The sequence below is a fragment of the Carica papaya genome, chromosome 5 (genome assembly GCF_054855325.1).
Source record: "Carica papaya isolate Zhongbai chromosome 5, ASM5485532v1, whole genome shotgun sequence".
NCBI lineage: Eukaryota > Viridiplantae > Streptophyta > Magnoliopsida > Brassicales > Caricaceae > Carica > Carica papaya.
This window is the reverse complement of record NC_142313.1, coordinates 8551423-8680377: the sequence shown is the minus strand read 5'-3', so window position 1 is coordinate 8680377 and position 128955 is coordinate 8551423. Positions and strand designations below refer to the sequence as shown.

Sequence of the window (128955 nt, the reverse complement as noted above, 5' to 3'; positions counted from 1 at the left end):
TATTAATTAAATCAGGTTTTAATTAGTTAAAATGTATTACATAATTTGAAGTAAATATACTTTTGTATATTATATGTAATGATTATAAACTAAATAGTAAATATAACTTCCGGTCCTAAAAATAATCTATGTTACTGTAGGTAGATTTTAGGATACTATTAATTATATTAATTACTTTTTGGTTTTGATTTCTTGATATTGATAGTGTGAGATAAAAAGACACTCTTTTTTCTATTAATTTTATTAATAATTTAATAACTATTAGCTCGTTTTCAAGCGACAAGTCTTACAAGTAGAGAAAATAAAGGTTTTAGGTAAGGAGAAAAAAAGATTTTTATATGCCAAATTGAAGGATCCAAAAGTTTTATTTTCAAATACTTTTAAAGAATTATTTCCTTTTTTTACCATCTTCTTTCCACTAGTTGCCGCTAATTACCAACATTTCAATCCCTACCTCCATAGTAGGGATGAATTTTGAACAAGTTTTTATCATGTATAAACTCAAGTAGGGATAGCAACAAGGGGATTGAAGCACATTTTACCAAAACTCAATTATTTTATTGTACTAATATTAATATAATTATATTTATTAAGCATATTATAATATATTTATTAATATAAATATAACTATATCTATTAATATAGTATACATATTAATATAATACAAATATATTATAATAATAAAAAATTAAATATATATAATATACATATAATGGATCAAATTAGGATAGATTTTGGAATGTCAGACCTGAACTAATTTTGACTTGTCCTTTTTTCCAGTCAACTCAAATATGATTTAATTCGAATCTGTAATTTAATTAAAAAAAATTATAAATGATCGAGTTCGTATCAGATTAAACAAGTTTCAGATGTAAAATGTCATCCCAAAACCTGGTTCACTTTTATGAAATGTGAACCCAAATATACCTTGAATCCAAAATGAGTTTAATTTCTTTTTTATTTTTTTATATGTCTCGTGTTTGTATGTTATTTAACCCTCATCTGACTCGATTTTTTTTACAGTATTATATAAACATAATTATATTTTATATTAATAAAAAATTAAAAATATATATTATTAACACATATTAGTAAATTCATTAATATAAATATACTTGTATTGATATTAATTGAAATAAGTGTATATATATAGTTCAGTTCATACAAATTTTATTTAGTTAAACCTGAATCAATCGAATGTTGCAGCTGCTTTCTCTATGACCCAAACTCGATTTGCTCTAAATTTATTATTTAGTGAAAAAATCACTAACAGTTGTGTTTAGATTTTTCGTCTGTCACACTTCTTAGCTCCTTTAGTTTTATTCCCCTTCATGATTTACACATGTCTCCTTACACCTAATGTTGTAATAGCATTTCTAGATGTCGTTCCTTCTTTTTTTTTTTCATTCATCAATTTATAAAATATTGTCGACCTTCACTCCTTTATTTCTTACTGTAGTGAGAATTGTTTACTACTTTTAAAGGATTTTCAACAACAAAGCTTCTTCTTTAATAGCATCAACTTTAACTAACAAAAAACAAGATGAGGATTTTTATCATGTAACAAGATGTGATGGTAATTTTAAAAAGAAATAAGCATTCCAATAAAGATGGCAAAATGGTTCCAAAAATTTGCAAAAAAAAAATGGCAATTATGGATAAAAGGAATGTTATAACTAATGATAAAGCAATAAGCATATTATATTGTACTTTGAATTCAAATACATACACAGTTGTATCTTAATATGTGTAAGTACTAAGAAAAATGTGACAAATTTAAAGTGATAGAGAATAAATTAAATAGATAAATAATGTAAACTTGAGTTATTTATACGTACTATAAATTATTTGAGATGCAATATAAAAAAAGTATACGCTCGCTAAGTTAATAAAATATAGTGAATTTTGTCAACAATTTGGGATTGGCATCTCTCTCAATAGCACTCATCAAAAAAATATTATATTTATTACTCCAAATGGCACTTGTAACGACCCCGGAAATATTAAAATGAAATGAGTATTTAAATATATCAAATGCGGAAGCGAGATCAAAATTTCAATTAACATCCCTTACACGAAAAACCAAACAAACGTACTTAAAATATAAAAGGTTAAACTAACTAAGAGAGGAACTCGAAAATAAGACTATGCGTATGTCTACAGAGTCTCTAGGCATCCCCTTCGTCGTCCTCCTGCGGAACGGGCTCGGGAACCATGTCTTCCTGATCTGAAATGGTTAATTAAGGAGTGAGCTACACTAGCCCAGTAAGAACATCACGATATCTCACCGTCACGGAAATAAAGGTGGGTAGAAAACCACAAAAAGACCAATGGAGCACAATTTACAATAAACTCGTTTATTAACATGAAAACCTTTACCATCCACTTACCTTGGTGGAATTTATGAAAACAATATGAGAAAAACAATAACATCATCATAATCATTTAATAATCTAAGCTGTAAAACATAACACTTATCACGCCTCTTGTAATTCAATCATTGTACAACATATCCCTTTTTCTCATTTACCAGCCTACTAGTATCCGTGGGGGTCCATAGGGGTTCCGCTACCCGTTAACCTTTAACATTCATAATCAGTTTCCAGGGCCGTCCCCATACCCCGTCCGGTATGGGCGCCAAAACCATGAACCTCAATACCCCGTCCGGTATGAGGGTGAAACGGGCCGTCCTCATACCCCGTCCGGTATGGGCGCCAAAACCATAAACCTCAATACCCCGTCCGGTATGAGGGTGAAACGGGCCGTCCCCATACCCCGTCCGGTATGGGCGCCAAAACCATAAGATCTCCATACCCCGTCCGGCATGTGAGACCACAATCCCGGTAGGGTTCCCTACGGACCCGGTCCGTCCACCATCTCCCAGGATATCTAGTCAGGCTGACCCCCATAATACAATTATCAGTCTATACAATCTTTCATTTTCCTTTTCCTCAATCAACATCATCAATTCACATTTAAACAAGCAAATCGTAATTCATACCAACAGACAACATACAATATCAGTTTTTCAGTCATTCAACCCATAATTAATAAAAACGTAGTATATGCACACAAATCTGTAAAATGAACACATCAAACCCCATAATGCATTTAAAGCTGTAAAACAGTGTAAAACAGGCCAAATAACAGTAAATCATCAATCACACTAGACTCGGGCTCCATTAGCAACCTTAAGCAATTTCACACATGCGTTAATTCAAGAAATACCATTTTATCATTTTGAACTTTAATACCGTGATAGGAAATAGGGTGAGGGGTCCTTACTTGTTTTCGGGATCTGAATACGATTCACAGTGCGCCTGCAGGCCGTCCCTAATTTTCCCTGAATTTTTCCCGGGAAACTGAAACACACTAACCGTACCTGCACGTGTTCCAAAAAAAATCCAAATTAGGCCCAGGGCCTCTTTCGGCCCAAATCGCAACTCCGGCACGGCGGCTCCGCCGTGCTCCGGCGACGGCGCCGCCGCTGGCGGCGGCGAGTCACCTCGGGTTGACTGTTTTCGGCCGTTTTCGGCCGAATTCGGCCACACTCGCATTGGTCCTTGTCAGAAAACAACCCTAGGGCCCTCGGGGGGCCAAAAAATCACGGAAAAACGGAGCTTACCGGTGGCGGCGCTCTCGGGTGCAGCGGCTCTCCGGCGAGGTTCGTGTTTTGGTGATTCGGCTCCGGTCAACCTGTAGAGAAAAGAATGGTGATCACGGTGATATAAAAATTGCATCGAACGGAGGCCGGGAAGGGCCTCGTCGGAGGCAAAAACCGAGAGGGGGCGCGGCGGCGCCGCTGGGCTTCGGCCGCGTATTCCGGCCGTTTGGCCGGGATTTCGGTTTCGATTTGGCCATAGGAGGAATCAGTGGGGAAAAACGAGTCGGGGGTATGAAATTTACCTCGATCGGCGGTCGGAAATTTCCCCGGTGCGGCGGCGAGCGGCGGCGGGTGGCGGCGGTCGGCCTCTGGTTCGTCTTCTCCGGCGAGCGGCTGGCGGCTAGGGTTTGTGGTCTGGTGTGGGGGTTCTATTTATAACCCCTTGCCTTTTGATCACAGCCGTTCATTTTGTTTTAATCTGGGCCGTTCGTTTTTGATTGAATCTGGGCCGTCCGTGCGATTGAATCTGGGCCGTCCGATCGCGTGATTGATCTGGGCCGTCGGATCGCACCCACGCGGATCGCCAACGTGGCTCCTTTCGGAGTGACGCGATCTTGCCACGTGTCAGGCCCTGGTTGGCCGGGACTGCTGACGTGGCTGCTGACGCGGCTGCTGACGTGGCCCCCCCCCCCTTTTTTTTTTTTTTTTTTTTTTTTTTTTTTTTTTTTTTTTTTTTTTTCCTCCTCCTTTCCGGGTGCTACAACTCTCCCCCCCATAAAGAAATTTGGTCCCCAAATTTGCCTCATTACTCTTGATCAAACAGATGAGGATATTGGGCCCTAAATTCTGATTCCAGCTCCCAAGTCGCCTCCCTAGGTGTGTGGTTCTGCCACAAGACTTTTACAAATGATATTTCCCGGTTACGGAGTATTCTGCTTTCTCGGTCTGTGATACTGACCGGTACTTCTTCATAAGACAAGTCCTCTCGGAGTGAAAGCGGTTCATGAGCCACGACATGAGAAGGGTCCGGATTGTACTTGCGCAGCATGGATACATGAAACACATTGTGAACCCGGGAGAGCTCAGGGGGCAGTGCAAGTCTGTAGGCAGTGGTACCAATCTTGTCTAAGATTTCAAAGGGTCCAATGTATCTGGGGTTTAATTTTCCCCTTCTGCCGAACCTACTAATTCCCTTGAAGGGGGTGACTTTAAGAAACACACGGTCACCTTTCTCAAAGGCCAGGTCTCTCCTCCGGGTATCAGCATAGCTCTTTTGCCTACTCTGAGCTGTCTGGATGTTCTTCTTGATCTTAACTATCTTGGACGTGGTTTCTTCCACCAAATCCGGGCCAAACAATCTTCTATCGCCCACTTCCTCCCAACAAATCGGTGACCTGCACGGACGCCCGTATAGCGCCTCGTATGGGGCCATGCCGATGCTTGCTTGGTAACTGTTGTTGTAGGCAAACTCTATCAGGGGTAAGTGGTCGTCCCAATGGCCTCCGGAGTCAAGGACACAAGCTCGGAGCATATCCTCCAGTGGTACGGATTGTCCTCTCTGATTGTCCATCGGTTTGGGGGTGGAAGGCAGTACTAAGGGACAGCTTTGTTCCCATAGCTTGCTGGAAACTATTCCAGAACCGAGAAGTGAATCTGGGATCCCTGTCGGACACCACTGTTACTGGGACCCCATGCAGTCTGACTATTTCCCGGACATACATTCTTGCCAACTTGTCCAACGAATCAGTCATTCTGATGGCCAGGAAGTGGGAAGACTTAGTGAGTCGATCAACAATTACCCATATGGCATCGTGTCCCGATCGTGCCTTGGGTAGTCCCGATACGAAGTCCATAGTGATGTGTTCCCACTTCCATTCTGGAATCGGCAAAGGCTGAAGCAACCCCCCTGGGCGTTGATGTTCTGCCTTGACCTGCTGACATACCAAGCACTTAGATACAAAGTCGGCTATATCTCTCTTCATCCCATTCCACCAGAATCGGGGTCGCATAGTTTGGTACATTTTTGTACTTCCTGGATGCATGGCGAACCTTGAACTATGGGACTCTGTCATGATGTCTCTTTTTAATTCATTGTCGTCTGGGACACACATTCTGTCCTTGAAACGAATCAATCCGTCGGCAGAGATCTGAAATTCTGAGTTTACTCCTTGTTCTGCATCCTTCTTGCGGTTTACTAGGGCGGGGTCGACTGACTGGGCTTCCTTTATTCTTTGGATTAACTCGGGTTGGACTGCTAGGTGGCTCAAACATGTGGCCCTCTTCAGATCTTGCAGTCGAACCTGCTGCGTAGCCCCAATGGACCTGCATTCCGAAACCATCAGATGGGCTAGGGTGCCTGCACTCTTCCTACTGAGGGCATCGGCTACTACGTTGCCCTTACCTGGATGGTATAGGATGTCACAATCATAGTCCTTGAGGAGTTCCATCCACCTTCTCTGACGCATGTTGAGATCCTTCTGAGTGAAGATGTGCTTCAAACTCTTATGATCGGTGTAGATCTGAAAGGTCTCTCCATACAAATAATGGCGCCAGATTTTCAAGGCGTGTATGATTGCGGCAAGCTCCAAGTCATGGGTAGGATAGTTCTTCTCATGATTCTTTAGCTGTCTAGACCCATATGCTATAACCTTTCCATGCTGCATCAGGACACAACCCAGGCCCAGATAGGAGGCATCACTATAAACTGTATACCCTCCTGATCCACTCGGTAGAGCCAGCACGGGTGCAGTAGTCAGTCGCTTCTTCAATTCTGAAAAACTCCTTTCGCAGTTCTCATTCCAATCAAACTTTGCATTCTTCTTTGTGAGTCGGGTTAGAGGGGCCGCTAGACTGGAGAACCCTTCGACAAACCGGCGGTAATAACCCACCATCCCTAGGAAACTGCGATTTTCCTTAACTGTTGTCAGCCTTTCCCAACCAAGTACCGCTTCAACCTTTTCGGGGTTCACCGACACCCCTTCCTTCGATATAACATGTCCTAGGAAGGCGGTTTGCTCGAGCCAAAATCCACACTTGCTCAACTTTGCATACAACTTCTTTTCCCTGAGTACCTGGAGGACTTGGGCAAGATGATGAGCATGTTCTTCTCTACTTTTTGAGTAGACTAAGATATCATCGATGAACACGATGACAAATTTATCCAAAAACTCTCTGAAGATTCTGTTCATTAGATCCAAAAAGATGGCCGGGGCGTTGGTTAGCCCAAACGGCATAACCAGGAACTCATAGTGTCCGTACCTGGTTCGGAATGCCGTCTTGGGGATGTCTTCTGCTCTCACTTTTACCTGATGGTAACCTGATCGTAGATCTATTTTAGAAAAGACCTGTGCACCCTGCAACTGATCGAAAAGGTCATCAATCCGGGGAAGAGGGTACTTGTTTTTTTTAATTGTTACCTTGTTTATCCTTCTATAATCAATACACAGTCTCAACGTTCCATCCCCCTTTTTTTTTTTGCAAAAGTAACCCCGGCACCCCATGGGGAAATGCTGTGTCTAATGAAGCCACTGTTTTGTAGCTCAGTGATTTGTTTCCTTAGCTCTTCCATCTCGATGCGGCTCATTTGGTAAGGAGCTACCGAGATGGGCTGGGTTCCTGGCTGTAAGTCTATGGTGAACTCGACCTCTCTGTCCCCTGGTAGACCGGGCAGTTCATCCGGAAATACGTCTAGAAAGTCTCGGACTACTGGAATCTCTTGGATACAAACTTCTTTCTTGGGTTTACCTAGTTAGGGAAAATACAATATTAAGGCACTGGGAATTAAGAAGAAAAGAATTTGTCATTAGGGAAAATCAGTACCGAATAATTTTATTAACTTGTAAATGGCTCCTCGTTGGGAGGATTAAATACAATCTTTTTGTTAAAGCAATCTATAGTGGTGTGATACACCGCTAGCCAATCCATTCCTAGGATTACATCAAAATCCCATGTGTCTAACCCTATCAGGTCTACCCTCAATTTCCTATCTGCTATCTCCACGACACATGCCCTGTAGACAACCTCTCCTAGCAATGTCTCCCCTACTAGCATGTAGGAGGCAATGGCAGCCCTCTGCTCAGGAACTACTCCCAAGGTCTCGAAAGCTCTTTCAGTCTCTGCCAGCTAGTATTGGGCCTCTTCAAAAGAGGATCCCCCTGCAAAAGTAGAAGGGTTCAGTCTTCTGTACCTCTCTATGAAGCCGGGGTCGATCAAGGAAGTAGCGGGGTCCCGAGGTAGAGGAACTTGGGCCGGCTGAGGGTTAACTGGGGGACCCTGTGGTGGCACCTGCTGATGTGGTGGGGGTACTGGAATGTGCTGTGGCGACGCCTGCTGGTACCGTGGCTGTGGTACAGGGTCGTACCGCGGCTGTGGCGCCGGGTGGTACTGTGGAGGAACAGGCTCCTGCCGGGGTGGCTCGAGATCAGCCTACTGTAGCGGGGGCTCAACCTGCGCTAGCGGAGGAGGTCCGGGTAACTCCCTTCTCTCCTCTTGCCTTTGCTGGGCAGTTACGAGAGCCTCCACCATCTCAAATAGTCTGTCTAAATCCTCCCGAAGCGAATTATCTTGGGCCGCTTGGTTTAGTGGGGGCCTTCCTCTCCTCATTCCCGTGTACTCGTCTTCACAAGTAATGATTGAGTAACGATATATCAATGAGTATTACTCTAAGGCACTATTGTGTAAGGGATGGGTCCGAGGAAATGCGGCTCTGATACCAACTGTAACGACCCCGGAAATATTAAAATGAAATGAGTATTTAAATATATCAAATGCGGAAGCGAGATCAAAATTTCAATTAACATCCCTTACACGAAAAACCAAACAAACGTACTTAAAATATAAAAGGTTAAACTAACTAAGAGAGGAACTCGAAAATAAGACTATGCGTATGTCTACAGAGTCTCTAGGCATCCCCTTCGTCGTCCTCCTGCGGAACGGGCTCGGGAACCATGTCTTCCTGATCTGAAATGGTTAATTAAGGAGTGAGCTACACTAGCCCAGTAAGAACATCACGATATCTCACCGTCACGGAAATAAAGGTGGGTAGAAAACCACAAAAAGACCAATGGAGCACAATTTACAATAAACTCGTTTATTAACATGAAAACCTTTACCATCCACTTACCTTGGTGGAATTTATGAAAACAATATGAGAAAAACAATAACATCATCATAATCATTTAATAATCTAAGCTGTAAAACATAACACTTATCACGCCTCTTGTAATTCAATCATTGTACAACATATCCCTTTTTCTCATTTACCAGCCTACTAGTATCCGTGGGGGTCCATAGGGGTTCCGCTACCCGTTAACCTTTAACATTCATAATCAGTTTCCAGGGCCGTCCCCATACCCCGTCCGGTATGGGCGCCAAAACCATGAACCTCAATACCCCGTCCGGTATGAGGGTGAAACGGGCCGTCCTCATACCCCGTCCGGTATGGGCGCCAAAACCATAAACCTCAATACCCCGTCCGGTATGAGGGTGAAACGGGCCGTCCCCATACCCCGTCCGGTATGGGCGCCAAAACCATAAGATCTCCATACCCCGTCCGGCATGTGAGACCACAATCCCGGTAGGGTTCCCTACGGACCCGGTCCGTCCACCATCTCCCAGGATATCTAGTCAGGCTGACCCCCATAATACAATTATCAGTCTATACAATCTTTCATTTTCCTTTTCCTCAATCAACATCATCAATTCACATTTAAACAAGCAAATCGTAATTCATACCAACAGACAACATACAATATCAGTTTTTCAGTCATTCAACCCATAATTAATAAAAACGTAGTATATGCACACAAATCTGTAAAATGAACACATCAAACCCCATAATGCATTTAAAGCTGTAAAACAGTGTAAAACAGGCCAAATAACAGTAAATCATCAATCACACTAGACTCGGGCTCCATTAGCAACCTTAAGCAATTTCACACATGCGTTAATTCAAGAAATACCATTTTATCATTTTGAACTTTAATACCGTGATAGGAAATAGGGTGAGGGGTCCTTACTTGTTTTCGGGATCTGAATACGATTCACAGTGCGCCTGCAGGCCGTCCCTAATTTTCCCTGAATTTTTCCCGGGAAACTGAAACACACTAACCGTACCTGCACGTGTTCCAAAAAAAATCCAAATTAGGCCCAGGGCCTCTTTCGGCCCAAATCGCAACTCCGGCACGGCGGCTCCGCCGTGCTCCGGCGACGGCGCCGCCGCTGGCGGCGGCGAGTCACCTCGGGTTGACTGTTTTCGGCCGTTTTCGGCCGAATTCGGCCACACTCGCATTGGTCCTTGTCAGAAAACAACCCTAGGGCCCTCGGGGGGCCAAAAAATCACGGAAAAACGGAGCTTACCGGTGGCGGCGCTCTCGGGTGCAGCGGCTCTCCGGCGAGGTTCGTGTTTTGGTGATTCGGCTCCGGTCAACCTGTAGAGAAAAGAATGGTGATCACGGTGATATAAAAATTGCATCGAACGGAGGCCGGGAAGGGCCTCGTCGGAGGCAAAAACCGAGAGGGGGCGCGGCGGCGCCGCTGGGCTTCGGCCGCGTATTCCGGCCGTTTGGCCGGGATTTCGGTTTCGATTTGGCCATAGGAGGAATCAGTGGGGAAAAACGAGTCGGGGGTATGAAATTTACCTCGATCGGCGGTCGGAAATTTCCCCGGTGCGGCGGCGAGCGGCGGCGGGTGGCGGCGGTCGGCCTCTGGTTCGTCTTCTCCGGCGAGCGGCTGGCGGCTAGGGTTTGTGGTCTGGTGTGGGGGTTCTATTTATAACCCCTTGCCTTTTGATCACAGCCGTTCATTTTGTTTTAATCTGGGCCGTTCGTTTTTGATTGAATCTGGGCCGTCCGTGCGATTGAATCTGGGCCGTCCGATCGCGTGATTGATCTGGGCCGTCGGATCGCACCCACGCGGATCGCCAACGTGGCTCCTTTCGGAGTGACGCGATCTTGCCACGTGTCAGGCCCTGGTTGGCCGGGACTGCTGACGTGGCTGCTGACGCGGCTGCTGACGTGGCCCCCCCCCCCCCTTTTTTTTTTTTTTTTTTTTTTTTTTTTTTTTTTTTTTTTTTTTTTTTCCTCCTCCTTTCCGGGTGCTACAGCACTAGTTGTACTTCATGAATTATTTTTAACTTACGAGATAATCATATGTAAGATGAATAAATTTGTAAGTAGAAAAACAATATTATTCTTCAGACTCAATAAATAAAAAGTGACACTAAAAGAGAACATAGGTGAAAAAGTGAAAAACTTGTTTATTTTAGTAAGAAAAATTGAGAGAACTTTAAAGAGAAAAAAAAAATATATATATATATATATAAGTAGTCTCACAAAAAATTATAATTTAAAACATTCAAATAAAGAATCAGTATACTATCAAATCTGTGTTATAAAAAAAATTAAGATAGTTAGTTGATTAGACAGTAATATTTCTATATATAATAATAATAACTTTGATATAAAGCAAAAAGTATTTAATTGATGATATATCTTTTAATATTAACTAATTAATTACTTATAATGAATTATTTGGATTATATGATTTAGTTCAAAAGATAGAGTTATAAAAGTAGTGTTCTTAAGAAAGAACTTATGTAAGGACTAGAAAGTAGAAAGAATAGAAAGAAAAAAATAATAATAATAATAATAAAAACGACGTCGTTTTAGAGAGGGGAAAAACGACGTCGTTTTGAAAGAAAGAAAAACGACGTCGTTTTGGGATGTAGGAAAACGATGTCGTTTTGGGGTAGGCTGGCAGAGTATAAAAGGAGGTCGGAAAAGGGAGAAGGAGAAAGAGAGGAGAAAAGAAAAAAAAAAGAAAGAAAAGGAAAAAGAGAAAAAGAGAAAAGGAGGGAAGGAGGACAGCGGAGACGAAGAAGAAGAGGAAAGTTCCAGAAGGAGAGAGGAGAGAGTCGGGGCGGAGGGGAGCGAGAAGGGAGAGGGAAGGAGGCCGTGGACGGACGACGCGACCGGCAGGAAGAAGGAGGATGGAAACGGGAGGTACGGTGAAAATTTGAGTTGTTTGGTGTGGTGTGTGTGTGTAGAGAAATTTGGTTGCAGGTTGCGGCGTCGGCAATGGCGCGACGGAGTGGAGCAGTGAAGGTAGGCCGTAAGCGTGGGGTTGTCCCGCGCGCTCACGGAGGTGATCGGGGAAGGAAGGGAAAGTATGGCGGTGTTGGGGGCGTGTGGGGGGGAGCCGTGGGGAAGGATGGGGGTGGTACGGGTAGAACAGAGTGAGGAGGATGTGAGAGAACAATCTAGGGGGCGCGGGTGGGATAAAAACTCGAGAGGACAGAAGAGGTGTGTGTGTGGTGTGTGCGTGGGTGGGGATATGGAGGGAGCCGTTAATAGGCGGTGATGTGTTTCCCCGAAATGCACGGTGGTGAGGGCGTGTATGTGGCGTGAAACGGTGCAAGCTGAGAGGTTAATCGCCCTAGGTAGGCAAAAGTGTATAGGAACCGGGAGGAGGCAGGAGGATGGGGGAGGTAGTGGGTAGGGGGCAGTGGGAGAGGGAAGGGAGCTGGAAGGTACGGCAGAGGGGACTAGGAAGCAGGATTTGAGGGGGATTGGATGGGAGAAGAGGAGTAATGTGGTCAGTAGGAGTTAGTAAGTTAGAATGCTTGGGACTAGCATGGTATAAGGGGAGATGGGAGCATGCGGTTTGGGAGGGGAGATTTGGAGGCCGTTGGTAGGGGCGGGTTGAGTTGCCGATGTTGGTGGAGCAGGGAGGGGATATGTATGTGAGTGTGGCCTAGCAAGGCCGAGAGGGGTAGAAGGGTGCATGAGTCACGGATGGTGGTGACGGGAGGTGGAAATGTGTGTGTGTGTGCGTGGCCCAACGAGGTCGAGAGATGGAGGAGTGAGTATGAGTCGCCGATGTTGGTGACGCGAGAGGATGGTATTTGTGTGTGTGTGTGGCCTCTTTAGGTCGAGAGGTGGAGGAGTGAGTATGAGTCGCCGATGTTGGTGACGCAAGACGATGGTATTTGTGTGTGTGTGTGGCCTCTTTAGGTCGAGAGGTGGAGGAGTGAGTATGAGTCGCCGATGTTGGTGACGCGAGATGATGGCATTTGTGTGTGTGTGTGGCCTCTTTAGGTCGAGAGGTGGAGGAGTGAGTGTGAGTCGCCGATGTTGGTGACGCGGAATAATGGTGTGTGGGTGTGTGCGTGGCCTATTAGGTCGAGAGGTGGAGATATAGGTGTGAGTCGCCGATATTGGTGACGTGGAATGAAGGTGGTTGGGTGTGTGTGTGTGTGGCCTCGTGAGGTCGGGAGATGGGGGAAGAGTGTATGAGTCGCCGATGTTGGTGACGAGAGTTAGTGGATGATTGTTGGGTGGGGGGGGGGGGGTTGTTTGGCCGTGCTATTGCCTTGGAATGGGACCTTGATAATTAGTGTAGGGAGAGGGTTATGAGTTGTTTGGGGTTGGGTAGGATAAATGCATATAGACATTTCTGGAAATTCTTGTCACTGCATATTACACTTACAACTTGATTTTTATCGTATTGAGTTATGTGAACTCACTTCTCATCATTCACAGGTGGAGTAAGGACGGAATTGGGATCCGAGCGGCTGGTAACGGAGCCCCGTCGATAGTGCCATAGGGCACAAGTTTTGTTTGTGATTTAAAGTAGTTTGAGAGGATGGTTTAGTCTGGATATTGAATATCTAGGAATGTTTGATATTGTATTACTATGTGTTGTAGAGGTGGAGATGTATGTACAATTGATTTGGAACATGGAAGGTGGATATCTCTTGTGCATGGTTGGAATAATATGAATTTCGGTATTGTGTTGTATGGGTGCTTTATCGTACACCGTTAAGAAAAAAAAAACGGGGTGTTACAACTTAACTAGCTCATATATACATATATATATATATATTTCCTTTTTAAAAGGAATGAGTTAGAAAACTAAAATTTGAAAAAATATATATATATATGTTTGGTGGCTTTGTCATACATAATACAAATTGAACATTTTTAAAAGACTGCAAGACGTAAGCAGCACATTGTGCCCAAGCATGGCAGAAATAGAATTTTGCAAGAAATAGAAGTCTTCTTTACTAACTTTTTCAATTGATGTGCTAAATTGTCCTTCTTTTTGTTTCCAAATTCGTATTCCAATTTTCTTCAGCCATTTTATTATTATTATAAAAATGAAAATATTACAAACATCAATAACTTAGTTAACATGGGGTTGTAATCATAACAATATTAAACACTCAGAGTTAATATTATTAAATTAATTTTTAAAATTGTACACTAATTATAATCTAATTCTTAATATATTTATTTCAAACACTAATTTTCTTTTTGTTTTTTAAATAAAAAAACTAAAATGATTAAGTTGTTTTAAATGATTTAAAAATAATTTTACTGATTAATTAAACTAATGGTCCTAAAAATATTATTTCAAGAGGTTGCACGTGAGAAACTTGAAGCGTTGGATTGAGGAAATTAGATATCGTTGACCAAACGAAATCAAAGACACGGGATTTTGACCTGACCGTGACAATTTACTGTATAAATACATTATTATTAATTAAAATATATAATTAGGCCAACTTAATAGTTACTTTACAATTAAATTCATTAAAAATGAATCTCATAATTATCGTATAAGTTAATGCACCTTACTGGGCAAAAAGCTTTTTGTGATGATGATAATAGATTTCTTTATTTTTTTCAAAATATATCAATCTATTTATATATAGATATATATATATTCCTACTATATTACTAATCATTATAAAGAAATTAAACCAAATCTAAATATTTGAAACTTTAAGCAACTCCTAATTTAATCTTAATTATTACAACATTAGGAATAAAAAAATAAAAAAAAAACTATGTAACTAATATGATAGAATACAAGTCATTGCCATCGAGATTAATTAAGAGAATTTCTCATAATTTAACTCCAAAATCTCGACACTGACCTGCAAATTAATTTGTACGTTTTCTACTGTTCGTTTTTTTTGTCCTCTCTACTTTGATTACGTGTACATCTAGTGGCATACCATGTGGATAAACCACCATACGTCGACGTATTCGCGTGAAAATGATATTCAATTGATAAAAGAGTCACACACGCCTTATATTTAATTTCCTGCAATTTTTCTTTTCTTTTTCTTTCTCTTTCTCTTTCTCTTTCTCTCAATTTATTTTTTTAGATCCTTAATTATTTAATTTATTAAAAAGTTAATAAAATTTAGTTGCGTGAAAGCATTTTCTATATATATATATATATATATATATTTTTTCTTTCAAATTTACTTGGTTCCTAATTTTTCCAGCCTATATATTTTTTATAGGCACATTTGCATATATTATAAATTATTATTAATATGAATTTCGTAAACTACCAGCTAAATCTAAATTCTTCTCATTAAAAAGAAAAAAAACAAAACTTTTTGTTTCTATTATAATGTGTATGGCCGAGACATGATTTATATGTAAATGACGGTGATATGATCATTCAAACTTCTGATACCCAATTTTTTTATTTCTACACTCTCTTTCCCTAAAAATATATAGAAAGTATTTTTGTTAATATTTATTTATTTTAGATTCTTAATTTTAGCCTAACACATTTAAAGTTTTTTTTTAATATCAATTACTAGTGATGAGGAATAAACACAAAGCACAAGATAAAAGAACGTTCTATCTAACTAAGCTAGTTTTGCAATATTTTTATTACCAAAACTATTACTGAGTTAATTTTTATATATTTTATAGTAATTACTTATTTTTTATTACTAAAACTTTTTTGTTATAAGATTTTCGTTGAACAATTGAAACATTTTTTTCTTTACAAAAAAAAAAAATATATAGATTTACATCAGATTATATATTTCAAGGTATTATTTATAAAAAAAATTAAAATCTAATTAATTAATTAATTATATGTAACATCTCAAATATGAGGTTTATATTCGCAATGATATAATTTAGTCTTTAAAATAATAATAAAAATTATAGGGTTTAATTTTAATTATTATTATTATTTTTAAATATATGAATTTTGGAAAAATTTAAAAATAATTTTAAAAAGTAGGGTAAAATTGTAAATAAAAAGAGTATGATTGAAAGAAAATTTTGAAATAAGAGGTCAAATCATAAAAAAGAAAAGTATGGGACACGTAGGACGCCTACGTCAGCAACACGGCGAGTCAGGACGCGCTATTTGGTGGACACATAGGCACGGGCTCCGCGCGGGTGATCTGCGTGCTAGGGCGATCGAACGGCCCGTGTCCACTCTCGCGCGCACAGACGGTCCAGATTGATTTCATGGATAGACCCGATCGGACAACTCACGCGTCTTCGATCAAACAGTCCAGATATGTTTCTCTAATAAGTGAAATCGGATGGATGAAGGCGATCCACGTAGGCCCGTATGGATAACCCAGATCGAGGGGAGGGGGTATTTAAACCTCTCTTCCATCAAAGCCCTAACCCTAACTGAACTCACCTTGTCGGAGAAAAGAAGAAAAACAGTCGGAGGAAAAGCCAATCACCGAAGGATGTCGGCACCGCCACGCAGGAGACCCAAAACACACCAGTGAGCACGATTTTTCTTTGTGTTCTCCCTATCTTCTCACCTAGGTCGTTTAAACTAACCCTAATGCAGAAAAAATCAATGAGGACCACAACCCGCGAGAAGGAGGTGGCAGAGCACGATTTCACTACCGCACCAGAAAACTGGAAAATGCTCCAGTAAACCGTATTTTCTTATCGTTCTCTCGTTTTCTTCGCCCTTTAGCAATCTATTTTCGATATATGGTGACCAAAAAAAGCCATTAACTGCGAAGGACGGTGGAGCTCGACTGAGTTGTTGCACCGGAAGGCAGAAACCACCGGTAAGCTTCTATTTTTCTCCTCATTTCACCGGGAAACACATCTTAACCATGATTTAAACAAATTTTCACCGAAAGCTGGCTGAAAACGGCCTAACTGAGAGGATAAGCTACAGGAGAAAGAGGACCAGGGGGCGGAGCACAGCGACATCGCTGCGCCTGAACCCCAACCCGACCCCCCAATTAGATTTTTGTCTTTTTTGCCATTTTTCGTGTATTTTTGTGTTATTTTGACGTATGTTTTGATTTTAGCAGAAAAATTCAAGAAATTCAAGAACCATAAACTGTCAGGAACCATAGTGAAAAAGGCGATGTTCTGGATACCAACTAAAAGTAAGAATCCCTCACCCATTTTTTCTATTACAGTTAGATTGAAGCCAAATGAATAATAAATGAAAATTTTAGATAATTGGCAGCCTTTTAATTAATTAAGTACAGGTTGCCAATCGAGCCAGTACCCAGTCAGTGTATGTCGGTTATGAGTTTTAATTGTATTAGTTATTTCTTCAGTTGTTTATTATACTTATCTATTCACTGATCTATTTACTTTAATTTATTCGTTTTAAATCTATGACAAACATGATAAGGTTTCTTAATCTATGTTGTCTTGTCATTTTATTATGTGCATAATACGTTTTTGTCAGCATAATGCATATTTATTTATTCATGTGCTCGAAAATATGAATTCTATACTCATGTATTATTTGGAATGCAGATATACGTATCTTTTAAGGTTAAATAATACATAAAAGAAAAGATATGCCTGAAATAATGGTGTTGAAAAAAAGGTTTACCGGGTGTCGTGGAAAAGAGCATACAGACTTGGTGCATAGGGTAAACCTTACCGTAAACATTACCCTCAGTTGTATAGGGCTGAGAAGTCTCGTATCGAACGGGATTAGAAATTATTTTAATTACACTCATACCAAATAGGGTATTGAGGTGGTTGAATGTTGTGGTGCCTATTACCGGATGTGGTATGAGAACGATCGTTTGATTAGAGAGAAAATATTTGTGTCCACATGTAGTGGGGATCCCTATGAACCCCCAACGATATCAGTAGTAAAAGGTAAAATGATATAGATGAATATGGCAAGGAGACCAATTTTAAAAAATAGCGAAGGGTTAATTGTTATATCTCTTTTGGAATATATACTATTAGATTGCTATTCTTATTCTTATTTTACTTAATGACATTCGAAAATGTACAGGTTTTATAACAACCCGGAACTTAAAAGGAAATAAATTATAAATTGAACGCGCAAGTGAAGTAATAGAGTTCGGGTTCACATTTCTTACACAATAATTTAGAATACCTAATAGGGCTATTGAAATGACTATTCTAAAAGAATAAACTAAAAATTAAAGAAATAAATGAAAAGTAAATAACTGGGCATTCTATTCGCAATTTTCTTGTGGATCGGAATCTTGATCTTCGTTCTCTTGATGTAAAATGATTAATGAAAGAGTGAGCTACACTAGCTCAATAAGAATGTCACACTATTCACCGATACAGAAATGAAGATTGGTAAAAATCATAAAAATAACTAATGGAGCTCTTAATTTAAGTAAATTCATTTATCACAAATAAAATTATTTATTGCATACTTACCGTAACGAGATTTTCAAAACTGCTCTGTAGAGACAATAACACGAACAATATCGTGATCTCATTTTTAATTGACCATAACAACAACTTTCCTTTTTTATCTGTCAACTAGTATCCATAGGCGTCCATATGGATGTTCCCACTACGCGTGAACCCTTATTTAACATTGTCAACTAACCAGTCGTTCTCATACCCCGTCTGGTATGAGTATCAAAAATATCATCCTTCAATACTCCGTTCGTTATAAAAGTAAAACGAGTCATCCCTATACCCAGTTTGATATGAGCGTCAAAATATCAATCCTTGATACTCCGTCTGGTATGAGGCAACGTTCACGGTAGGGTTTCCTATATACCCGGTCTGTCTACCATCTCCGCGGATATTCAGTAAAACTAGCACTCATTCATTCACTTAATCAAATAATTTCCTGTTTATATTTAATTTTTAGTTTCACAATTTAACTGTAAATCACACAAAACAAGTAATACATGCATCAAGGAAACATAACTAAATCATCTTACTAACTCCAATGTATTATTATGCATTTAAAACTGTAAAATTAATCAATCAGTTAAAACATGACAAATAGTAATAAATAACAAATTCTGCCTCCAACAGTAATCTGTAATTAATTATCGAAGTTTTCTAATTTATGCAAAATACTATATTAGTTATAATTAAACTTCAATTTCATAACAGGGAATAAGGTGAGAAATTCTTACCCGAATCGATGTCCGAAACACTAAACTTTTAGCTACACCTAGTGACAGTGTAATGACCCTGGAAATTCAAAAAGAAATATATAATAATTTAAGTGTGGAAGCAAAACAAAAGGTTAAGGTTTACTTTCCTTACACAATAACTTAAAAGTACTAAACAGTATTACGGAATTAATTCTCTGAAAGAAACACGAGAAATAAGAAAAACAATAGAAAATAGAAAATATCTAGCATTTACTTGCAATCTTCTTGCAAATCGGGCTCCGGAACCAGGTCCTCTTAATCTGAAATGGTTAAATAAAGGATGAGCTACACTAATCCAGTAAGGATATTACACTATATTATCAGTACCTAAATAAAGGTTTGTATAAAATCAAAACAGCTAATAGAGCACTAAATTTAACGAATTCATTTATTAATTATAAAATTATTTACCGTTCATTTACCGTAGTAGAATTTATAAAAATAACCTATAGAGACAATAATACCATACAGATCATAACTTCATGAACAATCAGTAACATATAACACATCATAAATTCATATCCATTAATAATATACCAAATCATAATCGTTTCTCTTTTTACCAACTTACTAGTATCTATGGGGGTTCATAGGGATGTCTCTGCTATACGTGAACCATTTTCCTTAACAATCTCAATTACAAGACCGTCTCCATACCCTATCCGATAATAGCGCCAAGACATCAAACCTCAATACCCCGTCCGGTATAAGGGTGAAGCGGGTCGTCCCCATACTTCGTCCGGTATGAGCGCTAAATTACCAAGTCTCCATACCTTATCCGGTATGAGACAACGTTCACGGTAGGATTCTCAATGTATCTGGTCCGTCCACAATCTCTCAGAATATCTAGTAAGGCTGCCATTCCATATGCTTATTTGATCACACCCCTTTCTTGTTTTTCTTTAGTCTCCATTACCAAATAAAATATAATCACATAAATAAATAAACATGCATCTGATAATGCAATCATGTCTCAAATCTCAAGTCAAACAATAGTCAGGTAGGGCAGCAATACATGCATTTAAACTATAAAATAGATAAATCAGATACTATCATGCTTTTAGACTGTAAAATAAATCAACAGAGAACAATGTCCGATTCGTACTCCATTAGCAATCCATAATTAATTATGAACATCTATTTAATTTGTACAAAATATCGTATTATTATTTATTTAAACTTCAATTATATGATAGGGAATATGATGAATGATCCTTACTCGATTTAACGCCGAAGAGCTAAACGGTTTACTGCACCTATGGGCAGTCCCTGGTGTAACGGCCCCAGAATTTTTTTTTAAATGAAATGTTTATTAAAAATGTCAATGCGGAAGCGAAGTCAAAATTCGATTAACATCCCTTACACTGAAACCAGAAAAACGTGCTCAAAATATAAAAGATCAAGCTAACTAAAAGAGAAATTCGAAAGTAAGCTATGAATATGACTTTGGAATCTTTAGGCGTCCCCTTCGTCGTCTTCTTGCGGAACGGGCTCGGGAACAATGTCTTCCTGATCTGAAATGAATAAATAAGGAATGAGCTACACTAGCCCAGTAAGGACATCACGATATCTCACCGTCACAGGGATAAAGGTGGGTAGAAAACACAAAAAGACCAATGGAGCATAATTTACAATAAACTCATTTATCAGTAATAAAACCTTTTACCATTCACTTACCTCGGTGAAACTCATAAAACAATATACAAAAGCAATAACATTATCATCATCATGAAATCATATAAACTGTGTAACATAATACTTATCACGCCCTTGCAATTCAATCATTTCACAATTACTTTTCCTCATTCACCAGCCTACTAGTATCCATGGGGATCCATAGGGGTCCCGCTACCCGTTAACCTTAATACTTGTAATCAGATTCCAGGGCCGTCCCCATACCCCGTCCGGTATGGGCGCCAAAACTGTAAACCTCAATACCCCGTCCGATATGAGGGTGAAACGGGCCGTCCCCATACCCCGTCCGGTATGGGCGCCAAAACACATAAGATCTCCATACCCCGTCCGGTATGAGAGACCACAATCCCGGTAGGGTCCCCTACGGACCCGGTCCGTCTACCATCTCCCAGGATATCTAGTCAGGCTGACCCCATTACACAATTATCAATTTATACAATCTTCCATTCTTCTTTCCCTCAATCAGCATCATCAATTCGCATTTAGATAAGAAAAACAGTAATTCATGCCAAACAGACAACATACAGTATCGGTTCAGTCATTCAACCAATAATCAATAAAACAGTAAAATATGCACACGAAACTATAAAATGAAAACATCAAACCTCATACTGCATTTAATACTAAAAATTAGATCAAACAATAACAGACCAACATTGTATCAGACTCGGGCTCCATTGGCAACCTCAATCAATTATACATCTATAAAGTCTCAAATTACTGTTTAATTATTTATTAAGCTTTAATACCGTGATAGGAAATAGGGTGATTGATCCTTACACGTTTCGGGGTCCGAACACTGCTTCACAGTGCGCCTACAGGCTGTGCCTAATTTTCTCTGAATTTTTCTCGGAGAACTGAAACGCACTACTGGTACCTGCATGTGTTCCAAAAAATCCCAAATTAGGCCCAGGGCCCCTTTCGGCCCAAATCGCAACTCCGGCACGGCGGCTCCGCCGTGCTCCGGTGACGCCGCCGCCGCTTGCGGCGGCGGTTTGCCTCGGGTTGGTCGTTTTCGGCCGAATTCGGCCACACTCGCATTAGTTCCTGTGATAAAACAACCCTACGGCCCTCGGGAGGCCGAAAATTTACGAAAAATCGAAGCTTACCGGCGGCGATGCTCTCGGGTGCGGCGGCTCTCCGGTGAAGTTCGTGTTTTGGTGATTCGGCTCCGATCAACCTGTAGAGAAAAGAGTGGTGATCACGGTGATATAAAAATTGCATTAAACAGAGGCCGGGAAGGGCCTCATCGGAGGCAAAAAATGAAAAGGGGTGCGGCAGCGCCGCTGGCTTTCGGTCATGTTTTCCGGTCGTTTGGCCGGGATTTTGGCTCTGATTTGGCCACTAGAGAAATCAGCGTGAAAAAACGAGTCGGGGGTATGAAATTTACCTCGATCGGCGGTCGAAAATCCCTCCGGTGCGGCGGCGGGTGGCGGCGGCCGGCTTCTGGTTCGTCTTCTCCGGCGAGCGGCAGGCGGCAAAGGTTTGTGGTCTGGTGTGGGGGTTCTATTTATAACCCTTTGCCCTTTTGATCTCAGCCGTCCGTTTTTGATTAAATCTGAGTCGTCCGTGCGATTAAATCTGGGCCGTCCGATCGCACGCTTGATCTGGGCCGTCCGATCGCGCCTACGTGGATCACCAACGTGGCCCGTTTCGGAATGACGTGGTCTTGAAACGTGGCAGGTCCCGGTTGGCCAGGACTGCTGACCGGGCCTGCTGACGTGGCTGCTGACGTGGTTTTTTTTTTCGGCCCTTTTTCCGAGTGCTACAACTCTCCCCCCCTTAAAGAAATTTGGTCCCCAAATTTGGCTCATTACTCTTGATCAAACAGATGGGGATATTGGGCCCTAAATTCTGATTCCAGTTCCCAAGTCGCCTCCCTGGGCGTGTGGTTCTGCCACATGACTTTTACAAATGATATTTCACGGTTGCGGACTATTCTGCTTTCTCGGTCCGTGATACTAACCGGTACTTCTTCATAAGTCAAGTCCTCTCGGAGTGGAAGCGGTTCATGAGCCAAGACATGAGAAGGGTCCGGATTGTACTTACGTAGCATAGATACATGAAACACATTATGAACCCGGGAGAGCTCAGGAGGCAGTGCAAGTCTGTAGGCAGTGGTACCAATCTTGTCTAAGATTTCAAAGGGTCCAATATATCTGGGGTTTAATTTCCCCTCCTGCCGAACCTACTAATTCCCTTGAAGGGGGTGACTTTAAAAAACACCCGGTCGCCTTTCTCAAAGGCCAGGTCTCTCCTCCGGGTATCAGCATAACTCTTCTGCCTACTCTGAGCTGTCTGGATGTTCTTCTTGATCTTAACTATCTTGGACGTGGTTTCTTCTACCAAATCCGGGCCGAACAATCTTCTATCGCCCACTTCTTCCCAACAGATCGGTGACCTGCATGGACGCCCGTATAGCGCCTCATATGGGGCCATGCCAATGCTTGCTTAGTAACTGTTGTTGTAAGCAAACTCTATCAGGGGTAGGTGGTCGTCCCAATGGCCCCTGGAGTCAAGGACACAAGCTCGGAGCATATCCTCCAGCGTACGAATTGTCCTTTCTGATTGTCCATCGGTTTGGGGGTGGAAAGCAGTACTAAGTGACAGTTTTGTTCCCATAGCTTGCTGGAAACTATTCCAAAATCGAGAAGTGAATCTGGGATCCCTGTCGGATACCACTGTTACTGGAACTCCATGTAGTCTGACTACCTCCCGGATATACATTCTTGCCAACTTGTCCAAAGGATCAGTCATTCTGATGGCCAGGAAGTGGGAAGACTTAGTGAGTCGGTCAACAATTACCCATATAGCATCATGTCCCGATCGTGCCTTGGGTAGTCCCGATACGAAGTCCATGGTGATATGTTCCCACTTCCACTCTGGAATCGGTAAAGGCTGAAGTAACCCGCCCGGGCGTTGATGTTCTGCTTTGACCTGCTGACATACCAAGCACTTAGATACAAAGTCGGCTATATCTCTCTTCATCCCATTCCACCAGAACCGAGGTCGCATAGTTTGGTACATTTTCGTACTTCCTGGATGCATGGCGAACCTTGAACTATGGGACTCTGTCATGATGTCTCTTTTTAACTCACTGTCGTCTGGGACACACACTCTGTCCTTGAAACGAATCAATCCATCGGCAGAGATCTGAAATTCTGAGCTCACTCCCTGTTCTGCATTCTTCTTGCGGGTTACTAGGGCGGGGTCGACTAACTGGGCTTCTTTTATTCTTTGGATTAACTCGGGTTGGACTGCTAGGTGGCCCAAACATGTGATTCTCTTCAGGTCTCACAGGCGAACCTGCTGTGTAGCCCCAATGGACCTACATTCTGAAACCATCAGATGGGCTAGGGTGCCTGCACTTTTCCTGCTGAGGGCATCGGCCACCACGTTGCCCTTACCTGGATGGTATAGGATGTCACAATCATAGTTCTTGAGGAGTTCCATCCACCTTCTCTGACGCATGTTGAGATCCTTCTGAGTGAAGATATGCTTCAAACTTTTATTATCGGTGTAGATCTGAAAGGTCTCTCCATACAAATAATGACGCCAGGTTTTCAAGGCGTGTATGATTGCGGCAAGCTCCAAGTCATGGGTAGGATAGTTCTTCTCATGATTCTTTAGCTGCCTAGACCCATATGCTATAACCTTTCCATGCTGCATTAGGACACAACCCAGGCCCAGATAGGAGGCATCACTATAAACTGTGTACCCTCCTAATCCACTCGGTAGAGCCAGCACTGGTGCAGTAGTCAGTCGCTTCTTCAACTCTAAAAAACTCCTCTCGCAGTTCTCATTCCATTCAAACCTTGCATTCTTCTTTGTGAGTCGGGTCAGAGGAGCTGCTAGACTAGAGAACCCTTCGACAAACCGGCGGTAATAACCTGCCATCCCTAGGAAACTGTGAATTTCCTTAACTGTTGTCAGTCTTTCCCAACCAAGTACCGCTTCAACCTTTTCGGGGTTCACCGACACCCCTTCCTTTGATATAACATGTCCTAGGAAGGCGGTTTGTTCGAGCCAAAATCCACACTTGCTCAACTTCGCATACAACTTCTTTTCCCTGAGTACCTGTAGGACTTGGGCAAGATGATGAGCATGTTCTTCCCTACTTTTTGAGTAGACTAAGATATCATCGATGAACACGATGACAAATTGATCCAAGAATTCTCTGAAGATTCTGTTCATTAGATCCATAAAGATGGCCGGGGCGTTGGTTAGCCCAAACAGCATAACCAGGAACTCATAGTGTCCGCACCTGGTTCGGAATGCCGTCTTGGGGATGTCTTCGGCTCTCACTTTTATCTGATGGTAACCTGATCGTAGATCTATTTTAGAAAAGACCTGTGCACCCTGCAACTGATCGAAAAGGTCATCAATCCGGGGAAGAGGGTACTTGTTCTTAATTGTTACCTTGTTTATCCTTCTATAATCAATGCACAGTCTCAATGTTCCATCCTCTTTCTTTGCAAAAGTAACCCCGGCACCCCATGGGGAAATGCTGTGTCTAATGAAGCCACTGTTTTGTAGCTCAGTGATTTGTTTCCTTAGCTCTTCCATCTCGATGCGGCTCATTCGGTAAGGAGCTACCGAGATGGGCTGGGTTCCTGGCTGTAAGTCTATGGTGAACTCGACCTCTCTGTCCCCTGGTAGACCGGACAGTTCATCCGGAAATACGTCTGGAAAGTCTCAGACTACTGGAATCTCTTGGATACAAACTTCTTTCTTGGGTTTACCTAGTTAGAGAAAATACAATATTAAGGCACTAGGAAATTAGAAGAAAAGAATTTGCCATTAGGGGAAATCAGTACCGAATAATTTTATTAACTTGTAAATGGCTCCTCATTGGGAGGATTAAATACAATCTTTTTGTTAAAGCAGTCTATGGTGGCGTGATACACCGCTAGCCAATCCATTCCTAGGATTACATCAAAATCCCCTGTGTCTAACCCTATCAGGTCTACCCTCAATTTCCTATCTGCTATCTCCACGGCACATGCCCTGTAAACAACCTCTCCTAGCAATGTTTCCCCCCCAGCGGTAGATACAAGCAAAAATGAATCAAGTCTATCAGGTGATACACAAATTTTGGAAGCAAGAACATGTGAAATAAAAGAATCTGATGCACCAGTATCAAACAAAACATGAGCAATGTGGCCAGAGATAGTATACATACCATGTACCACGTCCGGGTCTGCGTCGGCATCTTTCTGGGTAAGGTTGTAAACTCTGCCCTGGATTGGAGGCCTCCCTTGATTCTGATTCCTAGGGCACTCCCTCGCATAGTGCTGGGCACTGCCGCATATGCGACACGTGTTGTTGAGGCGGTAGCAGGGTCGGTCCCCATGATCCCTGCTGCAGTACTGGCAGATCTTCCCATGTGCTGCCCCCATAGCCTGAGGAGGGGCCTGGACGGCAGGTCTGGGCCTCTTACTGGGTTGGACAGGCATGGTAGGCGCTGGCCTGCGGAGCGGGGCTGAGGGTCGGGAACTTTCCGCTAGCTGAGGGCGGGTGTCGAAGCTCCTTTCTATGATCTGCGCCTTTGCCAGGACTGCCAAATATGTCTCGAGCTCCATCACCAATAAGTGCTGTCTGATCGCCGGGTGGAGACCCCACTGGAATTTCTTGGCCTTTCGGCCCTCATCCGACAATGTCTCCGGGGCATGTCGGCCCAGCTCCAGGAACTTGCGGGCATACTCCGACACTGTCATATTTCCCTGGACCAATTGAGCAAATTCCATTTCCTTTAAATGTTGGATGTGTTTAGGGAGATACTCCGCATGGAAGGCCGCTAGGAACTGCTCCCAAGTAACTGGTACAGGCAGGGTGGCCCGCTTGAGCTCCCACCAGCGTACTGTCTCCCCTACCAGCATGTAGGAGGCAATGGCAGCCATCTGCTCAGGAACTACTCCCAAGGTCTCGAAAGCTCTCTCAGTCTCTACCAGCCAGTATTGGGCCTCTTCGAAAGAGGATCCCCCTGAAAAAGTAGAAGGGTTCAGTCTTCTGTACCTCTCTATGAAGCGGGGGTCGATCAAGGAGGGAGCGGGGTCCCGAGGTAGAGGGACTGGGACCGGCTGAGGGTGAACTGGGGACCCTGTGGTGGCGCCTGCTAATGTGGTGGGGGCACTGGAATGTGCTGTGGCGGCACCTGTTGGTACTGTGGCTGTGGTACCGGGTCGTACCGCGGCTGTGGTGCCGGGTGGTACTGTAGAGGAACAGGCTCCTGCTGGGGTGGCTCGGGATCAGCCTGCTGTAGCGGAGGAGGTCCGGGTAACTCCCTTCTCTCCTCTTGCCTTCGCTGGGCAGCTACGAGAGCTTCCACCATCTCATATAATCTGTCTAAATCCTCCCGAAGCGAATTATCTTGGGCCGCTCGGTTTAGTGGGGGCCTTCCTCTCCTCATTTTTGTGTACCTGCATTCACAAGGAATGGTTGAGTAACGACCAATCGGTGAGTATTTCTTTAAATGACTATAGTGTAAGGGATGGGTCCGAGGAAATGCGGCTCTGATACCAACTGTAACGGCCCCAGAAATTTTTTTTAAATGAAATGTATATTAAAAATGTCAATGCGGAAGCGAAGTCAAAATTCGATTAACATCCCTTACACTGAAACCAGAAAAACGTGCTCAAAATATAAAAGATCAAGCTAACTAAAAGAGAAATTCGAAAGTAAGCTATGAATATGACTTTGGAATCTTTAGGTGTCCCCTTCGTCGTCTTCTTGCGGAACGGGCTCGGGAACAATGTCTTCCTGATCTGAAATGATTAAATAAGGAATGAGCTACACTAGCCCAGTAAGGACATCACGATATCTCACCGTCACGGGGATAAAGGTGGGTAGAAAACACAAAAAGAACAATGGAGCATAATTTACAATAAGCTCATTTATCAGTAATAAAAACTTTTACCATTCACTTACCTCGGTGAAACTCATAAAACAATATACGAAAGCAATAACATTATCATCATCATGAAATCATATAAACTGTGTAACATAATACTTATCACACCCTTGCAATTCAATCATTTCACAATTACTTTTCCTCATTCACCAGCCTACTAGTATCCATGGGGATCCATAGGGGTCCCATACCCCGTCCGGTATGGGCGCCAAAACTATAAACCTCAATACCCCGTCCGGTATGAGGGTGAAACGGGCCGTCCCCATACCCCGTCCGGTATGGGCGCCAAAACACATAAGATCTCCATACCCCGTCCGGTATGAGAGACCACAATCCCGGTAGGGTCCCCTACGGACCCGGTCCGTCCACCATCTCCCAGGATATCTAGTCATACTGAACCCATTACACAATTATCAATTTATACAATCTTCCATTCTTCTTTCCCTCAATCAGCATCATCAATTCGCATTTAGATAAGCAAAACAGTAATTCATGCCAAACAGACAACATACAGTATCGGTATTTCAGTCATTCAACCAATAATCAATAAAACAGTAAAATATGCACACGAAACTATAAAATGAAAACATCAAACATCATACTGCATTTAATACTGAAAATTAGATCAAACAATAACAGACCAACATTGTATCAGACTCGGGCTCCATTGGCAACCTCAATCAATTATACATCTATAAAGTCTCAAATTACTGTTTAATTATTTATTAAGCTTTAATACCGTGATAGGAAATAGGGTGAGGGATCCTTACATGTTTCGGGGTCCGAACACGGCTTCACAGTGCGCCTACAGGCTGTGCCTAATTTTCCCTGAATTTTTTTCGGGGAACTGAAACGCACTACTGTTACCTGCACGTGTTCCAAAAAATCCCAAATTAGGCCCAGGGCCCCTTTCGGCCCAAATCGCAACTCCGGCACGGCGGCTCCGCCGTGCTCCGGCGACGGCGCCGCCACTTGCGGCGGCGGTTTGCCTCGGGTTGGCCGTTTTTGGCCGTTTTCGGCTGAATTCGGCCACACTCGCATTGGTTCCTGTGATAAAACAACCCTACGGCCCTCGGGGGGCCGAAAATTTACGAAAAACCAAAGCTTACTAGCAGCGGTGCTCTCGGGTGCGGCGGCTCTCCGGTGAAGTTCGTGTTTTGGTGATTCGGCTTCGATCAACCTGTAGAGAAAAGAGTGGTGATCACGGTGATATAAAAATTGCATTAAACGGAGGCCGGGAAGGGCCTCATCGGAGGCAAAAACCGAGAAGGGGCGCGGCGGCGCCGCTGGCTTTCGGCCGTGTTTTCCGGCCGTTTGGCCAGAATTTTGGCTCCGATTTGGCCACTGGGGAAATCAGCTTGGCAAAACGAGTCAGGGGTATGAAATTTACCTCGATCGGCGGTCAGAAATCCCTCCGGTGCGGCGGCGGGTGGCGGCGGCCGGCTTCTGGTTCGTCTTCTCCGGCGAGCGGCAGGCGGCTAGGGTTTGTGGTCTGGTGTGGGGGTTCTATTTATAACCCTTTGCCCTTTTGATCTCAGTCGTCCATTTTATTTTAATCTGGGCCGTCCGTTTTTGATTAAATCTGGGCCGTCCGATCGCACGCTTGATCTGGGCCGTCCGATCGTGCCTACGTGGATCGCCAACGTGGCCTGTTTCGGAACGACGTGGTCTTGCCACGCTGACCGGGCCTGCTGATGTGGCTGCCGACGTGGTTTTTTTTTTTTTTCGGCCCCTTTTCCGGGCGCTACACCTGGGTTCCCTGAATTTTTTTCTGAAAACTGAAACGGGCTTATAATACCGGCGACGGGGCTCTCTGGTGCGGCGGCTATTCTGGCTCACGTTGCGGTTGGGTATTTTGCTTCTATCGACATTTTTTGGCGATCAGAAAGGGTTCCGGTGTGGCGGCGGGTGGCGACAGTAGGGTCCCCGGCAGCTGGGTCTTCTTCTCCGGCATGGAGTTCTGGCGGCTAGGATTAGGGTTTGGTACGGATGAGGGTTATTTATACCAATCTATTTTTTATCTAGGTCGTCCATCGTATTTGATCTAGATCGTCTGATCGTGATTAAATAGGGAGTGAATATAGACCGTTCATCGCGATCCAATATGAACCGTCCATCACGATTCACTCTGGACCGCTCGATCGCTTTTGAATCTGGTTGTTCAATTTCGTTCAGGAGGGAGCGAATCCAGACCGTCCGTGCTCGCAGGAACGAACCTCAGCCGTTCGATCGCGCACATGCAGATCACCCACGTGCCCCCGCCCCAGGCGTGGCCTCCCGCGTCAGTGCCTCTACCACTTGGCGTGTCCTTATTGGTCAGAGTTGCTGACTCAGTGTCTGACGTGGCGAAACTTTTTAAAATTATATTTTAACCCCTGTTTTTTTATTTTTCTTTTAAAAATACCTTCAAAACCCAAATTTTTACTCATTTTCTCCAAAATTATTTTCAATTAAATCCTCCTTACATTTTATTCTATTTTTTTACTCTAAATTAAATAAAACAAAATATAATAATACAAAATAAAATAATAAAAATTTATATTTATAATTTTTTTAATTCCAAAAAAAGAAATTGTGGGTGTTACAGGAAGTCAAAATCAAAGTTAAAAACATTTTTCGACCAATATTAAAATTCCGGCACACCAGCGCTATCGTGGTCCGGCGATGACATCACTATTTGCATCGGTAGTTTGCCTCAACTAGCCATTTTCGACCAGTTTTGATTGATTTCAGCCGATTTTATACTCATCATTGCGAGAAAACACGTTAATTGGCATCGGTTGGCTAAAAAAAATCGAAAAATAAAAACTCAACGGTGACGAAATTTTGCAGTGCGGCGGCTCCGTCAGTCACCTTCGCGGTTGGGCGTTTTTCTTCGGTCAACTTTTTTTATCAGTCGGAGGTGGTTCGGGCGCGGCAGCTGGTGGCGGTCGACTCCCTTCTTCGGTGACTAGTTCTTCTTCTCCGGCAGGGGGTTGGCGGCTAGGGTTAGGTTTCAGTGTGAAGTGAGGTATTTATATTCGTATTCCTTTAATCTGGACCGTCCATCGGGTTTGATCTCGACCGTTCGATCGTTTTTAAATAAAAAATAAATCTACACCATTTATCGCGATTTGATCTGAATCGTACGATCATGTTTAAAGAGAAAACGAATCTAGACTGTTCATCGTGTTTAATCGCGACCATCCGATCGTGCTTGAGGAGGGAACGGTTCCAGATCATCCACGCGCACGAGAATAAATTCGGACCGTCCGATCGCGGGTATGCAGATTGCCAACGTGGCCTCCTGCATTGCACCACGTCTGCGTGTCTTATCACGCGACACACTCCTGTTTGTCGAGGTTGCTTATTGGGCGGTCCTATGTGGTACATTTTTCCTAAATTACGTTTTGACCCATCAGTTTCTGATTATTCTTTTAAAAACACCCACAAAACCCGAATTTTCACCCATTTTTTCCAAAATCATTTTTAATTTCATCATCCACCTATTTTTTCTTAATTTTTACATTAAATAAAAATTCATAAATTGAAAAATTATATTTTATACATAAATTTTAAATTTTTTTAAAAATTAATTCCGGGTATTACAAGTTTATTGAAAAAATACTAACATTTTCAGTGAAATAAATAATGAATGCACTAACATTCGAGTTTTATTAAGAATGAGCTTCATTGGTTATTTTATATTTTCTACAATTCTTTAATTTTTTCTATAAGTGTTAATGCATTGATATTTTTACTAAACTAGTGTAGTTTGCCCCTTTATTGCTAATAATTTTAGACCAGTACGATCAAGACTCGGATCCTGAGTAGCAAGAAACTAGTTAAAAGATTGTTTCTTCCATTTTGTCAGTTTCGAGTGGAGGTTAATCATATTTATTTTCTCTTATATTTTTCTAGTTTAAGTTTTAAAGGTATTTCTGTAATTCTCATTGGTCATTTTAAGTAAAGATGCAATGAATGTAATCTCAAACTTTAATTGTTTCCACTAAATTTTAAAGTTCAATATTATTTATTTTACTATTATTGTGTAATACGCTCGAAATTTTTAATAAGGGTTTAGACTTTTACAAAATATATTTATACTAAAAAAATATATGTATTTCTTAAAAAGATTTCATTGACATGATCCCTAGTATTAATTTAATAGATTAAAAATTTTCTTTTCAAGTCCTAGAAAGAGTTAAATCCAAATAATTGAAGAGAAAGCTTTTTTTTTTTTTTTTTTTGTTGTTGTTGCTAATTTTAACAATTCTGATTAGTACTTATTATCATTCTTATCCTCTAGGAATAGATCGCAGACATAACATATTAAGTGTTACACTTGTGAGCGACCACATATAACATATATATTTATATACGTACACACACACACACACAAACACGTATATATAGAGGAGAGAGAGTTTTTCAAAGTTTTGATTTGTGTTGGTTTATGTAAAAATTCAATTGTGTTAACTTTCGTTTTCACAGTTTATATGTATATATATATATATATATATGAATATATGTATGTAATGATACATACATGTGAAATTTAAGATCAGAAAATTAAGTTCAGTACCATCATCTTTTGACAAAAGTCAACATTCGTATTTTTTTTTTGAGGGAAGGAACGTATTTTTTTATACTAAAAATATATAAGGTATAAATTAAGATCATCCGGGCAATAATATATTTTAAGTGCCATCGAGATTAAAGGGTCACGTTTATGACCATTTGTAATGATTTGAACATATTATAAACATATAATATATATATATGTGGTACCTTTTAATTTGTTCTTAGATATATAATAATTCAAAAAGAAAATAAAATGATTAAAAAAAAAATACTCTTCTTTCTTGATATTATTATATTTGCCATCATATTTTTTAGTTTGTGAATTGTAAAATATAAATATTTTTAATTATATAAGAAAATTTTAAAATTTCAAGATATTGTTATTTTTGTACAAATAAATACTCGAGTAGTGGGCACTAATAACGTTAATATAAAGTTTATAGGAGTATCTTAAGCACTTGGCATTACCAAAGTGGGGCGGTATTAATTGGATTCTGTCGTTTAAGTACTTGTTAATGCAAATTAATTATATTATTACGAACCACATAGCAGCTATATTTGTTAGTGTGCTCCACATGCCAATTTGTTATTAACTGTATATATATATATACATACGTGTATGTATTGCAAAAGGGCAAAAGAAGGGCGGGCCGACCATATTTTAGGAAATCAAGATATGTGATTGGTCAAAACGTGCAAATCAAATCACTGTATTTTGCTGGACCAGCCAATAAAATTGAAGATTTCCAAATTAAGGGCGCTAATATTTTTCTTTAAAAGAAAATAAAAAAAAAAAAAAAAAAACCTCCCATTTTTTTTTTTTTTACTACAAATGGGAAATAAACATACATAAAGCAACAAGAATATTATAGCCTTATAAGCCACTCCAAATAGTATCATACTGATTGAAAAAAAATAAATAAATAAATAAAATAGGAGCTCCATTGAGGTGTGGTTTAAAATTTTGTAGCCATAGGCTTATCATGAGTCAGTGTATTCAAACGATCAATACAAATATTATTTTTTGTGAGAAATTTGAACCTTTCAATTAAATTTAATTATTTGGCTAAACTTATTTTTAATATCTATATGATAGTTAAATCGATTTTTTAAATGGTGAGGCAACTGCTCGATATAAAATGATTTGATCTCAATAATAAACTTATAATTTCTATGGCTCCATACAAGTGTAAAACCTTGAAGAACATTATGGATCTTAGTTGTCAATGGACATTGCTCGTAAAATCTACCACCCATTGACCTCGATTATTTTTAATGAATTTATCAGTGGTTGCAGTATTCAGTTTATCACAGTTTTGAAATGAAAATTTCTAACTAATTCATGAAAACCTAGGAAAATCATCATACTTGTGTTGGAGCAAGACTCCATACATGCCGACTGGAAGTCCAAAGCTAATTGAATAATATCCAGGTCATAAGGAGTAGACATTGACGCGGACATCTTGTTGTAAAAAATATGTTCATTCATCTTCTTTCAAAAGATCCAGATAGTAATAGAAAAGATTGCTTTCCAGCTACCAATGCCATGAAGGTTAAGATTTGTCTTTAAATTTCAAACTAGCACTTGTCAAAAGAAAGATAAAATAAACTCTTAGCATATTGACAATCAATTAAATCACTCTATACCTATTTAGTTAGGAGACAATTCCAAGTGGATGAAGAAAGTTTTAGATGTTGGCTTGGTATCTAAAATATGAACCATCATAAATAAAATGTTTGCACATTATTTAAATATTAGTGAGTAGACAACCCGAGGTAAGAATTCACATAAATTGACAAATACATTCAGGATCAAGAAATGTTCAAAAAGTTTTCTATTAAAGGTTTCATTCTGGAGTCATATCTCCCACACATTCAAGCTATTTGTAACGCTCCGTTTTTTTCTTCTTAACAGCACAGTCTAAACAATTCCATGACCAAATACGAAAGTCTCATTCCAAATCAATCACACACATATAAACCTTCCCGCAATCCATTATTCAAAATCAAGACAAACTTGCAACACTACATATACATCACAAAGAAATACAATCTCATACTCTTACAACAGACATTATCTATACTACTACTAATTTTTACACACTCTATTTTGCCCACAAAAAGAATCCTTGCTCTGTTGCGCTATATGCTAGGCTAAAAAACCAGCAACATCGATCCTAGCTCCATCCCTACTTCATATGTGAATGATAAAGAGTAAGTACATATAACTCAATACAGTAAAAATTAAATTATAAGTATCATATAAAATAATAGGAAACCCAGTATTTCTATATGTACTATATCTACACAACCTAAGTCATACCTTAATACCACCCTGGGACTACACAAGACTAACTTACTCCGATAATTTAGTTATGGTTACAAGTATCATATGTAGCAACAGGAAACTCAGTATTTCTATATGTACCATTTCTACACAACTTAAGTCATACTTTAATACCACCCTAGGACTACACAGAACTAACTTACCCCAGTAATTTAGTTATATTGCATACTAAGTGTGACCGTCTTCCGACGTCACTCTCAATCATACAAATGTTCTCACCTGTCACCAATATCGGCGACCAATAATCAACCTTCTATCTCTCGATCCCTAGCAGGCCACACACACACACACACACATATACAATTTTCTCCCGTCACCAATACCGACAACCCAACCCCTTGCCTGTCAGAGTCTCCCGACTATCACCACTATCAGCGATCAACTTACTCTTTTTAGGTAACGACAACCAATATCGGCGTCCCCCCAATGCTACCAACTCAAGAACAATACCATCCTGTTCTCACTTTACTATGTTATCCTGAAGCTCTCCTATATCTTTAATCTGTATACCAAACCTACACGCATCTCCCTGTAGGACACACACTAATATTTAACACATACACACCGGTAATATTCCCTCGCCAATTCCTAAATTTACAGCAGCTATACCAACCTATATACAACTCACACCCTCACGCCACACAACTACATCAACGCACCTCTATCCTGATACCTTACACCCACGCCCTACAGGCCTCCCTTTCCTTCTCCCTAATTTCCAGCATACACACACTCCACCCATTCCATGCCTACCTCTTCCCACAGCCACACCGCACTTCTCCTCTTACACGAATTTCCTCACGCACCGAACTCCTTCTCCCTCCTCCCGCGGCCTACTCTAAGGATTCCATTCACAATCATGAACTCTCCTCGCTCTCACGGACCTCACATACCGCTTTTCTTTTTCTCCATCCTCCCGCGGCCTACTCCAAGTATCACGAGTCATAATCACACAATCACGAACTCTCATATCTCTCACGGAACTCACACACAGCTTTCCTTCTTTTCCTTCCTCCCGCGGCCTACTCAAAGTATCACGACTCACAATCACACAATCACGAACTCTTATCTCTCTCACGGAACACTCACACACCGCATTCTTCCTTCTCTCTCCTTTTGCGGCCTCCTCCATACACCCCTCTCGTACACATATAAGATCTCCTCGCTTTCACGAATCTCACTCACTCACCGAACTCCTCGTTCACTCTCTCCTCCTGCGGCCTCCTCCATGTACTTCCACTCCTCTTACACAGAATCTCCTCACTCTCTCGCGGACCTCTCTCACTCACTGACTTTTTCACTCTCTCTCTTCCTGCGGTCTCCTCCGTGAACATCCTTTACTCTTCCGCGATTCACCTACCATCCACACCCGCTTGTTTCCTATATCGTAGTTTTCTGCTCTATATACCAAACAAAACCTAGATTTCTCAACCTAAAATCACAAAGTCAAAGCCACACCACACCTATACAAGAACTAAAAATTTACCGTACCTCCCATCTCCATCTTCCTTCCTCCCGTGGCTCGCACTATCACGATCTTCTTTTCTTTTCTCTCTCTTCTCATTTCTCTCCAATCCGGCTCTTTTCTCTCTCTCTCTCTCGAACCTTCTCTTTCCCCCCCGATCTCTCTCTTCTCTATTTTCTTTCTTTTTTTTCCTCTTCTTTTTTTTTCTTTCCCTTCTCCTATTTATACCCCACCAGCCTCTCATCCTGCTCGTCCATCTCACCTCATCCCAACCGTCCACTCCCTTTTCTCCAAACGGCGTCGTTTCCTCATCCACTTCTTCAAACGATGTCGTTTCCTCCTCCTCTTCTCCAAATGACGTCGTTTCCTCCCCCTCTTCTCTAAACGGCACCGTTTCACCTCTGAAATCCTCACTATATATACATATATACTAATTTTCTCTTTTTTTTTTTTTTTACATCCAGTTACTACACTATTAAACTCTTTTTATTAGCAAACCTTGTTCTAATTAATTAAATGGATATGCTTATAGCCTATGGTAGAAAACTCTCATCTTTAACGAGATTTTATCATCTTAAATATAAAAATAATTTAAGATGCGCTTTTCATTTAAGAATAACAATTTATACTTGAACCTACATAATTTAATTTGTCCGAACCTAATCTTATATGATTTTTCTCATTAAATTACTGGGTGGGTCAGATTTGAATTAGTAAGAAAATAGTCTCAAAATTAGGTTTGATCTTTGAAAACCCTTCCAAACCCAACTCGCTATGTATGTATATATTTAATTTTTTTATTATTATAATATATGTACACCTATATAAATAAACAATATGTATTATATTAATAAATATAATTAGCATATGTTATAATATATTGATAAATATATTTAATTTTTTTTATATAAATATAATTATGTTTATGTTAATATAATAAAATGATCAAGCTGGGTTCGGGTTGAATAAACAATAAACCCGACACGATTTAAAAAAAAAACACTTAAAATCCATATTTATATTAAAAATATAATTAGCATATATATAATATATTGATAAATATATTTTTAATTTTTAATGATATAAATAGAAATACATTTATGTTAATATAATAAAGTGACAGGTTGAATTCAAATTAAATAAATTATAAACCTAACACAGCTTGAAAAAATTTATATAAAAAAAAACCTTAAAACTCACTCCTGGTCTAGAGCCAATTTGTGTTTGCTTTTTATAGGAGTAGATCAAGTTCGAATTTAATAAAATCTGTCACAAATCCGTCTAGTTGTCATTCTTATTTTTATTCAAAAAATAAATTACATTAAGTACCATTTAATTTATCATATTTTATATTTAATTCTGTCTATTTTAATTTATAATATTACCTGTAAATATATTCAAAAATACATAAATTTCTTTCTTATTCCCAAATAAAAGATCTGCTTCTTATGCTAATAGTATTCACTTTCGTGTTGATTCACGATATTTAAAGTTTCATTCTTAAATTGATAAATACAATTTAGGGTAAGTAATTTGTCCACTTTTCTTAGAGATATTCAAATTACTCTACCACTTTTTTTTTTTTTTGCAACCCATATTTTCTTGTCATTGACCTGTGCGGCCTAAAATTGAATACTATTAAATCACCATTATGTTATACCAAGTTCTTTTGCATACTTGACAAACTTCATCCAATTCAAGCTAGTTGCCAACTCCTCCCGCATTGAAATCCCACAGCAATCCCCGTGCATGTGTAGGTTTAAAGAACTAATAAATGTTATTTCTTTAACTCAATTCGATACAATATATTTTGTTAAAATATATTTTAAAATTTTTATTATAAATATATATTATTATTATGTGAGTTTTAGACGAGAGAGAGAATACGAAAAAAATAAAATTAAAAAAAACAATTAATTGAGAGGAAAGTAGATGAAAGAAATATATATATATATATATATAAAATTAGCAAATCTCCATTGTAGCCCATTTATGTGTCTTATCTTTTTTTAAAAAAAAAAAAAATCTATTCCTAATTTAATTAAAACCAAATAAAACCCCTACTCTATCTTGGCCCAGCCCAAAACAAAAACTATCACCACCTCACACGCAGACCGTGTCATTTGGTGCGAGAGAATTGCTTCTGCTGTGGATGAGAGAGGGTACGCAGTGAAGAAAGCAAAAATAACTAAGAATCAGACGAAGAAGAAGAAGAAGAAGAAAGAACAGAAAGAAACTAACAGGTTTTTAAGAAATAAATTTTTACTTTACTGTTTTTAAGAAATACCGCATGTATGTGCTCTACATCAAATTATAGTTTATTGAAAAAACAAATTAGATTTTTTATATTTAGCAATTTTAAATCAATAATTATTACCAAAATTATTTTATATTTAAAAATTACAATGTGTGAAATTTATAATCAATTAAAACTTAAATTCTCTTTCGATATTTTAAAAATTCAAATAATTAATTATTATGAATGTGATTATATTAATATTCTTTTTATATTTTAAAATTTGGCCATATAATATTTAAAACTTTGCCTCTATATAATATATAATTATAATTATCACACTAATTTTATTTTTTATTTTTAAATTTTGAGTTGATAATATCTAAAATTTTATCTTTATGTAATATATAATTATAATTATAATTAACATGTTATTCTATTTATATCTAAAAAAAAAAGAAAATGATATGAGGCTTTTTTCAATATTATTTATATCCATATTGATACTAAATAGTTTTGTTAAGAAAGAAACCTAAATCCATTTATGAATCTATATATACACACACACACACACGAAAGATCTAATGTGAGTTAGAATTGAAAAATCGGTCTCCTTTTTCACTAATAAATATAGAAAAAAATATGATAAAATATGAAAATAAATATAATAAAAAAAAATTTCTATAATTTAAAAATGTAAGAGCCAGACAATAACGATGAATTTCCAAAAATAGTTAAAATATCTTATAAACTCATGCACTATTTAATTTTTTTTAATATAAATTATATGTTATTTTTTTAATTTATTTTACCATGTACTTTAAATTTTTTACCATATCAACTCTCATGTTAGTTGTCGTTAGAGGACCGTTAACAATTTAAACATGTTGCCAATAATGTGTCAAAAATATGATATATAAGTGATGATGTGTGATATGACGTAGTAACCACTGTCACATTAAAAAAATATATCAAAATTCCAACTAGGTCCCATGATTCCTTCATTTATTTTTGTCATCATTTTTTATTGAGCTTCTGCATTGTTCAATTTTTTTTAATCTAAATCCTTATACTATTTGATTTTTTAATTTAAGCCACTATTTTATTAAGTGAAATTCAATATAAAATAATTATTATTTATAAGGTCAGACACTGACAATGAATAAAATAAAGATAATAAATTAATATTTCTTCTTTATTCTCTCATTTACAAACGCCATCAAATACACTCTTTTGGGTGATGCAATTCGGATCCATTAGATCCCATTCTCACTCTGATCCCTTCATACTCATATAATATGATATTTTCTAATATAATTTTTGGAACCCAATAAGGTGATCTAATAATAAATCATTACTCTAATTATAACTATAATTAGGGACAAGTCTCGAATCTGTCCCAACAACAGACTCTAGCTTTTTAGGGTTTGGTTGATTAACGGATCAACTTAGGAGACTATTAATATAGGCAATCTCAACCATTAACCAGGTTAGCTTATGGTACCCATAAGGTAAATGATTTGAATAACCCTAACTCACCTGTGTAACGTCCACATCACAATAACAATTACACCTCCAAATATTTTGTTCTCAACTATTTGTTGAGTCGTGAGCAAAAAAAAAGTGTTCCATGGACTGAAGAGGAGCACATGATGTTTCTATTTAGACTACATATGTTAGGTAAAAGTGATTGACGTGAAATCTCATACAACTATGTTATATCAATGACACCCATTAAAGTAACCAGTTATATACATAAATATTTTATTTGGCAAACCAAGATGTTTAGGAGAAAAAAATATTTAAGATTGTTTGGTATCATAGTTGACAAATCAATTGATACTGCACTGGTATCACATGATTTAACTCTTAGCAATGCCCCAAAAAAGACACAAAACAATAATTTATTACCTCATCCTCCTGCTTTGGATGAAGAGTATGATTAAATAAGATTTTAAAACTTCAATGATAGAGAATTTATTTTTTCAATATAAGATAATTTATATTTTTACTACCAAATAATATACTCTATTTATTTATTATTTTTTTAATTTTATTTTTTCATTTTGACTAAGGTATAGTATGAAGTTAACAAAGAAAAAAAAAACACAAGTTTTATGGCTAACTATAGTGCATTTAAAGAGCAAAATCAATATTGAGGAACTGGTTGGCACGTTAAAGCTCAAGTCATGAGAATCAACTTGTCATGCTAGGCCATCTTATTTTTCATTAAACTTCAAAAAGGCCTTTTGTCATGATAATATGCATTTTGTGCTAATTTGGACTCAGGTGTTTTAACAAATTTCAAGAATATATTTACTTAAAATATTTTAAAATATATACTCCTACACTAAAAGTTCTTAAAAACTTTAACTAAATAACTCAAAAGAGACGCCAAATGATAGTGTATATTTTTTTTAAAAAAACAACTATTTCAATTTGAAATTCATTTAACGGAAGAGGGATATAGATAGAAAAAAATCAATTAGTATAAGAACTACGAGTAAGTAGATGGCAAAAAGAAAAAAAAGAATTGGGAGATCCTAATAAAATTTAAAAATTTTAAATTTAATATGAATATCACACTATGCATCATATTATTGTTGACGTGTCATATATTTAATACATTATTAATCACGTACTTAACTATTAAATATTTTTTTAACGACAGTTAAAGTTAAAGACGGATTAAGTAAAAATTTTAAAATATATAATTAAAATAAAAAAATAATATATAAGTTAAAATAAAAAAAAATCACATAATAATAACTCATAACATATTTTGACCATATGCAAACTTTTGACAATATATAAGCGTAAGTTTTTTTTTTTTAAGGAATATATAAGCCTAATTATCATAATTAGCACGATTTTTTACTATTAAATGTTATTTTGTATAAAAATTTAATAAAAAAAATAAAATATAATAAGTTAATTTCCTTATAATTTTCATGCCATGCCCCCCGAGTCCCCAACAACCTTGGAAATTTCTTATTTTCCTTTTCCGCCGCATCATGCAACTCTGGATCACCCTACAGAAGAGGAAGTCTAAGGTACATTCCGCTGACAGCCAAACAAACAGAACGTAGATGCACCTGTACTATCCATGGAGCCTACGTCTTCTGCCACGTGGAACCAAAATTTCCCCAAATTTTCAATTCGCGCTCCCTAGGAAATAATTTTGCGGCGTCTCCCTCCATCTCCAAATTCCGTTCCCAATCTTTGGAGCCAAAACACGTTGCAATTTCTGCCATGTCAGCATGGGCCCCACATTTCTAATTTTTTTTTTTTTTAAATATAAGTTTTCTCTTCTAGAATTATATTATTAGGGAATAATATTTTTGGTCCACAAATTAATACCTTATAATTACTATTTCTCCCTTTGGAACTCGTCGTTAATTGAGCCATCCTATGCCTGCTGTGTTTTGTTCTAAAGGTTCACAGAGCTCTGGTTTCTTTTTCCTTTGAGAGAGAGCGATTTATTTCTTGAGAAAAACTTGCCTGGGTTTCGGGAGGAATCAATTCTCTTTCGGTATCGGTTTCAGAAATTGAATTCAGCAGTTTTCTTTTCCAAATTCATATCGATTTTACCGGAGAGGTTAAGGATACTAGCGAATTTTCCAATCTCATCCCTCATCTGGGATCTCGCACCTGAAATTAGGGTTTACATTGTGGTTCAAGTGCGTCTTTTACTGGGTTTTTTTTTGATAAATCGAATTTAATTTGGTGGCAAGTTTCTTGAAATACTCAAGGTTTCTTTCCAATTTTGGGTAATTATGTTCTTTGATGTGAAATTAGGGTTTGATCGCGAAGATTGAAGTTAATATTGGTTGACATTTGAATATATTATAAGATGATTATCAAGCGAACTTCGAAACTTGAGAAGCCGATTATGAAGCGCTGCAAGAACGAACCAGATGTTGCTTGCGAAGAAGAAGACTACCCTTATCCGATGAACCCGAAGAAGCAGAAGACAAACGGGTACCATTCGCACTGTGAGGTTGAAGATTTTAGCAGCGGCTCAGGTTCTTTGAGCAGCGAAGTGTCATATTGGAGCAGTGAATCCGAGCTGAATTCGAAGAATTTGAGCAACCAGAGGGAATCTATCCGGAGGTCTGACAGCACTCGGCCTCCATTGTTGAAATCATCACGAGGAAGGCTTCAAATGCTCCCTTCGAGATTCAAGGACTCGGTTCTTGATGCATGGAAGAATAGAGATTTAAGGATTGAGGATATAGGTTCGAGTTTTGATGATGATGAATTTAAGGAGAGAGATGAGTTTTGTATTGAAACTTTTGATTCTCATAGAGGAGGATATTTAGAGCAGAAGCCTAGATATAGCAGCTCAAAGTCGCTTACGTATTGCAAGAAGGAGGAAGATAGGGAAATAGATTTAGATGGGTTTAACGATTTTGATAATTCAATGTATGCGAGTTCACATAATTCTGTAAGATCTTCTGTATTGATGGGAAAGCGAGAATGCATGCCTGATATCAATCTCACCGGTTTAAAAAAATTGACGAAGGAGAGGGCTGGGAAGAGGAAGGATGTTTATAAGCCAGAGGACTTTGCTTTGGGTGATATGGTCTGGGCCAAGTGTGGGAAAAGATACCCAGCTTGGCCAGCTGTAGTAATTGATCCTATATTGCAAGCTCCTGATTCGGTTCTGAGGTCTTGTATTCCTGGTGCAATTTGCGTGATGTTCTTCGGGTATTCAAAAAACGGAACACAAAGGGTAAAATAGATACTTCTTTCTCTCTTTGATAAATTTATAATTTTCTGGACAATTTGAATTTCTGTCTTTTGTTTATGGTAATAATCTTCTGTTTATTTTGTGCTGAACGCAATGCTATTATCAGGACTATGCCTGGGTGAAACAAGGAATGATCTTCCCCTTTGCAGAATTCATGGATAAGTGAGTATATTGCTGGGCTTTCCCTGATGTTAGCTCGTTTGCCTGGGAGCAGTTTTTATTTGACAAAAAGTTTGCTTGGAGTTTTGTGCTTAAATTTATGTATCTGCAGATTCCAGGGGCGGACTCACCTGCACAAGAGTAAGTCAAGTGATTTTCAGATGGCTCTAGAAGAGGCAATTTTAGCGGAGAATGGTTTCGTGGACACAAACCTGGAGACTGGACATTTAGCTCGTCCAGAAGATCAACCAAGTTGTTCGAGTCAGGATGATGAATGTTATTCTCAGAGCCAGGCAAGCTTTTCATTTTTCCTAAATATTTGAGGGCATGTTATAATCCTCTGATCACAACCATGGGAGCCAAATATCTGACTAGAAACCAATACCTAGTTATTTCAAATGTGGCTTGACCTGTAGCTTTTTCCTCCATTTTTGTCTCAAACTAGTGGGGGTTCTTTTTGAACCGAACCTAAGATTTTGCCATTTTCATGCCTAGGGTGAGGGAAAAAATAGAAGATATTTGGAGGGAGGTTTTGGTTTCAATTATAACATAATATGCAGTGTTTGAACAAATTTAAGTTAATATCTGGATTGCTAAAAATATTTTTTAATAAGCATCCACCAAAGCAATAGCAGCAGATAGTAGCATGATTTGAGGAAATACAAGCTAAATTATGAGATTATGAAATATCATCTAAAACCTAGAATGTGTGAGCAGCCATATAGTATAATCAAAATTTATTGTCAACATCCTTTTTCAGTTTCTGACTTCTAGAAGCTAGTTTTTTATGCCTCACGAGAATTCATCTAGTTTACTAATTGTTCAGGGCGCATATTATAAGGATGCTAGACCTTGTGTCAGCTGTGGTTCACTTGTGCCATGTAAATCTATGAGGAAAGTGAAGGGCCCAATTGGCGAAGAGCTTTTATGCAAACATTGTTCTAAGGTTAAACAAATGCCTTATCTTTTGGTGTGCATAGATGTATAAAGGATGTAAATGTAAACTTAGATTCTTTTGCTGCAGTTACGAAAGTCTAAGCAGTATTGTGGCATTTGCAAAAAGATTTGGCACCATTCGGATGGTGGAAATTGGGTGAGTATATCATCAACTTAAATTTTAATTTTTGTAATCTTTAATTTAATAAAACAATTGAAATAACTGGAAGATAATGTTGTGCCTAACTCTCTGGATTAGGTATGTTGTGATGGGTGTAATGTTTGGGTGCATGCTGAATGTGACCAAATCTCAGGCAAAAGCTTCAAGGTGGGTTTGTTCACCTATTGGGCAGTAATATATATTATATGTATGTGTATATTTTACCGATCTCTCTCATGTTATTTTGCCGAGTTTCATTGAGTTGGTGAGTCACTGAGTTAATTATTATTTGAAGGATCTGGAGCACCTAGATTATTATTGCCCTGACTGCAAAGCAAAGTTTAAATTTGAATCACCAGAGCTAAAGAAGGTGCAGCCAAAAATGAAGTATGTTAGTGATTCTGCTTTATTGTATTCATTTATAGGCATGTTTATCTTGCAAAAAAAAGGATACCCATTTCTTAGTTTTAAGCTAAATGTTATAAGATTCTTTTGAGACAGGTCTGTTGAAAAGAGTGAACAAAATATTCCACCCGACAAGCTCACTGTAGTCTGCAATGGCGTGGAAGGATTATATATTCCAAAGCTTCATTTGTAAGCCCACTCTCTATAGAAATTTAAGTTTTTTGAAGATAAAATAATGATGTTAATTATACTTTGCTTAAGGGAATAATTGCTTTCAGCAAACTCTCGAGATGGATTAGAACAAATGCTGGTGGTATAGTATTTTCATGGTTAAAAAAAAACTTGCTTTTGGATTCTCTGTCCCTCTGTCCTGTCTTTGTCCTTTCTGTTTTGTGCTCCTTTTTCTTTTGATATTGCAAACAGCTTCTGACTCTATATACTTGTCTATCGATCTCTGTTCTTGTGGTTCTGTGAAAAATTATTTGATAAACACAAGTTTGGTCTGTAAATTCAAGCATGTATTTGGCTTTTGTTTGTGTTGTGTAACTTGATGAATTATTCTTGAATTGTTGCAAAGAGATTTTTAATTGCTTTGAATTTTTTCTTTTATTTCTTATTTATTTATGTTCTTCCAGAGTTGAGTGCACATGTGGTAGTGCTTCATGTGGATCAAAGAAGCAGACACTTAGTGAATGGGAACGTCACACAGGTTGTCGGGCCAAAAAATGGAAGTACAGCGTGAAGGTCAAGGATACAAAGCTGACATTGGAAAAATGGGTTTGTACTTACTTTTAAAGTTTGATAAGTTTCTCTACCTTTATCTTTATGTTTATCTTCTATAGAATTGTTTGCATGCTGAGTGAATTGTTTGCCTTTTTATTGACAATAGAAGTTGGTTTGACAGATTTGATAATCATTTTTTGGAGATTTTATTGTTTGTGGTTGCTGCTGATAGTAATGACAAATAATTCATAGTCTGCATATATTCGGTGGCTTTGTACCATACTGATGCAGAAAAGAGCAGAAAGGGAAAGCATAAGATCATGCATCTGTTGAATAAACTTACCAAACACTTGTAGTTTTTTTTTACAATATATCACTAGTAGTTTATCTAAGCTTCAGTTAAGTAAATCTTTGTTAGTGGTGTAGACTTTAACTTTAGGAGTATTGAGGATTCATTAGGAGTTCTTGAGATATCTTTCCTACTCCTCAACACAGTTTCCTTTTAAGGAAGATTTAACTACTACATGAACCACTGCCTTCAATTGGTCCCAATAGAATCTTGTTTTTTATCTGCTGATACTATTTGGAATTTGTCTATTTTGACCTTGACGAGTGAACTAATAAACAAATCTTTCATTCTGATGGAATAGTCTGTAGCATTTTGGAGAAATTGTTTAATCCATAAGGTTTTTTCCTGAAAAAGAGAAATTTGCTGTTTTTCTGATATGGCAACATCTGTCAACCAGATTTGAGTGGACCTTTTGCTTTTACCAAATTAATTTTTTATACTGTTAAGCTGTATATCTAAGCTTCCACAAAAAGTTCCATGTATGGGCTGTCCAAACAAAAAGTTGATGCCTTATTTATTGGTTCTGATTTGGTTTATAAAAAATCTCTGTGAAGTCCTGCTTTATGTACCTGTAATTGATGTGGAGATGCATTATGTAGTTTGAACTTTGAACCTCTTTATGAAATTTCTCTGGTATTAGTTTAATTACAGTGCTGGAAGTTTTTACCAGAATTTCCATTAAAACGAAATACTGCATATTTTGTTATTTTATTAAGTTATGCATATTGTTTTCTTGCAATATTTATACATTGAATCTGCTGCAGCTTGCAGAATATAATTCATGCAGTGTGGATCCTCAGAGATTAGATAAGCAGAAGCTAATTTCTTTTTTGAAAGGTATAATTTATTTGGAATGTTTTGAAGAGTTTTTCTCTTTTCATTGGATTGAGTGTTGGGTAAGTTATAATTGAGAAATGATCCATTTAATTATTATTTTCATTTTCACAGATAAATATGATCCTATCTCTGCAAAATGGACAACAGAGAGATGTGCCGTATGCAGATGGGTTGAAGACTGGGAAGAGAACAAAATTATTATTTGCAACAGGTAGTTTCAGCACTGATTGATTCTGTTAGTACCGGTTTGGTTTAGTAGGTGGTCAGATCAAATTTTATGCTGGTGCAAGATTGGACTTGAGAGATAGCTATGTACATATTTACCAAAAAGAGAATATTTATTCAGGTGTCAAGTTGCTGTTCACCAAGAATGCTATGGAGTGACCAATGTTCAGGATTTTACTTCATGGGTTTGCAGAGCATGTGAAATGCCTGATATTGAGAGAGACTGTTGTCTTTGTCCTGTAAAAGGTATGTAGTCTAGAATTAATTTCCAATGGAGTATACTTGGGTTGGTTGAAAAGTTTTGCTGTAATACAGCAGCCCACCAAGTAGAGAGGCTGTTGTAAGTAGTGACCTTAAGTTCGGACTAAATATCGGAATTCAATAGTAACTTACTCATATCTTGAGGTTCCTACATATCCAAAAAATGAAAGTCATCTGTTGCAAACTTCTGCTTTATGTTAAAGATATTCATGCAGTCAATCCTTAGTTTCTTTTGCTTTTCTGCTGCTTGTGTTAATATGATGTTTTATTTTTGTAAAACTTTGCAATTCATCCTGGGCATTTGAGTGGAATGACGCTTTTCTTTTTTGAATGACATATATTTACATATACATGGATACATATTTATCCTTTTCATATTCTCTGCAAAAATTGCTTCTGTAGGGGGTGCTCTGAAGCCAAGTGACATTGAGGGTTTGTGGGTTCATGTCACATGTGCTTGGTTTAGGCCTGAGGTTGCCTTCTTGAATCATGAGAGGATGGAACCTGCTGTTGGAATTCTTCGAATCCCAGCAAATTCGTTTTTGAAGGTATTTGGTTCCTTCCCATGCATAAATAACTGAAATGTCATAATCTTTCAGTACATTTTTATTGCATCTATATATTACGAAATTCTGATTTTGTAAATGTGTAATTGCACGGATCGCAGAATTGTGTTATCTGCAAGCAGACTCATGGTTCTTGTGCTCAATGTTGCAAGTGTGCCACTTACTTTCATGCGATGTGTGCATCAAGAGCTGGATACAGCATGGAAGTAAGTCATTTACATTTTTCTTTGCTTAGTCTTTTGTGTTTATGCACCTCATATTTTTGGTTTTTCATTTATTCACCTTTTGTTACTTCTTCGTTAATTAGTATCTATAGAACACTTTTCTTTTATTCTGTACCTTGTAATTATAAAGAATTAGCATAAATAATGATGATTTATTTATTTATTTATTTTATCTTGGAACTGCCAGTTACACTGCATGGAGAAAAATGGAATACAGAGAACAAAAAAATTAATATACTGTGCTGTTCACAGGTAAATAACTACTTATTCATCATTTGTGTTAGCATTACCTTTAATGACTATTTACTGAGGATGACAATACAGGAAAGAGACTTTGGTACCACACATATATGAACCATATATATCTATTAATATTGATTTCATGTTTGTATCATCTGTTTAACGCAGGAAGCCCAATCCTGATAGTGTTTTAGCTGTACATACTCCTCAAGGAGTTTTTGCTGCGAGAAGCTTGGCTCAGAATGAGAAGGCTTCTTTCAGGGGTTCAAAATTGGTTTCCTCTGAGAAAATAGAATTTCCTGAATCTGTAGTTCAGGTGACAGATGGATCTGAGCCTCCGTCTGCTGCAAGGTGCTGCGTGTATACACCAAAAAGCTGTAAGGTATGTATCTGGAACAGTTGCTATCTTTTCATTCTCTGGAAGAAGCTTGTAATCTCTATGCTTGTTTCTTTATCTTTTCCCGTTCTTTCTAAAGGAGTTTGAGGATTCTTTTATTTCACTTTGTTTCTTTTCGTGACACAAACAATTGGATCTCATCAATTGTTTCCTTATTATCTTTCATGTTTGTCAGGAGGCTGATGGGGAGGCAATATTCCACAAGCTAATGAGGCCGAGTCATCATCATGTAGATGCCATAAGTAGTCTTTGCTCCTACAAAGTAATTTTTTTTACCATGTTTTGCAATGTTTTTTCTGCAATTTGGATGTAAGTACATTATGGAGAGTCAATGTGATATGGGCTTACATATGCTGTTTCTGATGTCCTATACCAGGAAGTCGATGATCCTACAGTTTTTTCTTCATTTAAGGAACGACTTCACCACTTACAGGTGAGTGTTTTTATTTTGGTGATCACTTGCAGGAAACTTGCATTGTCTAAGCATAACTGCCTAATATAATTAATCTGTGTATGCCTCCAGATAACTGAGAATCTTCGTGTTTGTTTTGGTAAATCTGGTATACATGGATGGGGCCTTTTTGCACGTAGAAACATTCAAGAAGGAGAAATGGTAAATGCTGCTGCAGTTTTACTACTCTCTTTGTGCTTGTGTCCAATTTTAGAACTTTTAGTAGTATTTTTTCTTTTATTTAAAAAAATCCTAGTAGCACATCTGAAAGAACATCACTATTTAACTCCTCAAGAGTATGTAGCTTGATATTGAAAATGTCTCTCTTCAGGTCATTGAATATCGGGGGGAGCAGGTTAGGCGAAGTGTTGCAGATCTGAGAGAGGCAAAGTACCGATTGGAAGGCAAAGATTGTTATGTGAGTTTCTTCATTACTGTTTCTCTCTGGGTATCCTCCAGGAGACAGCCTTTGTTTTTCTGATAAGGATTCAAGAACAGAATTGGCGGTCAATATCAATCATTCTAGCCCTTTTGTTAGGTCCTTGATAGAATTGGATATACCTTAAGATCCTGGGCAATAAATTTTTAGTTTCTACTTAATTAGATAGGATGTAAAAATTTCATCTCCGGATAGTTTATTTTATTAGTGAAATTGTTACGAGGATAAACATTATGATCCATTCCTGTGTATACAAAATAAGTAATTAGTTACAGCGACTTTGTAAGAAATGGCGATTAGTTGTAGGAATGGCATGTGAATTGAGTCCAGGGAGGCCGTTACTGTAGAATGAAGTGGGGCCTTTGGAACTTCTTTAAACACTGGCCAGGACACTTCATTCTCATTTTTCTTCACCATTTCTTGAGACTAGGTGCAGATGTATTGTAGGACTGAGATTTCCGTCAACTGGGATGCACTAATCTTGTCTCATGTGCCAAAGTGGATTTATGTTAAACAACCTAAGTCTTCTTGTTTCTCTTTCTATCTGCTGCTATTTTGACAATGGTGTTTATTTAGTTTGATGATTACTTAAACCTACTCTGTCTTAATGATTACTATTAAAAGTTCATTTAAATATGTTATGCAGCTATTCAAGATCAGCGAGGAGGTAGTTATTGATGCTACAAACAAGGGGAATATTGCACGTTTAATTAATCATTCTGTAAGTTTTCTGTCTTTTCTCAATAAGATTGTGAAAAATATTAATATGTTGTTTTCTGCATGTCTGCAATACGTGCTGCATTATCCTTTTTGGTGATTGAGTTGGAGTCTTAGTTACTGGTTGCAATGAACTTATGCAACTTGTGATATTTCTACCTGCAACATTTGTTTCTTTCTGTAGCATGATTTGTAATAGAAGTAATAAGGTTTTATTTGAATTTAGAATAGTAGTGCATATTTGAGATGATTATGTAAAAGTTCAGTAACCAAGTCCATGCAAATTGAACTTAGTTGACCTCAGTTGCATGGATAGAGCAGAGATTGGGTTCACATATTTTCATTTGATCAAATTGTTTGGTGATGCTGGGGCTATGACAGAATATTTGTTGTAAGGCAGTGAAGGTATTTGCATTTTGCATTGAGTGGATAAACATGCTCACAAGCATGCGTCACAACCTTCTGCTTTATGACTGCCGTCTGTTGTCATTTGTCATGACTAGACGTACTACCTTGATCTCTTACAAGACAACAAAGACAAAACGTTATTGGTTTGTTTGGTTCGGAGGATGGGTGGATCTATATAATGAACTTCAATTAAAAGATTATAGAAGTCTTTCTTTAAATGATAAAAACTGACGCGAAAGTGGAATTTAGAATACATTATTTTAGCTACACATAAAATATGCAATTCTATGCATAATTGAAAAATGAGTTCCAGATTTGACTAGAATGTAAAATTCATTCTTCTAATGTCATGCGGAATCATATATGGGGTCAATTTTTTCTTCTAAATCTTTCTTATGATTCTCCTAGTGGAACTAAGTAATAATTTTTAATGGATACAACAAAAATTCTGAATTTATTCCAACCATAGTTTTAAGCTTGCAAAATTTGGCATAGACTTGCAGATGCTCATTTGTCATGTTTTAATCGTTACTCTGTTCCCACTATTTCATGATTTATATGTGTTGACATTATGTCTTGTGGTCAATATATTAGTACCTCATGGTAATCACTCAAATTTATGTTTGTCTGACTTAAGTATTTAATCAATGCATAAATGCTCTTGCAGTGTACTCCCAACTGCTATGCAAGGATCATGAGCGTGGGTGACGGGCAAAGCAGGATAGTTCTTATTGCAAAGACTAATGTATCTGCTGGTCATGAATTGACGTATGATTTGCATACATGTTTTCCTTATTTATGCAACCGATTTTGCCTGATTCCTTCTCAAATATATCTTTCATTCTGATAATGTAATGCATGTATTTGATTTTCTACAGGTATGATTATTTGTTCGACCCTGATGAACGTGATGATCTGAAAGTGCCTTGTCGATGTAAAGCAGCTAATTGCCGGAAATTTATGAACTGAGCACCATTTAGTTGCAGTTTTTCATGTGCAAGAAGCATTATCCCGATCTCCTAATCAATGAGGACTTTTACAATTTTTTAAATTTACTCATCTCCTAATCATTGAGGATATTGACAATTCTTTTAGAAGCTAGAGTTTTCATTTTCTTGACCCTTTTTTTGTTTCTTAAGCCTAATTCGTTTTGTAATTTTCTAGCGGTAATAAAAAAGTAAATTCACCAGCCTTTTTGTTGGTGTTATTTTTGCAAGTTGATGCTGAAATCAGTTCGACTTTGCTGTTCTTGCTGGTCATATCTTTAAATTGTACTAAAAATATTCTAAAAGAAAATGAAATAAGATTCCAGCATAGCAAAAACAGAAAAAATATATATATATATATAAACTTATCAAAATAATTAAAATCAGGGTTGAGATTACGATCTCCATAAGTGCCATTTCAACAAATTTTATTTCTCAAATTAAAATTATAAACGTTTCAACTTAAACCTCGAAGCATGAACTTCCAAGTTTGAAGTTCTGAGATGTTCTGTTGATTAGGTCTCAGATAACTCCTAACATGCTGATAACAATAGGCACCGCATTTGCAGACATCTGTTTTTTTTTTTTTTTTTTTTTTTTTTTTCTTTTAATCGTTCGGCCGAAAGTTATGTAATAAAAATTTACTTTGGGCCTTCGAAAGTAAGGCTATTAAGACAAATATGAATCCAATGGGCCCATCCGAGTACCGGACTACGAAAATCTGAACGAATCGGTTATACCATTATTTGCGACTTCATTTATTTAAAAATAAATTGCTAGAGTTTGTTTTTTAGAGTGTCGGGCTCTTTTCGCGCCTCCATAAGTAGCCGTCGAGCTATCGGCTGGCTCTTTTGAGTTTCAATCGAGATTGATTTTAAAAAGGAAGAAAGAAAGGACCAGAGATACATATACATATATCTATGGAGAAAGAGAGAATCGGGACGCGACTGAGAAGAAGCAGAGGCATTTGTGGCTGCAGCTCTCCTCGTTGCTCTTATCACACTCCTCGCTCCATTTTCTTATGGTAAAATCAACTTCATTTCCCTCTACATTTCTTCTTACCGACATGCGTGAATTTTTCGTGTTTCTTCTCTATCTATCTTTCTTTCTATATACTTATGTCATTGTCTGTTCTATATTTGAATTGATTGACCGTTTTGATTATAAAATGTTTTTCAAGGTACTGACTTAAATGGATTGCTAGACATCTTAATTTACTTCATTTGATATTTATTTCAGTTTCTAATGATTTGAATTTTCAATCATTAACTCAAAATCAGGACCTCCTGTTTGTTGAGAAGCCGTTCCAGTTATACGAAGCTGTTTCTGGAAACAATTTTATTCTGACCTGTTCGTTGAAAACGTTTACTGGTCCGAAACTAATTTAATCGTTATCTGAAGAATGCTTAAGAAGCAGGGAATCCATTGTCTGTTGATCCGTGATTTTAAATATTAGTTTCTACTTTCCACAAACAGATAGGTTATCAAATTCGTGGATTCCACAAAATTCTGTCACCAATGTTTATTTTTGCGTAGACGAGATTTCTTGTCTTGTTTGAATGTGTTGAATCATGTTCATATTTGAGATTATCGATTTGTATTATAGCCTTAAAGTAGTATAGTGAAATTTCCCTGTTTGGAAAGGAAATCACTATTTGAAGTTTCAACAGAACTAAAATAATAAAAGTATTTTTCAGGATATACTTACTCGTTTTGGAGATCTAGATTTTTGACGAAGAGGAGAAGCCGGTGCTTAGTTGAGAACCAAATTTGCTACTGTTTTATTTTTGGCTTTCTCATATCTCCCGAGTGATGGATAATTTCGAGATTGCAAGTTAAAGTTCTAAAATGGAACGATTATGTCAACCGAGTAAAACCAGTTTATTGCTTTCGAAGTTCAAACTCTAACTAATTTGAATTCCCCATGGGAAAATAATCCTTTTCTTTCTCTTCAAAAAGGTACGAGGAGGATCTGTGGACATATATTGCGAGGTTTTTGGATGGAAAATCATTGGTGATGCTGGGAACCACGAATAAGTGGTTCAACAGTATCATTATGCACGAGAGTGTATGGAAGTTTGCGTGCTTGCGTGATCTTCAGGTTCCCAGTCCACCCCACGTGTCCCACAGTTGGATTAAGCTCTATGCTTCAGCTTTCGGTAATATGATCACAGCTGCCAGTGTCTTACACACAATTGCTTATGATGTGTTATTCATTAGTAAGATAGATTACGTGATCGCCATTTGGTTGATGAATTGTTTTCCAGATGGAAGTCACTCTTACTTATTCCGCCAACAGGAGAAACATATTGGTAAGCTTTCTTTGGCAACCCTTAGCCGTTAAACATGATTGTACTAAGGCAAGAGTAACGAGATAGTATGTGTTATAGAATTCATTTGAAAAGGAAATACCAGGACAACTTGCGAGGCATACTTTGCTCTTCCACACTAATATTCTCTTGTTTTACTCTTATCCCCTTTTTCATGGGAAAAATCAGATTGGATACGGATTGGTGCATTTTCTTTTGATTCACCATTTGCTCTCCTCACTGAGAGATTGAGCACTCCTGTAAGAATTCCAAGAGAAGGAAATCTTGATAATATGCTGGAATCCTGTGGTTCATGTGTGCTGAAGAATATCAAAAGCGGGATCTGGATAGCTGGTACCAAGTTTTTCACTCATATAATATGCAACTCACAATTTAAAGCCTTTTGAAATTGACAGAAACAAGGATTTAATAGGATAATTGCAGCTAAATCTGTATTTCAACATGGTTGACATTTTCAGATCTACAGCTGGTTCGATGCCCTGTCTGTGACCTCAACACCTGTGATGGTGAGTGAGTAATCAACATTACCTTGCTGCTAATAAGAAATATAGAGCAGGCAAACTTTTCAGTTGGTAGATCATTTGGTGTAGATTATTATTAGGAGATCAGGCATAAACACTACCCTGGTTAATAAACATCTGCCTAGAATCTTCAGATGCAGTAGTTGTTTAGGCCTACAAATCTATTATGTTCAAGATTTTATAGATTTTATTCATTAACAGCTATATGCAAACAGTTTTACCGATCTTGGATTGAAACTGTACACACGCGTGGATTTTCTATACTTACTGGCCGTTGATTACATCCTACTGTCAATAAGAAGTATAAGTAGAATAAGAGTACGTATTTTATAAATGCAGGAACAATGCAGACTTTAGATGCAAGGCATATAGAGCTTTTCTTGTGTGATGGCTTTAGGAATGGAAGTTGGCAGTACGAGCTTATTGGATCCCATAAAATCCAAAACAATGTAAAAGGAGCTTGTGGGGCTATTTTTGATCTCCAACACATAAGTGAATATTCAACAGCGGGTAAAATAACACACTCAATTCCAATCTGACAAACTATGCTGTCCTACTGTCACCTGGGAAGAATTCACATGAGCAAGGGTTGTAAGAATCTTTCTGCCTTTATAATGAACAAACAGGAATCTTCAATCTCAAGTCATGGACAGGGAAAACTAGTGACTGTCAACCGAAGGCTGTCATCGCACTACATGCAGTTGCAGTCAACACCAATTTGCAGAAAAACGAAGGTAGATAGATGCCTTTCCTAATCTACGAATTGAAACAGGTGTCAAATAAGCTTGTAGCCTTGCAGTTATATCTGCAGGATCTCATGAATGATCACTTGAAGATCGGCTCTACTTGGCTTTTTTTAGATGAGCACAAGTCTGGAGCACTGTGGCTTTGATCAACTTGACACGACTCGTTTGTACCTTTAATTGTCCTTTTACAGTTTACCAAATTGTTATGACTCGTTTATAACATGTGATTGTTCTTTTTCTTTTGGTATATAAACGTGATTGTTCTTTTTCTTTTGGTATTGGATGCAGGAATTCTAGTAAAGTATCACGCAATGAGAGCTGGAAACGAAGGGAAAATTGTTTCAATTAGAATCTCTCAGCAGCTCCTGTAAATCTACCGGAATGTCACATATCATATAACCAAAAGAAAAAGAATATGACACCCACAGTTCAAAAAGCTTTTGAATATTGTTACACAAAGACAAACTGATCCCCCATCTCCATCTGTTCAGTTCTTATTTTACTCCATACATGTAATTCCTGTTGTGTTGCGCAAAATCCAAATAACAGAATAAGCCTAATACACTAACACACGTGTGTTAAAAAAATAAATTTTCATGAGTCAGACTCACAGGCATAGATTATCCAGAAATCAAAACATTTCTTTTTGTCCTGAATGTTTACAAGAAGTCAAGTCCATTCATGATTCAATATGACATAAGCATGTATCAGCATATTTTGATGGTCGCACAATGTAAAGACTAATTAATATACATGGTTACAGAGCATGATGTCCATCAGATGTTATTGGGAACACATGACACCGTCGATTCGCATTCTGTGTTACAGTTGATGGTTAATTCAATTTACTTTCTGGAATGTACTTCGTACAATTGACTGGTCTATGCGATACTATTTAAATGCAAATGATTGTCATACAAGCCAGATGAAATAATTTATATAACATTTGACTTTTACATACATTGAATTGTTTAATGGAGCCCCATGAGCGCAAACAGTTTCCTCTTTTATCTGTAAATAAGACCATCACCATCTCTGGAATAAATTCTTTCAGCATTATTATGGGTATCTTACGATTATTCTTCTCCTCTATGTTCCTCTTTCCTATTCTACTTGCAGCAAAGGATTGCTCGACTTCCAGCTGTGGCAACACCAACATCACCGTTCGCTTCCCTTTCATTTTACAAGGTAAACAGCCCGAAAGCTGCGGCTATCCTGGTTTCAGCCTCAGCTGCAATAGCCAGAGCATGACGGTTCTAAAGCTTCCTCGGACTGGAGAATTTTTTGTGCGGGAGATCAATTATATTACGCAACAGATACGTCTCTATGACCCAGATAATTGCCTTGCCAGCAGGCTTTTGAATTTAAATCTCTCAGGTTCTCCCTTCAAAGGTCTTTTGCATCAGAACTACACTTTCTTGAGCTGCCCAACTCAGTTCACTAACTCTAGGTTCACTGTCATCGATTGCCTTAGCAACGCCACAAGATCAGTTTTGGCTACATCGTCCACGAGTCTTGTCAGTTCCTTGACCTCGGTATGCAAGATACTGGTTACCTTGCCGGTTCCAGTTTCGTGGCCAGTTCAGTATGATGAAGGATTCTCAACTGACCTCAATTATGACCTTCGGCTAATCTGGGACACACCAGATTGTGGAGATTGTGAGGTAGAAGGCGGCATCTGTGGGTTCAAAAGCAACTCTAGCGGAGAAATCGGTTGTTCTATTGTCGCTCAAAAGGGTAAAATCTTGTACTTTATCTTCGCTTCCATCTTATTTTTTACATTACATAAACCAAGATTCCGTTTCGGATTATCTAGGCTGTTTGGAGAGGAACAGGAATTAAATGTTTTTTTCAATGGCAAACGTGAAATTTATAGGAACATAATTTAACACAACTTCGATGGCTCTTTTGCTTGTCATGATATGCAGATAGTAGCGAGTATTAGATAAAAAGTCAAACTGCCAGGAACCTTAAAAAATGGGAATCCTGCGCCAGTTAGGACGCATTTGAGAATGAAAACATCATTTTTTAAATTTAATATAATCACGCTAACAATATCTGACGAAAAAGTAAAATAAGCCAATTGCTTTATTTATTAGCTTTCCACTGCCTACCCATCCGTAGAAGCCAAAAGTCAAAACTCCATCAGTGATTTTTTCGGCAATTGTTATCCAGTGATTCACATATTTTACTTTTTTTTAAGTTTGTCAATTTCTTTGCTCATCCCAAAAGAATTAATAAATAAATACTCTAGTTAATCCAATTTCTTTCGTTAGGACTTAACCCAATGCAGACCTCTCTGCCCGTTTAAGGGGTTTAGGGAGACAAAAAAAAAGAAAGAAAAGAAAACCAGAGTCCTAGTCTAAATAAAATGCAGCAGAACTGCTGTCGATTAGATACAACAATATCCGGAAGGCAAAGATAATAACATGGAAGCTGCGCTTGTACTTGAAATTTCAGGTAAATCAAGCATGGGTCTCCAGATATTCATGATCATTTGCCTGTCAATTGCCGCACCGGCTGTTTCATGCGCTGTTGGGATTGCTGTTTTTGCATGTTTTGCAGACAGGGATAACCGCACTAGGGCCAGGTCTAGACAGCAGATCACAAGCCCGGCTACAGTGACACCAGAAACATCAGTAATAGTGAATGGTTTGGATGAATCCGTAATCGAATCCTATCAAAAGTTAGTTCTCGGGGAAAGCAGGAGGCTCCCTGGACCAAACGACATCACTTGTCCAATATGCTTTTCTGAATACTGCAGCAAAGAGACACTGAGATTTATACCAGAATGCAGACATTGCTTCCATGCAGACTGCATTGATGAGTGGCTTCGAATGAACAATTCATGCCCAGTCTGCCGACACTCCCCATCCCCTGCTCATGCTCCTTCAGATAATGTTTGAGAGTCTGAGACCTACTAGTATCACCCCTCTTATTTCCCGTCAGTTGCCATTGAGATTGGCTGGTCTCAACCACGCTTTTCAACACAATCTGGGATTTGCACCTTTCTATACAGCACAATGGTTAGAGGGTCCACTAGGTCAAATGCTAGAATACTGTTAACTGTATCTTTTACACTTTCCAGCACTGCACTGCACTGCACATATGCAATCTTTCTAAACCGCAGAAGACTTTGCGACACTCAAAACAGAGTTAGAGAACAAGAGAATATTCATTTTTTTAATTTTTTTTTGTTTTCTTAAATAGATTTGCTCCAGTCACAACTAGACGCACAAAGTCCCTTGTAAAAATGCCACGAAAGGATACATAATATAAATGTCAAAGAAACACCTCGTATTGGAAGAGGAGATGACATGAAGATTCGAATCATCAGGATTTGGCAGTCTCTTCATTAATATATAAAAGCAAACTACACATTAACACACAGCAGGGAAGCTTCCCCAGAACTTTTTAGTATGGTGGCATAGGCAATTGTTAACAGTTCAAAAATATACACAAAATATGATCTATTTCTCGTTAATTAGAAAGCAAGCATGCTAGATTGGCAATTATTTCTTTGCTAGCAGCTTCTTTGGTATCTCTTCCAAAGGACAAGCTTTAAGCAACAAAAGTCTGGCAGCTCGCTCTTGCAAAGTACCTCCACATTTTAGTCCACGTGCCTGCAGCTCAGACTTCAACTTTTCCATGCCAAGGATCTACATAGGAATAGAACAGAAAAAAAACAATATAATTCACTGTAACTAGATAAAGTCCCATAAACTGAACAATCATCAACCATCTGGAGGACAAATCAATACCACATCAGATGACAACGTTACACAACATTACTGGTAAATATCATTAGAATTTTAACATCTCCAATGGGTAAAAACTTCTATAAAAGGACTCCTAAAAGGAGCACTTATATGTGTATATCAACAATGATAAGTCAGTCCCTCTCTGGTGATAAAACCAAAATCTTACAGAAGAAGTATCAGTATAAACTACAAGTTGAAATTTTAAGATAATCAGATAATACTACAAAAAAAGTGGACATATTAATGAAGCAAAAACATTAAGGAGAATAGAAGGTGCATATAAGAATTCAAGCAAGCAAGACTTTGCTCTTTATTAGGTCATGTATTTTACCTCCAATTCTGCTGCAGAATTAAATTCATCAAAATTAAGTGGCTTTTCCGGCTTAACATCCTTTCTTGTAACATCACCACATTCTTCGTGAGTTCCTGATTTTATGTCAGTGTTACTGCTTTCTTCAGTAGCAGCTGGCTTGCTCTCAACACCTTCGCCATTTCTTGAAGTTATAAAATTTGAGGGTTGATAAACTACTGCATTCGGATTTTCAGATGTGGGTCCAGCAGATTCATGCTTTTCTGTCTCACATGCTTCATGCCCACCAACTGCTGCTGCTTCCAGTTTAGATGTGCTTGTCAATGGCCTTACTTTTTTATCTTGAACTCCTGGTTCACAGTTTTCTTCCTTAGAAACATATTCTGCACCAGAACATTTCCCAGACTCCATGCTTGGCTGAGGAAGACCATCTTTTTCTTCCTCAGAACCACTCTCACAAGAGCCTCCACCAGAAAATTCTGCATCATGTCTTCCTCCGGTAACTGAGCCTGAACTGCCCTCAGTTTCTTTGTTTAAATCCAACTGACTTCCATCATTCAAAACAACAGATTTCTCCACTTCCTTGTTGCCTTCATCATCACTGCTATCCTCATCTGTATCATCACTGTCACTCTCTGCCAATTTTCCCTTCCCCATCCTAGCAAATCAACAAACTCAAATATCAGCAAAATCAAATTCTTGTGAAATGTATCTGACAGCAAATACAAAATTCCAGGAAAAGAACTCAGCAATGATAAGAGAAATTTTAGAAACAACACTCAAACATTTTAGCATTGAAAAGTCTTGATCCTTAATTATGGAGGATCCTAAGGCAAAGAAAAGAAGCCCCCACTCCACCCAGCTAATCTGCAATTAAATGACTCGGTGAAAGGACATAGAAAACTAACCAGCATAATGATCTCCTCCAGTTACATACTATAAATTCACAACAAATAAATAAGAGGAAAGCTATATTTGGAATGAATCCATAAACTTTCCGGAGTTCATTTCACTTGCTCAACTAGATCCCAGTTAATAAAAATCTTCCTCATGAAATTTCATATGAAGTCAACTTTTATCATCTTAGAATAAAATTCAGTATGCATTACAAACGAATTCTACAAAATTGTCAGATTTTTTCAAGGGAAGCTCAGAGCCCTTAACATTCTTCAACTTCACATAGTTATATGGCTATGGTTGAACAGCCTCGTTCATTTTTTCTACCGTCTTTCCACAAGACAAGACCAAAAGACTAACCATAACAAAACCCTAGAACATTCTAGTTTCCTGCCTGACCCAGTCTCTGTTACTCCAAATTCATCAATGGAGCAAGAAAACAAAGTAGGAAAGGAAAAAAATAAATCAGAATTCGCGGGAAACCCCTAATTCCCTAAAAATAATCCGTGAAAAAGTTAAAAACCCTTACCAGATCTTTAGTCGCTTGGCCTCGGTGTCGGTTGACCGCGCGTTCCCTGCCACCTTGGCCTTCCTCCTCAAACTCCCACATGCCTCCCTAACCGCCAAGCCCACCTCCTCCACACACCTTGCGGACTCTTCCCTGTACTTCTCAACATACTTCTGGGCCTCCCCATCTCCAGCCCCCTTCTTTCCCGTCTTCGCCTTCTTCTTTATGAACTCCTCCGCGATCTTCTCCAGTTTCCTCTCCTCTTCTTCCATTCTCCACTCCTCCAGCCTCTTCTCCGCGTTCACGTGCCTCAACCTCCGCCCACTCATGTCCCTACATGCGTCGAAATTATTTGTCTTCTTCTGCCCGGCTTTTGTAGCCGCGCCCCTCAGCAGCGACCCGAACCCGCCCTTCCCGCCTCGCAACCTCAACAAAAGGTGGACCGTGGCATCAGGCTGCGAGATCGAAGCGCCGTCACCTACCTGGCAACCGCTGCAAAGGAGGCGCTGGACGTTTGTCGGGATTCTCGTCGCCTCGAAGATTCGCTGCTTGATCTGGAAGCCGTACACCTGCGGGGCAGAGAATCTCAGGGCTTTTGTTTTGCCGTCGAGTAGCCTCACAAACAACTGCAATAATCTGGGCTTGTTGCCACTGTCGATGTTGCTTGAGTTGAGATCCTCCATCGCCGATGAGCTTTTGAGAATTTTGCGAGGGAATTTTTTGGATTAATGTCGAGGGATCGAGTGATGTGCTTCAAGGAAGGGGAGAAATGGGGCACGATTTAGGCTCTTGTTCATATATATAGAAGCCCTAATCTAGATTGGGTTCGGTTATTGGGTAGATTTGGGCCGATGAGTTGGATTTCGGGTTCGGGTAGTGTTAGTTGAAAATTTTTGCTTTTAATAAAAATAATATGAATTAAATTTGTTTTTATTGGTAGCAGTTTATTAAACTTTAAAATAAAGATGTTTTCATTGAATAATCTTCTAGTTCTTTAGCTTTCTTTCCCCCTCAAAAAAATAAAATAAAAAATAAAAAAATCTACCATTGCTGTAAATGTGCCAAACTATTCATCTAATTATCTACAAGATGTAAAATTTAATGTGTTAATTTAATTTAATCCGATCATTGAGCATACTTTCGTCTTCGATTAATCAAATTCATGCACTTTACAATATGTTAAGTTTAGGTCTTGTCCGGTTAAACTAAACAACTCATATACACATTATTTTTTATTAATTTTAATTATTACAAGTTTTAATATTTTAATATTATTTTAAAAAAAAAATTAGTCGAATTTTAACTTGTTATGCTATCTTAACTAAAAAATTTAATCCATCAACAATATTTTTTTTATTCAAAACTAGAGTAAATTTATCGAAATTAAATTTAATTGAATTATTGTAACTATATTAACGCATTAGTAAATTAAATAATTAATTTTATTAAATTAAATAATATATATGTAACGACTCCATAAATCTAAAATAGAATATATAATAATAATTTAAGTATGAAAGCGAAATAAAAAATTAAACTTTACATTCCTTACACAATAACTTAAAAATACTAAATAACATTTCAGGATTAATTCTCTGAAAGAAATACGAGAAATAAGAAAAATAATGGAAAATAAAAAATATGTAGCATTTACTCGCAATTTTCTTGCGGATCGGGCTCTGGAACCAGGTTTTCTTGATCTAAAATGGTTAAATAAATGGTAAACTACACTCGTCCAATAAGGATATTACACTATATCACCGGCACATAAGCAAAAGTTGATATAAAATCAAAACAACTAATTGAGTACTAAATTAAGTAAATTCATTTATCAATAATAAAACCATTTATCGTTCATTTACCATAGTGCAATTTATGAAAATAACCTATAAAGACAATAATACCATACAGATCATAATTTCATGAACAATCAGTAACATAAAATATATCATAAATTCATATCTATCAAGAATAAACTAAATCATAACTATTTCTCATTTCATCAGCCTACTACTATTCATGAGCGTTCATAGGGGTGTTCTTGCTATAAGTGAATAATTTCCTTTAATACTCTCAATTATAAGGCTGTTCCCATACTCCATCCGGTATGAGCGCCAAATTACCAAGTCTTCATACCCCGTCCGGTATGAGGGTGAAGCGAGCCGTCTCCATACCATGTTCGGTATGAGTACCAAATTACCAAGTATCCATACCCCGTCAGGTATGAGACAATGTTCACGGTAGGGTTCCCTATGTACTCGGTTCGTCCACCATCTTTCAGAATATCTAGTAAGGCTGCAATTCCATCTGTTTATTTGATCACACTCATTTTCTGTTTTCCTTTAGTCTCAATTACCAATTCAAACATAATCACATAAACAAATAAACATGCATCTGGTAATGCAATCATGTCTCAAATCCCAAATCAAACAGTAGTCATGCAAGACAGTAATACATGTATTCAAACCATAAAATTAATAAACCAGATACTATCATGCTTTTAGACTGTAAAATAAATCAACATAAATCAACAAAGAATAATTTCTGGTTCGGGCTCCATTAGCAATCCGTAATTAATTATGCATATTTATTTAATTTGCACAAATACTATATTATTATTGATTTAGACTTCATTTCTATGATAGAGAATATAGTGAGAAATCCTTACTCGATTTAACGTCCAAAAGCTAAACTGTTTACTGTGCCTACGTGCGGTCCCTATATTCCCTAAATTTTTCTCCGGGAACTGAAATGCACTAATAGTACCTACAAATGTTCCAAATAAATCCAAAATTAGTCTCAGGACCCACTCGGCTAATTTCGAAAATCTGGCATGGCGGCTCCGTCATGCTCCGGCGACGGTGTTGCCGCCCGCGGCGGCGGTCCGCCTCGGGTCGACCGTTTTTGCATCGATTCCTACGAGTAAATACGTTAAAGGGTCTCCGTTGACCAAAAAATACGAAAAATCGAAACTCACCGGCGGCTCCTCCGGCTCACATTGCGGTTGGGTGTTTCGCTTCAGTTAACCTATAGAGAAGTAAACGGTGATCACAACGGCAAAAAAATTAAGCCAAACGGGAATCGGAAAAGGTCTCATTGGAGGCGGTTTGTGAAATTTCTTGCGGCGGCGGCGCCGGGCTCATTCGGTGTTTTTTGGCCAATTGACCAGTCTTTTCACTCCGATTTGGCTATGAACGAGCATAAAATTGAATTTTGTGCAAAATGAAAAGTTTTTACCTTTTTTTGGTGGTCAGAAAGGGTTCCGGTGCGGCGGCTGGGTTGTCTTCTTTGGTGAAAGGGTTCTGGCGGCTAGAGTTAGAGTTTGGTGCTGATAGAGTTTATTTATACCCATTCGTATTTGATTTGTACCGTCCATTGCGTTTGATCTGGATCGTCCGATTGCGATTAAATAAGGAGTAAATCTAGACCGTTTATCGTGATTTACTCTGGACCGTCCGATCGCTTTTAATACGACCATCCGATTGCGTTAAGGAGGGAGTGTATCTAGGCCGTCCGTGCGCGCGGGAACGGACCTCAGCCATTCGATCGCGCACACGTGCGCCCCCTAGCCTCCCACGTCAACGTCTCTGCCACTTGACGCGTCCTGGTTGGTCAGGGCTGCTGACTGGACGTTTGACGTAATAAATTCTTTTAAATTGCGTTTTAATCCCGCGATTTTCGATTATTCTTTTAAAAAATTTTTCAGAATCCAATTTTTCACTATTTCTTTTCAAAATTATTTTTAATTTAATTTTTCATTAATTTTACTCTATTTTTACATTAAAATAAAAGAAAATAAATTAAATAAAAAATTATATTTATTAATAAAAAAAAAATTGGTGGGTGTTACAATATATTAATCATTATTAGTCTATTGTATACTTACAAAAGTAATATTTTTTTATTTTATCAAGTCAATTTATATTTTAACTCAGAAGATCAAATATTAGCATAAAAAGAATCGGATTAAATATACCTATTTTTGCTATGCCCATATTAAGGCGGACCAAGCTATACATATGGGGTAGATTTTCAGATCCTATATCTATTTTGTTAGTTTTATAAACTAAAATTATTATTATTATTTTTTTTAATAAGAGAACACGTGATTAAATACTATGAAAAATATAAAAAATATTTTTTAAAAGATATAAAAAATATTTATGATTAAAATTATAATTAAAAAAAATTAATAGATTTGACCGAGATATGGTTTATACATATCTTATCTGGAAAGTATTTGAAAACTTTGCTTATAATAGCTACATCAATACTCACATTTACACATTTTTATTTCAAAAAAAAAATAAAACAACAATGTGTATACTGGATTTTTGGGCGACTTCATTTAAATTTTGTTAAATGACAACTTTTAATTTTTTAAATCATAACTCTTCCGATTTTATTTAATTTTTTTTTTATCATGTAGTATTTAGAAAAACTGGCTAGTATATTTTTTACCAGTATAACGCCTTATAATAATGTATATTTAAATTATATTTTCTAAATTTTAAAAAAAAATTAATTCTAACTTGCTGATTTTTTTAATTAAAAATATTTTTTAATTAAATAAAACATACTCGTTCACCGTAATACAAAACGTAAGACTGTTCCACGACTGAAGTAATTGACATGAGTTTGGACGAGAAAACGGGTTATCTAGACGGCGCAGATTACGGACCAAACCCAGATGCCCTGGCGCTTTGGCGGGCCTGATAAGAAAATGAAAAAGGAAGAAAGCAGGAGTCTCCTTCATCATATGTTTCGGGAACACACGGAATAGGGCAAAGAAGAAAAAAAAAAAAAAAAAAAAAGAAAGAAGGAAAACTGAGAGCAGAATCAGAGAAGGAAAGATCAAACTGAGAGCAGTGTCGAAAGCAAGGATGAAGAGGGAGGAAGTTCCCTACAAAGGCCGGACCTTTCCGGTTGATCCGAATCTACCAAAATGGGTCTGCCAGAACTGCCACCACTACCTCACCATTGTTGGTGTTGAATCCTACGCCGAGAAGTTCTTGAACGATTCCTCTCGCTCCAGTTAGGGTTTTTTCTCTCCCGCTTTATATATATATATTTATGTCATTCTTTTTGCCTCTGCTGTTTGATTCAAATTTGTATTTGTGCATAGACGCTTGATACATGAATTATGATACTTGTAGCTATTTCTTCTCTTGAGGGGTAATCCTAAGGGTTAATATTTGTAATTTCACGTTTGCTAAATATTAATCGATTGCCTTCTTCCGATTACGGTGATTCCCTTTAAATCTCAAGACTTTTTTTTTTTCCTTTCCCGGATATTAATGGTATATCGTGCTATGGTTTGCTGGTCACTGTACAAAATTGTATTAAGATATTTTTCACATTCTTATTTCGAGGAAGTAAAAAGCTTGCTCACAGTTTCTCTCTCTGTCTGCGACTCTGTTTTGGGTTTGAAATCTTGTGGCAGGGAATTAATTTGTTATGTTTTTTATATATTCAAACAGTAAAACCATCTTTTCATCTGTGTATATATCCAAATATGGCTGGCAAAATTGTGAGTAATTATTTGGCGTGCTTATACGTGTGTATATGTGTACTTTATGATGTGTGGTTTGAGTTGCGCTTCAGTCAAATGGAACAAAATGCTGTGTATTTTATTTCAAACACATTTTAATGAATTTTCCATTTGGCTATATTTGCAATGAGCATTTGATTTTGCCAAATCCATTTGAATTATGATTTGTTGCTACCTCACTCCATTTAAGTGCTACTAAAGAAACTTATGACAGTATCTCAATATATGTTTTCTTATAAGCTAGTTAAAATTTTCCAAAATCATAACAATCTGGAATAAAACATGCCAGCGATTCAGGGCTTTTCAGTGCATGGGGCCAACAGTGTGTTAGGTTCAACACGTATGGACAATTCTTTTGTTGTATTGCCGAAGCAAAAGCCCCAAGGCCAAGGTACCTCCCAAGGAGCCCCTCCACGTCCTCGTGGAGGAGTAGTCCATGCCGATGTGGGACATACTGGAAAAGCAATGGAAGAGTCTTTTGTTGTTGTGGATAAATCTGAGTCCGCATCTGATGGAAGCGGGGCTCATTTACCATCACGAGAAGGGGGACCAAATGGTGCTTTGCATCCAAACAATTCTGGATTTCATTCAACTATAACTGTCTTAAAAAGAGCTTTTGAGATTGCTACATCCCAAACACAGGTATCTAGATCTGCTTAGGTTTGTATATGTTTTTCTGACATGTTTGTCTAGTTTATCTTGCTGACACTTATAGCTGCCTCTAAGATGTTTAGGTCATGATTTAACATTTCCAGGTTGAGCAACCTTTGTGCCTTGACTGTATGAGAGTTTTGTCTGATAAGCTTGAAAAGGAGGTGGAAGATGTGACCAGGGACATTGATGCTTATGAGGGTTGCCTTCGACGCTTGGAGGGGGAACCACAGGATCTTCTTAGTGAGGCCGATTTCCTTAAGGAGAAATTAAAGGTACAAAGCAGTCCTCATTTTTCTGCAGTCTAATTTTATTTTAATGTTAATGGAATGCTACCGATGCCGATATCGTCAATGAGGCTAGCGTAGTGTCTTAAAAAAAAAGACCTCCTGGACTGGATAGACTTGGGCTGCCTAAAACCAAATCACCTTTGTTTCCAGACTAGGAGAAAGAGAATATCCAGTCTCAGTATCGACGAAACCTAAAAAAGCTCTACTTTACAGGCTAGAATACACAGATAACATAATTCTATCAGAGTCTGAATCAGAAGTTCAAGCAATTGCAGGAAGACGTTTACTTTCTTTTTTCTTATGAGAATAAGTCCATTTGGTGTAATATCAATTTTCTTTTTGGGAATTTTGGTAGAGTCGTGAATGTCCCTTTTTCTAGAATTTAATTATCTTATGTAGTTAAAAAAAAAAAACCTTGATAAATGGCCAATTGTCTGTTTTCAGCTTTTCAGTGAATTCTGTCACATTTTATCATTGGTGATGCAATCTTGTTATCTATGTTGTAAGCCATTTGAATATTGATTATATTTAAGTTTTCGTATTTATTTCTTTTGGATAGGTGCAGAAATGAGTTGTATACAGTTTAAGGTTAAACTGAGTCAAACAGTCATCCTGTAAAATGGGAAACGTCTTAAATTTATAAGAAAGGTGATGTAACTTTAAGTTCAAACTTTAAAAAGGTCAGTGGGTCTTGCCTGAGTCCTAAACTGAGTCTTATCTTGCCAAAAGAATTAAAAAGAAAAAGAACCTAGTTCAAAGATAAGTATGATTATTTATTTAAAAAAGTTCAAGTATAATTATTAATGATACTATTAGTCAACTTTAACTTTGGATTAGATTATTTCTTTTTAATTCTTTGGTAGGGTAAGATTCAACTTAAGACCCAGGATAGACCCTGCTGGCTATCCTTTGTGTGAGAGACATGAATTAGTGTCTCTCGTCCCATTAGCTAAGCTTTTTGTTATTTGGAAAAAGAAAAGAATAGAGGGGGTGCTTGTGTTCTTTTTGGTAGACTCTATAGATAATTGATTCCTAACCATTTGTATGCTGTTTAAGTATTATCCTATCACAGGTAGACAAGATCCTGGGGAACTCACTGATATTGTGTGAAATGATTTGGTGTAACTGGTGTTTCTACATGGGTAGCGCCCCCATGGTGCAAATAACTGTCTTGTTTTCTTCTCCCAAAAAAAAAGGTTTGAGTGATAAATTTATTAACAAGTATTTAGGATCTTGGGACCTCACTGATATTTTATTAAATGATTTTGTGAAAACGGCTTTTCTACATTGGCACTCCCATGTTGCCTTGTGAAAGTCATATTACTGTTTTCTACTGCCAAAGGAAAAAAAAGTTGAGTGATAAGTTTGTTAACAAGTATTCAGGATTTTGGGCAGGCCAAAAATGCAATCTTGAATTCTTTTCTACAGATATTTACTGTTATTTTCAGGACATATAATTTTGCTGAGATCTGCTTAAATAGCATTGAGAAGTATCTATCTTATATCAAATATTTACTGGATTGCCTCTTTATGCTACCTTAGATTGAGGAAGAAGAAAGAAAACTTGAAGCGGCAATAGAAGAGACAGAAAAACAAAATGCAGAAGTAAATACTGAACTAAAGGAGCTAGATTTAAAATCTAAACGCTTTAAAGAATTAGAAGAGCGGTAAATTTCTTCCTCTGATATCATCAACTTCTGCCCCTCTTCTGTCATTTCCAGATGTATGAGATGGTCTTAATAATTTTCTTTTTTTTTTTGTCTTAAATTTCTTTTGTCACTAGTTTGTGTTTTGTGTTTATAAACTCTTGAATTGTGGATTTATGTTGGTTATACTGATTGATTTCACTTTGTAATAGGTACTGGCAAGAGTTTAATAATTTTCAGTTTCAGTTAATAGCACATCAGGTGTGTTGCTGATGCCATCCCTGTCGTTTCTGTTCTTCAACTGGCTTGCAAATAAAGTTTGTCTCACTGGTTCACAATTGCCCTAGATATTGGGAAATCAACTCTGTGCCAATATCTCTATTCTTTTGTTAGTTTTTCGAGTATTATGATCAAATTGGAAATTTTCATATCCAAGCAAATGCCTTTGGGGTAGAAAATGATGTTTTTAAATTCATTATTCGATTGCATTTGGAGATATGCTAAAATTTCAATTGGAAAATCATGTATTTTTACTTCTTGAACGAAATATTTATCTTCTGTTTGATTTTCTTTTTTCTTTATGTCTTGTAACCCTTACAGATCATCTGCTATCACTTCTGTGGATGAATGTTAACTTTCTCTTCTTAATGACAAATTTTTTGAGAAATTTCTGGCATAACCATATTTCTTTCCCTTGTTTTACGAACACTTTTGTATTGTTCATTATTTAAACAAAAATTTGTTTTTGGTCAACAGGAAGAGAGAGATGCAATCTTGGCAAAGATTGAAGTTTCACAAGCACATCTAGAGCTGCTGAAGAGAACTAATGTTCTTAATGATGCCTTCCCCATCTGGCATGACGGTGAATTTGGGACAATTAACAATTTCCGACTTGGAAGACTTCCCAAAATTCTAGTAGGAAAATTTTGTGAACTTTTCCTTTTTGAGAATTTCCATGTTAGGTTATTTGGTACCCATCTTTCTTGCATGCATTTTGTGAAGAGGCATGTTAGAGGCATGTTGATGTTTTCTCTCTTTTGCCCTTTTGCATGAAAATTTAATTAAAGGATTTGTATGTTGATAGTTTTTGCCAACATGATATTACTAAAGTAACAAAGATTCAGATGTGCCTGCCTGGGGATGGCATTGCCAACAACATGATATGTATCTAGGATAATTTGGCAAGTTTGATGAACATCCATCCAAAAGGCTATGTTAATAAGGCAACAAATGGCAGCTTAAATGTTACACGAGTTATTAGCAACAAAACCATTATTGTTTAGGTCAATCTTCTGTTAAAAAAAAAAAATCTTACTGTTTAAAAGAATTATGGTTGAAGTATTGAAATGACAGCTTATTTCTTGTTTGTGTCAAGAATTTCCTATATGGAATTAGACATGATTCATAATAAATTATGGGAACTTTTTCAAATTTATATGCACATATTAGTGAATATGTGATCTCTACAGTAATTTTTATTTGTTCCTTATCTTGCATCTTGGTGGGTGGCGACAATTTGATTACTTCTTTATCTCTCTCTGAGACGTACTATATGTTTTTCTTATTTTTTGAAGTTCTTCCCTCTCTTTAGAATGTGAATCATTGTTCTGATTTAACATCTTCTCTGTTGCTGAACATGTAGGTTGAGTGGGATGAGATAAATGCTGCTTGGGGACAAGCTTGTCTTCTTCTCCATACAATGTGTAACTATTTCCGGCCGAAGTTTCAGTATCCTTCTTAGTAAAGTACATTTGGTTCCAGTTTCATTTGATGCTATTAGTCCATATTGTATTTTTTCTTTTTAATTGATGATGTTGAGTTCAGAAAGAACATGCATTTAACTGTATGCATGTTACAATGCTATCCATGCCATAGTTGACTGCATCTTTGTTTCAGTGCTATCAGAGTTTTGTTTATGTATTAGGGAGCTTTTTGTGGTAGTCATACAAAACAAACTTTGAGGACAGTATATTAGACTTCTGTACCTATCCATACTATGGATTAGTTGTCACATAGAAAGAAAAACAGAGAAAAGGAAGCTAAAAAGGAAGATGAGGAATTATCTTTATTAGAGTAAAAAAGATGGCCTGTCTAAGTATGGTTTCTGATTCAGATTCACTTCAGTGGCATCTACCGTGCCCATGTTCTAATTCTGTGTGATGAAAAGGAGCCACTTGTTTTGATTTTGCCGCACCATATGATCTCTACTTGAGTTAATGTCATTCTTCCATGTCCTGCTGAATTTGTTTCAGTAGATGATAATGTGATTGGTGATTTGTCAAAAAATAAAGTAATAATGTGGTCAGTGATGCATCCTTAATTAGTATTTTTTAGAAGTCGAGTCAAAATACATCCTATGGGGAGTTACCCTCGAATTGTGGATACCAGCAACAATACTTATGAGCTGTAAGTACTCCTTTACACTGAAGCGGATTACTGTTTTTATACCAGAGGAATGGGAAACTTGATTGTAGTCTCTTGTGTCTTTGCAACTGGTGGTGCAGAATTCAGGTTTAGCTTCATTTGGTTTTATTCTGGATAAAATATTAAATACTGGTCAGGTTTGTAGGTGGATTTGGATTCATCAAAATAGCATTGAATGAGCCCTACCTTATTATTTGTTCATTTTATGTATAACTGACAGGTAGTGGAAATCCTATAAATATCCTTTTTTGTTTTTGAAATAAACAGTATAAATATATTAACAAAGCTATTCTTCCTTAAATATGCTTCCTATAAATATCCTTCCTTAAATATGCAGATCATGGATGTACTTCACGTGCAGTTTTCTTGCCTTTTCTGACTTGCATGTTGGATGTTCTAACTATTCTGAGTATGTCTTAGGTTTGGTCACCCTAACTTGTTTCGGAGCACTCGGTATGACAAAACCATGACATTGTTTTAGGCATGTCTTAAGGACTTCACTGAGTTTTCTGACTGCATGTTGGATTTTCTAACTATTCTGAGTATGTCTTAGGTTTGGTCCCGTAAACTTGTTTTGGAGCACTCGGTATGACAAAGCCATGACATTGTTTTTGGCATGTCTTAAGGACTTCGCTGAGTTTGCAAATTCTAGGGATCAGGAAAACAACATCCCACCTGAGAACCGTTTCAAATTACCATACAAGTAAGTTTTATTGCCAGCAAGAAATACTGGTGTAGCATGCATGCAGATGATATGCCAGCATACACCTTCATGTCCTTTTTAGACACTTCGTTGAATGCAGCCATAATGTGTTTCATCCAATTAATTTGATTTTTCATTATCTTGATTTATGGAGGTTAATACTGCTGGATATAATCTTGTGTTGTTGGATAAGGAGAAAAATGACTAACAATCATGACAATTTGAGAACTTTTGTTGTTTATGGTTAACAAAATGAAGTGAGGATTAATTTGTTATGAATGATGTCATGTGGTAAAAGAGCTGGACTTGTACATTTATGTGTCTGAAGATGGGATATTTGTTTACTCATGCTCTGTAAGGTACAAATGATGATGGGTTAAAATTGGCAGGATTGAGAATGACAAGGTGGAAAATTACTCTATCACACAAAGCTTCAATAAGCAGGAGAACTGGACCAAAGCTCTGAAATATACACTCTGCAATTTGAAATGGACTCTGTACTGGTTCGTTGGAAGCACAAATTTCCAGTCTCTTTCTGCAATGGTGTCTTCACCTGCTGAGGTACCATCTGTGGGATCTCTATACGCCAAGCGTGGTCCTGACTCCAAATCTATAGCTAGAAACTCATCAAACACCTGATAGGAAAGTGTTGTGCAATGTATTAGCTTGTCAATAGAAATAGATACATAGTCAGCATTACACGTATTCTTGTAAAGTACGTATATAGGATATGAAATCTGCTTAACATTCAACCATCTTTGGGCTACTATGAGAAATATCAATTAACTACAAGTGTAGCTTGTTGGTAGCCACAATCACTGCAAGATTTGTTGCAGGAGATGATCAATTCATGCTGTCTCTTGTTTCTATTCTGGTCAGGATGCAGTCCTGGGTTACTAAATGTGTTCATAGTTTCCATGAATGTGTTCTTTCCTTTTATGAAAATATCTGAAGGCAGAAATTTATCCTTTATTCTCAGAAGGATTTTAACGTGTTTTGCAACAGAGCATAGGTTTCCAGGCAGCAAATTATGATCAAAAAATAAAAAGTTATTCTTGAACCTCTCTTATTTTTTTTTGAACCTCACTGTTATTCTTGAACTTATAAGTGTGAATCGAGAATGTATTTAGCAGCTTCTTCACTATCTGAATTGTGGTGAACAGTTAGCAGCTTCTTGTGTAGGGGACGAGGTAATTCATTTTAATTTTACTGTTTACAGTTGAAGATAATCTTTTCTACACTCTAAAAAAGCTTAAATAAGAAAATTTTACTTTTTTAAAAGAATAACTTAGTTTAATAGAAAATTTGTACCATTTATTTGAATATACATTATAAACAAACTAACAAGTTTAGCATGCGGTGCCTTACTGCACGTCTATACCATCCATTCACATTAATTCTCAACCGTGAAACTTCTCTTATTTCTAGTTAATCATTTCGTTCATTTAATAATAATTAAACAGCTAAAGTTTCCGTCTAAAATCAAATTGAATTAAACTCATGAAACTGGCATGACAAACAACCCACATACACTTGAACACATCCTCCAAACCAATCAAAACAAAGAATATACACAGACATATATATATATATATGTGTGTGTGTACGCACATCCACAGAGTTAAATCAAAGGCAAAGGTAAACATGGGTCGGTGCCTGATAATTGTTTTAGGCATAGTGGGCTTAGTTTTTACAGGGTCAGCCATGAGTGCACCATCATGCTCGCAGGTGGACGTAGAGGTAGCACCATGCTTGCCCTTCTTGAAAAACGGCAACGGCCCATCAAGTACGTGTTGTGCAGGAGTTAAGCATATCAATGGCGATATTAAGAACAAAGCTGACAGGCAAGCTGTATGCCAATGTCTTAAAGCGGCATTAGGCAAGATTGGATCTTACGACCCCAATCGAATCCCTCTACTTCCTAATAAATGTGGGATCCCCGATCTCATTCTTCCTCCAATCGATCAGAACACTGATTGCGCCACGTAATCTCCCTCTTTCATCATCTTTCCCTCTACTACGTTAATAAATTTTTAAAAATTTCTTTGTCAGATAATATTTACATAATAATAGTATTATAATAAATTTTCTGAAATAACACAACTAAATTCTTAATAGTACAGAAAAGAATAAAAATATCCACTATTGATAATATATTTACTAATTTAATTAATATATATTTGCTTTACATTTCTCATCTCAAATTATTGATCAATTTGCCATTGCAGGGCATGATTCTGCGTGTACGATGGGTAGAATCAAGAGGACCTGTTGGTGCTAGAAAGGAGTATATAATGTTATGTACCAAATAAATTTGGAAATGAGTCAAGCACTTGATCAAAAGTCTGTGTTAAATAATTGATGTATCGATCTCTATATATATGAATAATAAATACATAGTTTCGTTTGATTTAATACCAGTCGTTGGTTTTATAGCCTTGAGAGAGGAAACGAGATGGATAATAACTAATATATAAATGATATATACACACACATATATATATATATACTCGCATCGTCGCAGGCGTACTTACACGCACATATACATTTATGTGTATATATATATATATATATATATATATATATATATACCTAGGTATATGTAAGCAAACTGATCCTGTTATGCAGCTTGATCATCGCGGGTTAACATGACTTTTTCTCCATATATACACATCATCTCAAATTACTATAATGTAGTAAGCAACAGTTCCAGCTCTCCTCACAACTTCTCTCTTTATTATAAAATTAAGTCATCTGTTGCTTCTTTATATTGGCGCCATGTGCCCTGCATCTTGGGGGTACCCTACTACCCCTGCGGTTTGGCCATATTAAACGACAGCGTACTGATTACCAGCTTCCTTAACAACAGCGTCATTCATGCCGACCATTTTCTCGATTCTCTTCCATTTATTCGGGTTCCAAGAGCGCGGAAGCCTGGTTGCGTTGCAAAACGGTGCCATTTAAATTTTGGGGTACCTCGGATCAACTATTTTGAGAGACCAGAGCCCACGGCCCACCACCTGGTTTATTTAATTGATATAAACGGTGCGTTTTAAGTTTAGAAAAATGAACCCTGTCATTGCACACAGTCGACAGCGGAGCTTCCAGTCGTGATTGCTGCCTGCTGGCTCTGGAACTGGTTTCTCTGTCTCACTGTTTGGGCGAAGGTAACAATTTCCATTTGGTTGTGCGTATAAAAATACTGCGCTCTAGTTGATTCTTTTAATCTTTTTGGCTGTTCGGTTGCTCAGAATGTACGAAGCACAAAAGGAATTTTGCTTAGAATTTAAAATCACTGAGTATTTATTCGAAAAAATTTTGGGGACTGGAAATATTGAAACCAGAGGGTGCTTTTCTTCTTCATTCTGTCTTTTCCTTTCCCTGTTTATTTCCCTTTACCAACTGTGAGAAGAATTAACGGTCTTAGATTTATTTGACCCTTATCTTTTGGTATAGTTTGTTCTACTGTTATTTCCGTTTGATGATTATAAGAACTTCTTTATGGATGAGAAAAATACAGTAAAAAGGGAGTGAAAGTAATGATCATCACTTAAAACTTGGAAAATCAAAACCTATATGAACCACCATGCATTTTTTTTTTTTGGAAATCTGGATCACCATGCAATAGATTTGTTGGCGCATTTGATCATTTGGACCTTTCTTTTTTTTTTTTTGGTGGGTGGGTGGTGGGGGGTGGGTGGTGTTGGAGTGTTGCGGATTAATATCACTAAGAACTAGAAAAGAAAACAGAAAAGTGCAATTAGATGTTATAATCTTTTGATATCCATTTGTTATTAGAAATATAATATCTCCATAGCAGCAGCAAGAATTATGATAATGCTTATGGTTGTCATTTTAATTTGTTATTATTGCTCCAAGTCCGACATATACAAGACTTATTTTAGCAGGAAGTGTCTTCTGTAAATGGCTTGTACTCGCAGCATCAATAAAAGACTGACCCTTCTCACCAGACGGCTTCACCCATCATTTGGCCACCTTCTTGCTAATAACAATGATGATACTAAATTAAATTCTCTCAATTTGAGCCCCTCTCAGGATCCAATTTCCAAAACTTCACCCCAGTGTTCATACAATGGAATCGATGGGCTAGGTTCTATATTCCAAGGGAGGAGATGTTCATCCTTTTCTCAGACTATGGGGCTTGGATTCTCCTTCTGTAGGCATATGTCTACCACACAGGAAAAATGGTCTGAGAAGCTAGATGATGTTGGTTTTGTTGTTGAAGTTATCCCAGAGAAGGCCCTGGAGGCTCTAACATCTCAAGCTCCTGCCGTAAACGAGGTCGCTACTGCTGCAGCAGATTCTTCGTTTCCTGTTGCCGCCCTCCAACACCTGATTGATGCTGTACACTCATTTACTGGTTTAAATTGGTACCTTATTTTATGCTATGCTCCTTCATTATTTTACTTTCATACTTGTCCTTGATTTTGTAAAATGGGATTCTTTTTCTCGTTTGCTTTGTAGTGATAAGTTCTATTTGAGAAATATATTTAAAAGAGATCAAGATGATATGAGAATGAATTTGTAGCTTGAATCTTCTGCAGACATATAAGGGAAAAGTGGATGCTTAAGCTTGTTTACAGTCTTATAGACAATAATCACTTTGCCAAAATACTGCACAATCGGTGCTCTGCCTGGGAAGAAGAGCGAACAGCTGGCAATTTTCATGTGAAAAGTACCTTTGGAGATCCAATGTTAAGTGGCTGTATAGTCTTAGATAATTGTTTTCAGTTTTCTATTTATAAGAAAATTAGAAGACATTTTTATAGATGTTCTTTCAAGTTGAAGAAAATTTTCTAGTAAGAATATTTTTGTTTTTTGTCAAATCAAACTTGTCTTTTTGAACCTGAATTTGTAAGGACAAGTTGAATGCAGATACATTCTACGGGGATCATTAATTGTGATACCATATATAAGGTGAAGGATGTATGATAGTGTATACACCAAAAGCACAATTAGCTTAATTTTCATTCTTGCTAAATTAAATAAGGAAAGTACTTATATGGCATATGAGGTGAAGGACATAGATAAACTGCCTGTGATGTTAATGTGATGATGAACCATTACCTAAGCTATTTGGGTTTCACTTTTTCATTAAGAAGAAAAATATTGAACTTGAGTTTATACCAGATTTGGAGACTGTCTTCTTTCATCATTTTTATTTTTAAATTGTAGTTAAGGTTAAAATTTAAGTTGCATATTGGAATTAAATTACAGAATTTTGGTATTTTTCTTTCCTCTCAGGCTGTTTTGGTTCTCATCTAACCCACACTTCTCCATTCTATTCTTCCTCACCTTTCCTTATTGTCTACTTTCCTTTCCGTAATTCATATATATATTATTTTCTCATTCTCTATTCTTCCATCTGCCTTTTCTTATTCTACGTCGTAATTTCATGGTCCCACTACTACTTGAGCTCTCCTCATACCGAATTCTTTGCCTCCACGTGCAAAAGAATTGGAAAATGTTCATACCTAGAGAAGCAAGTGGTTAAATATGTATGATAGAATGGTTTCATTATTAGTTAAAGAGGTGAAGCTATCATATGCATGGTTGATATTTATTCCAAGAATTTAAGTTATAATGGTTTATGATCAGTATTACTTCTTGGGAGTTCGACAGTTTTTTTTTTAAGTTTTACTTTTTATTTTGTAGTTGGGCATCATTAACTTCTACTTTCCATTCTTTATCTCTCTTTAGTGTCTGCGTATCTTTTCCTAATTCATATATATTATTTTCTCTTTCCTTATTTGTCCTTCTGCCTTTTCTCATCCTACATCACAATTTGATGGTCCCACATCAGTGTCATATTGCTTGCCCTCTTCTCATGCCAAACATTTTGCCCCTACCCAGAAAGGACTGGAAAAGAATTATACACATGATAAACGACTGCCTAAATATGTATAATATGAATGTTCTGATAATACACATGGGTTGTAATTAGTAAGCAACGAAGCTACAATGGTTTGTGATTTGTGTTGTTTGGGAGTTCCACACTTTTTGCATTTGAGGTTTTTCTTAGTAGTGTACTTTTGCAGGTGGTCATCAATAGCTTTGACAACTCTACTGATTCGAGGTTTTACGGTTCCCCTCCTTATAAGTCAACTCAAGTCTACTTCAAAACTTAATGTTAGTTTTCCTGGACTGAAATTGCCAAATCTGTGTATGCATACATAATAAATTGTTCTTACCGTCTTTAAGAGTAGAAAATTGTATTAGTATCCACTCCTACTGATTTATTCTGGTTCATATAGATGATGAGGCCACATTTGGAGAAGTTAAGACAAGAGATGAATGACAAGGTATATGTTGCACTTTCTTATAATCCAATATATGGAGTTACCTGATGTATTTTGAAAAAATCATTTTGCTTTATCATCTATCAACCTGTCCTTATCTCTTTCATGGAAAAGGAGCTATTGCTTGCAACAGGTTTTTTTAATTCTTTTTTGTTGCATGTTCTGATACCAGAAGTTAAAAGTCCAGGTTCACTTGTCTGTGTGGCAAACCTTTTTTTTTTGCTTGAAAGTCGTGCTTGACTTATATCTAAGCCTTAATATCGTAAAAAAAGTTAATTAATTTGTTTGAATTCTCATTTGGTTTGATCTCGGTTGCACTTCTGCTTTCTCTCGATAAAATGTTAATTTTTAAATATTTTTGAAGAAGCCAGCTTTTTCCAGATTCTTGATGCATTATCTTCTAGGCTATGGATCCAGATGCAATAACTGAGGGCCAAAAAAAAATGAAGGCATTGTTTGACGAGTAAGTGCTGTTTACTACATTCATTCCGATAACTTCCGAGGTATACATAGCTGCTTCATGTGAAAATACTCTCTGCTAGTTCTGTATGACAGTCATTATGATAGCATATTTTTGCTGATAGGATTCATTGGTCAAGTATGAACAAACCTTTTTCTTTTCTTCTAGTGAATCCATTTAGACCTCTTCTAGTGAATCTAGAGGCTGGCTTTTATTTTTCACCCAGAAGATGGTGCTTTATTGTTTTGTGATTTTGTCTGCCCGAAAGACAGAGAAAAAAGGCTTGACAATTTAGGAGGTGTAAATTCTACCTTATTTATTGTATCTGCAATGCTCCATCCAGAAGAATATAATCTGAGTTAATGACATGAACAGAAGAATAACTGTTAAATTTTCAGTTAACTAACAACTTGGATATTGTAACATCCCATATAATTTAGTGTTTAATTTTTGGGGTGTTTTATTAGAGTTTTTAGATAATCCAGGGGCCTTCTGCAAATTTAAAAGGGTTTAAGGACTTAAACAAAATAAAATTTCAAAATCCATGAATTAATCCCTAAATCAAATTTAGAAAGAGAATGGAGCAGCAAAAGGAAGGAGAGGGAGAGAGGGTTGATCACGCGAGAGAGAGAGGGGGATCGGAGGCTCTCCGGCATGTGAATAGAAAAACACCGCCATGGGAAAGTGAAGACCGAGAAGGAGGAGAGATTTCTGGGAGACTGAGCACCTTCCCCACCACTCGTGAAAGCCGATGCGAATGCAAGAAAACAGGCAAGGAGAGATCGATACTCACTATTCTCATTTATACAAGCAAAGTCACAATAGGGAGATGAATTTGGAGGCTGCGTGCGGAATTTCACCAGAACACAACCACTGACAAGAAAGGAACAATAGGAGGAAATGCTAGGAGGGTCAGCACCGCAATTGTGAGTGAGAGATAAGTTGATCTACGCTTCACAACAGGGATTTAGAGTTTATATACTGAATTTCTTGTGTGCTGCATTGTAATTACGATATGGACTGGTGGTGAAATTTATAGTGAAGAAAGGGTGATGGATTTACAAATTGGGAGAAGAACCGGGTGGGAAATCTGAAGGAAATGTAGGAGTTAGGATAAGAACAGGAGTAGGGTTGATCTGATTGGATTGAAAGAGGATTTAAAAGCAGAAGTAAAAGAAACTTGATGAATAAAATATGCTGAACAAGCGGTACTGACTTAACTTAATAGGGGAAATTGATCGGGAACAAGGTCTGATTTACATACTGGGACTTAGAAATAAAAAGGGGATGTTAAGGACTAACGGCTTGATTGAGAGTGGGAAAATGGAAACAGGAGTGGGGAACCTGATGACGATGGTAGGCGTAATAATCGAGTAAAATTAAGAATGATTGAATACAAGGTGGTTGAGTTGGCAGATGAGTGTAGAATAATTAATTTCTAAAGTTATACGCAGTAGTAGAGAAGGGGGAACTCATTTAAAATAAAACTGTGCTTTAAAGTGCTTATGGCTGAATCTGCAGTCGGATGTGCTATGAGAGCAGTGAACTGCTCGGCTCCCAAGACAGAGTCATTAATTGAAACGTGTACTGGCCCGTTGATGGGTCGAGGGGTGGATACCCTGAGATAAAGTGCTGATCTGTTAATTGCGGTGTGTGAATGAGCTTGTGAATGTGTATGTGACATGGGAATTAAACTGCTGATTTGTAAATTGCTGTGTGTGAACGAGCTTGAGAATGTTTATGTGACATGGGAATTAAAATGCTGATTTATAAATCGTTATATGTGAATGAACTTGTGAATGTGCATGTGACATGGGAATTAAAATGCTGATTTGTAAACTGCTGTGTGTGAGTGAGCTTATGAATGTGTATGTGACATGGGAATTAAAATGTTGACTGGTAAACTGCTATGTGTAAATGAGCTTGTGAATCTGTATGTGACATGGGAATATTATCAAGTAAAATTAAGAGGTGAGGTTGATAGAATAGGAAGGTAACAGAAGCTCAGTAAGGCTGGGTGTATATAACTGGAATTGTGTATTGGGGGAATATGAGGTATCATGGTTAGGATTCTACTGGGTAAAAGACACCAAAAAGTCTGAAGGTGACATCTATGAGCGAGACTTGCAGTAAGTTGTAAAAATGGCCTAATATCAGTGAGGCTTGAGTGAGGAGGAATGGCAATCAGGTAGGAGAATGTGAGAGAAGGCGGGCATGTGTTTTGTTTGAACAGAAATACAAGGAATACTGGGAGTGAAAGTGCATAATAAATCAACCGGTGCAGGATAGAAAACTAACAGAGGAGACTTGAGAGTAAAATAAATAAATAAAACCTCAGATGGGTTATGGGGGGGGGGGGGAATGTAGGATCGGCATGACAGTGTTCCAAAAAGATATTTGGAGAGTTTGAGTGGGAAATTCGGAAAGTGGGATAGACAGGTCTGGCAATCAAATGAGAAGTTTGAACTGAACCGGAAAAATTTGAGGTAAATAGGGTAGGCAGGGATACCGGATGTTATCCCAAAATTTGGTTGTAAAGGTTCTAATCTTTGGTGTGATGTGTGAATTTACTTACTGGGCAAAACAGCTCATTACATTGTAAATTTTCAGAGCAGGTAAAACAAGAACAAGAAACGGATGTGCAGGAAGCTTGTCTCCAGACCTGAAGAGGCACATGGACTTTTTGGGACGTATATGCAGTCTTATTTGGAATGAACTTCTGTGAGAACAGAAGCACCGACACCATATTATAGAGGCAAACAGCATTATACAATCTGATCATTAGCATAACCGTGTTGTGTTGTTTTTGTTTCTGTTTACTTCTCTTTCTTTTCCTTCGTACTGAGTTGTGCAGTAATGCTTGTTATAGTGGAAAAGCATATAGATACATATTGAGACAATTTATTAATAAAATGCTTCACACATAGCATGTATTACATGTATGGAGTGGAGATGTAATACAAGAGATTTTGGTGGGAAAAAGGGACTGGTAGATGAATGGACAATTACTTTCAGGTGTGCGGGTTGTCACAGATACAATATCCTTATTTTGTAGTTCTTTCTCCATGCATCTTTAATATTATTTTTCTTTTCCATTTCCTTGTTTTCTACTTATTTTGGTTGGGTCGCTTCAGGTATGGAGTTACTCCCTTTACTCCTTTGAAAGGGCTTCTTATTCAAGGTCCCATCTTCATAAGCTTCTTCCTTGCTGTAAGGTTCTCATTTCTAAAAATATTGTTGTAAAGTGCTTCAATTATTACTGTTTCTACTGATCTGCCTATACTTTTGCATAGATAAGAAATATGGCTGAGAAGGTCCCATCATTCAGGAGTGGTGGAGCTCTCTGGTTTACTGATCTCACAACACCAGATAGCTTATTCATCTTGCCAATTCTAACATCATTGACTTTCTGGGTCACTGTTGAGGTAGTAGCTTTTCTTTTTCTTGATTTGAAACTAACAGTTTCATTTATCAGAGGGTTTTTCATGTTTCTTTCTCATTTAATATTTGGTACTGATAACCACCATGTATCTAGTGCAATATGCAGGAGGGTCTGGAAGGGAATCCAGTTGCTGGTACAATGAAATACTTTTCAAGAATCCTTGCTGTTGTTGCAGTTCCAGTTATGATAACTTTTCCCAAGGTGTATAAGGTTTTCATTATTGTGTTGGAGCGTGGGATTTGCTGAGATTCTCTCTGTTGCATTAGTATTTATAATAAGGATAGATATAACAGTTCTTCTGATCTATTGCATGTTTCTTCATTTCTCATATTCATTTCAAAGTTTTCTTCTGATAGTTTTTTATTTTCTCAATTGAAGACCTATATTTGATGCCTTCAGATGTCTTTTTTTAGATACTGTAAATTTTCAATGACTGGAAACTAGGAACCTTATTTTTGCAGGCATTATTCTGTTATTGGCTCACCTCCAATCTATTTTCTCTTACCTATGGATTAGGTAAGTTCTATTTTGGAATTCATCAACACTATTGGTATACCATTTGATGGATTTTTAACTTCAGCTTAGTTTTGGTGCACGTCATATAAATTTTTCCATTCAATCTTTCATTTAGAATAAAACTTAGGTGTCTTTTTTTCTCTTTGGTTAAAATTTCTAGATATGCTAACAGGGAAATTTCTCTGAATGGGAAACTATGTGGTGTTTCCATGAAAAATAATGGGTGCCCTGTTCCATTTTAAGCATGTTGAATGTGTTATTCTTAGTGAGTAATATGAGCTCTTGACGATATCATGTATGTAAAAACTCTGACTGCAACCTGTGTAATTAAGTCATATTAAATGAATTCTCCAGATAATTTAGAAAAAAACTTTTCTGAAGAATAGTTTGCCTGCAATGAAGTAGCTAGTTCTGGTAGTTTGGATGAAAGCCTTTAGTTATTTCTTTCAATTATTTTTGTTACAGCAATTAGACAGCCAGATGTGAAGAAGTTACTGGCTCTTCCCGAGATTCCTGTTCCACCTTCTGATGCATCACAACATAAGTTCTCTCTGTTTTCAGCACTGAAACAAGAGACTGCTGTTAAAGCTGAACCTCCTGTGCCATCTGAACCATCAAATCTAAGTCACAGAAGGATATCATCATCTTCTATTATCAATCAAAGACTGAGAAGCCTAGAAAAACAAGTTAAAGGCAGAAAGAAAAACAAAAAATGAAACATGTTTGGCTGTCATTCCTATTTGCTCGCATATACAAGAGTATAGCAGCCAGGTAGGTTGCACGCTTAACGTAAACTATTTAATATTGGTGATTCTAAGTATCCTTTTAATGCTTACTTGTTTAGATTAATTGTTTCATCAGTAGTGTCAAACAGTTTACAGATGAGTGTCCATTGTATTGACAAATGAACTAGTTAGCAGACAGATCATGGAGGCCCAGTGTTGTTTGCAGATGGAACTGCAATGTTTGTGATGTTAATTCGGATGTCATGCAAATCTGGTGTAGCTTGTTTTGGACCTTCCCTCTACTATGCAAAACTATTTAGCCATTGTTGTCACTCAATGAATTTCTTGTAACTCACTCCAGTATTAGTTGACTCAATGTTAATAAATAACCGAGTCGAACACATTGATTTTTTAAAAAATGTTTTTCTTTTAGTAGAGCTAAATGCGATCGGGAATAGAGCTAAATGATTTAACTTTTTCTGCTTTTCTCTTTTGCAGCAGATATGTTTCACCTGTTTTATTCTCGGGTACTGTTTGGTTGAAGAGGGACCCCATGTTTGTTCACATTGATGCCTCTTATTAGGTAAAACGTAACGGAAGCTTCTTGAGAAGTTCTCGATAATCTTACGTTACAAGAATCATAACTCAGTATGGTTGTTTTGCACAAACGTTGTCCTCAATTTATTCTTGTGCCAAACAATTAGATCCAGACCTTCAAATTGTTTACTAGATAATGCTGGCATATTGCTGCGAGATATGAATTAATGAGAATCAAGGCAAGTACATTTTTGTTACCTTTCATGGATTGAGGGTTTTTAATGTTATTCTGGAAGCCAATAAAATTATGAGCAATTTTGTTATTTTATTAGAAATGTATAAAAAATTAAAAATGGAATTACAAAATACCCAAATGGATAAAGTTGGAACTGTGATGTATAGGTCACTACTATATACATCCTTGTTCTGCTAGTTAAACTTATTTACCAACAATAAAATGGACTAGAACATGGGCTAGCTATCATCAGCAGTAAAATCTGGCTCAGTTGGCTTCTGAGGCAGCAAAGGGGGTAGTCTTTGAGCTATTCTAGTGTTACAACTACCATTTTTCCGTAACATTCGTAGTGCATTTGTTGCGAACCTCGATGCATAGATGGTGGCACCAAGGCTTGGTGTGTTTGCAGTGTCGTTTGCCAAAGCATCTTGTAGCCTTTCTTCTGCTTCACGCAAGGATTTAGCCATCTTCCTCTTACAGTGCCTTTGCCATGCTGATTGTATGAAGCATGCAGCCCACGTCCTCCACTGCACCGAGTAGAACCTGAAAGAAACACCAAGAAAATCTTAACAAGGACTATATACATAAATGCTTGTAATGTACAATGATAAAAGTCTATACAAGTCTTGCCTGAAAGTGTGCTGGAGTTGCTTGCTATGCATACGGCGGAACTGTTTGGCAACAAACTTCAAGTCATCAGCCATGAGAGCAAATGCTTCGACCTCTGATAAAGCTTGTACTGTTCTAGTTGAGATAGGGAGGTTGGAGGGGCCTTGGGGATCCAATGCCCATGTAAGAAGTGCCTCTCCACAGAAATCACCTGCTTTCAGATAAACAGAATTGAAGAAGCCAGTTCTTCCACCATTAGTAGTTGTACTCACTAGACTGCCTCGCATGATAAATAGCATCTCCTCAACTGGATCCCCTTCTCGGACTATGTGACTGCTCTCCGTGTAAAGAACTGGCTTCAGACGATCACACATTGCATCTAAAAGTTGCTCGTCCATTTTTTTGAACAGCGGCACCTGGAGAAGAATTTATATTTCTTTTAGATAAGGTTTAGTTCAAATGTGCAAGAAAATATAGTAAAAACAAGATAAATATATGAATGAAATTAGTACTTTGCAAATGAAATATTTATTGCTAATAGAGTTTGATTCAGTTATGAATTAAATATGAAGATTATGATTTAGTTTTATATATTAAATAACTATAGTTTTATATATCCATATAAAAATGGTCATGTGTGTGTAATATAAAAAACAGAGGAAGTAGATACAGAGAATCACTGACCCTCATGAGCAAAGATAGGCAAAGGTGGCGCTTGACATCCCTCCTGATATCTTTAGGAAGGTTACGAAGTAGAGTCTCTTCTTCTACACCTCTGGTTTCTTGCCATTTGTACTGTTCATACCTCCTTATACGTTCTCTCAGGTCCTCTGGAAGCAGACGATGAGACATCCATTGCTCTGCATCTTGTCTCCTCACTCTCATTTCCTCTACTCTAACTGTAGTAGATTGCAGATATCTCTGTCAACATAAATAAAAAATTTGAGAACTTCTTGCTCATTTTATCCAGAATATGAAGACTGTAGTGTGTAAAATACCAGGCTTCATGTCATATGCTTATAATGTTCAAATGGTTAACGACAGAAGAAGCAAAAGAAAGATTAAAATAACTACCGAAAATAACGGCGTATTTTGTCTCATGTTTACAGGACAAGATGGTGCAATACCTGCATATTGCCTATAAGAAGTGAAAATAAGACCAACCCAGTGATGGAAATGAAAACAGCAAAAATGATCTCCCCAACAAACAGGCTTGTCTTGAGATTTTGGCCCAGAGAACTGCAAATGAAGAGAAACTTTAAGTTTTTCTTTAATTTTCTTGAAATGAAATCAAATTTTATGTCATTATTATAAAGCAAGTTAAGCCAAGTTTGGAACAATGTTATGATGAAATTAACTATGACTCTTGCTGGTGATATTTCAAACTATCTGAACCAGAAGTTGATATTTTTTTTCCAGGATTAGATATAAGAGGACATATGTACAAACCTGAGATTACGCAGACCCCACCAAAAGCAGTAAAAGAATTTCTGGGGGAAGTCCCTTGATTCCACCACACCAGTTTCAAGAGCATCAATAAAAATCCCAAAGTTGAAGATTGTTGAATTTTTAATTTCTTCAGGTCCGATAATAGGACAAGTATCCTTCAAAAAGTCATTGTTGTTAGCATTATCACAGTACAAATTTATGTAATTGCATCCAGGTCTGGCTTCACATGCATCACGCCAGCAACTATCTCTACGTTCTATCGAGAACAAGTACCAAAAGGCTCCAAATGCCTGGGACATGACAGTTGGTTAAGAATCGAAACAGTTAACTAAGAAACAATTGAAACATTGTTGAATCATGCTTACATGACTGGCTAGCATAAAGAGTATGAGGTTCAACGCAGCTCCAGCCAATGCAGTTTCAGCAACTCCGCCAGAAGTTCTTGTTACATCTCTGTAGAGTGGGATGATTCGAAGAATTCTTGGCACATATTGTGAGAAAATAACAAATATCAAAAAGTCCTTTGTGATCAATGCAACAGGCTGATTCACCAATGGAATGACAAATAGAACCACTACCTGAGCAGGACAGAGAAAAAGTTTAGTTGCAGATCTACCATTTCCTTAACACTCAATGTTGTTATTCACTATCCATTAGAAGAAGTGCTCATAATAAGCTTTGAATTTGAGAAACGAGTGCAGGTGCTTCCACTCTTGATCACTGAGCTCTATTGATTTAAATGAAGTAAATTATTGCTAAAAGCATACTGAAGAATGCTGGTATAATGTTCGCCAAAGTGAAGAATTTAGGGAGCATACCTGTGGGAGAGGAAGAATTGCCAGAGCATCAATTGTGAAATTTGAGTGCAGGTATCTCTTTGCTATGATTAAAGGATCTTCTATCAACTCACCCCTCCCAAGAACTCGAGATGGGGGAGCAACAAATGCGGTTTTGAACTGAAAGATTATGCGAACTATGTAAAAGACATCAATGAATGTACGGAGGACGCAGGCGGTAATTTCCAATTTTGTGTCCAAATTAAGGCAGAATTTTTTTCCATCCACCACGGGGATGTAAAAGAACAATGGATCCACGGCCAAAGCAATCACACATGATAACAAAAATATCTTGTTCCAGTTCTGAAGAAAAGCTCCTTGTGGGTTGAGAGTTTTGTTCCTATGTTTCACTTCCTTCTCTGGATGTTCTCTGTAAGAATAAAAGCTTAATGGTTTTTTCAAGCTTTTAATCCTTTCAGACCCCATCTCAAATCCTCTTCGGATGCTACTCAAAACAGCAGCTATGGATGGCCTAGTTTGCACGGCATGTAACTCACTATTACTGGAGAAAGATCTCTCTGAACTCCAATCTTCAAACCTGAATTAGAAGCATTGAAATAAGTATCAGGAAGTACAAAAGCAAATCTTGGGACATTACTGAAGCCATATCAAGAGAAAGAATGCCCAACAACAGGCATGACGTAGACAGATGAAAATAAAACGTAAGCACGTATTCTCAATCTCTTCTAGTAAATATTGATTAAGTTTATGCAGAAGACTAACTTCGAGTCTCGCAAAAAATGCAGAATTCGTCATTTTGTGAATATATTATAAATTAACAGTGACCGATTTATAATATTTAATTCTGTAGAGCTAAGAATTTAATTCACTACTACTGTACTGATGGTACTACGATTATTATGTTGAGTTAAGTTTCAATAAATTTATTACGTTTTTTTGGTGAAAAGGTATTAGATTCACTTAATTAGGATGGGTATAATGGGTTAAAAATCTAATCTAACATTTTCTTTCAAAAAAAATCTCTGCAGATGACCTTTTTTGGTAATATTAACAAGTAATTTGGTCAGTTTGCAGAAGGGAAAATAAGCTAATCCGGTGTCTTCAATTGTTTGGGTTTGTTTGACCCCGAACTGCAATTGCATAGAGATTATTCTGTTCATCTGAACTTCCTATTATTGAGATTATTTGATTGCATTAAATATAAAATTAAATGAAAAAAATTCGGATTCCACTGTAGCACTCAATACAAATATATGTGCCTAAGTACTTGAGTGTTGAGACCAACAAACTTCACTAGGCTATATTTGGAAAACATGGAATTGTATAATTGAAATAAGCACGAATTTTCAAACGAATTACACAACAAAAATCATATGCTCCAAATATAGGCCTAGCCTTAGTGTTAATCAACGACAGAATCACCCTTTCTTATCAGAGGAAAATAAAAAGGACTAACGATCTTTTTAGATCAAAAAGTAAATTTTGAAGAATAAACTAACCTCACAAATTTAACTCGCTTGAAATTCATAACTCTGGCTGTTTGAATGCAGAGAGTCCCTTAAGCGAACCTTGAGATTAAGCTTTACTTCATTCACGAATACAAGCCCTGTAAACCCCAAGTTTAAATTTGTAATGCCAAACAGTTATGAGTAACAGGGTATGAATTAACATATATTATTCGTCAATGCATGTAAACTAATAGGGACGACAACCCAGACGCCATCCACACACCTAATACCATCTAATCTCCCTTTTTCCTTTCTGACGGTCAGCATAGGACACAAGTGGCATTAAGTAAAGTTTTTCTTATATCCTGCTTTAGATTTTTAAAAAACGGAGTGGATTAAAATCTTCAATTAGAACCATTTTTTTAAAAGGAAAGTTGAATGAAGCAGAGAGAGTTGACTAATTCATCTGAAACCGAAGAAAACGTTTTATAGACTAAAAAGGTAACGATCTCAGTGATGGCAGTTTAAACAGAAGAAGAAAAAGGAAAATTAATAATGGTTGACAAACCACAAGAACAACGATAAAAGTCATGCTTCTCCATTTTCTCTAAAAAAAAAAAAATTATGGTAACATAAAAAATGCTTTGTACGGAATGGTACCAAAAAGGGAAAGAAGAAAAGCGACGAAGACCCACCTCAAGGAAGGGAGTACGGTTGGGTTGAAGGAGACGATGTTGCTTCCAGTTATGGAACTTTTTGCCAGTTGTAAAAATTTTTCTCGGTAACCAAACACAGGGGGTGGAAGACGTTGTTCTACCGGAGAAACAAGAAAAGAATGGTTAAGAAATGGAAGAATCAGGAGAGAAAAGAAATATAGGTTCAGAAATAACGTGTTGGAGAAGAAAGTTCGCGGAGAGAGGGTTGTGTAGTAATGGCAGTTTATAGTTTCTACGTACGGGTTCGGAAGAGAGCAGAGAGGAAAGGAGGGGGAAAATCGAGAAGACGCAGTCATTAGGAAAGAGAAGTAAAATTCCAAAAAAGCCCCAGACCTATATAATACACCCATTGCCTTATATTTTATGCACTCTACCTAAAAGAAAAAAGTATTAATTGTTAGACAAAAAAGAAAAATAAAATTACTATACCTACGTATATATATATATATATATATAATGGCAAAAAAATATTAAAAATAAATTCAAATATTATTTAATATTTTCATAAAATATATATAACTCATTTAATAATAAATTAATTTTAAAAGTACGTAATTATGAATTCTTTTGATATTTTTGCACAGGAGATATTTTAAGAATTTTACTATAATTAGATAAATCAGAAAACACTTTAATTAATGAATAATTTAAGAAGGTAATTACAAAGTTCTGAGGGGGAGGAAATTTGTATTTTTAAATGTATTATAAGGTTGTTAACGTAATTTAGCATGAAGAATAAATAAAATAATAATAATAGAGAGAGAGAGAGAGAGATAAATGACGGAGTCCACGCGACGCTTGTTTAAGAGTCAGCTCAGCCAACCTCCAAGAAATTGTAATATTAAAGTTTTTCTTCTGTCGTTTTTGGAACCAACCTACGACTAAGACTTTCAAATTTTTTATTGAATAATACGTAGTTTGGATTTTCATAATATTATTTAATTTATTTAAACTGGAATTATATTCCTGGTTTTTAAAATATTTTGCTCGTGAAATTTACATTTTAAAATTTTCATCCTTCTACTTATATTTTACACCAAAATACATTTTTTTTTTATATTTTCTGGATCTATTCAATTCTTATTTCGTTTTTTAGTTATTTTCTATATTTAAATTTTACAATTGGTTGTGTTTTTTAGTTTTCACTGTTTAGATTTTAAATTGTATAATTGTCTGCTTCTTAAAAAAAGAAATTAAATTTTCACCATGAAAAAACTTAATATAAAAACAGCGAATACAATAAAGTTTATTTCTAATTGCAGATATTAAAACTAATTTTAAATGTAGAACTTAACTATAAATTAAACAGAAATTTAGCCAAATTCAATATTTCTTGTTAAAGGGAGCAAAGGCAGAGGCAGTCCTCTTACCCGATTGGTAGCAGGCAGTGGAACAACTTTAATCATAGAAAAAAAAAAAAAAAAAAGACATGAATATTTTCATCTTAAGAGAAGTAAAATGTAAATAAAAAAGGAATTAAGTGATTTCGACAAACCCAAGTGTGTGCGCAGGAGGCTTCTTCCCGGTTCTCTTACACACTAAATTTGTAAAAGAGAGAACGAGGACCTATCCTTTTCCTTGTTCCTCAAACCCAGCACGAAACCGCCCCTTCAATAATTCAGTGAAATTTTGCTCACCCTCGCATTGTGTAACGGCCCCGGAATTTTAAAATGAAATATGTGTATTAAAAATGTCAAATGCGGAAGCGAAATAAAATTTTGATTAACATCCCTTACAATAAAACAAAAAACGTGCTCAAAGTATAAAAGAACGAACTAACTAAAAGAGAAATTCGAAAATAAAAAACTGTAAATATCACTACGGAGTCTTTAGGCGTCCCATTCGCCGTCTTCCTGCGGAACGGGCTTGGGAACAATGTCTTCATGATCTGAAATGGTTAAATAAGGAATGAGCTATACCAGCCCAGTAAAGACATCACACTATCTCACCGCCACAGAAGTAAAGGTGGGTAGAAAGCACAAAAAGACCAATGGAGCATAATTTACAACAAATTCTTTTATCAATGATAAAATCCTTTACTATCCACTTACCTCGGTGAAGTTCATAAAACAACATACGAAAGCAATAACATTATCATCATCATGAAATCATATGAACTGTATAACAGAATACTTACCACGCCTTTGCATATCAATTATTAAACAATATATTTTCCTCATTTATCAGCCTACTAGTATCCATGGGGATCCATAGGGGTCCCGCTACCCGTGAACCCTTAACATTTATAACCTGATTCCAGGGCCGTCCCCATACCCCGTCCGGTATGGGCGCCAAAACACATAAAGTCTCCATACCCCGTTCGGTATGAGAGACCACGTTCCCGGTAGGGTTCCCTATGGACCCGGTCCGTCCATCATCTCCCAGGATATCTACTCAGGCTGACCACATTATACAATTATCAATTTACATAACCTTTTATTCCCTTTTTCCTCAGTCAGCATCATCAAATCACACACAACAAGCAAACCAGTGATTTATGCCAAACAAGACAACATACAACATCCGGTTCTCAGTCATTAACCCACAATCAATAAAACAGTGATATATGCACACGAAACTATGAAATGAAAACATCAGACCTCATACTGTATTTTAAACTGTAAAATAGGCCAAACAACAACTGACCGACAAACACACCAGACTCGGGCTCCATTAGTGACCTTAAACAATTTCACACATATATTGATTCATGAAATACCGTTTTATCATTTATTGAACTTTAATACCGTGATAGGAAATAGGGTGAGGAGTCCTTACTTGTTTCGGGGTCTGAATACGGCTCTACAGTGCGCCTACAGGCTGTCCCTAATTTTTCCTGAATTTTTCTCGGGAAACTGAAATGCACTACTGGTACCTGCACGTGTCCCAAAAAATTCCAAATTAGACCCAGGGCCCCTTTCGGCCAATATCGCAATTCCGGCACGGCGGCTTCGCCTTGCTCCGGCGACAGCGCAGCCGTTTGCGGCGGCGATTCGCCTCGGATTGGCTGTTTTTGGCCGTTTTCGGCCGAATTCGGCCACACTTGCATCGGTCCCTGCGATAAAACAACCCTAGGGCCCTCGGGGGGCCAAAAAATAATGAAAAATCGAAGCTTACCGGCGGCGGTGCTCTCGGGTGCGGCGACTCTCCGGCGTGGTTCGTGTTTTGGTGATTTGGCTTCGATCAACCTGTAGAGAAAAGAATGGTGATCACGGTGATATAAAAATTGTATCAAACGGAGGCCGGAAAGGGCCTCATCGGAGGCAAAAACTAAGGAGGGGCGCGGCGGCGCCGCTGGGTTTCGGCCGTGTTTTCCAGGAGTTTGGCTCTGATTTGGCCACTGGAGAACTCAGCATTGAAAAACGAGCCGGGAGTATGAAATTTACCTCGATCGGCAGTCGGAAAACTCCCCGGTACGGCGGCGGGTGGCGGCGGCCGGCTCCTCCGGCGTCTGGTTCGTCTTCTCCGGCGAGGGCTGGCGGCTAGGGTTTTTGTGGTAAGGTGTGGGGGTTTTATTTATTCCCTTTGCCTTTTAATCACAGCCGTCCATTTTGATTTAATCTGGGCCGTTCGATCGCGATTTAATTTGGATTAAATCTGGGCCGTCCATCGCGATTAAATCTGGACTGTCCGTGCGCGCGGGGACGCATCTGGGCTGTCCGATCGCGCGCACGCGGATCGCCCACATGGCCCGTTCCCGGGTCGACGTGGACTTGCCACGCGGCAGGTCCTGTTTGGCCAGGGCTGCTAACTGGGCCGCTGACGTGGCTGCTGACGTGGCGCTGACGGGGCACAATTTTTCTAAATTACGTTTTGACCTCCGGTTTCTGATTTTCTTTTCAAAAATACCTCCAGAATCTAAATTTTCACCCCTTTTTCCCAAAATCAATTTCAATTAAATTCAAATAATATTTTTACCCAATTTTATCATTATTATTATTTTATTTTTATTAAATTAAATTAAATTAAATTAAATAAATCAATTAAAATTCAAAAATTATAAAATAAACTAAATAAAAAAAATAAAAAAAATTAATAATAATAATAATAAAAATTATAAAATTAGTGGGCGTTACACATTGCCCAAAACTAATTACACCTTAGAATCAATAATGCTTCACATTCTTTCCACAAAAATGCTTCGCAGAGGAAGTTTGGCCCAACGGTAAATTCTCTAGACTGTTTAAGCATGAAATTTTTGAACTTTCCATTTATCCAGCGGCTTCTTTTTATTTTTAACCAAGCCGCGTTAGGACATTACTTTTGGAAGCAGCTATCTAGTACGACAATGAAACAACAAAGAGAATGCACCAACATATATTCCTAGGGAGAATAACACACATTGCTCCCACGCTGGCTTGAGATGGTGTAGTAACTGAAAAAAAAAGAAGAGTGGGGGAAACGACGTCATTTTGAAGAGGAAAAAACGACGTCGTTTTGAGAAAGTTGGTGGGATATAAATAGGGGACGGGAAAGGAAAGAAAGAGGGAAGAGAAGAAAAAAAAAAGAAAGAAAAGAGAAAAACAGAGAAGGAAGAGGGCGGGAAGGAGAAAAGAAGAGAGAAAAGAAGGTTCTAGAAATAGAGAGAGGGGAGTCGAAGCGGAGAGGAGCGAGAAGGGAGAGAGAAGAAGACAGAGGACGGTGACAGTGCGATCAGCAGGAGGAAGGAAGATGGAAATGGGAGGTACGGTAAAGTTTAAGTTTTATGTGTGGATTTGAGATTTGAATGCTGATGAGAAATCTGGTTTGGTTAGAGACATAGTGTTTATTTGTGAGTGCAAATGGAGGTGGTGGTATACGGAGGAGGCCGTGGAGGAAGTGAGTGTGCAGTGTGAGTGAGGTATGTGAGAGAAAGAAGGTCTGCGTGAGCACCTCGGGAGGAGAGAGATGGAGGAAGGCGGTGTGAGTGAGGTCAGAGAGAGAGAGGGATGCGGAGTGAGTGTGCGGTGTGAGCGAGGCGTGTGAGAGAGAGCAAGTCCGTGTGAGCACCACGGGAGGAGAGAGAAGGAGGAAGGCGGTGTGAGTGAGGTTCGAGAGAGAGGTAGGGATGCAGAGTGAGTGAAGTCCGTGAGAGAGAAGGATTGCGGTGTGAGTGAGGTCCGTGAGGGAGAGGAGTGTGATTGTTGGGGCTTTATGAGAGGGAGTAGGTTCGGGTGAGTATCGAGGGAGGAGAGAGAAGGAGTAGGTGGGGTGAGTGAAGTCGGTAATGGAGTGAGTGTGCAGTGTGAGTGAGGTTCGTGAGGGAGAGGAGTGGGGTTGCTGGGGCTTTATGAGAGAGAGTAGATTCGGGTGAGCACCGGGGATGGGGAGGGGGGGAGAGAAGGAGTAGGCAGTGTGAGTGAAGTCTATGATGGAGAGGGAATGCAGTGTGAGTGAGGTCTGTGAGGGAGAGGAGTGTGGTTGTTGAGATTTATGAGAGAGAGCAGATTTGTGTGAGTATGCCTGGAGGAGACTGCGGGAGGAGAGAGAAAGAGGAACGCGGTGTGAGTAGGAACACTTAGAGTATGTCGCGGGAAGAGGGAGAACGAGGAGCGATGGGAGGATGGAATTAGTGTAAGAAGAGGAAAGGAAAACGTGGTTGGGAGTAGAGGTATGCTGGGAAATTAGAGAGTAGGAAAGGGAGACCTGTGGAGTGTGCATGGTGGGAATTACATATAGGTTGCCATAAATTAGTGGTTATCAAGGGAAAGTTACGGTTGTGTGCTTGTAAAATGTTACTGAGTACCCTATAGGGGGACACCGACATTGGTGGTCACGAATAGAGAGAGTAGGTTGGCCACTGATAGAGTGTTAGTCGGGAGATCCTGACGGACAGGGGGCTCGGTTGCCGATATTAGTGACGGGAGAGAATGATAATTGTGTGTGTGTGTGGCCCGTTACGGGTCGAGAGGTGGATAATGGTCGCCGATGTTAGTGACGGGAGAGAATGATAACTGTGTGTGTGTGTGGCCTGTTAGGGGTCGAGAGGTGGATAATGGTCGCCGATGTTGGTGACGGGAGAGAATGATAACTGTGTGTGTGTGTGGCCCGTTAGGGGTCGAGAGGTGGATAATGGTCGTCGATGTTGATGACGGGAGAGAATGATAACTGTGTGTGTGTGTGGCCGTTAGGGTTCGAGAGGTGGATAATGGTCGCCGATGTTGGTGACGGGAGAGAATAATAACTGTGTGTGTGTGTGGCCGTTAGGGGTCGAGAGGTGGATAATGGTCGCCGATGTTGGTGACGGGAGAGAATGATAACTGTGGGTGTGTGTGGCCCGTTAGGGGTCAGAAGGTAGATGATGGTCGCCGATGTTGGTGACGAGAGTGAATGATAATGGTGTGCGTGCGTGACCTGGTAGGGGTCGAGAAGCGGATGATGGTCGCCGATTTTGGTGATGGGTGATAATGTTGGTACGCTTGGGGTGGCGTGGGGGACGGTCACCCTTGATAGGTATGATCGTTGAGATATCGGGGTAAGCTTTAGTCCTGAGTAGTCTCATGGTGATAGTAAGATAGGGCTTGAGTTAAGTAATGAATTACCGGTAAAAATATGGGGTTTTATATTGTTGCATCTCATACTTGTAACTTAATTTTTACCGTACTGAGTTATATGAACTCATTCTTTATTATTCACAGATGATGTAGGAACGGAGTCCGGATCGAAGTTGTTGGTGTCTGAACCTAGTGTATAGAGCGACAGGATAAAGATTTTCTTTTTTTTTGGCAGAATTGAGTATGTAAAAGTTGATAGTAGTGTAGATAGTGTGTACAGTTGTACTTTATGCGATGTCTCGTGCATGATTGTAGGTTTATCTTGACTTTGAATAAGAGATCGTGATAGTGTTTCTATGTGCATGACTTATTTGATTATGGAATTGGTTTGTCTTAACTACGCCATTAGAAGTGAAAAGAGAAAAAAAAAAGGGATGTTACAGTTGGTATTAGAGCATTTTTCAGATTTTCTGAGATAGCGAAAGGAAACAGAGTTTACCGAACTTAGACAAGGAAGATTGTCTGTGGTGGAGTACGCCGAAAAATATATAGATTTGGGCCGGTTTGTGCCCGAGGTCATGATGAATGAAACAAAGAAGGCTAGAAGGTTCGAGAAGGGGTTGCGATCGGAATTGTATCACCAGGTGGCTATGTTTGCATTACCTACATATCAGATGGCTCTGAGCAACTCGATGTGCATGTGGTGTGGTAAAAACTATGGGGATCGGCGATGTATGAGTGGCGGTCGGGGCTGCTATCGGTGTGGGAGCACACAACACTTCGTGCGGGATTGCCCATTGCCGAGAGAGCCTGGTAGACCATTGGTTCAAGGGCGGGTGTTTGCCATAACAGTTCTGGAGGTAGCCGCTACTTCAGAAGTAATACAAGGGAACGAGGGTAAGAGACTTACAGTTTAGGAGATACCAGTGGTAAGAGATTTTCTAGACGTATTTTCGGACGACCTTCCGGGACTGCCACCCAATAGAAAGGTCGAATTCACTATAGAGCCTGGTACCCAGCCAATCTCCAAGGTTCCCAACAGGATGGCGAGATCAAAACTAATGGAGTTAAGTAGACAGTTATAAGAGTTACTGGATAAGAAATTTATTCGGTCGAGCGTGTCACCGTGGGGAGCCCCGGTATTGTTTGTTAAGAAAAAAGACGGAACTATGAGAATGGGCATTGATTATAGAGAACTGAACTAAGTGACAATAAAGAATAAGTATATGTTACCCAGGATCGACAATTTATTTGATCAGTTACAAGGGGCACAAGTATTTTCAAAAATAGATCTGCGTTCGGGGTATCATCAGCTACGGGTAAGAGCCGAAGACATTACTAAGACGGCGTTCCGCACCAGGTATGGGCATTATGAATTTCTGGTGATGCATTTTTTATTAACGAATGCTCCTACAGTGTTTATGGATTTGATGAATCGGGTGTTCAGACCCCTGCTGGATCGCTATGTCATTGTCTTTATAGATGACATATTGATTTATTCAAGAGATTCGGGGGAACATATGGAACATCTAACAACTGTGCTAGGGAAGCTTCGAAAAGCTAAACTGTATGCAAAGCTCAGTAAATGTGAGTTCTGGTTGGATTAAATAGCATTCTTGGGCCATATCGAGTCGAGAGATGGGGTATCCATGGACCTAGCGAAAATAGAAGCAGTGGTAAAGTGGGAAAGACCAAAAATTGTAACAGAGATCAGAAGTTTTTTGGGGTTGGCGGTATATTACCGTCGGTCTATGCGAGGGTTTTTGAGCATTGCGGCACCTCTTACCAAGTTGACAAAAAAGAGTGTGAAGTTTGAATGGGATGAGAAGTATGAGAGTAGCTTTCAAGAATTGAAACGCAAACTGACTACTACCCCAATATTGGCCATTCCGTCGGGAGAAGGTGATTTTGCAGTGTATAGCAACGCATCTCATGTTGGGTTGGGTTAGGTATTAATGCAACAGAGGAAGGTTATAGCGTATGGGTCCCGACAGTTAAGGACACACGAAAGGAATTATCCAACACATGATTTAGAGTTGGCCGCAGTAGTTTATGCTTTAACACTGTGGCGACATTACTTATATGGGGAAACATTTGAAATTTATACAGATCATAAAAGTTTATAGTACGGGTTCACACAACGGGAATTGAATATGCGACAGAAGAGATGGATGAATCTGTTGAAAGATTTGGACTGTAGAATCAGGTATCACCCCGGACGGGGAAATGTTGTGGCAGATGCTCTCAGTCGTAAGAGTACTGGGATGCTAGCCCATTTGCTGGTGTCTGAGTGGTGTTTACGGGAAGCCATGCAACAATTATGTATTCAAGATGGGGACAATGGAAGGTATGTGGCTAGTTTGAGGGCACAACCTACCTTGGTTCAGAAAATAAGAGAGGGGCAGTTGGTGGACACCGAGATGCAGAGGATTCGAAAGGGGGTAGAACAGGGGACAGTGAGAGATTTTGGGGTGAAGGATGATGGGATACTCAGATTTCAAACCAGAATATGCGTTCCCGGGGATCGTACGATACGAGAAGAGATACTTAATGAGGTACATGACACCAAATTTGCTATACACCCGGGAAGTACTAAGATGTACAAAAACCTACAGAAAAGTTTCTGGTAAAGGGGCATGAAGAGAGATGTGGCCGAGTATGTGTCAAGGTGCTTGATATGCCAGCAAGTGAAGGTGGAACATCAGAGGCCTGTGGGTTTGTTACAGCCCTTACCCATACTCGAGTGGAAGTGGGAACATGTCTTCATGGATTTTGTGATCGGGTTGCAAGGTAACCGTAAGAAATATGATAGTATTTGGGTGGTGGTTGATCGTCTAACTAAATCTTCTCATTTATTAGCAATAAAAGTGACTGATTCAGTGGAGCAGTTGACCAGATTGTATGTCAAGGAGGTAATAAGGTTACACGACATTCTCGTATCGATTGTTTCCGATCGGAATTCCCGATTCACCTCCAGATTTTGGAGAGGGTTGCAATAGGCTTTGGGTATTAAATTGAGTTTTAGCACAGCTTTTCACCCACAAACGGATGGGCAGACGGAGAGGACGATACAAGTATTGAAGGATATGTTGAGAGCCTGTGTCATCGTTGCGGGGGGAGATAGGGAGGACGAAATGAGACGAAATTATTCGAGATTGTTTGGAGGTAAGATAATAAAATTTGAGGGACCAAATTTTTTTTTAGGGGGGAAGTATATGTAGTAACTGAAAAAAAAAAGTGGGGGAAACGATGTCGTTTTGAGGAAGCTGGTGGGATATAAATAGGGGACGGGAAAGGAAAGAAAGAGGGAAGAGAAGAAAAAAAAAAGAAAAGAGAAAACAGAGAAGGAAGAGGGCGAAAAGGAGAAAAGAAGAGAGAAAAGAAGGTTCCAGAAATAAAGAGAGGGGAGTCGAAGCGGAGAGGAGCGAGAAGGGAGAGAGAAGAAGACAGAGGACGATGACAGTGCGATCGGCAGGAGGAAGGAAGATGGAAATGGGAGGTACGGTAAAGTTTAAGTTTCATGTGTGGATTTGAGATTTGAATGCTGATGATAAATTTGGTTTAGTTAGAGACATAGTGTTTATTTGTGAGTGCAAATGGAGGTGGCGGTATACGGAGGAGGCCGTGGAGGAAGTGAGTGTGCAGTGAGAGTGAGGTATGTGAGAGAAAGCAGGTTCGCGTAAGCACCGTGGGAGGAGAGAGACGGAGGAAGGCGGTGTGAGTGAGGTCAGAGAGAGAGGGAGGGATACTGAGTGAGTGTGCGGTGTGAGCAAGGCGTGTGAGAGAGAGCAGGTCCGTGTGAGCACCACGGGAGGAGAGAGAAGGAGGAAGGCGGTGTGAGTGAGGTCCGAGAGAGAGGTAGGGATGCGGAGTGAGTGTCCGTGAGAGAGAAGGATTGTGGTGTAAGCGAGGTCCGTGAGGGAGAGGAGTGTGATTATTGGGGCTTTGCGATAGAGAGTAGGTTCGGGTGAGCACCGAGGGAGGAGAGAGGAGTAGGTGGGGTGAGTGAAGTCGGTAATGGAGTGAGTGTGCAGTGTGAGTGAGGTATGTGAGGGAGAGGAGTGGGATTGCTGGGGCTTTGTGAGAGAGAGTAGATTCGGGTGAGCATCGAAGGGGGGGGGGGGGGAGAGAAAGAGTAGGCAGTGCGAGTGAAGTCTATGATGGAGAGGGAATGCAGTATGAGTGAGGTCCGTGAGGGAGAGGAGTGTGGTTGTTGAGATTTGTGAGAGAGAGCAGATTTGTGTGAGTATGCCTGGAGGAGACCGCAGGAAGAGAGAGAAGGAGGAACGCGGTGTGAGTAGGAACACTTAGAGTATGCCGCGGGAAGAGGGAGAACGAGGAGCGGTGGGAGGATGGAATTAGTGTAAGAAGAGGAAAGGAAAACGTGGTTGGGAGTAGAGGTATGCTGGGAAATTAGAGAGTAGGAAAGGGACACCTGTGGAGTGTGCATGGTGGGAATTACATATAGGTTGCCGTAAATTAGTGGTTGGCAAGGGAAAGTTATGGTTGTGTGCTTCTAAAATGTTACTGAGTACCCTATAAGGGGACACCGACATTGGTGGTCACGAATAGAGAGAGTAGGTTGGCCATCGATAGGGTGTTAGTCGAGAGATCCCGACGGACAGGGGGCTCGATCGCCGATATTGGTGACAGGAGATAATAATAACTGTGTGTGTGTAGCCAGTTAGGGGTCGAGAGGTGGATAATGGTTACCGATATTGGTGACGGGAGAGAATGATAACTGTGTGTGTGTGTGGCCCGTTAGGGGTCGAGAGGTGGATAATGGTCGCCGATGTTGGTGACGGGAGAGAATGATAACTGTGTGTGTGTGTGGCCGTTAGGGGTCTAGAGGTGGATAATAGTCGCCGATGTTGGTGATGGGAGAGAATGATAAATGTGGGTGTGTGTGGCCCGTTAGGAGTCAGGAGGTAGATGATAGTTGCCGATGTTGGTGACGAGAGTGAATGATAATGGTATGCGTGCGTGGCCTGGTAGGGGTCGAGAGGCGGATAATGGTTGCCAATTTTGGTGATGGGTGACAATGTTGGTACGCTTGGGGTGGCGTGGGGGACGGTCACCCTTGATAGGTATGATCGTTGAGATATTGGGGTAAGCTTTAGTCCTGAGTAGTCTCATGGTGATAGTAACGTAAGGCTTGGGTTAAGTAATGAATTACCGGTAGAAATATGGGGTTTTATATTGTTGCATCTCATACTTGTAACTTAATTTTTACTGTACTGAGTTATATGAATTCACTCTTTATTATTCACAGATGATGTAGGAACGGAGTCCGAATCGAAGTTGCTGGTGTCCGAATCGAAGTTGCTGGTGTCCGAACCTAGTGTATAGAGCGACATGATAAAAATTTTCTTTTTCTTTTGGCAGAATTGAGTGTGTAAAAGTTTATAGTAGTTTAGATAGTGTGTACGATTGTATTTTATGCGATGTCTCATGCATGATTGTAGGTTTATCTTGACTTTGAATAAGAGATTGTGATAATATTGCTATGTGCATGACTGATTTGATTATGAAATTAGTTTATCTTAACTACGCCATTAGAAGTGAAAAGAGAAAAAAAATAAAAAAAAAAAGCATTACAGATGGTATCCTTAAATTTCCACTACAAAGAAAATTGATAAGCGAATACAAAAATCAGGTTCTTTCCTTCCCAGCCTTTGTATTTTTTATTTCAAGAGAAATATGTGAACAAGATCATTAGGATTTTTTTTTTACGGGTTTTACTTTGAGTAAATCTAGTTTTTTAAAAAATTAATACAGCTCAATTATGGTTTCTGTTAATGAATATTTATTCTCCTGTGCAAAAATGCTTATCCAAATTTACCAACCTTTTTTGGTTTTTTTTTTTTGAGAGAGAACTAAATTTTCCGTTAGGATGAATATCAACACAACATAAGGAGTATAATAAGTGTTAGCAAGAGAGAGTACAAAGAACAAAAATAAAAATAACCAGTTCTAAAACATACCTACTTGTCAGAGCACCAGCAAAAATTTTCATCACTGGAAATTTGTCCTAGTTGAATTCCTAATTAGATTATGATTATTTTGTGTTTAATTACTGCCGCTTCCGCTTTTTTTTCGATGGGTAAAATTTCAACCTTCACCTGCGACGCTAATAATTGAATTTTTTGTTACAAAAAAATTGAAGATGGACGCAACTAAAAGTCAGACCTAAGAAATTACATTCTAATTGTACATGGTAAGAGTAAGATGAGAACGAAAGCTAAGAATTAAATAGAAAACAAATCAACGAAACCTTTGAACCAGAACTCAAAACACTCGGAGCAAATAAAAACCACTATTGATTCTGCTCCAGTTATGGCATGCTCTTCACTCAATTTAGACTTCTTAAAGCAGTTCCAGTTTTGGTAACTCAACATCGCATGTTAAATGAAGATATTCGTGCCAGTCGAAAGTTACAATTTTAAGGTCTCGGTTTTCCAATTTAATCAATACTGTAAAAGCTCCAGAGAATTCCTCTTTGTTAATTTCCTGCATTTTGCTAGAAAGCTCTTGATTGGTAAGAACCCAGGTAAAAAGAGGGTGTCATAGCGCGTAACTGTTTAAAGCAAAACTAGGAAACTTTGAAATTGAAACCCAGTAGTAATATAGGGAGAGGCGTACAGCTTAATTTAGGCCTTTTTAGCAATATTTATTGTGTATTAACTGAGATTGCTTTCTCTAAATAGTCTATAAAAGCTCCATACGGATCAGGATAATATGACACTTTCATCAGTACATCAAAATAAGATGGTAGAGAAAAATAGTCCTCAAACTCTAGCTTCTGGTGCTGATTGAAAACTAGGAAAATTACAACTATTAGTGAAAAGATGACTATTTTTCTATTCACGTGCTGGTCACTCTGCTAGCACTGCCAGTCTGATCAAACTAAATTACAGCTTTAGAATGTTCAAGTTTGTTAATGAATCCAAACTGTCTGCTAAAAAGATAACAATGCTTTCTTTATTGATCTAATGTATCCTGTCCTAACAAATTTAAGGAGAAAAGTTTGCCTCACCTTGTTTAGGATTTCTCTTCATCGGATTGAGAGCATGGTGGTCCGGGAACGGAATCCACAAAAAACTCCTCCACTGGAAGAATATATTTCAATCAGTGTTCCAAGTGTCATCAAAATGAGCAATCAAAAAATAAATGGGCCTAATAAACCTATATTATTCTCAAGTCAAAACTTTTCGATAGGCTATATTACGAATAAATCTAAAGATTTTGTGGAATTTATTTTACATTTAGTTCAATCAGGAGATGCAAAATCCCTCTTCCCCCTATGGAAAAAATAAAGATAAAAACAGATCTCAATATGAAATTCAATTGGATTTGGAATATAACACTGTAAATTCCATCAAGTTTGACAGAATTTGCAATGCATTGTTTTAGCTGTACATGAACTTTCATGAGGTCAAATTTTTATCATCTTTTAATAAAAAAAATACATCTGCTTCTAATTGAGATGAATGTCAGTTTGTAAATAAATTCCACAGAAGTTTTGGATTTATTTCAAATATAGGCTCGCTTTCCTTACTACCTTTTGAAAAGACATCAATGAAACTAGGAAAGTATATAAATCAGATTATAGTTGCAAATCACTGTTTCTTCAACATCAGGAAACAAATAAACATTAGAGCAATTCCTGTTACCTATATCCTCTGGCTCAGGAGAATCAAGCAAAATTTCTGAATCAGAGGGAAGGAAGGGAGAACCAGGATAGTTTCCTAGCGCTCCTAAATCTGCAGAGTGACACATTTTCCAAAGAAACCATATTGTCATAAAACTTTTCAGGAGAAAAATGTAAAATGCAGCGAATATTAATGACAGAAACACAGGTAAAAAAATCAGCAAAACATCGACACTTACTCATGTCTAGGAGAGCCAAAATTATTACTTTACTGAACATGAGATATTATGTTACTTGAAATTTAAAAATTTTAGTGTCTTGTTTATCTTTTCCTTAGGGCCAATCCTTTGAAACTTTTGAGCCCAAGTACACCAAGTGAATGCGGGGAAGCATGACACATTTTGGGCTAACATGCCCAAGTCAAATGTCCTAAGCTGTTGAATTGCTTCTTAGTTATGCCATTTTCTTTTTTCATCAACAGCTTGATTGGATGCAATTGCCAAGAGGATGCATATGTGGCTATTTAAACCAATAGAAAAGCAATTCAAAAATTTCAGGAAATTTTTGAAACATCAAAAGAAATAAAGTTTAGGATATGTAAGAGAACAAATCACAGTAGTGAACCTATAACTTCTTTGCTAGAAGTCTGAGCACTTACCAACAAACTAAAACTTTACACCTAATCAACCTATAGCCCATAGGACAATCAAATTAAGACCAAGATAAGGAATTCAATGAGATAGAGTCCATACACCCTGAGTTCTTCAGGCAGCTCCTTTAAACCAATCAATAAATCATATATTGGGAGATAATATAAAACTAGCCACAACCCACCTCCCAAGTTCGATAAATCTGCTGTCAGATCAGAAAGGCTGAAATTCCACTGAATTTGATCCAATGATCTGAGGGAATCTCTTGAATTTCCAACTCCATCTGGGCCCAGCTGCAAACCAACTGAACTTGCCACATCAGACGTAAATGCAGTATCAAGTGCTGAAGTGTCTACTCCCATTCCCGACATGTCTGACGCAGTAAATGGAAAATGGCCACTAGATGCCACAGACGTAGGACTAACAGGCATGTCTGACATGGATGACATGGCACTATTAGGTGGAATAACAGGAGCAGTATCAGTTAGATTGTTGTCGATTACCATGCTACATCAGGCACAAAAAAGACTGCTATTAGCTGAAATTGCTATTCTGAAAGCAATAATACAGATAAATAATACATGAAAGACTGAAATAAATGTCAAACTGCAGGTTTATATTCTCACTCATTTGAGGAATTCATCCTCATTGGATGAAAATTTCCTGGTGCAGGGACTCCATTGACCACATGACAGCTTGAAATTCCGCACCCAATAGAATCAAGATGGGGTTGACCTGTAGCTGGAATTGTAGGTGGTTGTAGGATAGGGTATCCCATAGGTAAGTTGTTAACTGCACTGCAAACAAGTATCACTGAATAATAATGACAATGGTAAAAGAATTTAAATAATCATATAAGCTTATAGCCTGTGACTGAAGCTCCATCCCAACAAAGAATATCCTTTAGAAAATGCTTCACAGAACATATTGTCACAGTGATGGAATGTTGAAATGAAGTACTTAGAAAGCTTGAATTAATTTAACATTTGGCATAAAAGGAATGAAAGTAGAAGCAAAAATATTCAGTAACATTCCTAATCCTTAAACTTCCAGTGAAACTCAGATTTCTACTTGTAAATAAATTCCATTGCTTTTTTGCTTCCTTTCTTTTGATACTTGATACGACTCATTCATACATTTGACAACCACCAGCATAAGCAACACCGCTGGCTTGTTCAATAGCAATGGATTGCATACCAACTCGAACAACCAAAAGGCAACTAGTGGTAAATTCTTACATTGCATACGTTATATGAGACCTCATATAGCCAGATGGAACATGTCAGTTAGTGGGCATGTAATCCCACCACTGGTTCAGTTTGTTGATCTCATCACTTCACTACTCTACTGCAGGTAGAAGTCCTTATCATATCAATACCAACAAGTCCATCAGCTAGAGCAACGATGCAAGTAATTGATATTTAAAGTCCACCATCTTACAGAAGGCTTGGTTACCTAAGCCACAGGTAGGTGGTTCACTCTCTCAAAATACTCATTAGTCTTCTATAAAAAAATAAGACAAAATCCCGAGGTCACTGTTTGCTTACACATTCAGGGATTTGAATTATCATTAGACTACAAGAAGACCTCCTAGCTCAGCCTCCTAAACTTTTGAGATAACTTAATTGGTTGTTCTATTGGTGCATAAATAGTCGCTTCAACCCTCATCAACCAAAGATAAGAGAGTTTTTTAACTCAGAAGATCACTGCCTTCAGACTAATTCCAAACTGAATTGAAAAACCTCCGGGTCGCACCCTCACCCCATAGTCTGAAAATCTATATTGCCTCTTCAACTCCAACAACTGAGTGGTTAAAAATTCTGATAATTGATAAAATTCCAATAATTGAAGTGTTAAAATTCTGATCTTTATCGGCCTCTTTGACTCCGTCAAGCTAATTCCTATTCAGTCTTTAGTCCACACCTCCAGAGATATTAGTTCTGGTTCAGTCCAGATCTTGACCAACTACCAATTTTGAGTGTTTCTTTGATGTTAGTACATCACCTTTTAGTCTTATAATGCTATGAGTTGTGCAAGATGCTTAATTATTTTTATTTTCAGGAGTTGCATGAAGCAAGGTCTTTTGTTAAATCTCTTAACTCCTTCTTGGTGCTCATAGTCAAGATTAGCAGGGCCCACAACATTAAGTAATTTAGATCCATTAGCTTAGTTGGTTGTATGTATAAGCTAATTGCCAAGATCCTTGCGAGGAAGATGACAAAAGTTCATAGATAAGGTGATTGGTGAATGCCAACACGCTTCTGTGTTTAGTAGGCAAATCCTTGATGCTGCGTTGACTGCCAATGAAGTAGTAGATACAAACCTGTAGTAATTAAGCATCTTGCACAACTCATACGATTATAAGACTAAAAGGTTATAACACTAAAGAAACACTATAGTAGTTCAGCTGATATTTAATAAGGGATTAACAGAATGATCAATTTGAAAACAAAACAAAAAATTTACTTGTTAAGATTAAGGGACCGATTTAAAAGGGTAGTAAAAATAGGGACCAAAAATAGAATCAAACCAATTATTTTATTTAAATTAAACTATAATTGAAGAACATTTAAGATTAGGCTCTTTCTACTGATCTTAAATTAAGCTGAATTTGAACTTCTCTAACTATTTGGTAAGAAAAAGGTACTACCTTAAATAAAAGCTTATCTCAAAAAAAAAAAAAAAATTATATAAAAGCTAGAAATCAAGTTCATTCAAACTTCAGCTCTAAGTATTACTAAAATGAGCTCAACTATACAATTACTTGGCTTGATTAGTTTTCATTCCTATTTATGAAAATCATTCTAAAAAGTAAAAATTAGAAAGTCACTAAGAAGTCTTAAGTATCATATTTAAATATTTATATCACACAACCAAAAAAATTGAAAAATTCTCAAAGTATTTTATCAAATAATTGAATATGTCTCTAAATGTGAAATTACACATTCTTTGTAGTGCTCCCCAAGTAATTTAAACTAAGAAATAGTAGAACTAATAAGATTAAGAATACTAACCCTAATAAGAATAGGAAACCCTACAAATAAAACTAGAGAAACTAAATGCTAATTAAAAATAAAATTCTAAGTCACCAAAACTATAATAACATACTCATAAATAGTGTAGTAGTTTTATATTTAATAGAATTAAAATTTCTAATCTATTTAGGTAATTTATTGCTATTCCACTCTGCATCACATGATATTTCTCCTATTTGATAGCACAATTTTGTTCTATACATAGAAAAATGACTGCTTACTTCACATACAATTGGCATACACTTCAAACATTTACTTAGCCACCTTGAAAGATGAAAATCTAGCCATGCTCCTAAGCGTGATACAGCTTATTTATTTTAGGCTGCTTAACCATGTGAACGGTGGCCAATCATTAAAGAAGATTGCTTCACAAGGACCAAGCAAGTCATTATTCTTCAATCGTTGGCTCTGAAATTATTAAGCTGGGTTATGGTTATCTTAAAAGCTTAAAACAATAGAAAAATGTGGACAAAATATAAGTCCACTAGACGTTGCCCCTTAATTTAATTTGTAAAGAAATGAAGCAGTCAAGACCTCTAACACTATGATATATGAAACAATTAAATTGATGGACCTAATTCCCAAAAAACTTAAGTTGATAAAAAATAATTAAACCTTATTATTCATACTATAACCCTCACAATGTAGGCATTAGAAGCTTACTAATGCGCTATAGCATGGAAGATCAAAGTCAGATAAGAAACAATTTCTCAGCAGTGTTGACAACAAGCATATCATAGGATGAAGTCATTAGCTAAACCAAAAGCATATTTGGCATAGTTGGGTTACTAGCACACTGAGATTCAAAACGGCTTAGGTTAGATTTAATAATACAGAAGTAAAGCTAGTTTTACTACAATCAAGGTTAACTATGGTAAGGAACTCAAACTCCCAACCCGAACCAAAATAAGGAAGACACTATATATGTTAGCAGTACTCATTTTTCACATGTACCATGTTAATGATTTCAGAAAACTAAATATGTGTATGTGTGCGCATGTGTGTATACTGAAAAAGCTCAGCTTCTTTTCTCATACGGAGAAAGTAAAGGTACTTATGCCTGTCAACAGTAATGAGCTATGACTTCTGAACTTACCAGGCATGGGATGGATTCCATTTTGTATTGGGGCCAAAGGAACCTTTGGAGGTACAGGATATTTCATGAGATTATACTGGTGCTCAAGCAAATGGTTGAAGAGAAGAATTTGTTTCTTCAATTTCAACCTTACATAGTAGGCTCTGAAAAAATCAGCATTTTCCTCTTCCAACTTCTGCCATACTGAGGCAATAAGAATAATTAGAAGAAATACAAACTAGGAATACTTATATCATACAATGGTCACCCATGGTACTAGTTTAATAGTCTCCCAAGAATTTACAGAATCCAGATAGTACTTTTTGAAGTGGGATTTTTATTTTATCATTACAAGGATTTTTATTTTATGATTACAAAAATTTTCATCTTAGTTTACAAAGATCAATGCTATTACGAATATAAAATTTGAGAACATAAATTGAGAATATTTTAATTATACATATTAAAACTAACAAAACAGTGTCCTACAACCTTTTTATAAGAAAAGAAACACCGTGCAACTTTACAATATATTAACAAGAATACAAAGAATAACAAATACTTTTCGAGGAAACCTACCCAAAGTAGTAAATCCAGGATCTATCCTTGCACGAGTGAGGAGGGTTTTTACAACCTCATCCCTGTTCATGTATAACTGCAAACATCGTTCTATTAAATTCTGGACCTACATAAAGGATTTTCAGAAACTGTGATCAGTAAAAGATAAAAATAGATTATTTCACCTTCAAAATTGAAGACTACAAAAGGAAACGGAACCAGGTTTTTATGCCCAAATATTCAGCAATGAATAAGAAGGAAAAAAGTGCAGTGTGGGCCTCATGCAGGAGAAAGGAAATCTGGACTGATCTTCCTAAGCTTTTCTACTTTTAGATTTGATAAAGAAAAAAGAGAATACTTAGATGGGAGTTGAATAAAATAGGAAATTGTTTTACATTCGTCAGAAATTTCCAGTTGAAAAATTTACTTGCACAATTTTATCTAGTTAGGATTCTGGAACAAAATACGAAATTCTTATGATTAGTAAATTTTATAATTAGGGAGTTTTACGTATGTTAAAATAGGAAATCCTATTTTAGAGCTTTGCTATAAATAAGCAAATAAATTGCATATTTATAATATAATCATAGAATAATTAATTAAAAGTAAGTTGTGCGGTACCTTAACTCTCAGAGATTTGTAGGTTCTCCCTAAGGAGACCCCTAAATTCCAAATATCGTGACACAACCTATCCTAAATATGGGACCCCATCAAATTGACATCGAAGCAAGAGCCTTCATAACATGATGACAGAAACCGTGATCATCCAGAGAGAGAGAGAGAGGGAGAGACCATGAGGCCAGGGAGGAAAGCAAAAAGATTGACCATGCCATTCAAACTCCTTCCCAAGGAGCTTTCTGGCACTAAATCAAAAGGGAAATTCACACCAGAGGAAGTCTCCAGCAGATCAGCGAGGAACGGACAGCACAGTAAGGATCTCTAAGATTAAGTTAAGCATCTTTGTTCCCATGATGCAGAGTCATATCCTCCTTAGTCTACAGTCTGAACCAATGGGTCATTCATTGTCAGTCGAGCAAGTTAAGGTTCCTTTTGTTGTTAGAAGCCATGAAGAACCTATGCTTTTCAACATAACACAGGGTCATGGCACCTTGTGATGTCAACAATCTCGTGCAAAAGCTGAATAAAATGATGAAGTCAAGGAAGCAATGCTTGAATGCATTAAGAGGAGAAAGAAGATGTGGAGGATGGTTTCAAAGTTCCAAAAAGAATGAAAATAAACAGGGCCTGTTTCTTTACTTGACTTGATCATTTTATTTTATTTTATTCGCAAGATTATCAATGTCACAGGAAGCCATGACTTCAAATTCTTCTAAAAAGAAAGGAACTCCATCTGCTGAATTCCCACCTACTGACGAATGTACAACAATTGCACAGTGTATGAAGAGGGAGGATATGACTGTGCCTTTTGGGGAGCAAAGATGTTTACCTTAATCTTAGATATCCTTGTTCTTTTGCCCTTCCCTTAGCTACTCTTCTGGACACTAGCCTCAGTTGCAGAATTCCCATCTGATTTGCTACCAGACAGCTCCTTGAAGAGGAGTTTGAGCTGCATGGTAATTCTTTTTACTTTTCCCCTCTAGACCTTCAGTTTCTCTCTCTGTGCAATCACTGTTTTTTGTCATCCTGGTATATAAGTACAAATCCTTCAAATTATCGTTGAAAAGCTTTTGAGTCACCCATAGCCTAAACTCCAGGACCAAACTGATAAGATCCCATATATAGGATCAGGTTAAAGGTTTGAGACATGTACCATTTATGGTTTGGGGCTCATTAAGGAGAACCCAACGATCTCTAACGTTAAGGAACTCTAGAACCTGTTTTTAATCAATTATTTTCTGATTTTGTTATATATAGGAGCTCTAGACTAAGCTTTCTTATTTTAGGATACAAAAAATTCCTAATTATAAAAATTTCCGAATCATAAGAATTACCGATTTTATTTCAAAGGGCTAATTTCAAATAAAATTATTAAGGAAATTCTTAAACTGTAGACTTCTAACTAGTACAATATAATTCTCTATTTTATTCCAAACTCCTACTCTAAATATTCTATTTTTCATAGTTTTCCTCTCTCGAGGGTGACGCCCACACTGCCACTTTTTTCTTCTTTCACTTCATCTTTTGCTTTGTCATTTACCAGGGCATAGCATAACTGCCCATTGAAGAGCCAAAAAGAAGGATTAGGCTGTCTTTACCAGTTCAATGTCTTGACGTGAAACTTTTCTGCCATCATTGCTTGAAGCAGATACAGAAGCAGAATCTGCTAAGGGAGCTTCTGTTGTTTGATTGTTTTGTTGGTCACCTTGGGATTCGTGTGAACCTTGGGTCGAAGACTTTACTTCCTGAGTGCTCTGCAATCCCATAAAGAGCTGTCTTAGACATGGAATGGTAGCCTTTGAGAACCACATATAAAAGCCTAACACAACTAGGATTTATTTGTCACTAGCCATGATTATGCAGGTTTTCTCAACAAATCTATTCAAATAGATTTTGGATTTAACTAACAAGTGGGATTTATTTTCCCATTTTATGTATTTAATGTCTATATAAAGCACCTTTATTAGTTTAGACTACACATAACTGATGAGCTAGATAGTTATTGAGAACATTGATATCCAAGATTGCATGTTCTTCTCCCTTTTCTTTCTATTTCCCTCAGGTCAGGATCCTTCAAATTTACTTGAATTCATAACAATCAAGGAAAGAAAAATAAAGGGAAAATGCCTGGTAAGATCAATAATTCATCTTTTGCTTACTAAATAATGCAAAAGGGGAAAAAAGGATTAGAACACATTTTCTTGAAATTATAGACTGAAACAAAATGTTCCTAAGATGTGTACAGTGGCTACGAAATGCAGAAGACTATACAAAGAGAGGTTTTATTCACACAAGCATTTGCAAGTGCGTATGCACGCATCACAAAATAGGGGAAATGCATCGGATGGCACTCGTTCACATTAAAGTTTGATTCCTCATAGTGGCCTAAAGCAAAAACAATACGAAGAAACTGAGAGGGAACAAGTAGGGGAAGGCCTAAGTGAGAGATGTTATAATCAAACCTGTAAGTTCTTCATTACAGCTCAATACAAACTGACGGCATCTCTTGCTCAGCTCATACTCTCCAGCTGCAACAAAGACCACACAATGTTTTAACTGTTATGGTCAAAATTTTAGCACACAACCTTATGAGACTTCCAAACTCAATGGTAATCCAGGTTGGCCAACTTTGCCGATAGAGATTTTCCCATACTTGGCTTATAACAATCTTCAAGTGAATAATATGCAAAATTGAATTCTAAAGCTTCCAAGGATTCACAGCTGGAACACATAGAATAAGATACACCACCAACAAGTAGCACGATTCACCAGATAAAGAGAGGCCCGGTCTGGCACCTAGACTTCAAGGTTAAGTCTGAATGCGACAATGTTACAAAATGTGACCACGCACATATCGAAAGAACAAAATAGCATATGAACTAACCAGATCTTAGTACAAGAATCTGTTTAAATCTTACTTTTACAGACTACAGAACGAAGACTTTCATTTACGAAGGGAAAAAAATCATCCTTCTAGCCAGCATTTTGTAAACATTTTCAGTTCCTTAAAGCAGAAATTACTTCAACGTTTAGCTGAAAATAGCAAGTGATGTATTGTAAAACGCAACCAAACAGTACCTCATCCTCAAGTAGCCAAATGGAAATTTTGAGATATCAACACGTCACGACTGTGTTACAGGAAAAGAAATAAACATGTTGCAAAAAGATAAACAAATAGAATAGGGAAATAAAAAAGGGAGAATGGACATCAAACTGACAACATGAAAAGCAGAAATTAGAACAACCAGAAAGCAACGGATAAAGCAGAAATTAGAAATACCAGAACACAACGTATAACCCAAAACAAGAGGAAAAAATTAAAAAAAAAAAAAAAAAGATCTGACAACAATTACCTAGCCTTGAAGTTCTTGAAACAAAAATATATCTAAAGAAAACACGAGACAGCCTTTAGTTCGACGAATTTGAAGATCTTCGGTCTCCTTCAAAGCTTAGGAGTTGATGGATTTCAGATATAGACTAAGCGCCAAAAGATAGGGAAGCTCAAAAACAAAGATAAGGAGATAATTCCAAGCTCAAACGGAAGAAGACTAGAACAGTGACTAAAACGCGTGCAGTTAAGATTTGAGTCGTATTTGAGAAGGCGGTCATCAGAAAAACGAAGATAACACGAGTGAAATGGTTTATCTATTGGCTTAATTTGAAATTCAAACCAGAAGTTGAGAGGGATTGCTGTGAGTCTCTGACATTATTGGAAGCAGAAGCAGGCGAAGAAGAAGGGAACTGTCCACGGTGAAACGGAAGACTAGAAAACAAGTTTAACAAGGGGAGGAAGAAAAAAAAATCTCACGGAACTATGGTTGGGTTTGCTCTGGGTTTTAGCTTTCTTTTAAATTAACAAAGAAAATGATGGTTCTTGCAAAAATAAAAATTCCTCTAAAAATAAAAAATAGAAATAAAATAATAAAATAAAAGTCGGTGCAAGTCCGAACGGCTATAACGGCTTCTGGCGTCGGCTTCCGTTACGGGGTTATTTATTAATCACTTCTCACGGGGCCTTTGTGACAGTAGTCCGCAAGTCGTCGTGACACTCGTCTCTGTACTAATCATGAATTACTTTCTGTTTTTTTCTGTTTGTTTTTCTCTTTCGTTTACTTATCTAATAAATAAATAATGTTTTTATTATTTTCACACGGAAGTATTAAAATAATAATTTCAGGTCCAAGTGTTAAATTTGCTTTGAATAATAAAATTGTCTGTCACACTGTTCAGGTTTCAATTTATTCATTTAACTTATGCGTAAAATCATTAATATATTTTTTATTATTATAGAAAAATAAAATTAAGAAAATATTGTACAGTAAATTATATTTCAAAATTAAGTCACTTAATTATTTAGATAAAAATAATAGCAAATTACAATTAGTTCTATGTGGTTAGTTCTTTATTTTATTGGAAATATATATATATATATATATATATAATATAACCTCAATTAATTTTTTATAAAAATTTAGAAAATATTTTTTAATTTTAAATAAATTTTTTATCAAATATATTTTATGTACCTTTTTTTTTGTCTAAAAGAGCTATGTAAGGACTAGAAAGTAGAAAGAATAGAAAGAAAAAAAATAATAATAATAATAAAAACGACGTCGTTTTAGAGAGGGGAAAAACGACGTCGTTTTGAAAGAAAGAAAAACGACGTCGTTTTGAGATGTAGAAAAACGACGTCGTTTTGGGGTAGGCTGGCAGAGTATAAAAGGAGGTCGGGAAAGGGAGAAGGAAAAAGGAGAAAAGAAAAAAAAAAGAAAGAAAAGGAAAAAAGAGAAAAAGAGAAAAGGAGGGAAGGAGGACAGCGGAGACGAAGAAGAAGAGGAAAGTTCCAGAAGGAGAGAGGAGAGAGTCGGGGCGGAGGGGAGCGAGAAGGGAGAGGGAAGGAGGCCGTGGACGGACGACGCGACCGGCAGGAAGAAGGAAGATGGAAACGGGAGGTACGGTGAAAATTTGAGCTGTTTGGTGTGGTGTGTGTGTGTAGAGAATTTTGTTGCAGGTTGCGGCGTCGGCAATGGCGCGACGGAGTGGAGCAGTGAAGGTAGGCCGTAAGCGTGGGGTTGTCCCGCACGCTCACGGAGGTGATCGGGGAAGGAATGGAAAGTATGGCGGTGTTGGAGGCGTGTGGGGAGCCGTGGGGAAGGATGGGGGTGGTGCGGGTAGAACAGAGTGAGGAGGATGTGAGAGAACAATCTAGGGGGCGCGGGTGGGATAAAAACTCGAGAGGACAGAAGAGGTGTGTGCGTGGGTGGGGATGTGGAGGGAGCCGCTAATAGGCGGTGATGTGTTTCCCCGAAATGCACGGTGGTGAGGGCGTGTATGCGGCGTGAAACGGTGCAAGCTGAGAGGTTAATCGCCCTAGGTAGGCAAAAGTGTATAGGAACCGGGAGGAGGCAGGAGGATGGGGGAGGTAGCGGGTAGGGGGCAGTGGGAGAGGGAAGGGAGTTGGAAGGTACGGCAGAGGGGACTAGGAAACAGGATTTGAGGGGGATTGGATGGGAAAAGAGGAGTAATGTGGTCAGTAGGAGTTAGCAAGTTAGAACGCTTGGGACTAGCATGGTATAAGGGGAGATGGGAGCATGCGGTTTGGGAGGGGAGATTTGGAGGCCATTGGTAGGGGCGGGTTGAGTTGCCGATGTTGGTGGAGCAGGGAGGGGATATGTATGTGAGTGTGGCCTAGCAAGGCCGAGAGGGGTAGAAGGGTGCATGAGTCACGGATGGTGGTGACGGGAGGTGGAAATGTTTGTGTGTGTGCGTGGCCCAACGAGGTCGAGAGATGGAGGAGTGAGTATGAGTCGCCGATGTTGGTGACGCGAGACGATGGTATTTGTGTGTGTGTGTGGCCTCTTTAGGTCGAGAGGTGGAGGAGTGAGTATGAGTCGCCGATGTTGGTGACGCGAGACGATGGTATTTGTGTGTGTGTGTGGCCTCTTTAGGTCGAGAGGTGGAGGAGTGAGTGTGAGTCGCCGATGTTGGTGACGCGGAATAATGGTGTGTGGGTGTGTGCGTGGCCTATTAGGTCGAGAGGTGGAGATATGGGTATGAGTCGCCGATATTGGTGACGTGGAGTGAAGGTGGTTGGGTGTGTGTGTGTGTGGCCTCGTGAGGTCGGGAGATGGGGGAAGAGTGTATGAGTCGCCGATGTTGGTGACGGGAGTTAATGGATGATTGTTGGGTGGGTGGGGTTGTTTGGCCGTGCTATTTCCTTGGAATAGGACCTTGATAATTAGTGTAGGGAGAGGGTTATGAGTTGTTTGGGGTTGGGTAGGATAAATGCATATAGACATTTCTGGAAATTCTTGTCACTGCATATTACACTTACAACTTGATTTTTATCGTATTGAGTTATGTGAACTCACTTTTCATCATTCACAGGTGGAGTAAGGACGGAATTGGGATCCGAGCGACTGGTAACGGAGCCCCGTCGGTAGTGCCATAGGGCACAAGTTTTGTTTGTGATTTAAAGTAGTTTGAAAGGATGGTTTAGTCTGGATATTGAATATGTAGGAATGTTTGATATTGTATTACTATGTGTTGTAGAGGTGGAGATGTATGTACAATTGATTTGGAACATGGAAGGTGGACAAATTTCTCTTGTGCATGGTTGGAATAATATGGATTTCGGTATTGTGTTGTATGAGTGCTTTATCGTACACCGTTAAGAAAAAAAAAACGGGGTGTTACAAGCTGGCTGAGTAATTTTTATATCAATATTACCTATATTATCTCTATTATTATTTATATAAAAAAAAAGAATGGTATCATAAAAAGACCGTTCATACCGAACTCAAGTTTCCTTGATTTGATTATTTCAATGAACTCTTGTTTTGGTTCTTTCTTTATCATTCAAGAAGTTAATGTATGAGTTGTTCTACATCTTTAAAACTTTGAAACATAAAAGACTCTAAAGAGTTCATTCATCATTTCTATTATGGTTATTAAGTCAAAAAATATATATATATTTATATATATGTTAGCCTTTTAGGTATTAAACAAAAGATGAATAAGTCCTTAAAGAGCTATATTATTTGCTTCAAGATATTGCTAGCAAGTGTCAACAAACTCGATGATGCGATTCCAATTTCTATCATGACTAATGGGGTACATAACTATGATTATTGTTTTTTAAACTAATAATTGTGAAATCATAAAGTTTTTAGATAAACTTATATGAACAAACATTACCCATGAGCAAATTTCTTATTAATATTTAGTGTCTTACAAATTACAAAAAAAAAAAAAAACAAGTGAAAGACAAGCCGGTATATATATGAAGTTATTTTTTGGGCCCATTAGAGAGATTTGTGCAAGTATTTAACTTACATATTTGGTAAAGTAGATAATCTAAGAGATAATTTTTTTTATTTACAACGTATATTTTATATTAAACTTGAGTCGTTAGTGACTTGTTATATTTTTTTAAAAAAATATATACAATGATTGATTTAAATGTATATAAATCAAGAATTAAACCTTATTTAATACATAACAATAGCATTTGAAAGCGAAGAAATTGAATAAATCTTTTGTGGCAATGTCACAGACAATATAATATCACATTTCTATAATAAAGGAATATCTAATTGCTTAGTTGGTAGCAATATAATATCCATAATTATTTATTATATGGTAATATTTATATAGTAGATATTAATTTAAGGGATAAATTTGTAACGTTGAAAGAAAGATTAATATTATATTATAATATGTTTAAAACTATTTTCTTTTATTTGCCCAACTATATGATGTCTGTATTTAAATTTTGAGCTTTTATAAGACATAAATTGAAAGGTTTCAAAGAAAAATCTTTTTTTAAGCCAAGAGTGAGTGGAAAAAAAAAAAAAGTCTATTCATTTTGTAAATTGGAAAGTTTGTTGTAAACCTACAATGGAATGAGCCACTTGAAATCTCGAATAAAACCATTTTTTTGACATGAATTTGGTATTTTGCCACAAGGAAGAATTCTATTTGAAGGAGGGCTATGGCTTCAAAATATGGTTATTTTGATGAATGCTTGATTATTCATTTTATTACTTCCATATCGATTTTTTTTGTAATATTCGGGACCGAAAATCGATCCTGAATACTCTTTTTTTTATTTATAAAAATTATATAAATAATTAATGTAATTCTATTTCAATATAATTTTGTTAAATTTTGAAAAAAATGGATTATGGATGAAATTTAAAATAATTTTTTAAAAAAAATAGGCGAAAATTTGAATATAGGAGGTATTTTTTAAAGAAAAATTGAAAACATGGGGCTAAATCGCAAAAAAAAAAGTTTGGTCACGTGGGATGACCCAATCAGCAACCCGAGCGAACCAGAACATGCCTCGTGGCAGGCAAACTGACATTGGCTCCACACAGGAGGCCACGCGGGTAATCCGTGTGCTTGGGTAATCCGATGGTCCAAATCGCATCCCACACATGCGAACGACCCAGACGCATTCTCTCTTTAGACGCGATCGGATGGACGAGATTGATCACGATGGACGGTTCAGATTCGTCCACGCAATCAGCCTAAACAAAAAATTATCGAATAGTCCTCCTCGCTCCACGTGTCCCTGAATGGACGGTCCATATCGACACAGAATGAGTATTTAAACATCACATCGCAGGAAAACCTAACCTTAGCCGCTCAGTCCTTCGCCGAAGAAAAAAAAACCAGACACTGGAGAAAGAGGCAGATCCCTAGCCGCTACCACACCGAAACCACCGCCGACTGTCAAAAAAGGTAAAAAAAAAATTTCTCTACGCTTGAAATTCAATTCCAACCCTCCTTATGGCCATATCGGAATAAAAGGGACGATGGATGAGAAGAAAACTACGGGCAAAGTCTGGCAGAGCCGCGACGGCCAAAACTCTAAACCCTCTTCGATGACCCCTTCTCGTTTCATACTTCACATAATTTTTTAACAATTGTGTTCACCATCCTTTTCTGTGCAAGTTAGTAGAAGAAGAAACTCAACCGCGATGGAGGTTGGCAGAGCCTCTACACCCGGAGAATTCCCTTTGGTGTCGGTAGGTTTAGTTTTTTTTTTATTTTCTGGTCAATTAAGGCTTCCTAATGTATTTTTTTATAGGAATACGTGTAAAACCGGCCAAGCAGAGGTGAATCGTCGTCGTGGTGGCGGAGTCGGCACTGCTGCTGTGCCATAACCCTAAAATTGGCCGAAAAATTTTTTTAACACCGATTTTAGATTTTTTGGGGTATTTTTAGGTACATGATGAGTATTTTGATTTTCGCAAGAAAAAATTAGGAAATTCGAGACCCATTATGAGATGTAGTAGATAGTACAGTGTTTCAAAACACCAATTCGGGTAAGAATCTCTCGTCATATTATCTGTTACAGTAAATTAAGACTTAATAATCTATAATGCTGTATTTTATAAAAAATTAAAAAAAATCCTTAAAATAATTACAGGTCACTAGTGGAGTCAGAACTGGTCAGTTTATGTTTGCCATAATTTGTCTGTGTTGACTATTCATTTTCCTATGCTGTCTAAATTGATTATTATTCTACCATGTGCTTTAATTATTTTCTCATTTATAGACTACTTAATTTTTATTTTCTTGATCCGATTGAGTAATTAAAAATAAATGCCCTGAGTACATTTCTTGGTTATTAATGTATAAAATTGTATTGTTTGCATAAATGCCATTTAATTAATCTGTGAATATAATATGAGATATTGGTATGTGTTTGGTGGTTGTTTTGTTGATGGGAATCTTTATATGAAAGACTTATTGGGTATTCTAGGAAAGGGCAGCCGGGTTGGTACATAGAGAACCTTACCATGAACATTACTTCAGTCAGACAAGGCTGAAAAATCCTATACCGAAAGAGTTTGGAAGATATGATTCATCCTCATACCAGACGGGGTATCAAAGTGATGAAATGTTTGGTGCCCATTACCAGACATGGTATGGAGACGGTCGATTAATTGATAAATTTAGATATTGGGTTCACGCGTAAGGATACATCCCTATGAACTTCCGAAGGTACTATTAAGCAAGTAAAAAAAAATAGTCGATTTTTGTTCACTTGTGCGTGAAATTAAAAAATTGTATGGATATTGATCTTCATAAGTTAATTTTTAGAAAACTCGTAACGATAAGTATGGAATAAACAGTTTTTTTCATGATAAATGAATTTACTTAAATTACGGACTTCATTAGTTATTTTTGTAATTTTTACAAACCTTCAATTTTCTGTATTAGTGATTAGTGTGATATTCTTACTTGACTAGTGTAGCTCATTCTTCTATTAAATATTTCAAATCAAGATGATTAAGATCCAGATTTTGATCAGTAAGAAGGTTGTGAGTAGTTTACCTCTTGGACCTCTTCAAGAACTAGTGGAGGTTAACCTCTAAAATATCTGTCTAATTATTTTAAATTATTTATTTGTTTCTTTTTACGATCCACTATAGTAGGGACATTCCCGTAACCCTATTAGGCATTCTAATTTATTGTGTAAGAAATGTATATCCTAATATTATTGTTTACTTCCGCATTTAAAAATGCAAATTCATTTTCTTTAAGTTACAAGTTATTAAGTCTTCATCATATAAAGCAATTGTTTGTTTGCTCTTAATTCTTCAATTAAAAAAGAGCAATAAAAGAAAGTATTTGACATTTTGTTAGGAAATGGTTTATGGGATGACAATTGAATAAATGAGTTGCAAAGCATAATTTTTCAAAAATCTTTTATTTGTTTCTAGAGGTTGGTATAAGTGTTGAATATTTTGAGTTTAGGAGAAGATCTACATTGATTTGGAGCACAGTCCTTAAGTAGCATTTTTTCAAATGGAAAAAAGATGTTTTCAGTATCTTTATGAGTGTACTAGATAAAGTTGTATGAAATCTAAATAGTTGGGACGAATTAATTTGAAAACTAGACACAAAGTGAATCTTCTTCACAAGTAAGTCAAAAAGGTTTATTCTCCCTTCTCATTTCTCTTTTCCTCTTAAAGAGGTTTTGAGTTGGAATGTCTTGCTCCTAAAACTAAAATATTCTTATACTAGTTGCTTCAACATAAAATAGCAATAAAAACAAATCCACAAAAAAAGAGAAAAAGTTTGTTATTGTAGAAGATTTTGATATCATTATGCTTGAATTATATGAATTTTTTTTATTTCTGAATTATGTCTTTTTTTTTTAAGAGTTTGGTCTTTCTTTCTTTAAATAATGGCCTTTATGGGCCACGCTGGACTCGAGAAATCTACTTATATTTTACTAGCCTTTAGGATCTATGTAACACCCAATAATTTCTTTTATTTTTATTTTTTATTTTTTTATAGTTATTTATTCATTTAATTTAATTTATTTTAATTTAATGAAAAAAGGGGTAAAAAATTTGTTAAGGATTAAATTAAAAATAATTTTGGGAAAAAAGGGTGAAAATTTGGGGTCTACTGGTATTTTTGAAAGAAAAATCAGAAATCGAGAGTCAAAATGCAATTTAGAAAAATTGTGCTATGTCAGATGCCCGGTCAGCAACCCCGACCAATTAGGACGCGCCAGGTGGCAGAGGCACTGATGCGGGAGGCCACACAGGGGGAGTCAAGTGGGTGATCCGCGTGCGCGCGATCGAACGGCTGAGGTCCGTTCCTGCGTGCATGGACGGCCCATATTAGAAGCGCGCACGGATGGCCCAAATTGAATTTTGTACGGACGGCCCAGATTGAATCGCGCACGGACGGTCCAGATTAAATCGCGCACGGACGGTACAGATTGAATCGTGATGAACGGTCCAGATTCACTCCCTATTTAATCGCGATCGGATGGTTCAGATCAAAAGTGATGGACAACCCAGATAAAAAGGGGGTGGGTATAAATAACTCCTCCGCACCCAAACAGTAACCCTAGCTGCCAGAACCCCTTTGCCAGAGAAGACAGCTCAGCCGCCGAGGAGCCGACCGCCACCACCCGCCGCCACTCGCTGCCGCATCGGATAAATTTTTGACCGCAAAACGAGGTAAAATTTTCACCCTTTGCTCATAATTTAATTTTAAACACACCCATGACCAAATCGGAGCAAAAGGACGAACTGATTGGCCGAAAAACACTGGCAAAGCCCGGCGGTGCCACCGCGGGGTATTTTGAAAAATACTTCCGATAAGACCCTTCCCAATTCTCGTTCGATGTGATTTTTCTACTGTTGTGATCACCGTTTCCTTCTCTACGAGTTGACCAGAGCAAAACACCCAACCGCAACATGAGTCGGAGGAGTCGTCGCACCGAAGAGCCCCGCCACTAGTGAGTTTCGATTTTCTACATTTTTTCGGTCAACCGAGGGCCCTAAGTGTGTTTTCTCGCAGGAACTGATGCAAATTTGGCTGAATTCAGCCAAAAACGACCGAAAATAGCCAACCCGAGGCGAATCACCACCGCAAGTGGCAGTGCCATTGTCAGAGCACGGTGGAGCCGCCGTGCCGGATTTCTGAAATTGGCCAAGTATGCCTTGGGACTGATTTTTGAGTTATTTGGGATATTTGTAGGTACCATAAGTGCGTTTCAGTTCCCGAAGAAAAATTCATAGAACCCAGGAACCGCCAGTAGATGCAGTAAACCATTTAGCTTTTCGACATCAAATCAAGTAACGATTCCCTCGCCCTATTTCCTATCATAAAATTAAAGTTCAAATAAGTAATAATATGATATTTTTTACAAATTAAATAAATGTGCATAATTAATTACGGATTACTAATGGAGTTAGAACCGGAAATTGTTCTTTGTTGATTTATTTTACAGTATAAAAGTATGATAGTATCTGATTTATTTATTTTATGGTCTAAATACATGTATTGCTGCCTTACCTGACTACTGTTTGACTTGGGATTTGAGACATGATTGCATTACCTGATGCATGTTTATTTGTTTACGTGATTATATTTGATTTGGTAACGAAGACTAAAGAAAAATAGGAAAGGGGTGTGATTAAATAAACAGATAAGATGACAGCCTCACTAGATATCCTAGGAGATGGTAGACGAGCCGGGTTCATAGGGAACCCTACCGTGAACGTTATCTCATACCGGACGGGGTATGGAGACTCGGTAATTTGGCACTCAAACCGGACGAGATATGGAGACGGCTTTGTAATTAAGATTGTTAAGGAAAATGGTTCACGTGTAGCGGGGACACCCCTATAGATTTCCATGGATACTAGTAGGCTAGTGAAACGAGAAACGGTTATGATTTAATTTATTGTTAATAAATGTGAATTTATGATATGTTCTATATTGCTGATCGTACATGAAGTTATGATCTGTATGATATTATTGCTTCTATCATTTGTTTTCATAAATTCTCCAATGGTAAGTAAAAAGTTAAATGGTTTTACTTTTAATAAATGTATTGGTTTAAATTTAGTGCTCAATTGGTTGTTTTTTATTTTCTACCAAGCTTTACTTATGTGCCGATGATATAGTGTGATGTCTTTACTGGGCTAGTGTAGCTCACCCCTTATTTAAGCATTTCAGATCAAGAAAATCTGGTTCCCAAGCCCGATCCGCAAGAAGACTGCGAGTAGATGCTAGATACTTTATATTTTTCTTTACTTTTATCATTTCTCGTGTTTCTTTCAAAGAATTTATTCCGTGATGTTTGTTTAGTACTTTTAAGTTATTGTGTAAGTGATGTAAACCTTAATCTTTTATTTCGTTTCCGCACTTAAATTATTATATATTTTTTTTTAGATTTCCGGGGGTCGTTACAGTTGGTATCAGAGTCGCGTTTCTCGGATCCATCCCTTACACAATATTACTTAGAGAAATACCAGACCAATGAATTATCACTCAACTCTTCCTTGTGAAATGTAGGTACAGAGAGATGAGGAGAGAAAGACCTCCACTAAACCGAGCAGCCCAGGATGGTTCGCTTAGGGAAGACGTTGATAGGATATTTGAGATGCTGAAGAGACACATTGCTGCCCAGCAGGGCCGAGAGGAGAGGATGGAGCTACCTGACCCTCCCCCGCTGCCATAGGTTGAGCCACCACTACAGTGAGAGGATCCCGAGCCACCCCGATACGATCCTACTCCTCCACAGTACCACCCGGCACTGCCACAGTACAATCTGATGCCCCCACCGTATCAGCAAGTACCACCACAGGGCCCCCCAGTCTATCCTTAGCCTGGCCTAGTCCTTTTTCTACGAGATCCAGTTCCTCCCACGAATGACCCGGGCTACATACAGAGGTACAAGAGACTAAACCCATATACTTTTGTAGGGGGATCCTCCTTTAAAGATGTCGAGTACTGGTTGGCAGAAACAGAGAAGGTTTTCAAGACCCTAGGGGTGATTTTTAAGTAGAAGGTCACCCTTGCTACTTACATGCTAGTGGGAGAAGCAGATCGCTAGTGAAAACTCAAACAGACCACCCTACCTATTCCAGTTATTTGGAAACAGTTCCTAGCAGCCTTTCATGCAGAGTACCTTCTAGAGCACCTCCGACATATGAAGGAGATGGAGTTCGTCTAGGAGAACATGATTGTGTCAGAATATGCTCGTAAGTTCCTAGAGTTAGGTTGATATTCCCCTAAGACATTGTTGGATGAGGGCAGGAAGGTTAGGAGATTCCAGTGGGGCCTTCGTCCAAAGATCAGGCAGCATTTGTTCATGTTGGAGCTCAGGACTTATTCGGCCGTTCTGGCCAAGGCACAACTGGTGGAGAGGAGCTTCCACACCCTCCCTCAGACAGCAGGGAACCTCAGACCCTCAATTCTACCCCGCAGGCCAGCGCCTATTGTGTCTGTCCAACAGAACAAGAGGCCCAGGCTCCCCCTCAAGCTCTAGTGGAAGGACATGATAAGATCTATCAGCATTACGGCAGGGATCACGAGGACCGACCCTGCTACCGTCTCAATAACACTTGTCGTATATGTGGTAGTGCCTAACATTATGCGAGAGAGTGCCCAATAAACCAGAATCAGGGTAGACTTCCTATCTAGGGCAGGGCTTATAATCTCACCCAGCAGGATGCTGAAGCCAACCCGAACGTGTTACATGATATGTACACTATCTGTAACTATCTTGCTCATGTTTTGATTGACACTGATGCATCGCATTCATTTGTTTAACCTGTTTTTGCATCCAAATTTAATGTATTATCTGATAAACTTGATTCTATGTTGTTTGTGTCTATTGCTGGGAGTATGACACTATTGAAAAAAGTTATTTACAGGGCTTGTGTCGTAGAGATAACAGATAAGAAATTAAGTGTGGACCTAATAGAATTAGACACGGGGGATTTTGATATAATTTTAGGAATGAATTGGCTAGCGGCGTATTACACCACAGTAAATTATTTTAGTAAGAAGGTTGTATTCAATCCTCCTAATGAGGACCTATTTACAAATTAATAAAATCATTTAGTACTTATTCCTTAATGGCAAGTTTTCTTATTCGTCGAGTACTTTAACCCTACTGTTTTCTCTAACTAGGCAAACCCAAGAAAGAGAATTGTATTCAAGAGATTCCAATAGTCCAAGACTTTTCAGATGTGTTTCTGGATGAACTACCCAGACTGCCAGTGGACAGGGAAGTCGAATTCACCATAGATCTACAGCCAGGCACCCAGCCTATTTCAGTTGATCCTTACCGCATGAGCCGCGTTGAGATGGAGAAATTGAGGAAACAAATCACTGAATTGCAAGACAGTGATTTTATCATACATAGTATCTCCCCTTGGGGTACCGGAGTCACTTTTACCAGAAAGGAAGATGGAACGTTGAAGCTATGTATTGATTACAGAGGATTGAACAGAGTCACAATCAAGAACAAGTATCCCCTTCCCATAATTGATGACCTCTTCGATCAGTTGCAGGATGCGCAAGTCTTCTCCAAAATAAACCTGCGTTCAGGTTACCATCAGGTGAAAATCAGGATAGAAGACATCCCCAAGACAGCTTTTCGAACCAGGTACGGGTACTATGAGTTCCTGGTCATGCCATTTGGGCTAACCAACGCCACAGCCATCTTTATAGATCTAAATAACAGGGTTTTTAGACAATTTTTAGATCAATTTGTTATCGTATTCATCGATGACATCCTAGTTTATTCAAAAAGCAGAGAGGAACATGCTCACCATCTAGCTCAGGTTTTGCAGGTTCTCAGAAGAAAGAAGTTGTATGTAAAGTTAAGTAAGTGTGAATTTTGGCTTGAGCAGACTACCTTCCTGGGACACATCATATTAAAGGATGGAGTATCAGTGAACCCTGAAAAGGTTGAAGCGGTGCTCGGCTGGGAGAAATTGACATCAGTTAAAGAGATCCGTAACTTTTTAGGAATGACAGGCTATTACCGCAGGTTTTTTGAAGGATTTTCTAGTCTAACTGCTCTCTGACCCGGCTCACAAGAAGAATGTCAAGTTTGAGTGGAATGAGGACTGTGAAAGAAATATTTCAGAACTAAAGAAGCGGCTGACTACTGCACATGTGCTAGTCTTACCGAGTGGATCGAGGGGATATACAGTTTACAGTGATGCCTCTTATCTAGACCTGGGTTGTTAATGCAGCATAAGAAAGTCATAACCTATGGGTCCAAACAGTTAAAGAGTCATGAGAAAAACTATCCCACCCATGACTTAGAGCTTATCGCAATCATACATGCCTTGAAGACTTGACGCTATTATTTATATAAAGAGACCTTTCAGATTTATACCGATCACAAGAGTTTGAAACACATATTCATTCAAAAAGATTTTAATATGCGTCAGAGAATGTGGATAGAACTACTTAAGGACTATGATTGTGACATTTTGTATCATCCGGGTAAGGGCAACGTGGTAGCCGATGCATTCAGCAGAAAAATTGCAGGTATATTAGCCCATTTGATGGTTTCAGAATGCAGACAGATTGGTGTCACATAATAGGTTTGGCTTCAGGACTTGAGGAGAGTCACATGTTTGGGTCATATGACCATTCAGCCTGAGTTAATCTAGAGAATAAGGAAAACTCAATCAGCCGATCCCGCCCTAGTAGCCTTTAAGAAAGATGCAGAACAGGAAGTTAGCTTAGAATTTCGAGTCTCTGCCGATGGGTTGCTCCAATTCTAGGACAGGGTGTGTGTTCCATGTGACAGTGAGTTGAAGAGAGACATCATGACAGAGGCCCATAACTCAAAGTTTGTCATGCATCCCGAAAGCACTAAAATGTACCAAAGTACACAACCCCGATTTTGGTGGAACGGAATGAAAAGATATATAGCTGACTTTGTTTCTAAGTATTTGGTATGTCAGTAGGTCAAGGTAGAGCATCAGCGCCCAAACGGACTACTTCAGCCATTACCGATCCCAGAATGAAAGTGGAAATATATCACCATGGACTTCGTAATAGGATTACCTAAAGCACGCTCAAGACATCATGTCATCTAGGTAATTGTCGACTGGCTTACCAAATCTTCCCACTTATTGGCCATCAGAATGACTGATCCCTTGGACGAGTTAGCAAGAATGTATATCCAGGAAGTAGTCAGATTGCATGGAGTGCTAGTGACAGTGGTGTCCGATAGGGACCTCAGGTTCACTTATCAGTTTTGGAGTAGCTTTCAGCAAGCAATGGAGACGAAGTTGTCCCTCAGTACTGCATTCTACCCTCAGACTGATGGACAATCAGAAAGGACAATCCGTACACTTGAGGATATGCTCCAAGCTTGTGTCATTGACTCCGGGGGCCATTGGGACGACAACCTACCCCTGATAGAGTTCGCCTACAACAAAAACTACCAAACGAGTATTGGCATGGCTCCGTATAAGGTGTTATATGGGTGCCCATATATATCACTGATTTGTTGGGAAGAAGTGGGCGATAAAAAACTGTTCGGCTCAGAGCTGGTAGAGGAGACTACATTCAAAATAGTTAAGATCAGGAAAAATATTCAAATGGTTCAGGGCAGGCAGAAGAGTTATACGAACACCCGGAAGAGAGATTTAGAATTTGAGGAAGGCGACCGGGTGTTCCTTAAGGTCACTCATTTCAAGAGAATCAGTAGGTTCGGCAGGAGGGAAAAACTGAACTCCCGATTTATTGGACCATTTGAAGTCTTAGACAGGATTGGTATCGCTGCCTACAGACTAGCACTGCCTTTAGAACTTTCTAAGTCCATAATGTGTTTCATGTGTTCATGCTACGCAAGTACAACCCGGACCCATCTCATGTCTTGACCCACGAGCCTCTTCCACTCCAGGAGGATTTATCTTACGAGGAAGTACCAGTCGACATTGTGGATCGAAAGAGCATATTACTCAGCAGCCGATAAATTTTCTTTGTAAAGGTCGTATGGCAGAACCACACACCGAGGGAGGCTACATGGGAGCTAGAATCAGACTTCAGAGCCTAGTATCCCCAGCTGTTCTATTGAGAGTGAAAGACAAATTTGAGGGACCAAATTTCTTTTAAGGAGGAGAGAGTTGTAATACCCAATAATTTTTATTTTTTTATTTTTTTTTATAATTGTTAATTTATTTAATTTATTTTATTTTATTTTAATAAAAAAAGGAGTAAAAGATTTGTTAAGGATTAAATTAAAAATAATTTTGAAAAAAATGGGTGAAAATTTGAGTTTTGAGAGTATTTTTGAAAGAAAAATCAGAAATCAGATGTCAAAACGCAATTTAAAAAAATTGTGCAACGTCAGATGCCCGATCAGCAGCCCCGACCAACTAGGACGCGCCAAGTGGCAGAGGTGCTGACAGGGGAGACCACGCGGGGGGAGCCACGTAGGCGATCCACGTGCGCGCGATCGAACGGCTGAGGTCTGTTCCCGTACGCACGGACGACCCATATTGGAAGCGCACACGGACGACCTAGATTGAATCGCATATGGATGGTTCAGATTGAATCGCGCACGGATGGTTCAGATTGAATCGCGCACGGATGGTTCAGATTGAATCGCGCACGGATGGTTCAGATTGAATCGCGATGAACGACCCATATTCACTCCCTATTTAATTGCGATCGGACGGTCCAGATCAAAAGCAATAGACGGCCCAGATCAAAAGTGGATGGATATAAATAACCCCATCTGCACCCAAACCCTAACCCTTGCCGCTAGAACCCCTCGCCGGAGAAGACAGCCCAGCCGCCGGGGAGCCGACTGCCACCACTCGCCGCAGCACCAGAGCAATTTTCGACCGCCAAACGAGGTAAAAATTTCACCCTTTGCTCAGAATTTAATTTTAAACACACCCATGATCAAATCGGAGCAAAAAGACCGGCCGATTGGTCGAAAAATGCTGTCAAAGCTCAGTGGCACCGCCGCGAGGTATTTCAGAAAATGCCTCCAATGAGACCCTTCCCGATTCCCATTCGATGTGATTTTTCTACCGTTGTGATCACCGTTTCCTTCTCTACAGGTTGACCGCAGCAAAACACCCAATTGCAATGTGAGCCAGAGGAGCCGCCGCATAGGAGAGCCCCGCCGCTGGTGAGTTTCAATTTTTTACGTTTTTTTCGGCCAACAGAGGGCTCTAAGTGTGTTTTCTCACATGAACTGATGTAAATTTGGCTGAATTCGGTCGAAAATGGTCGAAAACAGCCAACCTGAGGCGAATCACCGTCGCCGGAGCACGGCGGAGCCGTTGTGCCGGATTTTTGAAATTGGCCGAGTAGGCCCTGGGAGTGATTTTTGGGTTATTTGGGACATTTGTAGATACCGTAAGCGCGTTTCAGTTCCTGAAAAAAATTTATGAAACCTAGGGACCGCTCGTAGGTGCAGTAAACTATTTAGTTTTTCAATATCAAATCAAGTAAAGATTCCCTCGTCTTAATTCCTATTATAGAATTAAAGTTCAAATAAGTAATAATACGGTATTTTGTACAAATTAAATAGATGTGCATAATTAATTACAGATTGTTAATGGAACCCGAACTGGAAATTATTCTCTGTTGATTTATTTTACAGTATAAAAGCATGATAGTATTTGATTTATCTGTTTTATGGTTTAAATGCATGTATTATTGTCTTACCTGATTACTGTTTGACTTGAGATTTAAGACATGATTGCATTACCTGATGC

The 128955-nt window shown here is 38.0% G+C and overlaps 8 protein-coding genes and 1 pseudogene across 28 annotated transcripts; 6 read left to right on the top strand and 3 right to left on the bottom strand.

Annotated features, from left to right (window-relative positions):
* The first annotated feature begins 41394 nt into the window (after nt 1-41394).
* SDG14 (SET domain protein 14) lies at nt 41395-51467 on the top strand. The gene is made up of 24 exons (XM_088220850.1): nt 41395-41708; nt 41827-42763; nt 42888-42943; nt 43053-43233; nt 43767-43886; nt 43965-44033; nt 44136-44204; nt 44332-44423; nt 44538-44630; nt 45077-45218; nt 46278-46350; nt 46462-46561; nt 46697-46821; nt 47239-47384; nt 47504-47608; nt 47814-47878; nt 48035-48248; nt 48439-48525; nt 48640-48696; nt 48787-48876; nt 49046-49132; nt 49800-49874; nt 50946-51046; nt 51157-51467. Exons 2-24 carry the CDS (start codon nt 41882-41884, stop codon nt 51245-51247), a joined length of 3120 nt encoding a protein of 1039 aa, XP_088076976.1. The 5' UTR covers nt 41395-41708; nt 41827-41881; the 3' UTR covers nt 51248-51467.
* Nucleotides 51468-51970: 503 nt separating this feature from the next.
* RMF (reduced male fertility) lies at nt 51971-55809 on the top strand. The gene is made up of 8 exons (XM_022037313.2): nt 51971-52288; nt 53224-53423; nt 53532-53576; nt 53763-53927; nt 54053-54100; nt 54455-54625; nt 54742-54849; nt 55150-55809. Exons 1-8 carry the CDS (start codon nt 52185-52187, stop codon nt 55230-55232), a joined length of 924 nt encoding a protein of 307 aa, XP_021893005.1. The 5' UTR covers nt 51971-52184; the 3' UTR covers nt 55233-55809.
* Nucleotides 55810-55893: 84 nt separating this feature from the next.
* Nucleotides 55894-58194, top strand: LOC110811001 (putative RING-H2 finger protein ATL21A). Its single transcript, XM_022037352.2, has 2 exons — nt 55894-56598; nt 57322-58194. The coding sequence occupies exons 1-2, from the start codon at nt 55923-55925 to the stop codon at nt 57765-57767; spliced, it is 1122 nt and encodes a 373-aa protein (XP_021893044.2). The 5' UTR covers nt 55894-55922; the 3' UTR covers nt 57768-58194.
* Nucleotides 58186-61118, bottom strand: LOC110811000 (Ubiquitin-like superfamily protein). The gene is made up of 3 exons (XM_022037351.2): nt 60359-61118; nt 58954-59590; nt 58186-58520 (listed from the first exon to the last, which is right to left on the bottom strand). Exons 1-3 carry the CDS (start codon nt 61018-61020, stop codon nt 58374-58376), a joined length of 1446 nt encoding a protein of 481 aa, XP_021893043.2. The 5' UTR covers nt 61021-61118; the 3' UTR covers nt 58186-58373.
* Nucleotides 61119-64959: 3841 nt separating this feature from the next.
* ATG6 (AUTOPHAGY 6) lies at nt 64960-72474 on the top strand. 6 transcript variants are annotated; one of them, XM_088219677.1, is made up of 11 exons: nt 64961-65371; nt 66178-66530; nt 66644-66814; nt 68372-68496; nt 68688-68736; nt 69232-69390; nt 70118-70203; nt 70810-70881; nt 71320-71352; nt 71453-71602; nt 71992-72474. In XM_088219677.1, exons 1-11 carry the CDS (start codon nt 65221-65223, stop codon nt 72239-72241), a joined length of 1599 nt encoding a protein of 532 aa, XP_088075803.1. In that variant the 5' UTR covers nt 64961-65220; the 3' UTR covers nt 72242-72474. The 6 variants fall into 6 exon arrangements, with proteins under 6 accessions (XP_088075808.1, XP_088075807.1, XP_088075806.1 ...); XM_088219682.1 differs by lacking the exon at nt 71992-72474 and having other exon boundaries at nt 64960-65371; nt 71237-71352; nt 71453-71601; XM_088219681.1 differs by lacking the exon at nt 71992-72474 and having other exon boundaries at nt 64960-65371; nt 71237-71380; nt 71453-71589.
* A 772-nt stretch (nt 72475-73246) lies between these two features.
* Nucleotides 73247-73591, top strand: LOC110811040 (non-specific lipid-transfer protein 1 pseudogene; annotated as a pseudogene).
* Nucleotides 73592-74298: 707 nt separating this feature from the next.
* On the top strand, nt 74299-83859 carry OXA1L (inner membrane protein OXA1-like protein). Of its 8 annotated transcripts, none has more exons than XR_015819397.1 (11): nt 74299-74769; nt 75511-75993; nt 77662-77752; nt 77878-77925; nt 78327-78385; nt 81517-81592; nt 81676-81807; nt 81930-82004; nt 82286-82340; nt 82806-83111; nt 83564-83859. XR_015819397.1 is itself a non-coding variant. In XM_088220672.1 (10 exons), the coding sequence occupies exons 2-10, from the start codon at nt 75527-75529 to the stop codon at nt 83054-83056; spliced, it is 1287 nt and encodes a 428-aa protein (XP_088076798.1). In that variant the 5' UTR covers nt 74310-74769; nt 75511-75526; the 3' UTR covers nt 83057-83466. The 8 variants fall into 8 exon arrangements, 1 of the variants encoding a protein (XP_088076798.1); XR_015819395.1 differs by having other exon boundaries at nt 74305-74769; nt 81930-82025; XR_015819396.1 differs by having other exon boundaries at nt 74305-74769; nt 81918-82004.
* Nucleotides 83860-83907: 48 nt separating this feature from the next.
* Nucleotides 83908-89108, bottom strand: LOC110825076 (putative cyclic nucleotide-gated ion channel 13). Its single transcript, XM_088220671.1, has 9 exons — nt 88836-89108; nt 88192-88298; nt 86714-87269; nt 86261-86473; nt 85896-86185; nt 85574-85685; nt 85131-85367; nt 84468-84862; nt 83908-84380 (listed from the first exon to the last, which is right to left on the bottom strand). The coding sequence occupies exons 2-9, from the start codon at nt 88218-88220 to the stop codon at nt 84077-84079; spliced, it is 2136 nt and encodes a 711-aa protein (XP_088076797.1). The 5' UTR covers nt 88221-88298; nt 88836-89108; the 3' UTR covers nt 83908-84076.
* A 1411-nt stretch (nt 89109-90519) lies between these two features.
* LOC110808378 (helicase with zinc finger protein) lies at nt 90520-112762 on the bottom strand. Of its 9 annotated transcripts, XR_015818969.1 has the most exons (11): nt 112270-112762; nt 111379-111444; nt 110515-110670; nt 108320-108425; nt 107762-107944; nt 104257-104422; nt 103815-104137; nt 103003-103092; nt 102366-102438; nt 101314-101459; nt 90520-90744 (listed from the first exon to the last, which is right to left on the bottom strand). XR_015818969.1 is itself a non-coding variant. In XM_088219447.1 (10 exons), exons 2-9 carry the CDS (start codon nt 111391-111393, stop codon nt 102371-102373), a joined length of 1107 nt encoding a protein of 368 aa, XP_088075573.1. In that variant the 5' UTR covers nt 111394-111444; nt 112270-112762; the 3' UTR covers nt 90520-90744; nt 102366-102370. The 9 variants fall into 9 exon arrangements, 8 of the variants coding, with proteins under 8 accessions (XP_088075573.1, XP_088075572.1, XP_088075574.1 ...); XM_088219447.1 differs by lacking the exon at nt 101314-101459; XM_088219446.1 differs by lacking the exon at nt 90520-90744 and having other exon boundaries at nt 101288-101459.
* Nucleotides 112763-128955: the final 16193 nt, after the last annotated feature.

Coding starts and splice junctions, on each gene's coding strand:
- SDG14 (XM_088220850.1), top strand. CDS start 41,882: ATGATTATCAAGCGAACTTCGAAACTTGAGAAGCCGATTATGAAGCGC. Junction 46,562..46,696: donor AAAATTATTATTTGCAACAG/GTAGTTTCAGCA, acceptor ATATTTATTCAG/GTGTCAAGTTGCTGTTCACC. Junction 47,609..47,813: donor GAGCTGGATACAGCATGGAA/GTAAGTCATTTA, acceptor TGGAACTGCCAG/TTACACTGCATGGAGAAAAA.
- LOC110811000 (XM_022037351.2), bottom strand. CDS start 61,020: ATGGAGGATCTCAACTCAAGCAACATCGACAGTGGCAACAAGCCCAGA. Junction 59,591..60,358: donor GCCAAGCGACTAAAGATCTG/GTAAGGGTTTTT, acceptor TTGATTTGCTAG/GATGGGGAAGGGAAAATTGG. Junction 58,521..58,953: donor ATTCTGCAGCAGAATTGGAG/GTAAAATACATG, acceptor ATTCCTATGTAG/ATCCTTGGCATGGAAAAGTT.
- RMF (XM_022037313.2), top strand. CDS start 52,185: ATGGAGAAAGAGAGAATCGGGACGCGACTGAGAAGAAGCAGAGGCATT. Junction 53,928..54,052: donor AAGCGGGATCTGGATAGCTG/GTACCAAGTTTT, acceptor TGACATTTTCAG/ATCTACAGCTGGTTCGATGC. Junction 54,101..54,454: donor TGACCTCAACACCTGTGATG/GTGAGTGAGTAA, acceptor TTATAAATGCAG/GAACAATGCAGACTTTAGAT.
- LOC110825076 (XM_088220671.1), bottom strand. CDS start 88,220: ATGAATTTCAAGCGAGTTAAATTTGTGAG. Junction 86,474..86,713: donor CAATTCTTCCTCTCCCACAG/GTATGCTCCCTA, acceptor TGTCCTGCTCAG/GTAGTGGTTCTATTTGTCAT. Junction 84,863..85,130: donor GCCTATCTTTGCTCATGAGG/GTCAGTGATTCT, acceptor ATTCTTCTCCAG/GTGCCGCTGTTCAAAAAAAT.
- ATG6 (XM_088219677.1), top strand. CDS start 65,221: ATGAAGAGGGAGGAAGTTCCCTACAAAGGCCGGACCTTTCCGGTTGAT. Junction 65,372..66,177: donor GAACGATTCCTCTCGCTCCA/GTTAGGGTTTTT, acceptor AAAACATGCCAG/CGATTCAGGGCTTTTCAGTG. Junction 70,882..71,319: donor AGCAACAATACTTATGAGCT/GTAAGTACTCCT, acceptor AGTATGTCTTAG/GTTTGGTCACCCTAACTTGT.
- LOC110811001 (XM_022037352.2), top strand. CDS start 55,923: ATGGGTATCTTACGATTATTCTTCTCCTCTATGTTCCTCTTTCCTATT. Junction 56,599..57,321: donor TTCTATTGTCGCTCAAAAGG/GTAAAATCTTGT, acceptor TTGAAATTTCAG/GTAAATCAAGCATGGGTCTC.
- LOC110808378 (XM_088219447.1), bottom strand. Junction 108,426..110,514: donor CACGTCAAGACATTGAACTG/GTAAAGACAGCC, acceptor TCCTTTATGTAG/GTCCAGAATTTAATAGAACG. Junction 103,093..103,814: donor AGATTTATCGAACTTGGGAG/GTGGGTTGTGGC, acceptor GTCACTCTGCAG/ATTTAGGAGCGCTAGGAAAC.
- OXA1L (XM_088220672.1), top strand. CDS start 75,527: ATGGCTTGTACTCGCAGCATCAATAAAAGACTGACCCTTCTCACCAGA. Junction 75,994..77,661: donor TCATTTACTGGTTTAAATTG/GTACCTTATTTT, acceptor GTACTTTTGCAG/GTGGTCATCAATAGCTTTGA. Junction 81,593..81,675: donor TCATAAGCTTCTTCCTTGCT/GTAAGGTTCTCA, acceptor ACTTTTGCATAG/ATAAGAAATATGGCTGAGAA.